Source organism: Drosophila pseudoobscura, chromosome 3, assembly GCF_009870125.1.
Source record: "Drosophila pseudoobscura strain MV-25-SWS-2005 chromosome 3, UCI_Dpse_MV25, whole genome shotgun sequence".
In the NCBI taxonomy this organism is placed as follows: Eukaryota; Metazoa; Arthropoda; class Insecta; order Diptera; family Drosophilidae; genus Drosophila; species Drosophila pseudoobscura.
The window spans coordinates 12,184,900-12,317,839 of NC_046680.1; the positions used below are offsets into that span (position 1 = coordinate 12,184,900).

General features: G+C 44.4%; 15 protein-coding genes and 1 long non-coding RNA gene across 18 annotated transcripts; 8 read left to right on the forward strand and 8 right to left on the reverse strand.

The window, feature by feature from the left end:
- Positions 1 to 2,271: 2,271 nt before the first annotated feature.
- Positions 2,272 to 3,199, reverse strand: LOC6898478 (uncharacterized). The gene is made up of 3 exons (XM_002138484.2): positions 2,967 to 3,199; positions 2,718 to 2,903; positions 2,272 to 2,650 (listed from the first exon to the last, which is right to left on the reverse strand). Exons 1-3 carry the CDS (start codon positions 3,162 to 3,164, stop codon positions 2,480 to 2,482), a joined length of 555 nt encoding a protein of 184 aa, XP_002138520.1. The 5' UTR covers positions 3,165 to 3,199; the 3' UTR covers positions 2,272 to 2,479.
- A 23,056-nt stretch (positions 3,200 to 26,255) lies between these two features.
- On the reverse strand, positions 26,256 to 27,027 carry LOC6898479 (splicing factor, proline- and glutamine-rich). The gene has a single exon (XM_033377560.1). The coding sequence runs from the start codon at positions 27,003 to 27,005 to the stop codon at positions 26,256 to 26,258; it is 750 nt and encodes a 249-aa protein (XP_033233451.1). The 5' UTR covers positions 27,006 to 27,027.
- A 613-nt stretch (positions 27,028 to 27,640) lies between these two features.
- Positions 27,641 to 28,544, forward strand: LOC26532905 (uncharacterized). Its single transcript, XM_015184442.2, has 2 exons — positions 27,641 to 28,458; positions 28,521 to 28,544. Exons 1-2 carry the CDS (start codon positions 27,886 to 27,888, stop codon positions 28,542 to 28,544), a joined length of 597 nt encoding a protein of 198 aa, XP_015039928.2. The 5' UTR covers positions 27,641 to 27,885.
- Positions 28,545 to 29,020: 476 nt separating this feature from the next.
- On the forward strand, positions 29,021 to 29,656 carry LOC26533119 (uncharacterized). The gene has a single exon (XM_015184443.2). The coding sequence runs from the start codon at positions 29,021 to 29,023 to the stop codon at positions 29,654 to 29,656; it is 636 nt and encodes a 211-aa protein (XP_015039929.2).
- Positions 29,657 to 29,933: 277 nt separating this feature from the next.
- On the forward strand, positions 29,934 to 30,899 carry LOC6898480 (mucin-5AC-like). The gene has a single exon (XM_033378868.1). The coding sequence runs from the start codon at positions 30,009 to 30,011 to the stop codon at positions 30,897 to 30,899; it is 891 nt and encodes a 296-aa protein (XP_033234759.1). The 5' UTR covers positions 29,934 to 30,008.
- Positions 30,900 to 31,246: 347 nt separating this feature from the next.
- Positions 31,247 to 33,789, forward strand: LOC6898481 (cell wall protein DAN4-like). The gene is made up of 4 exons (XM_033377570.1): positions 31,247 to 31,479; positions 31,767 to 32,054; positions 32,125 to 33,093; positions 33,684 to 33,789. Exons 1-4 carry the CDS (start codon positions 31,247 to 31,249, stop codon positions 33,787 to 33,789), a joined length of 1,596 nt encoding a protein of 531 aa, XP_033233461.1.
- A 2,565-nt stretch (positions 33,790 to 36,354) lies between these two features.
- On the forward strand, positions 36,355 to 36,915 carry LOC26532794 (uncharacterized). The gene has a single exon (XM_015184445.2). It carries the CDS (start codon positions 36,422 to 36,424, stop codon positions 36,878 to 36,880), a length of 459 nt encoding a protein of 152 aa, XP_015039931.2. The 5' UTR covers positions 36,355 to 36,421; the 3' UTR covers positions 36,881 to 36,915.
- A 1,003-nt stretch (positions 36,916 to 37,918) lies between these two features.
- Positions 37,919 to 39,944, reverse strand: LOC4804413 (uncharacterized). The gene is made up of 2 exons (XM_033378372.1): positions 39,422 to 39,944; positions 37,919 to 39,352 (listed from the first exon to the last, which is right to left on the reverse strand). Exons 1-2 carry the CDS (start codon positions 39,474 to 39,476, stop codon positions 38,052 to 38,054), a joined length of 1,356 nt encoding a protein of 451 aa, XP_033234263.1. The 5' UTR covers positions 39,477 to 39,944; the 3' UTR covers positions 37,919 to 38,051.
- A 19,450-nt stretch (positions 39,945 to 59,394) lies between these two features.
- Positions 59,395 to 60,488, reverse strand: LOC6898482 (uncharacterized). Its single transcript, XM_033377578.1, has 3 exons — positions 60,427 to 60,488; positions 59,942 to 60,355; positions 59,395 to 59,887 (listed from the first exon to the last, which is right to left on the reverse strand). Exons 1-3 carry the CDS (start codon positions 60,486 to 60,488, stop codon positions 59,395 to 59,397), a joined length of 969 nt encoding a protein of 322 aa, XP_033233469.1.
- Positions 60,489 to 60,926: 438 nt separating this feature from the next.
- LOC6898483 (uncharacterized) lies at positions 60,927 to 62,139 on the reverse strand. Its single transcript, XM_002138489.3, has 2 exons — positions 62,067 to 62,139; positions 60,927 to 62,012 (listed from the first exon to the last, which is right to left on the reverse strand). The coding sequence occupies exons 1-2, from the start codon at positions 62,137 to 62,139 to the stop codon at positions 60,952 to 60,954; spliced, it is 1,134 nt and encodes a 377-aa protein (XP_002138525.3). The 3' UTR covers positions 60,927 to 60,951.
- A 1,092-nt stretch (positions 62,140 to 63,231) lies between these two features.
- dpr1 (defective proboscis extension response 1) lies at positions 63,232 to 110,208 on the reverse strand. Of its 2 annotated transcripts, none has more exons than XM_015184446.2 (8): positions 109,441 to 110,208; positions 82,480 to 82,646; positions 74,586 to 74,663; positions 74,382 to 74,514; positions 67,366 to 67,485; positions 67,159 to 67,255; positions 65,818 to 65,915; positions 63,232 to 64,873 (listed from the first exon to the last, which is right to left on the reverse strand). In XM_015184446.2, the coding sequence occupies exons 1-8, from the start codon at positions 109,574 to 109,576 to the stop codon at positions 64,563 to 64,565; spliced, it is 1,140 nt and encodes a 379-aa protein (XP_015039932.2). In that variant the 5' UTR covers positions 109,577 to 110,208; the 3' UTR covers positions 63,232 to 64,562. The 2 variants fall into 2 exon arrangements, with proteins under 2 accessions (XP_015039932.2, XP_002138526.3); XM_002138490.3 differs by having other exon boundaries at positions 65,818 to 65,918.
- LOC4804414 (E3 ubiquitin-protein ligase MARCH4) lies at positions 78,147 to 80,806 on the forward strand. Of its 2 annotated transcripts, none has more exons than XM_001360945.4 (6): positions 78,147 to 78,306; positions 78,367 to 78,907; positions 79,537 to 79,671; positions 79,884 to 80,103; positions 80,163 to 80,224; positions 80,293 to 80,802. In XM_001360945.4, exons 1-6 carry the CDS (start codon positions 78,288 to 78,290, stop codon positions 80,645 to 80,647), a joined length of 1,332 nt encoding a protein of 443 aa, XP_001360982.4. In that variant the 5' UTR covers positions 78,147 to 78,287; the 3' UTR covers positions 80,648 to 80,802. The 2 variants fall into 2 exon arrangements, with proteins under 2 accessions (XP_001360982.4, XP_015039933.2); XM_015184447.2 differs by having other exon boundaries at positions 78,157 to 78,306; positions 78,370 to 78,907; positions 80,293 to 80,806.
- On the forward strand, positions 96,761 to 97,800 carry LOC117183600 (uncharacterized). Its single transcript, XR_004468730.1, has 2 exons — positions 96,761 to 97,067; positions 97,177 to 97,800. It is a non-coding gene; the product is annotated as an uncharacterized lncRNA (long non-coding RNA).
- Positions 110,209 to 115,951: 5,743 nt separating the features above from the next.
- On the reverse strand, positions 115,952 to 117,085 carry LOC26532548 (uncharacterized). Its single transcript, XM_015184448.2, has 2 exons — positions 116,879 to 117,085; positions 115,952 to 116,815 (listed from the first exon to the last, which is right to left on the reverse strand). The coding sequence occupies exons 1-2, from the start codon at positions 116,997 to 116,999 to the stop codon at positions 116,238 to 116,240; spliced, it is 699 nt and encodes a 232-aa protein (XP_015039934.2). The 5' UTR covers positions 117,000 to 117,085; the 3' UTR covers positions 115,952 to 116,237.
- Positions 117,086 to 117,142: 57 nt separating this feature from the next.
- On the reverse strand, positions 117,143 to 117,650 carry LOC4804415 (uncharacterized). Its single transcript, XM_015184449.2, has 2 exons — positions 117,578 to 117,650; positions 117,143 to 117,507 (listed from the first exon to the last, which is right to left on the reverse strand). Exons 1-2 carry the CDS (start codon positions 117,648 to 117,650, stop codon positions 117,143 to 117,145), a joined length of 438 nt encoding a protein of 145 aa, XP_015039935.1.
- A 4,888-nt stretch (positions 117,651 to 122,538) lies between these two features.
- On the forward strand, positions 122,539 to 125,254 carry Gr57a (Gustatory receptor 57a). Its single transcript, XM_001360947.3, has 2 exons — positions 122,539 to 123,895; positions 123,958 to 125,254. The coding sequence occupies exons 1-2, from the start codon at positions 122,732 to 122,734 to the stop codon at positions 124,072 to 124,074; spliced, it is 1,281 nt and encodes a 426-aa protein (XP_001360984.2). The 5' UTR covers positions 122,539 to 122,731; the 3' UTR covers positions 124,075 to 125,254.
- The last annotated feature ends 7,686 nt before the right edge of the window (positions 125,255 to 132,940 follow it).

The window sequence follows — 132,940 nt, forward strand, 5'->3', positions numbered from 1 at the left end:
TAAGTTCCTGACGCCACAGAGCGGGACACAGAATGAAAACGCTTCAGACAAATGCCATGAAAAATGCATAGCCAGTGGATGAGGATTTGGTGGAGCAGGAGGACGGGCAAGTGTGGTCCCCCATCCACTGGCGGGAGCTGGAAAGTGAAGCGTGAACAAAACGATTTTTGAAGTAACTATAAGCTAAATAGTTTGCTCTGTGGTGGGCAGGGACTGTGGGGACTAGTTCTTGTGTCATAATTAGGGCATTTGCACGTGCCTCTGAGCGAGGCAAGGCAGCGATAACTGTTGGCCCCAAAACTTTTCTGGCTACTATCAACAGCTAAAAGCGTTAAAAGTTGCAACTTGCTCGAAAGTTGTACCTCGGATGCACGAGGCACGAGGTTGCCACTGGCAGTGCAACAATGATGATGCACCAACAGCAATCAGCAAGCCAACTGGCTTGCTGGCACCTACTCTCGAAAGGAAACCGTAGATAATAAGGCTGGGATAAGTTTTTATGTACATGCACTCCACTTACAGGGTGTAGTTATCCGTAGGCACTTATCCGTGCTCCCGCTCTCCCGTACAACCGTACACCCGTACTCCGCCACTCTTTCGTTCCGGTACTCCGGTTGCGCGCCTCCAGCCAAGGACATGTAGGATACGAGAACTGCACTTAAATGCAACTCCTGCAATGTTTTTCTTACACTCTTTTTTTTTTAGCTTATCAGACTTTTGCCGCAGGGCTATACATGCACACATATGTACATCTTTTATACACATACATGCACATACAGACAATGGCGTGCTGTTTTCTGGCTGCAATTAGGATGGGGTAAGCCAAATGGGGGTCGCGGGTGACGGTCTCCCTTGTAAGCCTGGCCATTGAGCTCCATTTTGATGCGGCCATAAACGAGTTGTCATTATTAATGCTGGCACGCCCCACCATTCACCCCACACATCCAGCCGGCCAGCCCCCTCTGATTCCGCCCAATAAACAGAAGCATTATTGAGTGGCGCTCCCGAAAGTGGAGATTGCGTATACGCAGCATATCCCATGAGTGCGAGAACTTTTGCCGCAGGCGGGCAGAAATCCTCGGGCATTATCATGCGATTATTAGCCAATATATTATTTCGTATCATTTCTTATACGCATACGCAAACGCATACATCTCCGCCGTGTGTGTGTTTGGCTCCACTCTTAGCGAAGCCATAAATTTTTATTTGTTGCAGCAAAGGGTTGTAAAGCGTCGCCATTATGTTGGAGCTTTTCTTTTGAGTGTTTTCGGGCTTGGATGGTTTTGGATTCTTGTTTTTATTTCCCATCGCACAGACGTGCACAAGATGCGTCAAAAACTGTGGGGGGGGCGGAGTGCCAGCGAATGAGAGCTGGGCGTGGCAGCTGAATTTATGGCCGCAAATTGATTGTAAGTGCATAACGAGAGCAGAGTACAAGTTAAGGAAATGCCGAATGTTTCACTGTTTGATTCCCGTTCGAGTGTGGCCCACAGCCGCAGTCACAGCCACAGTCACAGCCACAGCTGGCCTTGTTTAACCGCCGCCAAAAGATAGCAGTGGGAAGTGGACTGTCGGCCCTTAGCATGGCCACAAAAACAATCAAAACTGTTGACCGCAATTCGCAGCAATTGGTTCTGCCATTCGTTTTGTCAGTTTTTAGCTTTTTGTGGCTAAGCGATTCAGGGTGGGTGGAGGGGTGGAGGGGAATGAATGTGGATGTGGATATAGATGCTATGCTTGCCACAGTTTGGACTGAGAAATATGAAACAAGACAGGGAAACAGCTTCATTGCTGCTTGTTTACTTATTTGTTGTTTGATTTGATTCCTTCTTTTGCCACAGCACAGCCCTGGAAATGCATATTGAAAATTGAACAAACAAACTGGGGAAACTAGGGGAAAATGCAGTCAATTTTCCGTTGTGTTGTGTTGTGTTATGTTGTCTTCGCTCTGCTTGTCATTGGCAAACTGGGTCTGGCTGCCACATCTGGCTACATCGAAGGATTTTTCTACTTCTTTTGCTCCTCTTCCTGCCTCGACAACTGGCACATTGAGCGATGAGGTTTCCCCCATTTTGTTGCAGCGTGAGGGGACTCTTTCAAATTATTATAAATGTTGGCAAGAGAAACTATTAAATTACTAGGAGGGCTTCAAGAGTGGTGCACACAGGCATCTACACTCACCGAAATACATGGGAAATATGATTAATCTTCGACAAACACACAGTTGAATGCCTAAATTGTTTATAATTGGGGGACTATTGAGCCGTCATGGATCGAAAATCGACGTACTTACAGCCTAATAAGATAATTGGCATCGCTTCACAATTAAGAGATTAAGATTGACCGTTGAGAGCTTAAGCGTTTCGATAATAGATTTTGATTATTATAGGGACAAAGATTATTGTTAGTATTTAAGTGCTTGAATTTCCACAACCCCGCACCCTTTCTGTGAATGATTTCGGGCGTCGATTTATTGATTTTAGTGCTCTCTGTAGTTGGAGTACTCCATCGATCCATTGACAGTATACTTAAGAACCTTTTTGTGATACAAACTGAACTGCAGAGCATACTCGCCCGTCTCGATGGGGAAACGAGTGCGGAACTTTTCCACATCGAACTCTAGCTTCACAAGTTTCAGCACCGTATTTTCCTGAAAAAGAAATGGGAGAAGGGCGTACTAAACTATGGAAGTAATGGAATCCACACCATGCGCTCACCATGAAAGGACAGGAGTAGCTACGAGTTATATAGGGTATGAGGTAGGCCGCAGCCAGGCGGAAGACGATCCTGTTGTTGTTATTTGGCTTGGTCTTATTCCTATCCAAGAAATCGCACACGTTCAGCGTGATGTTGTAGAGAAAAGGTCGCCAGCCATTAGCACGTTTGAAAAACTCCAAACGAACCTTCGAGAATACGAGTATTGGGTGGATTCGCATCGTTCAAGGATTCAACTGTGGATAACTCACGGTCAAGTGACTGGGGACTGTGTGCTTGTTCAGATACGAAATGCTGATCGAGTTCCTGTACCGATTGATGGCCTGTATTTTGCACAGAAGAAACTCCCCATAGTCCTTGTCCAGGCTAGTACAGTGGAGGCTCTTGAACTTGCTCTCCACTTGCGGAGAGCCCAGCAGCAATACCCAGAGGATCCCCGCTATCAACATGGCTCCTGGATGGTCATTTGAAGACTAAACACAAATTGGTCATAGCTCGTTTTTAAGAGCAAGTTTTGCGGTATTTATGGTCATTATATTCACTTGACTACACAGTATAATGGGAATTAGCATTAATTTGATTTCAACCGTTCAAAAACACTCCAGTCCGTGCAGGTCCTTGAACGAAAGTAAAGGAATTACTTATTGGGAAGTACTCTCAATTGATTTCTGAGCCACAAGAATTTTTAGAAGTCCATCACAGGTCATATGTAACTTCGCTCATGCATGATTCATTTTACATAAACTGCACATATTTAAACTGCTCACTTGAGCGAAACTTTGCCTATCAATTGCCTCTGCAACAATTATACGTAATAACCATTCAGCCACTCAGCTGAAACGCCGTCGCTGCTAACAGTCCGTTCAATTGGTAGAACTAATTGCTCTCAAACATTCCTGTACATGTCGCATTTGTAGTATTAGTTGTCAGATATTTATGGTTTCATCCATACTTATTTCGACTTTACACACATTTTTTTCGCTCCTATAATCCTCTCTTAGCGAGTAATAAATACGCACTGCCTCACCAATACCACAAACGGACTAGAATAGGCAAAAGACAAGAATAACGCAGTAGAAAAGTAACGAAGTTTTCTTCGGCCGATAAGAAAATAAGCAGAAGAGCAAAAGATGCACCGAAAATAATCTCGACATTATTTGTGCACCAAATCCAACAGACGAAAGTCCACTGAGAGTTATAGTTGAAAAAAATATAAAAGAATCTAAATAGGATTATCATATTCGTGATTGCGATGGAAAGAATATTGAAGTATAAGGTTATTTTCTCAATGTTAATTATAGCTCCCATTCGAGCATTCGTGCCGGGCTTAAGTAGTCAAATTAATGAGTAGATACAAGGAACCATCTGTTTGGAAATTCTATCAAAAGGAAACCCTCTCCATTTGCATACCCATAAAATTGTATTTTATCTCAATTAGCGCAAATATTTTGCTGCTGGCACTGCCATTGCCATGGCCATTGGTGGTAGCGTCGTTAGTCCGGGGGCAAAGTGGCAGGCAGCCAGGAAGCTGATGCTGCAGCTGCATTAGCATGGCTCGAAAGTAAATTTGACGCTGCGGCCCCCCTCATTTTATTTGCTTGGCAAATGCTTTTTCTTTCGTTTACCCACACACCGACAAAAAGGAGGAGAATGAGCGAAAAGAAGAGAATCCTTTTTGTGCAATTTCTATTGCAAACATTTGAAGAGGCTTTTAGTGGGGGAGGCTGGCGGGCGGGCGAAAATCAATTGCAAACGCATTAAAAATTGTGCAAAATTAATGACATCATTAGTAGTTGGAACGGACCCCCAACCCCGAAAACCCCCAAGCCCCAAAGCTGGCAAGTGGAGTTTGTCATTTGTCAAATGCAAACAGGACCACTGTCACTGATGGCAATTTGAGTGAGCGGACGGCAGGAATGAATGCATGTAATGAAAGCCAACAAAACATTAGAACCGCACACAGAGACAGGACAGAGAGTGCCACACACAGCACGTAGCACAGTGTCAGCGAAGGGCAGGGGTCTGAGACCAGGTCCGGGTCCGGGTTCGCAGGCCGACAGCTGATGCTGATGACGGACGTGACAGCTGAACAATGCTGGAGACCCCGCCACGACCCCAAAGAGTAGGCGGCCAAAATGAATTCTTTATAAATAAAGGTTCGTTCTCCTTTTTTAATAAATGAATAGCCCCGAATATCACAAGGCAGCCGGAAAGTTCAAAATTGTAGCCAAGTTCGGCCCACAACAAAATCGCCTACAAAATGAATGTATCAAATGGATAACTTTTGCCTGACCAGGCCGTCGTGCTCTATGTATGTATACGTAAGTCTCTTATGAAAATATGTACGCACGTAATGGAGTTGATTCACTAACAGATTATGGTCCCATGGATTATATACGGCTGTGAAAATGCATGGCCAAGCCCCAAACAGTTTTCACCACTCTTGTGGCCACCCGAAAAGTACTAATAAATAAAAATAAATCAAGAGAAATTGTATTTCTGTTTAACTTTGAAACTGTTAAATATTTTTGAATTTATTTGAGTGCATGGAATATTTATAACTAGAATTGAATATTGAATAAGACCGTAAATAAAACATAAAATAATTCCCACAGAGAAGAGAGAGATTCTGTGATTTTTAATTGGATCTTCTTCATAAGGAAGTGTATGACGGAGTTCTACTAACAAAAAACATGTTTTTTTTGTTGAAAGATAGCTAAACTGAGAAAGTTACACAAAGCTGTGGCCTCCCTCCGTCTCTTTCTCACTTTGTGAGCCCAGTGCCTCTCTCTCTTTCTCTCTGAGTTTGTGGCACAGGTGGTCAGCAGTGGCAAGCAAATGATGTCAGCCATTACAATGCACGAGTCAAAAGTTGAATTTTAATCAAAAAACGACAAAAAAGTAAGAGAATAAAGCTCCAATCCACAGAGACACACACACAAAGAAAGAGGTCACATGTTGTTTCCATGTGGAGAGTGTGCGTGTGTGGCCAGCATGATTAATGAGACGGTGTTGAACGTTTGCCTGACATGGACCCAACCACATACAGACACATATAAGCATAGTAGCTGTGTGAGGCCGTGGGAATATCCCCCTAAGTATGCAACACAAATTGAATTCGACTCGACTGCATGCGACATCGCTCAATTTGTTAGCCTTGAGAGCTGGCTCCGCTCCGTTCAATTGTTCAATTTGTAAAAAAACACAAAGACTGAATATGTCAAAAACCTGTCGACTACAAAATACCCACTAGGCGAAATCACCTTCCAGCGATTCCAAAGAATGAAATCTTAAGAAGTAGAAACTAGATCATAATTATTCAATACATACTAGTCTACAGCGTTAATTAGTACAAGTATTCAAATTACGAATATACCCTTGTGCTCTACGAATACCGTTGGTGTAAGAGTGTGTGTGTGTGCCTAAGCGCTTAGCGATATGACCTTGCTGGACCCAAGTTGGAATTGAAATCTAACACGCAGACAAATAATAATATTTGCCTAACCTCAAAAGCCCCAAGAGCCTCCCAGTCAGCCCTTCAGTCATCCCCTTCATAGGTTCAGGTTACTCAACTACATACAGACCCACAAACACATACACACACACGTACGAACACAGAGACACATTAAATACACTAATATGTATGTTATTTAAGTTAAATTTAGTTGAAACTAGCAACTGAAAGCAGAGCGACCCGACAGAACGAACCCGTCTGGATGCAGCGAGAGGGCCTTCTTTCTTTTCACATATAAATTTTACAAGTATATAGCCCCAGACCCAGGCCCAGACCCAGACGGAAGAGCGTACAAAATCATAAAATACAAACTGAAACTAGAGCGTGGGGGTGCAGAACGATGGCACGATGGCAGTGTGGCAGGATGCCTGAAAGGGCGAAGTAGTGAAATCGAAGTTCGATAATTTATTTTCCTGCCATTCCAAGCGATTTCTCTCATGCGGCGTAGTACATTTATTACTTATGCTAAGAAGCAGACTCATGCACATATATAAGTAAACGAAGGACGTGTGTGGTGTGGTATTGGCACGGGATCTGAAAGTTGCATGCCTCGGATTATATATGAGTGCGATTATTTTAAGTTACGTTGCTTAAATATCAGCCAACGTATGAGGGAGCTGGCATTTTATATTGAAAATATATAATTGTATATAATCCATATAGCAGCAACACACACATATTCCTCAAATATCATTAATTTGCAGGCGAATTCTGCAATTCTTACCTAGAAATATATATAGAAATATATGTACATATGTTGATGACTGAAAAAAGTTCAGTAAATTGATTAAATTTCTCTGACGATGTTTCAATGTTTCACTGTTTACCAATTATCACTTGCCTTCACCCTCAATCGTTATGATAAGTAATCAGCCTAGACTTTACTCTTGCTCAATGTGGTCACTCTTTCTTTCCCTTTTTCTCTCTGCAGTCAATCTTCAACCAACAACAGCTTTTTAGACCGTTAAACGGCTTATGAAAACTCACTCAACTCCAGTGACTCCAGCCCAGTCAATGACACTCTGAAAAGCTGGTCACCAGTCAACGAAAAGCTTCCGAAACTTCCATCCATTTGAACAATTTTAATGCGCTAAATAGATGGATGGAGTAGGCAGTGAGGACTGGGCTGGAAGGGAAAAACTCATTATTATGGAAAACTTTTATGCGCCCAGTCGCTCTTGTTAACTTTGCTTGTAATTTCGCCTCTTAGCAAGGTATAATTTTAATAGCATACTTCTCTCAGAGCTGCGCTCCACGCGAACATCGTTGGAACACACTCGGAGAATGGCATTGCATCCATATCCATCTATATAGAGCCGTTGTTAATGGAGCACGATGCAGCCATTTCCAGCCAGGACGAGGACGACAGCCGTATAAATTTCGGTTTGCATACTTTTCGGTCATTAGATATTTAGTATAATGTGAGTTTTATGCTCGCCGCGGGCTTAACAACGATATCAAAAATTGTATTATGATCGATCGCATACCTGGGACGAATGCGTGAAATTTTACGAGCGGGCCATTAAAAAATATTTCTCCCATCCCCATCTACCTTTGTCCCAAAAAAGATTATGGATTTAATGAGAGCCAGAGATGGAAGGCTATAATTGAATTTCTATGATAATTTAATGGGCTGCTAAGCACTTGGAGGAGTGCTTTCCCGTGGAACTAATTCCGGAATGTGCTCTGCCTTTGATGAATAGTTACGGAACAGTGTGCAGCTTATACGTGATTTATTCGTTGTTACGCTAGGAGCAACAGACTTCCACAATAGACTAGACTCGATGTACTCTAATGGTTTGATTGATGCCATGCCTCCCATCGAAGAGTATTTTCCTGTTTTCTGTTAAAGCGCCCTGGGATGCTTACTGTTGCTGCTGGTCTGTTGTGAAATTTGAATCAAAGATCTATGGCAGGCAAATGCAGTTGGCTTCCACTCAATTTTCCCCGCCACTGTTTATTAGTGCAGGTAATTTCAATTAGGCACCAACAACGGATTCCAACCGCTGAGTGAAGTGGCAGTGGCACGGGCAGTGGCAGCTAATTAAATTACAACATTCTCTTCGATTCTTGTGCTCTCTGTGTGTGAGCTCTATGCAAATTAGCGTGTCCGTGTCCGTGTCCATGTCCTTGTCTATGTTCATGTCGGATGCGTCGTCTAACCCGACCAATCTATCTGTAGGCCGAAGTTTCCACCGATTCCAGGTTCCCCCATCTTCATCTGAGTCCATCCGGTTATTTGGCTGGATCCCAATGGGCAACAAAATAGAAAACCCAATTAAAGCAAGACATTGATTTGAAATAGAAAGAAAATACATTTTCATGCAACTTCCACAAAGTTGTGTGCAATTGTCGGATCCTAAGAATATTATTAGTGTATTTTGGTGATTTGACTGCAAGATTATTCTCAATGTATGATCGTTTGCTTACTGTTTATCCTCCTTCTTTATATGCCTTGTTTCCAATTGTAATTTTCCTCTCCTATTCCAGTACTTCTATGGGTTAAAGAGTGCGTACTGCCAGACGTCTCACTCAGAGAGGATCATTGAAGCGAAACGTTGATAAAAATGTTAGTGAGTGCGGGAGAGGAAGCGGGAAATATTTTTATATTATAATATCGATATTATATATTGAGAGAGTGTCCTCCGAAGTTGGGCGAATAATATTGGAAACTCAACATATTATACCATTATCGCCAAAAGAAATCTTTGACAGCATCTCCAAGACATTGGATAGATCCCAGCTTCACAAAGGAGTAAAATAAATTAATTTCGTTATAATTAATTACGCCAGAGCGTCAGGGATTCCCCTGCTCGCTTAAGCAGCTTAAAGCAATACAATTCATATTAGAACGTGAAATTACAGTCCCGTACAAATACGTTTAGTTTTTGGTCTAGTCCGGAAAATGGTCGGAATGACAAAGGCCAAAAGCTGTAAACATTTCTTCTGCTGAATAGCGAATAAAACCAAAGCTAAAGCAAACAATTGGCCAACAAATTAATGATGGCACAACATGGAACAATGAACTTAGCAAATGGCTCTGGCTCTGGCTCTGGTGTTGTCTGCCCAGCTTGCATCAACTTGATTAATGGCATTTTATCCTGGCTCAAAGGCGGATTCCCATGCACAGCACAGCTGCAGCTGCGTCTTCAAAAATGCAAAAAGTCAAAGTGGAAATTTTGCATATCTCACGGGTGGGAGTTTTCTTTCCGCATCATCCCATTTCCACCTCAGAATATTTTTGTAAACAGCATCAGGAAAAGGCCATTTCATAAGCATGGTTCTTTGTGCGGTGCAGAACGCCAGGTAACAATAAAATGCAGAATGGCAGGGGGAAAAAATATCTAGACAATGGGCGGAGAAATGCCCTGAAAGAAAGTAGGCATATCTGTCAGATACGATCCAAGCAAAGAATTGAAGTATTAATGTGACAAAGTTCGTCAATGTTCGATAGGCTCCCGTCAGCAAAGGGTATTCAAAGGCATGATGCAAAAAAGAGAATACCTCACTGCCGCAGAGGCAGGCTACTAGGTAAAAAAAAAATAACGAACCGTTTTCCAATAAATTTGCATAAGTTGCATTGGCAGAGGTGGCTGGTGCATTTTTATTAGTTTTCCACAACTTTTTTCGCTATCTACCTCGCGTTTGAGCCCAGGGCCTTTCTGCTGGAGTGTGCTCCGAGCGCGACAGTCGAGTGGCAACTTCTTTGGTGCTCTTTGGCAGTCAGGCTGGCCGTTGTTGTCGTTGCTGCATCAGAGCGATTTACTGTTCGTGGGGCGGTCTATGGTCTGTGGAATAACATATATACTTTATTCCCTTCTCTGAAAGAGAAATGCTCATTTTGTTTCTGTGAAAACACAACAGCAGGTTTAATTGTCGAGCACTGCTGTTTATCCAAATTGTAAACTAATATTTGCATTTCTCAGTGACCAAAACGAATAAATTTGAATGCTAAAGGAAATTAAATTTTATTTTGAACCAAAGTCCAAAAAAGGCCGAGCAAAACGAACCGAAAACCACAGAAAATAAACATGTGAATAAAGTCAATTGGGTTACATTCATGGCTGAATGGCTGAAAGCGCAGATGGAGAAAGAACTTATAGCATCAGCCAGAAATAGCCAAGAAACCAAGATTATAAATTTTCAATGAATTGACACTTAAGGTCGTGTTGGACTAAGCTCTTAATTTTGCACACGTTGTCGTAGCCTCGAAGGTGTTGTGGGAAACGTTGCGTATGCTTGTTAGGTCCGTCCATTAGTCGGGGTCTGGGGACTTTCCAAGAGCCTTCAAGGCGAACCGAACTCGACAAAAATTCTCATCTTTTCGTTTTTTACTTCTTTTTGGTAAAACTTTCATCGCCAATGTAGCCCTGAAGCTGCTGCAGACAGAAGCACACCCATATATTCCCTATACTCCTACCTTTCCCTGGGCTTTGCCCACAAAAATTGATAGAAAAATGTAAAAGTTTTCATCGGGTTTTACCTGAGGTAGTGAGGAGCGGAGAAGAGTTTGCAAGAGGATGAAGGACGGCAGGACGGCAGGATGGCAGGACTTTCAAGGACACAGAACAGCTACGGAACGCGGACTCGAACGACACCCTTGGTATTTCTAATTACCTCGAGGCAGGTAATAAATGTGCATTGAAATTAGTTAAACTCATTTGGCCACAGCCGAGAAATAGCTCCATTCGTGTCCACTGCGCAGCCGCACAGAGAGCAAAAGCGTCTCTGAAGCAGGGGATATTTTCTCTTAAGTTTTCGTAAACGGTTTCTGTGACTATGGTTTTTCCATTTGTGATAATTGAATACAAAATTGCAAGCAGAAACAAAGCAAAATTAATGTCATCGCATACATTTTGGCAAATTGAAATATTACTTGGCCATAAATTCCTAGTTCAGTGCCAGCCACATCCTTTCTCTGCCTTCGAGTGAAATATTTCAACTCCCTGCAGTAATCTCTGAATCCCACACCAGACGCAGGAAGCAAACAAGACAAATGGTAATAGCAATCATTGGGCGCACGGTATATACGGACTTATGTCCTTCGAATATGCATATAAATAGAAAGATTTTCTATTAATCTGAAGGTTCTTGGTCTACATAATATACTGTCGGGTTTCTATTATTATTTGTCAGCACTTTTTTTTCTTCTTTCATACATAACCGCTCAAATCTCGACTTTCTTGATTTCTTCCCATGCAAAAGATTTTCTAAAACGCGATTTTCCTGACACTAGCACTCCCACTCCCACTCGGCAACCCTAACAATCACCTTCGACGTTCTCTTATCGCCCCGAGTCTATGATCCCCTGTGAGGGAAAAGAATATTCAAATGACAAGAATTACGGACCAGCATAGTAACGAAGACAAGGCATATAAGATCATACACTGTGTATAATCTCGTAGTGAATTCATGCACAGCCTTATGAACGCATGTACTGTGTGGTGGAGTACACATTTCATAAAGTGGCAAGTTCCTTTCAAAAGTTCTGACAGAGTTGATACTTGTACAATCTAAAAAGAAAGAGAGACAAGTTTTTTTTCTGTTTAATAGTTTGGGTGAAAACTTTTTATTATTCTCTTGTTAGTAGATGAGAAGTGATTATTTCTGCTTTAGCTGTTAAAAGCTACGGATAATCTACATAGGTTTTTGCCCCCATCATTTCCAGGGATAATTTTTCTATTCAGTCCGCGGGGGTCGGTCAACTCCAGATCCTGGTCCTGCTGCCAAAGTAAGTTCTGTGGAGTTTTGTTTCGCCGTATTTTTAGTTGCTTGGAGCTGAAACTCCAGTTATTCGGTACAACATGTTGTAACTAAATGAATTCCCCTAAAAAACTTGCCTGTTTTGGCAGGCTGGCAGCTAGGCAATTTCTATTTCCATTTAATAGCAAAAGTTTTTATACAACATTCGAAATTTGTGCCAAAAATATTCTTGCTCGTAAGGCACCAAAGTTTCCTGTTTTGCCATAAAAGCAAAAGGTGTGCCCGAGCTGTAGGGTTTGCCATAAAAACCGAATCCTGCTGGGATACTGGATTCTGGATTTGCAATTTGATTCGAATTACTTTGAGCTGTTGCTCTTCCTGTGGCTCTTCCACGTCGCGCCCTTCTTTGGCCATTTATTGAAAGGTTAAATTTCAAAACGTGAAGATACTTCTCTTGGTCTTACAGAATTTAATAACTGAAAGAAAGCAAGGAAAATGTGAAATATTTATGAGAGGGCGGGGGAGAGTCGCCTGGTGTTTTCCCCAAAATTTATTTCCCCCCGAGGGAATGGGGGGAGGTCTTGCAGGGGTGGGCAAGGGCAAGTATCGTGGGAGAGGGGCTTTGAATTTGCAATTTCAATTTGAAAACAATAAACTAAGTCCATCGATTAAATCCTGCGCACGTAAGGCCGCCTGGCTTAGTTATCCCCGCCCGCCCATCGTTGTCCCCATTGTTCCACTGCTGTCCCCACCCGTTCCGCTGATTCGTTGCCCCATATTTATGCGGATTTCCCTATGAAGAGAGGGGAGGGGTCCTTCATTATGCCAGCGATAGTATCGCCACGAAAAAGAAGACAGACCCAGAGGAATGGCCGGCCTAATGTTGTTCCAAGGATAGCCTTCGCGTCGGCTGCGGGCCGAAATTCAAGAACAAGAACTTACGACCATAAAAAGTGGCTCTCTCTTTCTCTATCTCAGTCATGCCATCCTTCTCTGATTTGTCAGTGGTTGCTGCTATTTCCCATCTCTGGCGATATTTCATTTGGTTACAGTAAGAGCAGGGGGGCGAAGAAATAAATTTAGCGCGTAATCAGGGCTTAATGCTGAGGCTGGCCAAATCCACATAACAGCTGTCAATTAAAAAGGATAATTTCCATGATATCCATCACACTGCAAATGGGAAAACTAACCGAAGGCCCCCGGTCTAAAGGGAAAAAGGGATGAAGGGACCAGCTTGAAAATGTTTTAGCCCTGGTCTTGGCCCTGGCCCTGAATATGGCAATGGCTCTGGCTCTGGCTTCGACTGCGGCTGATGGGAGTGAATTATGGCCAACAAATTAGTGTGGATTAACACGGCTGTGTGTGAATTGTGCAGATGGAATGGAGCGTGAAGTGGAGCCTCGATTTCATTTCATTTGGGGGGTTGGGTGATCCATTCGAGGGAAAGCCTTTTAAAGCCAAAGTCAGCTTGATTCATTGTGCACACAAGCGAGATTTTGATAGATTTCGATTTTGATAGATGCGGGGTAGAGACTTGTCCAATTATTTCCCTTTTTTTTCCTTAACCACTTAAAGAACGAGCGGACACACAGAACGATAGAGAGAGAGAGAGAGTAGAGTGGATCGCCATTTTGTTGCTGTCAAAGTCATGTGACTGGCGCGTTTACCAACACAATGACAGACACTCATGGACACAAACATACAGAAAGAGAGAGAGATAGGGTGCTAGAGGCACGCACATAGACCCGCACCATAATCCACTGAACCAATTTGCTAGACAAGAGCCATGTACTATGAGCACCACAATGGATATTGACAGCCGACATTCGTATACTGTAGAGAAGAAATGACTTTTAGCTGGAAATGCGGTGGGAAAAAAAGCGACAGATGGATGCTCTTCCGCACAACTGTATATACATATTTCTAACTTATAAAGCCTTTTCCTTGCTATAGAAGGGGAAATGAATTTTAAATTTATTAATGTCGGGTGACTATAACTTGAACATTGAACAAAATTCAACTTTTTGGTCTGGAATAGGTAGTTTTTGGTGTTGAAATGCTGAGGTCTTTACGCCCAGTGTACAAATGTCTTTCTATATTTACAAAGCTTTCTCTGTCGGAGCTAACTCTGAAGGACAGCTGTCCTGAGTACAGGCTCCATGTTGGATGAGAATTTCTTTAGACAGAAAGTCTATTAAAGTTGCATACACATATACATAGAAAACACATACACATACATACGCTCCCACTTTAAGGCGACAAAATGTGGAGCAAAGATGTTGGAAAAGTAGGCGCCACCATTTCGGTCACTGACAAGGCCAAAGTCGTCAAAGGAGTCAGACGAGTTTTTTTGTACCCAGAAAGAGTGAGAGCTCGGGACCTTTTTTTCCCACTGGCACGTGCCGTCTAGTGCAGGCACCCATATGGCCAAGACCCACGCACATGTGGATAAATGTTCAGATACATATGTGCATATATGTATGATACTATGTGAGTGCTTCTGGTGGTAGTCAAAGTCAAAGTCGAAGTCGAAGCGGCACTATTAAAGCACAATCACATTTTGGCATTTATTGTGGCAATTTCGCCAACAAACGATGCTATTCTCTCTCTCTCTGTCCGTCCTTCACGTTTTCTTCTCTTTCTGTCTAATGGCTTTCTTCGGCTTCATCTCCTGTTGCTGGACCCCTATGTGTGTCTGTGTGTATCAGTTACTAAATTCAAATGCCCCGATATGGAACAGAAGTTAGGACCATCCAATTCCACCCCATTTAGATGTGTAGCATGTTCTACTGATGACCGCCATAACCATACTAATAATAATAATAATAATAATACTACAGAGGAGAAATACATAAAGGATAGGGTTCCCGATTTTTGAAAGCGATCTGTGGAGCGGTGCACTAATTAATGGGGAAGCGATGACCATTGAATGCCAATTAATTATGCCTGTGCTTACCACAAATTTATCGCAATTTAACAGAAGCACCAACACTCACTCGGGTGAGCCTTTGCCACAATAACAGCGCCACTCGCACTTGTCCCATTCATCATGCAATAAAATGAAAATTAAATGAAAATGAAAATATAAATTCGAGCCTCTACGCTGCTCTGCTCGTACTGAGGACATGCCCCGAATTCGGTGGTTGTCTGGGAACGTCAAAAGCGGTGCAGCTGTTCTTGCTGTTGCAATGTAGTCATACTATGTTCATGGTACTATAGGAATCTCCCCCATAAGCACCGCACCCTGACCGCATCTAAATGAAATGAATGCAGTTCGTCTACGCGTATCCACCCCCCCCCCCCCCCCCCCCCCCACTCCACACTGACAAAATCGAAAAATTGTGCCTAGACAATGTGAAATTCACATTGGAACCCATAATGAACTGCAGGTCTGCAGACCGGGCGGCATGGCATCGAGTAAATAATGTACTGAGTATTCAATGCAATTACAGAGATGGAGATGGACTGTGTATTCCGGGGCATTACCATTGCCATTGCCCATTAAATGTAGAGGGCATTCTGGTACTGAATAAATACATATTTTCTTGTCTCTCCACATAAGAAGGTATATTTATAAGACTTTTATCGAACTTAATGGGAAATATTCCTCACAACTTGTTTCTATAGTTCTAGAAATAGTCACAGATGTTTCGAAATCAATCTTCCACAATTTCATGACCTACAAGATATTGGTACTCTATCTCTAGACCTGCGGATTGTCTGCTTCTGCGGAACAATTAGCTTAGCCTGTAGCTTACAATTTAGTGATCCATAAATCGATACCATTTTACCATTGCAGCTCCACAGAACTAATTACTGTGAGTAAAAACTGTTCTACAGTTCTACAGAACTAATTGCCATGGAAACGAATTGTAACTGTGTGTTCGCGGAACTTTTAGGTGTAGTTGCCGAAATAACTTTTTTTTGGGAATGCAAATTCGATCATTGTTCAACGCGCTCAAATATATACTTAGTTTCCATTCCATTCGGGACCCATTATTCTCGATTCGCAATTAGAACTGGTCGGCAATAGCAGTTTGTCAGAGAACACAGCAGAGGCCGAAATTGTTATTTGGTAACATGGAAATTAAATGATTGTTAACTTGTGCGTGCCGTTTCATGGCATTTTATGCTCTCTTAAATTCTGCATTAGTGGCAGCCAGCGGCCGAAAGTTTTTCGGTGCTCCAAAGGGGAGTGGGCCGTGGATGTGTTGCAACAAAGTTGTTATTGTGGTTGCCAATGCAGTTGCAAAGTTCCAGAGCTGCAATTGAATCAGAGTGTTTGTGTTTTATCTTACGCGAGTAAACACAGTGCCATCGGAGGAGCTTGAAAGAGGCGTCGGGGTGGACGAAGCGACTCTAATGACATGGCTACGCCCACATACAATAGTTTGCTGTCTGTGTCTGAGTCTGTGTATAGGTTGCTCTCTCGATGTGTGTCTTTGCTTCGGTGTAGCTACAGTTTAACAAGCTTGTCGCCAACAGCTTCTTACGAGTCGAGTCAAGTGGTGGGGAGGAAAGGAGTTTTTTGTTCCCTCCTCGTAGTCATTGCTGCTGCCTGGTGCCCCCTTTGTGGGGAAATTTACAATGTAATTACAATGGGGCAAAGTGGCACATGCATAAATGATTGCGTATACGAGCTGCAAACGATGTTGTCAATTAAAGCAATGAGCGAATCAATGCATTGTTTTGTATAGTCACATTAATGCGGCACAGTGAGGCCTCCACTTGATGGATAATAATATGCCAGCACATAGTATAAAGCACATCCAGATGAGCCACTTTGAGAGTCTCCACTGTTTCAGTCTCTTAATAGGCCACCTTTCGTTTGGGGGCCACTAAAGCAAATGCGAAACAATTGTTACATCGACACACTCGATGACGCTCATTTGTGGTTTCTCTTGCACAGTCTACCGCTCTCTCTCGCCTGGGTTTTCTTCCTTTCGTTTATTGCCATCAATTATTTATAAATACAATTATTCTTTTACCTTTACCTCTGTATCCTCGTATACTTGTATTTTGCCTCCAATATAGCTTAATCGGGGCTGAAGAGCAGAGTGCAATTGCCCGCTGCCACCTTTCCCCTGCCACCTTCCCACCACGTTCTCGTGGTGACTGTTTTTCTTGCCAAACGAATGGCTCTTCTGGCCTGGCCCAATTAAAGGAGACTCTTGTGTGACTGTGACTGCGACTGCGACTGGGACTGGATGCCGGGTGCCAGGCAACGCCAACTGCAGCTCTCGCATCTCCTTCATAAATCAAACATGATTAATTGGGGTCAAAGTGCACTTTACCCATAGCAACAGCAACAAGCAGCTCGTTTATTAATTATAGAATAGTCCAGTGCCCCTGTTAGTGTTTCTAGTGTTCGTTTCCATTGTTGCGAGTATAATTGCAATTTGCAGAGCCAATGCAATGAAGAATGTATGACATTACGTATACGCCATGATATCTCCTTCCAAGCCATTCTGGCATTCTCTGTTGAATGAATGTGTTGCCTTGTGTTTGCTGTCGTTGCTACTTCTATTGGCCATTCATTTTTAATCAGCTGCCAAATCAGCTTTAATGTGTGAACAGGTGTGTCTCCGTGTCGGTGTGTGGGAGTGGAAGTGGTGTCTGTGCATATTTGTCGCCTCTTGAGAGCGCACACACGCAGCCCCGCCGAACATTCTCACCTCTGCCGAAGGTTGTTTTTCTCGCTGGCAGCTGCCGCGTGTTTTCCACACTTGTTTTTATGGCTTTTGCTTGGGTTTCCTTTTTTTGTTTCTTCTTACAGGGTACTCAAAGGTTAATACTGTATGATGGGCTCTCTTGCTCAGCCAAGACATAAATAGTATGTGGATCTGAAACATACATCAAAGAGAGCGAGAGAGAGAGAGAGAGAGAGAGAGAGAGAGAGAGAGAGAGAGTGACCTTAATGAAGTTGTAAAAACAGAGACAAAATGGAAGCGGAAAGGTGTTGATGGATTCGTTTCACGAATTCAATTTGCTACACAGTATACAGCATTCTACGGTCGAGACCAACCCATTTCTATGGGGTCTACTCTCCTTTTCGCTTATATTTATACGTTTTGTTTTCGCTTTTCTTGCTGCATTTGGCTTAATTGGAAATGAACTTAATTTGGTCGGTTCTCATACATTTTAGACTCTTGAATGGGGCGAGCAGCTCATGTGGGAGAATTCAGTTAAACCCTGAATTGTTATGAATATTCCGAAGCTATCGTAGACGGCTTCATCGGAAGCCCACGACCCACGCAGTTTTGTTCCCCTTGGAAAACTGGCACTTCCTGCTAAATTAATAGAAGAAAATTTCGGGCAAACAAATTCCTGTGATTGTTTTCAGCCAACTTGTAGGAACAGCTGGCTGAAGACCGAAAACAAAAATTTTCCAATTTAGACGATATGTATACGGTCGGGGTGGGGAGTGATGGTGGGGAGGGTGATTCATAAACCAATATAGCAATATAGCAATCTACGACTTTCTGTTTTGCTCTTGCATTTCATTTTCCGATCTGGCATCTAATGATATGGAAATAATTATTGATTGTGTTGCCCACACACACACAGACACACACATACATGCACAATTGCTCTCTCATGATGGTAAAAGTTATGCTCTGATATATGTGTATATATATTGGATATGTATAACGTATTATATTCTCCATTGGAGCTTAATAGATGTTGGCGCCTTCGTGCGTACATTTCAGTTATCCTTAAACTTTTGCGCTCCTTTTGCCCTTCAGCCACCAGCCACCACATGCGCTTGTATGTGTGTGTGTGTGTGCGTGTGTTTGTGGCATAAAAAAAACAAAATCCTGAAAACGGAAAACGGAAAAACAACGCAAAAGCTGTTCGTTCGGATGAATATATATGGCCAAGCCATTTGCAAATAAATTGAATGCTCAATTTCAATAATTTTGCATACTCTCGGGCGCAGACAAAGTTGTTTCTAATCCATTTCGATGAATACCAAGGTCTCAGGAAACATACTCGTACGTTTAGTTGAGTGTAGAATGAACGCCATGTGTGTGGATGTGGATAGATGTGGGGGTGGGTTGTGCGTCTAAAAATATCCACTCCCACTCGGGCCGCCCATCTGCGAAATGCGCCAATTCATGATTAAAAAACTTTTCCATGCCTCGAAGCAATTAAAGTTTTGTTCTGAAGGGCCATCCAACCGATTGCATAACTATTGTTCTGGAGTGTAAAGGTCACAGTCTAGACGGGCCGGGCCCACTACACATTTGTTCTCGTATAGTTTCCATCTTCATTTCTCAAGAATTTTAATGCTATTGACAAGCAGCCGTGGGAGGCAAGTTCTCGTCGGCCTTGGATAGGATTGCCTCGCTCGCTTCAAATACGAGTAATTCTCAAAGGAGTGCGGAGAAGACACTGTACACTGAGCACTATATACTGTACAGTGTTCACCCGTACGTAGCCAAATCTACTGAACGAATAAATGAATGGATGAATGAGAGGCTGACTGAATGCATGCCAAAAAAAATGCACTTTGTGCACTTGAAATTGTAAATTTTATTTCCTTATTTTATTTGCATAAATTTCCCCAGAGAACGAAACGCACACAGACACATACCAAAATAGAATGCAGAACGAATGAGTAGGCATATGAGGGCCTCTATGCCTCCATGGCCTCCATGGTTATAAGTTTTAACATCGAGTACGATTTATTGCTTCTTTGGGCCCCAACTTTTAATTTGTATAGTAAACCCAGACTTTATTCAAGTGTCTCGGGTATCGCTCTGGCTTTTCATTTGTTGCCCGCAGTATTCGCAAGCATTTTCTCCGAAAAATCCTTTGAGCAGAGGCAGAGGGGCAGATTAGGACACATGAAATGTTTGTTTTGCCAACTCCAAATTTACCTAGGGAAAACCTACATGCAACTCTCTTGGCCATAACTGTGTTCTAGCCAAAAATTCGTACACAGATGCAATTAGGGTTTGGCTCTTCAGTGAGAAGGAGGGGGAATGAAAGGCTCAAACAATTTCTATAAAGTGGGGACGGGCTTGTGGCAGGGCCACGAACGTTAGTTCTGCGCTGCTCTGCGTCAACTTCCGTTTTCCGTGCCCGCACGCTTGGAGTGGCAACAAGTGCCACTTGCACTTTGACTGACGCGCCAGCATCTTGGTCGGGCTTGGTCTTTGGTCTGGTCTGGTCTGGCTTGGGTTAAGTTGGTTTTGGCCGGGTTTGGCTTGGCTTTGGCCGGGCTTTGCGACTGCTAAAAAGTGCGCAAAATGAAGTGCCATAGCGCTGTCTAAAAGGTGCTTCACCCACTCAAGTGCGTGAGAAGAGGAGCAGAGCAGAGCAGAGCAGGAGGACGGGCCATAGGAACTGCGTTCATATTTAGTGGCTTTAGACATTTGCCTGACTCGTGAGAGGTAAACGAGGCAAGCTGATGGTCCTCGACCAGGTGGGGCCAAGAGGAGGAGTACCATTGTGGCTGTTTAGTTTTGAAAATTGAATTTTGGTCCGCGGCAGGGTTGCCAGGGTGATTAATTGCATGCAGGGAACAGCATCTGCTGCAGGCAGGCCACGGCCACGGCACTGCTACTGCTGGAGCACGTGCTTCACACTGAAAAATCATTTTCCACGTATTTCCCCAGCAGATTTATATGTTTCCCTAAACCGATTGCAGCCCAAAAACAAGGCTTATTGCCAGTAGAAAACAATAAAAAAATACAATAGCCCCATCAAATTGTGCAAAAATAAATCTAAATCTCCATCGTCCATTGCCCATTGCTGCATTGCTATACATCGATCCATAGAGCCTTCTATGCACGTGTTATAAACAGCATATAAAACATGGAAACCCTGGCAGATTGTCCATGACGAAGTCTGGGTTCTCTGGTGGATCCTCAGGATGGCAGGATTGCATATGTTGTGTTCAGATTGTCACAACTGTAGTTGAAAATGTCTTTTACTGACAGTAGATCTGTTGGGTGATAAATTCATGAGTCATCATTCTGTTTGACCAGAATGGATCCTATTTGACCAATGATTGTTATGATGTGGGTTATGTATGGACTGCAGATAGAGGACAGTAGTACAGTACAGGACAGTACCTCATCTTCTCAAATTCTTATAGATGCCTGAATCGTTGAACCCAGAGTTTAGCTCTAGGGCATCGCAATTATAAAACATTTTAAAATAAATTGTTGGCTTTGTCCTGTGTGTGCTCTGTTCTCTGCCTGCGATTGTTTTGCGGCCGTCAAAATGGGGCATGCGGCTTCTATGGATGTTGCTTTTGCTGTTTTTGTGGCACCTGTGTCCAGATAGAAGCGTGTGCAGTCAGGTTTGGTGCTCTTTTCGGCGTACAGCAGCACTTTGATTTATAGTCAATTTGTCTTAAATTATGCATGTGGCAGACAACAGACGGGAGCCTCTTCGGGGACAGACATTGGTGCATTTGGGTACCAGATCTTGGCAGATTCTTGGGCATTTATCATATTTTATCACTGCCTAAATGCGTGCCATAAATAATTCGTTCAGTTCTTTTCCCCAACTGATTTAATAGACTGAATTTTGAAGAGGCGCACACTTCCCGTTCTCACCTGTAATATGGCTGGCGGGGTCTGTCGCATAATTCAAGCCGAAGCCACACAGCCACACGCTCCACTCAAAAACTCGCTTATAATTTGTCAGATTCGGGAGGCGCCACCGCAGGCACATGGAATTTATTGAGGTGCTTATGCCTTCGAACATTTTGTCTCATTTTGTTGGGTACACCACCGTCCCATTTCCCTTCCAATCGTTTCGGTCCCTGTCCCCGTGTGGCTTCCATGTCTGCTCAATTAAACTACAATTGCAACACGACGCGGCACCCATTCGGTGGACGGGGGTCAGCTTATGTGACCGTTAATTGGTTGCGGGTACTTTCGCTGAGTATCTGCACCTACAGCGATGCGCCTGCAACAGTCGTTGTAACAATTTATTCATTTGCAGGGCCGCAGTTCATCTGACCGCTAATTATCCCCTGGCCAAAGAGCAGTAGCAGTAACAGGGCCAGTGCCAGTGGCAGTGGCAGGGGCTGCGGCAGAAGAAAGTAATTAGCTTGTTTATCGAGTTTGCGTGGCAGCCATCGAAGTTACTAGATATTAATTTTCAGGCTTAAGAGCCCCCTCTATCTACCATCTCTCCCTCTGATTGCCAATTATTGAATTGTTTTCTTAGCTGGAATTTCTAGCCTCATTTACCGCACATGCTGACCATTGAGTGGTCAGGAGGGGGCCCTCAAGTGTGCCATGAAATAATTAAAACTTTAGGGTCCACTGAAACGGCAAAAGGAAAAGCGTAAAAGATGTAAAAAAAAGCTTGAGCTGACTGTCGGCTGCCCAAGCACTTGGCTGCGTTTGTTCCCTGAATCTCTGAAATCTCAAAAATTAAGAGATAAACAAGAAACAAAGAAATCGTTGAGTCTTTTGAGCACAACTTGGGAATCGAGGATGTGGAAGATGTTCTTTAACAAAGAGTTTGTATACAGAGGGTATCCTTCAATAAATATGATGGAAATTGTTTAGAATATACTATCCTATTTAGTATACTGTAATATAAATCAAACAATTAAAGCTATCATTAGATAAAGTTAAGATCTATTAAACCATAAAATATCTATACAAATATTTTAGTAAAATCAATAAATTTCTCCGTGACTGGCCGCATCTTCAGAAAGAGATGTAACCGAACCCCAAAACCCGTCATCACAAACATTTATATACTCGCTTCGGGTCGGGTTGGATCGGTTTGGTGGTGCTTTTGGGGTTTTGGTTCTGGACTTGGAATGGGATGGTGGTCTGTTGGGAAGGTGTGCTCCGGTAAATTCTTTTGGTCATGGCCCTCTTCCAGTTTCTCTTCGGTTCGACCATTTTACCAATGTGCTGAAAATCAAGCGGCCGAGTCGTAAAATTTTTTTAATTCATTCTCGAGCGGGGCCCTGGGAAAGCGAGGCGGCCACTTCAACCACCCACATCCATAGAGGGGTGGTGGGGGGGGGGGGGGGGGGGAAGCCATTAAACAGCTGCAGGAACAGCAGCAGCAGGAGCATCGGTAGCAGCAGCAGCAGATGGAGTCTGGCCCAGAGCCCTGGCTGGCAGCGTGTTGAGTGTTTGCGTTTTTCAAATTGTGTGAATTTATTTTGTTCTTGCGGTTCCTTGTGCTGTTGTTTTTATGGCGCCTGGAATTATGCTTATTTCGCCATTTCTGCTTAGCTCTTAAAGAAATTTAAAAAAAGGAACAGCGACGAGGTAGCAAGGACCTTGAGGGTCTCGCTGTGTGTGAGTGTGCCCTACTGAACGAGTTTGTGTGTATGTCTTACGCTTTGGCGCCTCCGCCGCAGACGACTTTTGTTTTCGTTGACGACGCCACGAGCGCTGAGCAAAAACAAAACCCAAGGCGCGGTGTTTCCTAAACTTTTTGCGTGTCTTCACTAAACGCATCCCATTGAGTGGGAGACCTAATAGGCGCTACGGGTAAATGGCCAGGACCAGAAATTACCTTTTAAAGTTGAGCACCCACTGACAGATACACTTTATTCTGTATTTATCCAGGATATGTCTGACCACATTCTGATTACTTTGACAACAACTGACGTGGCCATATATATTTCTGCGTATCTTTTTATGGTTTAACAGCTAACTCTGTCCAGGCCAGACATTTTTCAAACCATTCTGAAATGGACAGGAGCAAAAAGAAGACTAGTGTCTGGGGAGGGTCCGCTTGGATGGAGGAATATCAAAAACTCATTAAAATCACTTCTGACGTAAATAGACCTAATGGGGCACAAGGATTTCCAGCGAAACAGCTAGGGCCTTACTGAAAGTTAATTAATGTTCAACTATTATGAGGTTTTGCGACTCGCCCATACAGTAATTAAAACTTCAAGAGGCAAAAAATATAATTTGTATTTAAGAAGAACTCAAAGAGACTTTTCATCAAAAGAAATTCGTAAAATATGTGAACATTTGTATATACCTACATAAATATGTGTACATCAATAAATGTTTTCTTATTCTTTCTATCTCTTTGGTCTAGGCAATTTGAGTCTACTATAACGCGCACAATAAAAATCGACATTGAAAGGCTGCCATTCAAATAAATATGGCCTTGTGCTAAACGAATCGTTAACAAAAAACCAAAAGCAAAAAGAGAAAAGCGAGGGGAAACGCGAACACTTTTTCAAAATAATTTCACACAATTAAAGTGAAAAGCCATACGCAGACGTCTATTGTCATGAACAATGGCTAAATGGAGAGGGGCAAGCGACGAGACGAGGGTCGACTAAAGGAGAGTCGGACGATTTATTTGTTGAGTGCAAATTATATTTAAAACCCATACACAAAAAAATTCCGAACAAATTGCTTTAACAAAAACACAAACGAATCGAGTGTAATTTGTTTCATTTTGCTGATTTTCTTCCATCTTTTTCCCGCGAATTGGTGGAAATTCCGGAACAGATTTAAGGCGAATTCCAATTTAAATACTTTTGGGGGCTTCCTGGAAGATCAAATTTTTAATAACTGTGTCCCGAAGCACATAAAAAGGCCGCATCGAGACCGTTTTTGTTGTTTAGACAGGCCAAAAAGTTCTACGCCCAATGCGAAGGACCATAAAAATGTTTGCTAAGTAAGTTCCACTGATATGACTAACTTCATTTGTATTTCCGCCGCTCCAAGTACTTCCGCCAACGCGACACGACACGACGCGCCGCGATGCGACGCGACGCAACGGTTGCCAGGCTCAGGAGAGTCAAGTGAAGCAGGCGGCTGGGGTAGAGGCAGAAGCAGCATGGGGCATACTCGTATTTACATTTGAACAGAATATGCTCGTATATAGTTTATGGGCAGCCGGCTAAGCCGGCTCGCATATTTATGGGAGAGACCTGGTCTGGTGCTCTGTTTTATAGTATTTCATTTGGCCCTTGCATATTTCATAAATTACGTGGTAATCTGCGTGTAATTGCCCCTTGCCGTGCCCCGGTGGCAATGCGTAATTACCTTCTTTGTTCAAATAATCAGCCGGAGCTACATCTACCGAGGCAATACATATTTCTTCATCGATTTGCCAGATAGATCGCCTCGAGCGCGCACAAACAGTGGTAATTTTGAGCCTCATTTGGCTTTGAAGAACGCTCCACCACACCCCGAACCACGAACTTTTCCACCACATATTCGGCACAAACAAATTACGATGTTGACCTCCAGTTGGTTGGGTAAAAGTTTTGCCTCCGACTCAATTGAATCCCACAAAGGGGCACAGACAATTCCCTAGCATATTTATAGGCATTATTCCTGCTCAAGGATTTCCAGTCAACGATTTTGGCTCGTTAGTGAACTGACTTCTCAGTGCTGCTTCTGTTCGCTCGCTGTTGTTGTTCGCTGGCCGCAGATTTATGCCTCTGCCAAAAGTTTTTTAACAACATCCAGAATTTACGATTTTCGGAACACGCACACAGACCCGACCCGACCCCTCAGGACAGAGGGAAATAGTTAACTGGTCCTGTCTCGTCCTGTCCCGGCCTTTGTACGAGTATCTGCATCTTTTGACTGTTGTTTGTCCTGCTTTGGAATTGTTTTGATTTAGTAATGGTGGGCGGGCATTTAATTAGTGTCGCCAGAATGTCTGCGCACAAAAAGAGTCCGATAAATAGGCCTACTATTAGTTAAAAGACATAGGCTATTTTACTGATCGAACTTTATCTTTACTCGTTTAATGAGACATGCCTCCAATTCCTTTCATCCTCACCTGCCAACACATTTCTTTGTCATCTGAGAATAATCATTAATTTGAATAACTTACGTGCGTCACGAACTGATTTGAAATGTTAATCACTAGCGAGCTCAAAAGCTTAAATTGGGTTACATTTGCCTTTGCCCTGTACTCCACTCTCGGGTCTGGTCTGGTTATTACAATCATGTTAATGAGGCTGTCAATGTCAATTACAGATGAATTTCCAAAACGCCCCATGGCGACACCAGATGTCGAACATGACGTTAAAAACTCATCCTGATTTGGGCAGATCACAAATCAATTTGGTTGGTTTTTGGACTGAGACACTCCAGACGAGTGTGGAGGGGAATTTATATACGAACAGAACTTTAAAATCGAAGAGCTCTAGGGCAGTACTCCGATCCAATTAAACAAAATAAAATTAAATATATTACATTGAATAGCTGGTTTCAGTTCAAGAAGCAAATATTCTGATGATTGTGTGCCAATTTTTTATTCATTTAATAAATTAGAAATAAATATGGTATTTACTATTTCATCTCTCATTCTATATGGAATATCGCGATGGAAAGCTGCGCGCTTAGAAGCACAGGATGCCGAAGGGAATGATCTTCTTGCAGAGCTTCGCAGGGGCTTCGGTGCTCTCGTCAGAGTCTTGGCTTGGTGGTGGGCGTGGTGGAGGTGGTGGTGGGGGTGGGTAGTACGGGTAAGGAGGATAGTAGTGCGGTGGTGGATATGGATAATGCGGATGGTGAGGATGATCAGGCTTCTTCGTTGTAGTTGTTGTGGTAGTTGTTGTTGTTGTGTGATGATGGCCAGGGCCGCCAGGCCCGTGACCTCCGGGGCCTCCAGGGCCGCCAGGCCCGTGTCCGCCGGGGCCTCCAGGGCCTCCATGGCCTCCAGGCCCACCAGGCCCGTGTCCACCGTGTCCTCCAGGGCCGCCAGGGCCGTGACCGCCATGTTCCCAGCCGGGATGAGGATGGTACCCGTGATAAGGAGGTGGTGGATAGTACGGAGGATAGTACGGAGGGTAGTAGGGAGGGTACTTGGGATATGAATCGTGCGGCTTCTTTGTCGTGGTCTTGGGCTTCTTAGTAGTGGTGGTGCTGCTGCTTGGGAAGGTGATAACCAAGTTGCCACTGCTGCCGATGTCGCCGGTGCCGAACAGCTTCCTCCACAGGGACGAGTCATGCTCGGCGTCGTTCTCCTCGATGCTGCTCAGCTCTGCGCTGTTCTCCAGCTCCTCCTTTTCGACGACAGGCTCGTCCTGAGCCAGGCCCAGTGCTCCGCAGAGCGCCAGGCAGAGGCATAGAGCCAGCTTGGTGCGCATGGTGTGAAATGTTCGCTGCGAACTGATTGACAGATCGCACGAAATAAGCTATTTATACCTGACTATCCTAGCCGCAAAAGCTCCACTGAGCTATATTTCCAGAAACAGTATCGATCGCATGGATCCACTGAACACATTAACCCACTTTGAAAGCATTTTCAAAAGACCTCATAAAGAAACTGTCTCGTCAGTAAGCCATCAAGTTTGCATGCAAATTAATTCAGCTATTAAAATCAGCTCAGAACACGCCCCACAATATAGTCGTAGCTGCGGCTTTTTCGTTGAAATTAGTCTAACGGTTATGTTTTGGTTGATTTTTGCATTTCTTAATGCCCAACTGGTTTCCACTCCAGCCCTCAAAGCAGGTGCGAGAAAAGATCAATGTTTCTTATTAAATTTTATGGGAATTGAGAAGTGAATTTTGGCATGATCGATCATGAGAGTTCATATTCATTCATAGGTGGTAATAACAGAAATATAGCAATTCTTCACATAGATATTATTCAGAAGAATGATTATGATACAGTTTTCGTGGAATCAAAGTGTAATTTTTGTTCTCTTTGATCGACATGTTTCTAAGATTTCGCTTTCGGTTTGGATTATATGTTGATTAGACTTTCCAAAATATTGGTAACTTCACGCGAAATATACACACTTCAAAAATTAACAGAAGCTTGGAATCCACATTGACATTGACAAGTGACTCAGGCCGACTCCCATTTATAAATACTCGTAGTGGATGATATCTTTGACTGAAAAACTGATCCATTAATTACAACTCAGATAAGCCGAAGAGTTCTGGCTATATAAAAGGTCGAACTGCCCACTCTTTTACGATTAGTTGGTACTTGAACTCTGGAAGTGTGGGATTATCTTCAACATGTTGGCCGCATCACTTTGTGTCATTCTGCTGTTTCAAGTCAACTCAATTTCTGGCCAAATCTATCAAATCAATAAAATAAACTTGAACGACAACGTTCAGGCCATAAACCCATATGGGAGCCACGTGCAGATCTTCGACTCGACCGATCATGGCCGCCCTTATCCGTGGTGGTGGGAGATGGTGAAGAATCTTACCATACAATCAAACACAACCACCCAGGCCGTGCAAGTGATCAGTCCCTGGGGCAATGGCAGTGGCATCTTTCAGCTGAACACGATACCCACTCAGAGCAACGTAAACACACCGCTGCGCACGCTCTTAAAGAACTGGTTCTTCCGACAACCAGCACAACCCAACATCCAAGTGCTGACCCTCGGGGGTCGAGCCCTAGCTGAAAAACAATACCTGCATGAATTGAACCCAACTCACGTGCTGCTGCCACGGAGGCGGGCGACTGCAGGAAGGCGGCATCAGCAGCGTCGCATTCTGATGCGGAATCTTAGATCCGGTGAGGTCATGCTGATGAACACCCAAACCCTAAGAATGCCATTTTACGAGGACGACTGGGATGTAAGTGGATTCAAGCATTGAAAAAATATCATACAATTATGTTGAAGCCATCTGCATTTCAGATCGAGACCAGTTACTCTGGCTGAAAGTCTAAACTGATATTTGTGACTATGAAATAAAAAATGACTTTGCGAAACCTTTTTTGTGTTTTTTTTTTTGTTAATTTATATTGTATCCAAATAAGCTAAAGGAACTAGGCGTAGTAATAAAATGCTTCGCCCTTTTTCTCATCTCATATTTTGTATGATCATTATATTTCAAAAATGATTGAGCCAGAATGTTTGTAGTAGTGCGTGAGTGAGTCTACTCAAATTCCAAGAATCAAGCTCCACCTGGCTTTGCTCTTATATAAAAATAGTATAAACTTATATAGTTTAAATAAGTGAAATGAGTAAAAAAGCGTGAAAGGAAAGAAACTGAAGAGAGAGACAATCGATTTCACCAGCGTCCAACTTATTAATGATCCGAAATTAGCATTTGCGGATCGCTGATTGCAGACATGTGCTAAATATGCAAACCCAATAGCCAGGCAGTCTTAGTTGGTCGCTGAACGCGTTTCGATATGAATCTGATCGAGTATCTACTGGGTCTGCTAGCTTGGGACTGTCTACGGTCAGGTCAGGCGTGGGCTTTTCGCTTGGAGGCGGAACAGTCCCGTACTGCAGGGCCGTGGCTGTATTTGCTGGCCTATCCGACGGCCCTACAACAGGTCGGTGGTGTTGGTGCCCTGCCCGGGATTCCCATTAGGAGCCCGCAAGACGAGACGCCACTCAGCAGCTCCACCCGAGCGCCCCTCCTGTCCGAAGAAGAGCCGAGCTCGCAAAACATTCTGATACGCGAGCAGTTTCTGCAAGGAATTCTGCAGGGCCTCCAACAGTCCGCCGGCGGTGCTAGCGGAAACAGTATTTCCCCCGCTCTGCTGGCAGACTTTCTTTCTCAAGCCAGCATCACCAGCACGAGCACCACACGGAGCCCATCGGTTGAGAAATATGCCAACGAAGCGGACAGTGATGAGAATTATGACTACATAGACTTCAAGAATGGTTCCCGCATCAAATTTGACCTGGAGGTGGAGCAGAAGCCGGCGAATAAGATTATACAGCAGACCACCACGCGTCCAGTGGCGGTGGATCGTGCCCAACCCCAGCAATACCTCTACTATAGACCCTACACCACGTATTACCACCGAGTTGGCTGAGATCAAACCAATAAAGTTAATTTATTCATAAACTAGAGATGATTGGCGAATTAGCGATGTTTAGTAATAGAAGGGCTTGAAGGGTCATTAGTCTACTAAGATATGCGCTGGTCGTGTTTTTTCAATTCTGGAATTTCACCCATCAAGACAATAAATATTCAAATCGGTGAAATGGATCTCTTTCCCAGTTCGATTCCCCTCTCGGACCAATCTCAAGTTTGATCTTTTGATGGCCAAGAGCACAATTCCAATTTACGACACCCTGAGAAACTGTATAAAACTCTTCGTGTCTGGCCGCTGTCACATTAGTTCTAACCGAACCGGAGCGCCGTAGAATCTCATTCGAATCGAAATGATCATCCAGACCGTGGGTCTGCTCTTCCTGTTGGCTGGTCAAGTCTATGGCCAGTCAATCAGTATTCCAATCCCGGTATACAGCCTAAGTAGCATCTACTCCGCTTTGACTGGAACGGGAGGCAGCTCTAACTCTGCGTCAAGTTCAGGATCATCTAGTAGCAGCAGCAGCAGTAGCAACGATGCTCAGGATGATTACGATGCTTACCTGAATGAATACTACAGCAATTACTGGCAGAACTTTTACCAGAATCAGGCGCTCTATGGTCCCTATGGGCCATATGGTCCTTATGGGCCCAATGGTCCTTATGGGCCGAGTGGTCCTTTTGGTCCAACTCCAGCACCAACAACAGCCCCAACACGTGCACCAACAACAACCCCAACACCTGCACCAACATCAGCACCAATCACAACTTCAACCGCAGTCGCACCCACGGCAACGCCGATTACAACTTCGACCGCAGTAGCACCCACTGTGAACCCTGGAACAACTTCGACCGCAGTAGCACCCACTGTGAACCCTGGAACAACTTCGACCGCAGTAGCACCCTCTGTGGACCCTGGCACAAGTTCGACCACAGATGCATCCACTGCGGACCCTGGCACAACTTCCACTGCACTCCCAACTGTAAACACGGACATGACATCAGACGCAGTCGGAGGAAAAAGGTTCCGCACCACTCCTCTACCTTTTCACTACGTTCCAGGCACTTTCCTCAGTCCCTACGATCTGTACCGTATTAACTCAAACCCGAACAATATGCAAGCTGCAGCCTCATCCTCAGCAACATCGGCAGCAGACACATCGGCAGTGTATATCCCATACGGCTCTGTCCACCATCGCCTATCGCGGCCAAGTCCTTACTTTGGATTAGAGGCTAACAAGTAGAGGCTTATGTTTATCGTGCTTTTAAAACGACTAACTAAATTAACAAAAACAAAAAAAGTATTCAGTAAAAATTTTATTGGCTGTCTTTCTGGCTTTCTAAGGCTCGAAAACGATCATGGCCCTTGCACGTGGGTTCGATTTCCTTTTTAAACTGTAGGCTACGCTACCATCAATAAATATTCGATGTTTACGATCATTGAATAAGAATACGAGCGTTCCTTTCTTCTGTTCACATGGAGCGATATATTATTCTAACGACTTCAGTGGGCTGTATAAAGCTCTAGGTATCTGGTCGCTGCCTCTTCAGTTCTTGGCTAACCGGAGTGGTGAATAATCTGTGTCTTAGAATGATATTTCAAACCTTACTGCTGTTCTTACTCGCTGGCCAGGCCTGGGCCCAGTTGTTGACCATACGGATTCCTGTGTGGAGTTTTGGGAATTTGTTCTCGCAACCTACGGGTACAGGATCCAACGCTGCCGCTGGGTCAAGCAACGAGAACGACCAAGCGAACGCAGATAACGAATATCTGAGCAACTATTATAACAACTACTGGAACGGCTTTTACCAGAATCAAGCGGAGTATGGCCCATACGGAGTCTTTGGACAATTTTCTCCTGCTTATTCTACCACCACCGAAGCTCCTGCTACAATTCCAACCACTGCAACACCACAATCAACCACAACTAATTATATGAGTCTTTGCTCGGTTTTTCCTCATCTTCCAGAGTGCCAAGGATCTAGCACAACGTATACTTCAACCGCATCGACTGCGATTCCCACTTCAACACCACAATCAACCACAACGGAGTCGCTTTGTTCTGTTTTTCCTCAGCTTCCAGTGTGCCAAATATCGACCACAACTGAAGGTTCAACAACATCCACAGCGATTCCACATACAGATTCCACAACGCTGGCATATTCAACGACATCTACAGCGATTCCACCAACAGATTCCACCACATTTGGAAGTTCAACAACATCGACAGCGATTCCACCAACAGATTCCACGACGCTGGCAGATTCAACGACATCTACAGCGATTCCACCAACAGATTCAACCACATTTGGAAGTTCAACAACATCCACAGCGATTCCACAAACAGATTCTACGACGCTGGCAGATTCTACGACATCTACAGCGATTCCACCAACAGGTTCCACCACATTTGGAAGTTCAACAACATCCACAGCGATTCCACCTACAGATTCCACCACATTTGGAAGCTCAACAACATCCACAGCGATTCCACCAACAGATTCCACGACGCTGGCAGATTCAACGACATCTACAGCGATTCCACCAACAGATTCAACCACATTTGGAAGTTCAACAACATCCACAGCGATTCCACAAACAGATTCTACGACGCTGGCAGATTCTACGACATCTACAGCGATTCCACCAACAGATTCCACGACGCTGGCAGATTCAACGACATCTACAGCGATTCCACCAACAGATTCAACCACATTTGGAAGTTCAACAACATCCACAGCGATTCCACAAACAGATTCTACGACGCTGGCAGATTCTACGACATCTACAGCGATTCCACCAACAGGTTCCACCACATTTGGAAGTTCAACAACATCCACAGCGATTCCACCTACAGATTCCACCACATTTGGAAGCTCAACAACATCCACAGCGATTCCACCAACAGATTCCACGACGCTGGCAGATTCAACGACATCTACAGCGATTCCACCAACAGATTCAACCACATTTGGAAGTTCAACAACATCCACAGCGATTCCACCAACAGATTCCACGACGCTGGCAGATTCTACGACATCTACAGCGATTCCACCAACAGATTCCACCACAATAGGAAGTTTAACAACGTCTACAGCGTTGCCTAATACTGGAAGCACCGCAGATGATGTAGAACCAACAACTGAATCCTCCCTTTGCATAACCTTTCCTCATCTTCCGGTGTGCCAAGGAACAAAAACTGTTCACCTGGAAGGTGGTAATATTGGATCGGGTATTGCTGAGTTGAAGCCGGATCAGCATTTGTCGATCATATCGGAGCCTCACTCTGTGACTTCGCTGTGTTTTTACTATCCCCGTCTGTGCATGAAGCCAGAACAGGCGCAGTTCGTGCGATTGTCGGATGGGACTGGAAAGCCACTCTTGCTAATATCATCCATCATCGAAGGACGACCATCTTCCCAGGATCATCCAACATTGTGGCGTGCCATAAGGAGACACATCAGAGAAGCAGCTTCTCGTCTATGAACAATTATTGCTCATAATGCTGAAATACTCAAATATGCAAGGAAATTAGCTGTATCTTGCTTATCTCAAACAATATGAATAAAATTCTGAATGGCATTGTATTCGGCCATACAAACTACTAGTTAGTTGAACAATTGTGTTAACTGTAGAGCTCTTGTGTTGTAAATGGCCCAGGGGCATAATCATCAGCATTATTATTAGTTTGTAGAAGCCTCTATAAAAGCATTTCTTCCAGTTGGCTCTGGTTTCAGTTCGGATCTAGGCATCGAAATGCGAGCTTTTCTTATGATTTTGGCTGTCAGTTCTCCAGTATGGAGCGAAAGTTCTGAGAGAACTCTCAGGATGAATATTCCTCTCTGGGATGTGTCTGATCTGTACTCGAGACTTTCAAGCGCTTTAAATCCACCAAGTACCACGCAAATGCCGCGAGAGACTCAAGCTTCTGCTTCTTGGGATGATTATTACAATGCGTTACTTGTGAAATACCATAAAAAGAAAAAGGAGTACGGATTATATTCATCAAGTGATCTGGTACCAGTAGATCCGCTGCCGCCTCTTCCTCGTCCACTGCCTCAGCGGCCTTTGCGACCACTGAGGCCCCTTCGACCGGATCGGCCAAGGCCCAAACCAACTCGAAGGCCTACTAGAAAAACCACAACAACAAGAAGACCAAGAAGAACGACCAGAATATCTACAACCATTACAACATCAACGACTGCAGCCCCCTCGAGCTCATCAACAACTGCAGCCCCCCCGAGTTCAGTTTCAACAACGACTGAGGCATCCACCAGCACAACAATTTCTCCTGCAACAAACTCCACTACTTCGAGCTCAGTAATAACAGGATCCACCACAACGGGATCCTCTGTAACAGGAACCTCGACTACGGGAGTTGCATTATCCAATCGACATAGAGAACCAAGTATATCATTAGAATCACCGACTGCTTATCCAATTTGCGCACTTTTCCCCCATCTGCCAGCCTGCAGTACATATTCGTTCTCCCAAAGCACTACACTCAGGACCCCGACAGTCTTAAGTTTGGATGGCCAGGCCGCAACCGATGTCGATCTCCAACCTGAACAGAAGTTAACAGTGCAATCGCCACCCCAGTCCGTGTCCTCACTGTGTCACAACTATCCTCGCCTCTGTGCCCAACCGGAAGAGGCGCAGTATGTCCGTCTAACCGATGGCCATGGGAAACCGATGCTCCTTATATTTCCTGGTCCGGAAAAATTGCCTCCACCGCCCAAGGCAGCCTCAAAACGGGTCATCGGAATACAACGCCATAGTTTGCGCCCCACCCGACGATCAAATTGGCAGAGGCCGCAGGAAAGGAAATATGTTTATCGTTTAATTAAGAAGACTGGGAATCACAGATTATAAATCAACTATTTATTAAAGCAGCTAAAATCGATTGATCTATCTAATAATCTATCTAATATTTTGGAAATTAGTTATAAACTATCACATATTTATGGTGTCATAAAATTGATGACTGTGTCGATTGGAATGATTGGGTATTCAAGATTTATTTAAAATGTCGTCAATGATCAACTTAAAACAGATGTTCGAGAACAGATCGATTAACATCTCTTATGTTTTGGTTTTTATCAGAGATTATTGTTGAATAAAAACAGGTGATAGGCCTCAGTTCTGATTAAGTCTCGGAGAGTTCTGCTGCTGAGGAGAGCGGACCCATTTCCATATCCAACAGACAAAGATCATGCTCCGACTTAGCTTTGTTCATATATCATACATTTTTTTCGCGGCTTTTGGTTATAGAAAGAAGAAAAATCTATAGAGAAAGGAACACATCTCAGGGAAGCTAAGTGCTAAGATCCTCCTCCAATCTATTCGTTCGTCCAGCCATTTTTAGCAACAACCAATGAGACCTTTTTGTGCACAATTTGGGCATCAAAAACGACATTCTCATAAATTCACATTTATCATTTAATTGAATAACTTTGGTAAATATCGTCTCATAAATGATCTAAATGATCTAACAATCAGTAAAGTCATATATGAATAGGTCAAATATGGATGAAGTGTGGTTTTTTTTTCCTGATTTGGATCCAGTTGGAACCACTAAGAACGGGTTCGATGATTGAGCCATTAAATGCTGTTCTTTTTAGTTTTTAAGTATTTCCCTTTGTTTTCATTATAGAAATTCCATTTGAAAATTTTGCATTTCTTTAAGGCTTTTTCTGTGTATATATAAAGGTGCTAATCGCAGTTCTGCATCAGTTTAGACTTAAGCGGGGACCATGCTGCTGCTAGGGAACGCGTTTGTTTGGCTTGTGTTTGCCGGATCAGATTGGTTCGCATTGGTGTCAAATGGACACGAGGTTCAAGTTCGAATACCCGTATGGAATGTAGGAAATGTTATCTCGCGTTTTTCAGACTATGTTAATGGAAACGACAATAATCAAAAGAAGAAGGAAAATTACAAGCCGACGCCTCAGCATCCGCCTCCGCCCCAGCATCCGGCTCCGCCTCCGCTTTATCCTTATCCACCATATCCGTGGTCAACACTACCAACAACAATTCCAACAATTCCAACAGTAAATCCAACTGAACCTGATGTGATAACAACATTAAGCCCAGAAGAACCTTCTCTGTGCGATTTATATCCCCACCTTCCGCTTTGTCAAGAAGTGAAATCTGTGGATCTGGGCGACGATACTAATAGGATTCCAACGGTTCTAAATGAGAACACTGAATTCGGGTCTGAGCAGCAGCAGCTAACGATCACCTCAGAGGCCCATTCCGTGTCGTCGCTTTGCTTTCACTATCCCCGGCTCTGTATGAAGCCAGAGGAGGCGCAGTTCGTTCGTCTCACAAATAGAAATGGCAAACCCGTGCTGCTCATCTACCCAGCTGAGTCAGAGTATCCGCTTGCCTTGGCTAAAAGTAAAACCATCGGAGCTATGTCGGGGCCCACTCGAAGACCTTCGTGGCAAAGGTTTCCCTAGGAACTGCTGAGTATACAAAATACCGTTCCGCAAATATGACCGAATTGCCGAATAAATATTTTGCGCTTGGACTCCGAAAATATTTTGATTTTATGATGTTGTTTGGGTCCAATATACCCCACAAATTGCGGGACATCGGAATGTCATTCGGAATTCTTTTGGCGTGTCGGAGATGCCAGCACAAATTGTGATCTATTCATCCAAACTGGTTTCAGTTGCCCCACTCCATCGCCACGACTCTCGCACCTGGTCCCAGTCGCAGTCGAGCTCCATGAGCTTCTGGTAGGTAAAGCTAAAAACTGAAATGTGCTTCGTCAAAAACGCTTCCTTGTGGCCGTTGCTGCCATTATTTTGCCTTGTGGTACGGTCCAGCTCTGCCACGCCTGCACTTCAGGAAGAGGCACTGCAGCAGATACCGACGCTGAATCTGACACAAGTGCAGCTTATAGCCGGCAATGCCAGCCTTAGGTGCAGCCTGATTCCGGAACTGTGCGACTGGCAACTACATTTGTACTCGGGCCATCATTTTAGTGTTCCGTTATCCTTCGCGGAGTCTACCGTCAGCACCACCACCCTATCGCCCATGGAGGTTGTTGCTGCTTCTACACCCACAGAACAGGTATTTTCCTTGGCGCCACTGCGGCTGGTGGCCCAAATTGAACCAAAGCCGCGGCGGGAGAAGCGCGGGAAAAGGAAGCTCAGGCGACGATCAACTTTCGGCATCTTAAGTAAAAAGCAATTTGTTTGGCTTTTCTTTCAATAAATAAGTTCATAAATGCAGAATAAATTTAGAACTGGCAATAAATAGCCAAACAAAAATGAAATATATTTTAATCATTTCAAATAATCATCTCTCATTAAGGCCAATTAATCTGGGCCCAGAGAATTACTGAGAGCTGTTTGTCAATGATATCCATTCCGCCGCAGCCATAAATAAAATTCCCAGCTCATTAATGACGGTTGAATTTACGCTTTACCTGACGGCAGCCCAGCACAGCGTGACCCGTTTAGTCCGATCTGGAAGCCGTTCGACGACTTTCAACATTAACCTGCGCGGGGTCAGCGTCTACGTCTGGGTCGTCTGATGCCCATTAAGCTGTCTGTTAGAATTTTATTCGGCGTAAAGTAAGCCGTAACCGTGACGGCATAATCTATTAACTTATTCAAATATTAATAGATGGCTTTTTAAACAGCGAGCTGCTAATTAAGTCGTCATCTTTGTTGTCACATCTAATCCCCAATTCAATTTATATGATGGTGCGAAGAGTTCTATCATTATGATTATTATGATTAATAATAACGCTAAGAAGGATACTATGTACATACAGATAGATGTAAATATGTTTGTATCGGGTTTCTATTATTAGGTTTTTAGGCTTTCATTTGTAGTTTCAACCATAGAACCACGCAAATAACAAGAACCTTGTGTTGTTTGGAAGAGCGATGCTCAGCTGCTTCTCAGATTTGCTTCGACAAAAATCGACTACCTCTCTCTCGGCTTCAATTCTGTCTTACTCGGATCTTCTAAGAGCAGCACCGACTTCCAAGCTTTATGATTTTGTTGATGCTAGAATAATGCTTTTACACTATTATTCATAGCCTCAGCAACACCAAGGACCACGTGCGAGGACAGCTCTTATCATCTCACTTGATCCTCTCTGCTCGTGTCTCTTAGTATGCACGAATACACAAGAGTTTTCGTGACTATTGGAAAATACAGTGTTCAATAAAAGTTTCATCAATCTTCATATTTGGTTTTATTGCGAATTGTTGCCCCCATAAAACCCTAATCAAATCCCATTTCAGACATACTCGTAAGTTGATCAGTGAACAAATTTAAACCAAAGTGTCTGCGGGCCCCGGCGGAAATTCGATTCGACCTCCTGCAGGACCCTCTATAAACACTAGCTCCCCTGATACCCACCCCGTAGGTATTAAGCAGCGCCCGTGGCTCGTTCATCGTCATCGTTGTCGTTGTCGGTGATTGTATCATAAATCGTATTCAAAAATGTTCTAATTTCCGCATATGGGAGTATCTGCCACCAATTTGTCGTAGTTTCAATTTCCTCCTGCATGCCAGTGGTCGAGGGACGCCGCTGGGAACCCGGACGTAGCTTACCCTTGCCTTTGCCTTTGCCCTTGGTTCTTACAGGACGATTGCTGATTTCCAGTGATTGTGTTTCCAATTCCTTCACTGGCTTCTGCTTGTCAATCGATGAGCTTGTACTTAGATGTGTCGGAGCTGGAGCAGTGTGAAAAGTTGAAGCTGGAACAAGAGTGACTGCTGGGCTTGCCGTCATCTTTGTATCAATTTCATTAGGTGTTTTTGTTTTTGTTCTTGTTACTGTTCCTTTTTTTGTTTGCTTTCGCTTGGGCTTCAGTTGAGTGCGCTTAGCAGCGGTCTCGTTCCTCCCGGAATGATGGACCAGCTCGGAGACCAGATGACCCATTGTGTCCTTGTCATCGGCATTCTCCGCTGTCAGCTGGCTGACAATCTCCTGCGTTCCTGTCGATACCATATCGATAATTGTCTGGCTCGCCGGCTCGGCTAGTGTTTTCTTCACACTGGCCAGGGATTCCCTTGCAGGAGCTGTCAAATCTACCGAGGCTTCCGTTGTCGTCGAGCTGGAGGCAGTTTGTTCTTCATTGGTTCTGTTGGACTCTACTGGCCCATTGTGTTGATTCACCTGTTCCCCTTCCTCCTCTTCCTCTATGGGCAGCTGTGGCAGTGCCAGTTCCACTTTCAATGGGTGTACCTCCTGCTCCAGGCCCATAACTTGTTCTCGGACTGGTTTACGTTCATGGCTGGACGACAGGGTATTCAATTGCACAATTTTCTTGGCCCCTATATTCTGCACATGGAACTCGCTCGAATATAAATTTTCATGTGCGTGCGCTTTGCTGAGACTTGAATTCATTTGCAGCGGCGTTAATTGCATGTTTACGATCTGGGATTCTATTGTTTTGTTCGCTTGTTTGTGCTGCTCCTCCATTCCATTCGACCTGGACTGCGAATAAACTTCTGCAGCATCATCGAGATTTCTATAGTGGGACTTCTGGACGGCGGATCGACGACTGTGCTGGGACAGTTGCTCCAGCAGTTGACCCATGGGCGGAGCCGGACCCGATCGAGACTGATGGCCTGCCAGGTTCATCCTGGGCTTGTTGTACGCATAGAGATCCACATTAAAAACCCCATGGGCTGGGGCCCGTCGCCAGTGTTTGGCAGGAGTTCCTGGAAAGTAATGGGATTGAAAGTCTTTCCCTGCTACTCAATGGGAACGCAAGGGGAAGGAAGGCTTACCTCTGACCCTGAGGGCCAGTAACTGGATTAGCAGCAGCAGCAGTGACAGTCTCATGCTTGCAAATACATATTTTAGGCGTTGGCTCTATCCACGACTAAACCGATTTCAGACCTCTCAACCAATTTTATGGCCATTCCATTTGGGTCACTCCCCACCTAATTTGCATTGACGATTCATGATCAACAATGTTCTAGGAATGTGAAAACACAGTGCGCCCAGGTCCGGTGAACATGGTCTGGCAGTATTGGAGATAGTCGATACTACGGACAGCCCCCTGTCTCTGAGAACTGGTTTCCCCAATTCGATTCGATTCCGAGCAACGGCACTTTTGGAAGCTGCCAACACAATGCCGTGCCATAAAATATGATGTGTTGCCACCTATGAAGCAGAGCCTTGGCCAATCAGTCCGTTTTTGTTGTGATGTTGTGCCAAAAGCAGCGAAAGTTGAAAGTTTTGCTTAGCATCACAATGGTCGGCTAATGGAAAGTAATTACCATCAAATTCCTACGAGCTGAAAACAAAAACGAGCTTCGTTTTCGAAAATTGTGCGTCAAACAGTTCTGATTTGGATGCGGTGTGTTTTAAAACTACGTATTTGACCTATTGAGCTCCTGTACCCCAGCATATAAAATTCATCTTTGTCTATACCTATTGACTATCATTGTTATTGTACAGTATTGGGTCCAAGTGAGACGGATACATTCCGCCGGAGAAGAGTGACAATTTAATTCAAATAACCATTTGGGGAAATTGTTTATCTTTGAGAGCATGTCAGAGACAGTTGAGTAAGAGTCGAAAGTCAGCAAACAGGCAACAAGCAAACAATCCTGGCCAAGAGAGAACAGAACGACTGACAGCTTGCACTCGGAGCACTTAAGATAACTTCGTGGGAAGCCAGGCGCATGTGATGGAGCAGGGGCCCCGGGCCAGGGCCAGAGTGAGAGTGAGAGCTGACGATGTCGTCCAGTGACAGATTTATGAAAACTGTTGGCATTTAGTTCTTCGAACCGTAAACACGGAGCGAAGACAAGCCACAAGGCAACAGGGCATCGAAATTTTCATTCGAGCAATGCAGGCGGCGTCACTAACGGAACAGAATCTCCAAAGAGGGCTCGCAGAAAGGACATCAAGCCGTAGACAATGGCAACACCAGTGGAAGTGGCAGCGGCATGCAAGCCAATTCAAAAGACAGAAAACAGAACAAGGAGACGATGGGCTTGTGCATCCATGGAAACATGGATGAAGGCATGAAGGCAACTCTTATTTGTTACTTTTTATAAAAGTAATTTGTATGGAACCGAAACGAATGGAATTCAATATGTATATGGATTACAAAAATAAGGGATTCAACCCATTATTTGATTGACCTGAGGCTATAATGTATAAGCGATTTTTGGGATTAAAAAGCATAGGATTATTGAATACTCTGCAAGACTAACGTTGACGTGTCCGTCGTCTGGTGGCTGATGAGTACATAAGCTGATTGCGGTGCTGAAGGGGAGCTGCCTGAGTCGAAGGTGCAAATAAAAAATGGTATGGCCGAGCAGGCAGAGATGCCAATGAAATAAAACCGAGGGAGAGGAAGAATGAGAGATGGATGGGCGAAGAGTGAAAGAGAGCAGTCCAGCAAACTGTCGACAACGTCTTAATTAAGCAGCAGAAACAGCAACAACAATTAACCATAGCTGATTGCTATTGTTGCATGCCTCCGAATGCAAGCAGCTTTGAAGAGAGAGAGCAAGACAATCGGACTGCCAGGAACATCCACTGAAGAGAGAGAGAGAGGAAGAAAGAAGTGTTGAAAAGTTAAGTTCCGGTTGAGCTGCTTCCACTTGTGGTTGGCAGGGAGCAGGGGAATTTCCCATGATTAATTCAATTGCAACGGCAGCTCATGGCTCAGGAAAATTGCAGAATACTTTAAAAACTTTTCCAATGATTGCTCCTGGATGCTTGTTTGTTTGACTGTTGTTCAGCCAGTCGTCGTTGTTGCTGTTTTTGCTGCTCGTCTTGTGCAAATACACACAATTTGCTTTGTCATTAGACGAACACTTTAAGCACTCGATTGCACTCTCTATCACCCCCTCTCGCACTCCCTTTCTCTCTCTTTGTTTTCTCTGTCAACTGCTTTGGCTGCTCATTTTCAGCTACGATTTCATTGTCCTGCTTCTATTTGACCATTTCATTTGTTGCACCAGCCAGAACCCAATATGGCTACAAAGAGATGGCCGAAAAAAAATGCAGAAGACAGACAGATAAAGCAAGTGAGATAGAAATACTGTGGCGGGGGCGGGTCACCATTCACAGCGTTTTGCACATTTTGGTTTAATTTGAATCTTTCTATGCAAATGCCGTGCAACGGGCCAAACACAATCCGTACAAAAAAGTCCCCCATACTATGTTTTCCGTTAAATTCCGTTCCAATTTGCGCAAAATTGTTATTCCTATTTTCTTTTTTCTTTGTGTACTTTTGCACATTTACCAGCTCTCGCGGTTCAGTGCGCTGTTGTTTATTTGATATTTGTACGAGTATTCCTAGTTTGGACATATGTACATATGCTGTCCTTTGGAAAACTATGGAAAATGATAACATTAATGCTTTTCTGTATTTTGTGCATACAATTTATGCAGTAATATATCTCGGAGCAAAATATTATTCTCAGTGTATTTGGCTGTGCATGAAATTACTATAAGAATATTCTCAGTGTATGATTATACTCTTATGTATAGAAACAGAATGTGCCTTGTCTTGGTTACTTTACTGCTCATTTATTCTTTCAATTTGCCTTTTCAATTGCCTCAGAGAGAATCGTAGAATCTTAGAACGTGGTCCTTGCTGTAGCTGAGTGCCATTGAGTGGAAAATGCCTGTCCAGTATTTGCGTTTTAGAAAACATTCAAACATTAACAAACTCAATAAGCTTGGAAGTCTGGGCTCCTCTCAGGAGACCCGACTGTGAGAGAGAGTCACCACAAGTTAACCGTAGCCAAACCGTAGTGTGGCCAAACCTCTCCCGAGCAACACCTGGAAATACCTGATTTTGATGACTCTGTGTGACGGAGGATTCTACAAAGTTGAAAAAACAGTTTGAAATTATAGAAAACTTCAAATTTGACTTGATACAGTTCTCTTTTCAATTTTCTATTCAAGATTTAGGGGTATACTGCACATTTGAAATATGAGGATGGCATCTAGTTACTCAACCTGGTCTTCAACCTAATTTTTGTCATGCAATGTACAAAATCTCTGCCGCACAGTTTTGAAGAAGCCCGTTGATATTTATTAATGGTATAATCTTTTTTAGCTTGGCTACAATTTTTAATTCAGGACACTCGCAGTTCTTTTTTATAGAAAGATAATATCTTTCACTCATGTGTGTCTGCTAATGTGCCACTCGTTTTGCTCTGATTATTTTCCTTTACCGTTTCCGCAGTCTAATGCGAACAAAAAGCTATAGTACGAGAGAATTAAATGAAATGAAATGAAATCGAATCGAATCAGTCTGGCTAATTGTTATGCAAGGGGCCAAAATGAGGCCATAAAAATCGGGAATGCTAATAAACTTTCCCTCTCCTTTGGTTGTTCGCAGGGGATGGCAGAATGGTTGATTTGCTCGCCTCGCCTTTGCATGCCGTAGTCAAACGACACTTTGATTTAGTGCAACAACAAAAATAACAATGTCGAGTACACAAAGCTGTGGCAAAAATGGCCAAAATGGCAGTGACACAACAGCGAGTGCCAGGCATAATAAAATAAAACAAAAGCTAATGGCCAAACAGAGCGAAACCGATATGCAGGCGGCAATTTTATGGCTGGCATAAAAGTCCCATTCCCACAGCCACAGCCACATCCTCCTCCTATCAATATCTCACTCTGTATCTTTTGCCCCCATCTATATCTGTGGCGAATGCGGATGCCATCTGAATGTCAATGTGCAGCCTGCCTCAAGGCGGCATATAGTGCGTGTGCGAGGAAGAATTTATCTCCCTGCCACAGCTCTTTATACATAGTTGCGACAGCGGGACTTGTTGCTACAACAGATCCGCAACTTGTGCCACCTAATGCCGCATCAATATGCAAAGCCGAACAAGTTTCGGGCACAAGTAGCGTAGCACAGTCAAAGCGCCCTGCTAAGCCGCTTAAAACACAAAGAACACGAAAAACACGAAAAAAAACTTTAAGTTCATTTAACTTTTGCAATCAGTAGGAAGGCAGAGCCAGCCATCCACAGGCAGAAGACGAGACAAGGCCATGGGGATGTCAGGGCAATTTATGATTTATTAACAAGAGGCGAAACTCAATTTTTGCCCCGAGACCAGATTTATCCCTATCTGTTAAGTCAGCTAAAAGGATTTCTTAAACTTGAATGCTTCTAATTATTGAGAATTATCTCGAAAGGTGCGCATTTCGATTGGCGATTTGACTACGAAAGTGAAAGCTTTCTCCGAGTTCCCCCAGAAACTATTTCATTATGATTTATAACTCTGAGGAAGATGTGGAGGCGTCTCTTCCCCATACTGACACTCCCACAGCCCATCCCTTACCAGACAGGACTGGCCATCAAAAATTATCTGAGCAAGTGAGCGTGTAATGGGCCCAGGACCATTTTTTTTTTTCCTTTTTCTCATGCTATTTCTCTCGGCTGCCTGCAGTTGTTGTCTCGCCTTCGTGTCCTGTCCTGTACTGTCCTTTCCTGTATTGAAGCTGACCAGATGATTTATGATTGGTTGGCTTGACTGGGCAGGAACAGGAACAGGAGCAAGGAGTTCAATTTCAATAAATGCCCTGTTTCTGGGAATTAAATTTTAACAGTCTCGTCTCGGAGCTAAATAACGCCGGACAGAGGGAGTTATTTATGAAGTGACGCTCTAAATTTATTTAAAACACTAGCAATAAATTCCAACAGATTTCCCTATGATATATTTCTGCAACTTAATGCTAATGCGAATTTATTGGCCAATGCGGGAGCAATGCTGCCTTAAAGGAAAGTCCAGATTTCACAAAGAAAAGCAGGAAGAGAAAGAGAGAGTGCGCTGGAGAGAGCGGGCAAATTTGTCCCCAATCAATCATAATTTGTATCTGTCAGCACAAGCAGCGACCGCGGCCATTGAGTGATGAAGTTGTCGCCATGGCTCACACACACTCGCGCGCAACACACAGATACTCGCAGTGGGAGAAAAGCCAACTAAAGTCAACCACAAATCCCTGCACAGTGAGGCAAGTGTCAAAATATCAGACAATAGTTAATTATATTAGTAATCCACTATTTTTTCATGACTGTGAACTACTGTGTCTTGGATGCTGGCCATTGTCATGACCGGCTTGCATTCGGAATAATACTGGGGCCACACTTATACGCATATGCATCCATTCACCTGTATGCATATATGTATGGATATGCGTCCTTGTATGTGTATGTATGAGTAGATGTGTAAGTGCACCTTTGATATATCGCGAATTTGGATTTTCTTTGACAAAAGCCCGAAAATTCAAACAAAAGAAAGGAAAAGAATATAAAACAGAGAAAAGTTTGATGCGCTCCGAATTTGACAAATGTCTGACAAATCCTGTCAGCATCTAGCAGGCCTAATGAAAGCCAATTGCTGCTTAGCCATCTTCCAAGATATCAGCACAAACAAAACAAAGCGGAATCTGGGTCCCAGGTCCCAGGTCCCAGCTCCCAGCTCCCTGAATTCCGGCCAACTGTCACTGAGACTGGGGCGGAGTTGCGCGACGGAAAATCTACGGCACGTGATTCCGCTCATCTGCGGTGCCGCCCCGATTCTGTTTCAATTTGGACTTTGCTTTATGCCTTTCTCCCATAATTCTCTCCCAATGTACACATATTTATTATTATTTTTTCACACACGTGTGCGCAAAAAGTTCCCGTTAATAACGATTAAATGCGCCTGGCTACTGAGGCGCCTTTTTTGTATTCCCAGTAGGTAGACGGACAACACATTAGATTGACTTCAGATGGTCCTTCGTGGTGCCACGAGTGTTTGTACTGGCCAGCAAAAGCCCGAATGTCATTCGAAGTGAAAGTTTGTCCAGCCTCAAAAAGTGTGCTACAAAAATCTGTTCGCTCCTGCCTGGGCCTCTGCTACCTGGCGCAGAGTGTGGCTTTTGGTTTAGGACCAGCTCTCCGAAAACTGGGGCAAACTTTCACTCTTGCCATAGGCTGACATTTAAAATGCCTCTCAGCTGTGATTTGCGTCAAACTGTCGATACTGGCCAGCTCGCCGTCAAGTAAATCAAAGTCATCTTCCTTCTCCGGCACACTTGGTACTCCCCTCTTTGGCGCTGCTATTGCTCCCTGCCTGACATCCGTCATTTTTCATTTTTGCCAGGAGCCAGTAGCCAGAAGAGAGCCGTAGATGGGCGAGGAAGCGGATACCCAAAGCGAACGTGATTATTGATTGGTTCTCACCTAAATTCATGCTCTCGCCTCGCATCCAGTCGCACCATTTATCTAACTCCGAGTATAGCCAAAAGTCAAAAGCTTGTTAGTGTGTGGCCAAAGCAGAGGAGGAAAAAAGGGACGCTGGATGTGAGGTTGTGTGGTTGGCCAGAGCGGTAGATAGATACTCGTAGATACCCAGCGGTGCAGAGATCGATGGGGGAAAAAGTAGCCATGCAGTGCAAAAGTTTGACGTTTATGTGACATTTGAAATCAATTTGCACAACAATTGAATTTTCCCATTGTCGATATCTATGTTTAATAGTTATTGCTTGCTCGATGTTGTGTCGTTATGGTTGAAGTTGTTGCTATTTTATACATTTGCTGTCGCTGCTGATAGGCAATTGTTCCGCTTACATGTCAATTAGCAGTTTAGTGCGTGCAACATTGTCATCGTGGGTATTTTTGTGCATCTATTTATCTGAATGTTACTTATTTAATTGACTGCCGCAAAGTGGGGATAACAACCACAGAGAGGGCCCCAAATCAACAGACAAACAAACACACACGAATATTCGCCAACTTTATGCATTTCTAAACATCAAAATTGATAACCCAAAAAATATGATTTAATCCCTTGCATAAAATGATTTCCACTCGATATTCATCCTAAGCATTTAATAAATATCTAAATGCGAAAGGAATTTTCAAATTGGACGTAGACATGGCTTTTAAACTCGTTGATTGAATGATTGTGGCAGGATGGCAGGAAGGAAGGCAGAATTAGGATTCTATTCACTCACTTTATGGATTCCTAGCCATTTTGAAGAATACTCGTAGTTCCAGTTAGCTTCTGTTAGTCACATTACGATTGCCAACTGCAGTATTTGGCCCAGGCCTGGTCCTGGGGCTGGCTGTGGTTGTGGCTTTGGCCAGGGCAAACATCAACAAGGCACATACGGTAATTTGCCAAGTGAGTAGATGGGAAGAACTCTGCTACTGCGGTTGCAGCTGTTATCCCTGCAACTGGCCAGATTTATGCCGTCTAGCCGCATTCTGACGTAGAAAGTCTGTCTGGGAAGCAGGGGAATGGTAAATGGGAAATGGACATCGGACAGGACAGTGTCGAACAGTTGTTAATTACGCATTTTCCAGCTTAGACCAATGCTTCAGCTCCAGGTCCAGATTTTGGAGCAGGTAATTCCCTGATAAGTAAATGCCTTGAGGCTGTAAGGGTTCAAGCCGCATGTCTCCTGTATTAGCAGGCGTTCGCTTTGGCTTTTAATGAAAGCTGCCCCAAGTCCTTATTTCCTGGAATCAAGTAGCTCTGGCTCTGGCTGGGGCAAGGGAAGTTTTGCTTCTGCGGCTTAGGCATGAAGAACCCCAAATGAAATGCCGGAAGTAATATTTTTCATATCAGCATATGTTGTGGTCCAACAGGAGCAGATAAACACCACCATATGCGCATATATGTGGGTGAATAGAGCCATTCTTTGTGGTACTCTTCGCTGGCACAAGCCAAGTGGCTGCTAACTTGGCTCTGTGTTTGCTATTGCTGTTGCTGTTGGTGCTGATGCTGATGCCGGAAGTGTCTGGGCCGGCCCCCGTTTGCTTACTGGTCCCGCGTTCTCCGCCCTCTTGGCCAAAACACGGCCCGGAATGTGCATATGGAGATGCAGGGCCACAAAGATATGGCTTATAATATATATGTGTTTAATATTTAGTGGCAGCTGCTGCGAAGTTTGGGGCGTACACTGCGTATGAGTGTTGCTCAATTGCCTGTGGTTCAGGAAGGATGAAATTACACTCGGAACAATGCCTCTATGTTTGGGCATAGCACGGTAAGCTATGTATTCTTTTAGCCTCACGAAATTTGATGGGGAAGTGGAAAAATAGTGATGCCATTTTAATTATTCCTCCATTTCTTGAGTATTTTCTTTCAGTGTAAGGCGCAGGACAACCGCTTTTGCTATTATTTATGCGCAACGGAAAAAGGAAGTTGCCTTCGTATGCATTAGATTTAAGAAGTTTCCCGCTGGCGAAGTTTTCCATGCATGCCACACATACCGCATGTTGCACATGCACTTAAAAGGCCCACTATTAACAGCGACCGCTGCTCCTGGCCACGTTTAGAGAACTATTTATTAGCAACACAATTAATTAAATCAATCCTCCCCTTGGTGGCAGTATGGCTCTGCCTGAAAGGACTATTGATTTCTGCCCACTTAGCAGAGGGATAATGGATGAGGATAGGTGGATGTAATGGCCTAAGCCACAACAAGCTCCACCTGTAACTGGCCAAAAAAATAAATAAAAATAAACACAAAATGCGCACGAAAACTCTGTAGATTTTGTGGCATTTTCATAATTTATTATGCTGCCAGCTTGTCGGGCACATATCACCATAAATAATATCTATCCCGCACAGGCACATGCTCGTACATACTCGTAGATATGGATACACATATGTATGTATATACTGTATAGTGGAACCCTTTTTTATGTGGTTTGGTTGTTGGATGCTTAATCTACATAATTTTTGGCCCCTTTCACAAGCGGTTTGATTTACGCACTGTGTACAGTCATTAAAAAGAGACGGCCGGCAAATAAAAAACAATTTTTAAGTTGCCCTTTCCTCCAGGCTTTGACCCCTGAACTTGTTTATTTATTTGAGGTGTATAGAAGGGGACTGAGGCTGGGGGCAGCGTAAAGGTCGGCTGGGATGAATAATATACGAGCCCCACCCTATATACACACAAGCGTATGTGTGTATGTGTATGCAGCGGCAAGCGATTAGAGTTTTGGCCGTAGTTTACTGCCCCTCCTCTTATCCACAGTTGATGATGGGAGTTTTTTTTCTGGTTTCGTTTCAGGCTGTGTTTTTGGGGGAAACATTTACATAAGTGCCATGCACAGGGCAGGACAGCCTAGACATCATCCTGAACCCGGCGATTATCCCTTTTTAATAGACTCATAAAACGGTTATTAACTTTGTTGCACACACACACACACACACACACACATTCCGAGAGCCACAAAAACGACCACGGTTACACAGAGTACAATGTTTTATTTCATTAAAGTCCTTTCTGGACACTGTCTCCCTCAATTTATTATATGTTTTTGCTTTGCATAGCTCCCTGGCGGATTTTGGAAGTTGGCATTAATAATCGAGAATAAAGTAGGATCGGCCAAATTGGCAGAAGAGGGGAACACGATGGGCAGATGGAAGGCTGCAGCGGAGAGGTGCACTCCAGTGCAGAGCTATGCCTCCGTTGTGGGTTTTAGTTAGAGAAAACATGTTGCATAGCGATCTTCTCTAAAGAAAGGTTCGATAAATTCTCCCCCACCGTCTGTTTGGCCAGAAATATTTTGCTAGTTATTTCTGATTTTACAAACTAGCCAAATGCAATTTCACTATTATGCCATTTCTCTGACCCTCGGTTATCTTTCCCTTTTTCCCCTATCCCTCCCCCCTATCTGTTTTTCACTCTCTTCCCGTTTCTCCTCCTACCACTCCCTGTCTGTGAGTTGAAAATCCACACAATAGTAGCAAAACAAGATAAATGAAATTCTGATGCAAATTTGATTCGTTTGTAAATGTTCGACGTTGCACTGCTGCTCCACAGGAGAGGTGGCAGGGATGGGGATGTGGCAGATCCAAACTTCTCTCTCTGTCTCTCTCTCCCTCTCCCCTTCTATCTCTATCTCCCTCTATCTGTTTCTTGCAACTGCTGCTCCTGCTGATGCTGTTGCTGAAGCAGTGAATTGGAGAGAGCACGGGGGGATAGCAGCAACATGTTGCCGCGTTTCTTGCATCCCACAAGTTAACCCACCCGCCCTCAGTTGACATTTTTATGCGCGCATGATTAATTATGCAATTTTGCAGTCGCTGGTTCTGCTTGTCCCCCTGCTAGCTTTGGGGTTTATGCCTGGAGCTATTTTGTGCTCCACTGGGGCCTTTCCAGCGCATCCATCAGCATCATCAGACATCGCCATCGCCCTGGGCTAGAGGAAACTATCCCACTGAGATGAGATCGATGGTATTGATACAACAGTCATGCATGCAATTAGCGGCAGTCGAAGGAACAGTCGGGAAACATTTTAAGGCGGAGTTAGGAACGGAATCAGGGCGAGTCATGCAAAGCCCCAGGCCTGCGTAATAAGTGGGGAAACGTGAGTGGAGCCCAAGACTCGGGACTAGAAATTTGCACGCAACCAAGGGAGCAAAAAGAATATGGTACCGCCAAATGGAGTTTCCTGTTTGCATGCCATTTCCACATCCCCCCCCTTCCAGCACTCTGCCATCTCCTGCGGACCCAGTCGCAGTCAGAATCGCAGTGATAGTCGCAGACTGTCGGAATCAGTAGGCAAATAGAGCCAGAAATATCGGGGCGCTAATGCTGAACGGCCAATTTGAGGCACGTTTCAGTTATTAACGGGTCTGTGAGTCGGACTGGAGCTGGCACTGGCTCTGGCCTGGGCCTGGGACTGCCACTGCGACTGGAGGTGAAACGGGCTGCTTGTAAAGTGCATGCCACGACCCATTTGGACACTGGCCATGCCGTGCTAACGTGACCAATATGCTTGTCATTGCCATAATAATCAGCTTTTGTCAGCACAGTGGTGGTGCTTCTGTATCAGTCTCCCCCTTTTGGTTATTTGCCTCGTAGCACATGAAGGGGAATGGGGAATGGGTCATGAGGCATGGACTATCATTGTGTGGACATGTTGCTTGTCACGGCTTTGTCCTCGCTCGCATGCAAATATTTACTGATCCAATCGCTGGAGATGACACAAAACTTAGGAACTGTTTGCCACACCACTTTGCACCGATTGAGTTCCGGGAAGGCGAGGGGTCTCGTCTCGCTTAGATAGGGTGGACTCAATTAGGATAGCAGCTATCATAATTAACATCTCCTAAAAGGTTTTCCCACGCAAATCCTATCAACTTCAGTTCATTTCATGCATCAAAAGATCTTTGTGTTGTTTCCACGCAACCGAATTTAATAGGGAATATTTGGACCATCAATATTTTGATGTAAAGTCACTTTGCAATTGGTGTCTACTTTGTCCTCCAACTATTGATAAAGGCTCTGACTAAGCACATGATCATTGAGCATAAGGTAGGTACGGTCTTCAACGAGGAAATGACAGTCGGTAGCGTAGAATTGCACAAAGTCTAGAAGTAGAAAAAAATATATAAAATCAATTCAAAATAAGGACAAGAAACATAGGTCTTGTTATACATCCTAGGATTATAGATCTTGTTTAAGGTAGCAAAAACATAGAAGGGTATTTAAGAGCTTAACCTTAGTTGCTCTGTTATTTCGATAGAAAATTGAGAAACTATTTATTAGCAGACCATTTAATATCGAGGGGGAACGGAACGTTGTGAGCTGAGGCAAAAGCACCTTCAAAAAAAAAAACGGCTATAGATGCAGATCAAGAAAACATATATTGTATGGGGCCGGAAACGATTCCTTCTGGGTGTTGTACCCATACGAATTCCCCACAAATCAAAAATACCCTATACTCTTTGAGTACCGGGTATAAAAATAGTTTTTAAGCGTTTTTTACAGAAATTTGCATCTATTTTCTATGTGGCTATGTTTTGGGTTAATTACGTTACGTATACGCCATGGCGGACGCTTGAACAATCAAAGGCTGGGAAAAGTTGAGTTTGATTTTTTACAGCTGTTGAAAAGCCATTGCCAGACAATAATTAGATTTTATAATTTACGTTATTTGATTGCCAGATGCGATTGTTTTACGGCTGAGCCAAGTTTCTGTTCGTTTTTTGTTGGCCAACAAATGGATCAGAGCGAAGGATGGCGGTTGGAGGCTGGCTTAATGAAGTTGTCTCGCTGTAATTAGAAGTAATAATAATTTCCTAGCCTGGGCGAGTCATTATGAATTTGGATTGCGGCCAAGGAAATGCCATTAATCAAATTAGCGAGCGCATAACTTTTTATGATTATTCTGCGTGATAAGCGCAACTTACAGGGACTCTGCTCTCTACCAGTATTCCGATGGAAAAACTTGCCCGAGAAAAGCCGCGAGAGAAGCGAGTATGAGCGACGACAGCGCGACAGCGACAGCGTCCTGGCCATTTGCTTCTTGCTTATTGTTTAATTCTATTTATTTTTTAATAAACAATTTTCATAATGAAATGTCTGCCTAAGGAAGCGAGCAAGCGAAAGGGAGAGGATAACCAGAGAGGAACAGAGCGACAAAGCGACAGGGCGAAAGAGGGGTAGACAAGCCAGAGCCGCAAAATTAATTACGATAAACCATCCAAAGGGAACAGTCGTGCGTCGGAGGGGACGAGTGGAGGGAGTCACCGAGTCTTGTAATGAGTCCACATCAAGTTAATAGTAATTGAAAAATTGTATAATAATGAAATGCAGCTGTTGTTTAGGTAGGAGGGAGGGCTCTCCTTTCCCCCCTCTCCTACCAGCCGACTTGGCTTTACTCACAGGGTACTGTGAGTACTCAGCCTTTGCTTAATTAAGCCAAATTATCGCTCTGTTGTTGGGCTTACAATGCATCCCTTCCTCTCTGTCTGTGCCGTGTGGCACTTGAATCTTTGCCATTTTAAAGTGCCAATTAAATTTCATGCCACCTGCCATATGGGTAGATCCACTGGATTCAGACCGGCCCCTCTTTGACTTCAGATGCTGCCGGAAATTGTCTATAGATCAGTGCTGACCAAAATAATGACTAAAATTGAGCATTTCAGATGCAACAGAAAACACCCTTCTGAATTCAGATTTTTGAATATGCAGTAAGCATAAGATGATGATGGAAAATCAGCAGAGGAAATACCAGAAACCACCAAAGCACCTCAGAATCCGACAGTGTAGTATGGGTGTCTCCGCATCATACTTACACAAAGAAGCATTCGCATGGGAATTCTCACACAGAGGCAGCCAAGTGATGAGCATCATCTAAAGTTCATTTAGCTGAATCAGCAGACTGGGTATCAGAAACCCGGTAAGAAGGATCCGTATGCAGATCATCTCTTTTAAGAAATATCCACGTGCTATTTATCAAATCTAAAGAATACAATGGTAGTGCAGTTGGAAGAAGCCTGCCTTCTCAGATAAATGGACACATGGCACAATTTAATACCAGCCAGATGCTCATGTCCGAGTAGAGCCAACTTTGGAAGCTGTTGGTTGGTCGTTAGCTAACTTGTTTATTTTGACATTTCATGTGGAATTGAACGCATTTTGACCTAATTTGGCAGGGGCGGAATCCAGCAGCAGCAGCAGCACCCCAAATAGCCAAGTCGAATTTAGCTGCAACTGCAAATGAAACTGCACTTTGCACTGATTATGGACAAACAGAATTTTGTTGGCTTCTGTTGGGGGCTTTTCATGCTGCTGGTGCTGGTGCTGCTGCTGCTACTCCTGTTGCAGTGTCTGCATTTAATGTGCCTTGTAAGTGAAATTAACAGCAAAACTGCATTCGGCCTTTACCATTGCCATTTTCCATTTGCCAATTTAGACATAAATAGCTAACAAGACAGCCCCAAAACTGTCACCAATATCTTAAAGTCATTTAAGCCGTATGTTGGCCAGGGATTAGGATAGAAGTGACATTGGCAGAAGGAAGGATATGCAAATTGGGACAGACAGACTTCTACCTCCTTGTAAGTTTCAATCAAAATGCAAATATTGATGCAGCTGACATATGACGTTGTGCGGGACAGCAGGCGGAGCGGAACGGAGCGGAGCCCCGACTCCGGCTCAAATCAGTGCCCGAGCAGTCGAAACATGCCCCAGCAGCATGCAGATTTATGATAACATCGGCAACATGGGGGTGCTAGGGGGCCAGGGCTGAGAGGGCCTAAGCCTGGGCAGGAAAAGCCATCCAGAATGCAATAACAAAGGATAAAATAATAAGATTTACTCATGACTTGCTCTTGACTCTGCCAGCAGATGGGGGTGATGCCGAAAAGTGGGTCTCTGCACTGGAGTGTGGGGTGTGTGGGCACCCAACAATGTTTTATTTAAACATAAACACAAACAAAATCCCAGCAATAACAGCAAAAGCCTGATGCTTAGGCCACCTTTTGATACCCTTTCAATGTGAATTTCTTTGATTTACTTAAAAGATTATCTTAGTAAATTTTTTAAATTTAATTTAATTTTTATATACTCGTATGTATTTGTGTATATCTGATGTGTTCCTTACAACTGAAGTTGAAATCGTGAGCTAGAAAGAAATTGTAGCAAGTATCTGGCTACAGATATCACACTACTCTCTGAAAGGGTAGTTTGCGAACATCATGAACATCAGGAACTATGACAGGCAGGATACCAACAGATTGAATAATGGCAACGGCAGTGCCCTGGATCTGGATCGGGACAGGTGCTGTAGCACGATGGGGGGAGAGGCTGAAGCGAAAGTGCTGCAGGCAGGTAGATAAATTAAAAACAAAAAAATACCAAGAAGGAGGGGAAAACTCATCGTATTAAATTAGAGAGAGAACAGCAGACGCAGCACCAGAAGCAGAAGCAGTAAACCCGACAACAATAACGGCTGTCAAGGTGACTCTTTGTTATTATTTTTCAATTTCTTGGTGTTCTTTTTCAGACTTGATATCATTTTTTAAGTACCTTATGTGGGGTCTCATCCCTGTATGTGTGTGTGTGTGTATTACTAAACAATATTTGATTAAGTTTTCCATTTTGTGTGCATAAAAACAAAACAAAAAATAATACTAAAAACAGCAATGGAATATCTCGAGTGGCAGTAAAGACAGAATACAGGGATTTTTGGCATATGAGAAGAGCCGTTACGCCCCTTTTCAATTCGAAACAATCAACAAGAACACTCTATTTAAATACTGCAATTCAAAGAATTCTAAGTTTTAATCAAAAATTGTTGCATTATTTAAATAGAAACCAAGGTACTATTAACAAAGCGGAGATTATCATATCAAAATAGAATCAAAAAAACGGCAACGAGAATCTCCGCTTAGAAATTAAGTTGATTTCTCTTTAGTTAATAGATCGGGTGTAATTATAATTAGCAAGAATTATAAGCACCTTAACCTTTTCTTGGAGTTTGACGCAATTTACCTTTGACTTGTAGATGAAGTTATAGCCAAACTCCATTTTGCACCAAGCACGGAGGCAAAGTAAAAACATTTCCCTCTGCTCTTGATTTTATTTGATAGTCTTTGAAAGGCAATTCATCAATTTGACTGGCATCTGCACATAAATCAACCCAAACAAACGCATAAAAATCAACCGAAATGGGAAAAACTCTTCAAAGCCATTTATAGTTGTATTTACAGATGTGTGCGCGATGCAACGGACGAAATAAACCGAATATATAATACATATATATATATATATATATATATATCTATACATATATATTGCAGGGGAAGGGAATGGATGGGAAGAGGAGGATGGATGGATGGCTGGATGGATGCATGTAGATTGCCACTTAACAGCAAAATAAAGTTGAGCACAAATTTTTAATTGAATGGCTGCGCATTGAAAAACTTTGAGTTGCCACTAAAATTGATTACACTCACCCGTCCGCAACCACAAGCACAGCCAGCCATACGCACACAGAGAGCGACCGATACTCGAAAAGTTTTGAGATACAGAGACTACACGCAGATTGTGATATTGAGGAAATTATCGAAGCAGAAATCGGCACTCGTGTCAAATGCATAACGTTGAGCTCAATACCAATCTGCAAACCCAAACCAACCCAAACCCAAACCCAATCCTAGGCCTGGCTTGGTACTCAACTGAACTGAACTGAGGCTGGGGCCTGTCGTTTTGCCAGAATGTTGCAATTTATTCTAATCGCTTGTCGGAGAAAAAAGGGACTGAGGCCGGTGTGGCTGGCAGGAGTGGCAGGAGGCCCAGCGATGCGTGTAACGATGCTGCATATGAAGTCAACGGTAAACCAAGCCGAGACCAGGCCAAAAAGGTTACCAATTGAGCGGCGCCAATCAATCTAGTGCCGCTGCCGTTGCTGCTACGGAAAAGTGTGTCAAAAGCTTCCCCCTCTAAGTCGGAGAAAGAGCAAGAGCGTTAAACTCCATGCTGGATGGAGGCACGGACGAACAGAGGGACAGAGGAGCAGACAGACCAACTGACGGCTTGTTGTGTCGCTTATGGCACTTAATTGACGCCAATCGCATTGACTTGCACTCTCTACCTTGTCCCCTTCCCCTGCCAATGCCTTTGCCTCTGCTGATGGCAAGAAAAATCACAGCTCGTTAGTGTTGTGAACATACATTTCAGGATACAGATGGATGGCTGGATGGATGGTTCGATGGGGGACAAGGCCCAGGTACGGCGAAACTTCCATTGATGCCAAATTGCCAGGCATCAGTTCAATTCAGCTAGCAGATTATTGAAAGCCTATGGCAGAACCTGCTTCATGGCACAATAATAGAAAAGTGTACACTTTTTAAAGGGATTTCAACAAACTCCCCTCGACATATACCATTCATCAGTTATACCAGGAGTTTTCGCAGACTAAGCCATGCAAAATGGGTCCGATGGGTCGGAAACCGCACATTCGTTTATCCACCAAACCAACAACAAGCCAAAAGGAGCTGCAGAGACAGACAACTACAAACATGACAGCCAACACAAGAACAACAACTCCGTCTCTACATACATTTCCAAAACTCTTCCATTTAAAATCACGTTCTTCTCGCTGCACTGAACGAAAATTCGGATAACAAAAAGGTCATTTCGGTGTTCGCCAAGCTGAGGATAGCCAGATATAGATTCTCTCCAATCGAAGACGGGCTTTCTTGTCCAATCACACTTAAGACATGATTTCTTCTTTGGTTAGAGAAGATTTTCTGTAATTCATAGGTACATATTTTTTTGGCAGTGATGGTTTGCTAATGATTATTTGACGCCATTTTTGATTGACGTGCATCGGCTGCTGGTGCTCTCTGCCTCTCTTATTGTGTAAATTGTATTATGCTACACACATACACCCCTCTTTCCATGACGCTTGGTTCGGTTAATGGGCCGCTCAGGACCGCAAGAACCACAAGGCACTTATCAATTTTTGCGCCTTAACAAAATGGCACTCAAGCGTGTAGTCGTGTACGCACTTCCGTTGATATCAGAGACATATGTATTGGGTATGCTTGTGTATGTGTGTGTGTGTGGGTGTGGGTGAGTGCGTGTATTAATATTCCGTTAAATTGACATTTACATGATGAAGACGATGATGACGCCGATGCTGATGACGTGTGTGTTCGGCTGCTCTAAATGCTTGTCTGACTTTTCCCCCTGGAAAATTATTCAAGATCTATGTAATTTATCTTCATCAGAGCATTGAATACTTGAGAAAATCAAAGACAAAAACTCTGCTCAAGTGCTTAATGTAGTTTTGATTGGGAGGCAAAATATTGCACAAATAGATTTCCTAATTATCGCCCGCTACCCGGAAAATATTGGGCATTTCTCTGTTCGTTTTTGTGAATATTTTGCTGACCACAAATCCTGAAAAACAATGCCAACAATATATGACTACATTCAGTAAGCCTTTCATTGGCATCCGAAAAATGTATCTCGCATCAGTTTTGACCGTCACCACTGTCCGAAATTTAATTTTCAATCCTAAATATTGATCTTCGAGAACAACCATTTGGGGATTGATTTTCATTCATCCCTCAATAATCCGTTCCTATAACAGAATAGTTTAAGTGGGGTGCACTTTTTTGTTCTGTCTGAGACAGACTTGTGCTCGTAATGCCCCCAGCAATTTGCTTACATTCAACTCAGCCATGTCCAAAACGGCCTACACTTGCTTTCCACTACAACAAGCTCTCTTTCGTGTCCATATCCGAGGCGTGTGTGTGTGTGTGTGTGTGTGCGTGTGCCTCATGTTGTTGGATAAACTATGTAGAGTCCTTGAAAAACATGCAGGCCATAGAGGCGGAATGCCAGCGGCTCCAGAAACAACAACGAGCGCAACAAATAACTGAAATAAAAAGGAAAAGTTAACAGTTGACATAGTTTAGAGTTGCCTGGTCAGACGGGTAGGACGGTGGTTTGGGTTTTCATGGGGCAGAGTGGGAGTGGCAGGTGCAGAGACAGGGGCAGGGGCAGGGGCAGGGAGAAAGCACTCGGCTTGGGTTCAACAGCCACAAGCGTAAGCCGTTGAATGCGACATGGAATGAATGTCTTAATCAGAGTGTGGTGCTTTCTCGCTCATCCTTTCCGTGGGATCCGTGGGCGTTGGGCGTTGGGCGTTGGGCGTTGCACTGGGTAAAAGGGAAATTGGTGCCAAACTAAATGAATTTAATTGCCGCAGGATATGAAAGTAATTATTTTGCAGTGCATAGACACAACACAGCCAGTGGAGAGTGGCAGAGTGGAGTGGTAGGGCGCGGGGGGCTGGCAGTGTGGCAGAGAGGCTCAGGCTAAAAACGCAATGAGGCCAAAGGCGAACCTACTTCTGTCCCATTCGCATGTGTGTTTTGGCATCGATGCACTTGCACTTAACAGCAAAGGGGCGTACCAAACGCCCACGTTCATGCCCCATATGCACCACTGTACCACTGCAAATTGCCCCGCGGTTATTTCGAGTTGTTCTTTAATTTATTCTCTTTTATGCCTGCGCGTTCGTTGTCCTTGCCACTGCATGTGTGTTAGTGTGCTAGTGTGCTAGTGTGTCTCTGTATCAGTATCTACATCCACAGTGTGGAGAGCAGCACCAGCACCAGCACCGAAGAGGCAGGCTCTACAAAAGGCAGCGATGTGTTACAGTTCCAATTGTCGTTGTCTCTCAATACTTCCAGTTGTGTGTGAATGTGTGTGTATGCTTCCTCTCCTCCCCATGTGTGCGTGCGTGGGAGGTGGAAGTGTAATGCTGCTTGTTTACAAGCCGTGTTTGGGCCGTGTTCTCTGATGCCTAGATCAACGTTTCTTTCTGCTCATTGTTGCATTGTTAGTGGCAGGACCTTGTAACACTTTCGATCAAACCCTCGCATACTCACGCAAAACAGCCTATGGGCACACACACTTGCGAGCAAAATGCGAGCGATTCTGCCATTCAATTTCAAGTACAATTATAATGGCTGTTGCTTCTGTTTCAGTTGGATTAAATGCCGCTCTCTAGTATGTACATATGTATGTTAGAAAACATTACAGCAGAAAACATCACCTATTGAATCAGATCTTGGTGGGTATCTATAATACGCATTTTTTCCAACACTTTTAACAATTTGCGAAAATATATAGTTTATCCAGCAAGCAGACAATTGTCATTTTTAAATGGACAGTGACATGTCTTCTCTGCTCATGGTATCATGGTATATAAAATCGTACAATTATAAATTTAAGCCATGTCAAGCAGCAATTTAAAAGAAACGATAAATGAAAAAGTTGTATTATTTATGTATTTAAGTACCGAAAGAAATGAGATGTCTCTATCCTAAATCAAAGAATCAATGAAATCGTGAGAAAGCTGTGCGCACCGAAGTGTTCCCAATAAAATATTTTTCCTTCTCTATTATAACGATATTCAGATATTTTATTCGAATGTTTGGTTTATGGTATCGTCTCGCTACTGTTCCTGGTCAAACTGTGGCGTCCGCACATAGACGGGAGCCGGGTGGGTCAGGCCGTAGTTACGGACTACCTTTGGGTAGTTGGAGGCGTATTCCTGCTGCGGGTAGCTGGCTGGCTGGTACGCAGAGGAACCCTCTTGGCTGGCCCGAGAGCGCTTGCGATAGCTGTGCGTAAATGCCCTGGGATGATAGTAGTAGCCGTTGTAGGCATCGATCAGGCGGCTCACGTCCTCTGGCGCTTCGATCGAACGATCGAACGAACGATGCTTGTGGCTTGGTGGTGGTGGGGGTGGCGGAAAGGGGTAAGGGGGATAGTATCCGGGCGAGGGGTATCCATAAGGTGGGGGATAATATGGGTATCCCCCAGGGTACGGCGGTGGTGTGTGTGGCCTTCCAGAACCGCCAGTGCTTGGCTTCCGAGTGGTGTCGGTGCCGTTGACTATTATAATGCAATTGACACTGGTTACATCCTCATCTTCGCTGTCACTACTACTGTCACTGCCGTGACCACTTCCATGCCCACTTCCGTGACCACTTCCATGCCCACTTCCGTGCCCACTTCCATGCCCACTACCTTGTCCACTTCCGTGCCCACTTCCGTGCCCACTTCCTCCACTGGAGCCGCCCGAAGATGAGCCAGAATCACTGTTCGGTTCGTACGCCACACTGATCGACCGACTGTTTTCTTCATCGTCGTACGCGTTATTGGTGGAGATGACGCACAGGGGACGGCCTTTGTTGGTGGTCACCTCCTTGGATCCGGAGCTGAAGAACGCCGGAATGATATTGCCAACCGTAAAGCCGCCCTTGACGCCAGCAGCCAAACCCTTGATGCCAGCAATCGAGCTGCTGAGCAGCCGGCCCTCGGGGACCACCTCCTTGCCCTGGGTAAGGCGGAGCAACTCGTTGTACTCGGAGCGCGTCACCTGATGGAGGCGCACCAGTTGTGGACGACTCCTACCTGCCAACAGAAATTTTCGTTCAAGGAAACCTGCACTTTAAGTCAAAAGCGCTCTTTCTAGGGATACTCACCAGCCTGTGCTGCTGCGAGGCAGAGCACGACCACTGCCAGAACCGGAAAGATCTTCATTGCGATCTCGAATAAGCTGGCCTAGCTCTGCTCCCTCGCTTATATATTTTAAAAGTTGATGGCTTTCATTATGCCATTGTCATTCAAATCACACGTGCATCAGAACTGATGCTCATCTACAGTTAAGGCAACGCCCTAATCGATTGCGGATCTGCATAATTTATGCGTTGACCCAATTCTCCCAGAATATGGTCATAACCATACTCGTTTTGTTTATTGCCTCTTGGAGCATTTGGACAAAACATGAATCGTTTCACTCGTCTGGTTGATGGGACGATAATGTTCTTGTTTATAACTTTCCCAACCCAGTTATAGTTATAGACGATTGTTCAATTAGTGAAAAAACCAATCTGTTGCTGGGAGATTCTTTCAGTAGGTTTCAATCCCAGCAGTCCCAAAACAATTATCAAAACCAATTGAATAACTTTTCCGTTTAAATGTAAACAATTTTATTTAAAAATAGTTAATTAACATACACTTTCTTATAATAGATCATAGACTTTTTATCATAGCCGTATTCGTTGTCATCTTCCACTTCATAGGAGTCCTCATCTTCGTCCTGATCATCCTCGGCCGTCGCTTTCTCCACCTCATTTATGGCTTGAGGCTGCTCGAAGTAGGAGTAGGGAGTATAGGGATTGGGTGAGGGCTGTCCATAGTACGGCTGAGGGTAGTAAGGACTTCCGATCGGTGACTGCCCACCGAATGGTTGTTGTAGACCAAAGGGTTGCTGCGGGCCAAAGGGTAGCTGTGGGGGATAAGGAGACTGCGCATAGGGAGCATATGTCTGCGGACCATAAGACTGGGGGCTGTAGGGACTGTATGGGTAACCACCATAAGGTGAATAGGCTCCGTATTGCGGTGGTGGTGGTAATGGATAACCAGCCCCATATTGGCGTGGCACTTCGGATTGATCTTCGGAGCTGTTAGGCGTGTATTCACTGCTAATATCCTGTTTCTTCGACTTGGACCTGGATTTCGGGGGTGCTTCGGTAGTTATATCCAACTCCATTTGTTCCTCCACTTTCTCAATGTGCTCCACTGGAAGAACAACCGCCGATTGTGGCTCTGTCTCTGACCAATTCTGGTGGGGATCTTGAGTCGGCAGCTCAAAGTCAGTATCCTTCTTGAGCACTACAATGCAGTCGATAGCCGACTCTTCCTCTTCCTCGGCATCGGTGGCTGAAATGGCCTTGCCCGAGCGGCGGGGAGACCCCTCCTCTCTGGGAGCGTCCTCCCTCGATCTGATCACGCACAGGGGCTGGCCATCGAAACCGACCCTGGACGCCTCGTCGGCCTTGCTCAGCGTGGTGAGCCCCACGATACGGAGCAGAGAATTCCAGCCGGAGCTGAGGCTGTCACTGACCGTGGCAAAGCCTCCGTTGATTAGTCTCCCCTCGGAAATGACATTATTTCCTTGGGTCAGCTGGAGAACTCTTTTATACTGCTCCTCGTTGATGCTGTAGACACGAACCAACTTCTCCGGCTGGCTTCTCTTACTTTCTTCGTTCCGCGGAGATGGGGCTGTAAAATGAGAGGTTTATCCACCTGGGAGAATTTTCAGAGGAGAGCACACACCTGCCTCTAGACTGGCGAAAAGACCCAGCAACAGCAGCAGTGTTAAGCTTCGATCCATTGAAAGCTGCAACATGTTCTAAGATCTGGACCTAAGACGGACTAAAATGTGGTCACTCGTCTCTGGGTTTATTTATACATATGGCAAGAACGGTAAAAAAATGTCTCCCCTAATTTGGACTGGGTAAAAATTGCAATTAAATAAATTTTTGACAGACAGACATCAGCATCTTCAGAATCATGAAAACTGGCAACTGCCAGCCATCGCATTGATTTGAATAATTTAGTCAAATTTAAGACACATTTAAACAAATTCGAGTCAATGAACGCGTTATTTCCCAATCTACGAGTAAGTAGATGAACCGGTTCGGTTATCTCGCTGTGAAACACTGAATGATTAAAACTGTGTCATTAAAAACCCCATTAGGACAGGCAGACCCAGAAAAAGACAAGCTCTAAAATTTATTAAATTTTCTAAATCATAATTTTATTTCATCATTTCATTTCGTCTTTGTGTGGCTGTGTTAAACATTCCTATATGTAGATGAATGTGTAGATACACACACAAACACACATATACGGTATTTACGGGTATATAGAGTACCTGGTTTATATGTAGATGAAGATATACTTATAGTTGCAATACATGTCGTATTTTGTCGCTATGGTTTCGTTATTGTTTGCACTCAGGGACAGACCTTAGCCTAAACATCTATGGGGACGCACCCTTGGGAGTGGCGTCCGTGTCTTTGGATAAGTTCCATGCCAGTTTTGATAATGCAAAATCCATTCATACTATATACAATATGTTGTAACCGTATTTAATTTAGCTAACTCTGTCATCTCTTATATGAACTCTTTGTTTCGGATGTTCTCTGGATTCTCTGGTTATCTTTGGAGAATTAAGTTATGTGTGTGGTTTTTGACATTTTGGATTCTCTGATGTGCCGCTTACAGACTATTCGAGTCGTACTTGTATCTTTGTGGCTAAGAGTTAATTAAAATTACAGTTTTTGTCTAATAATCAATTTATTTACACTGCCCCTGACCGTTATCCCTTCGTTATCGTATTCGTATCAATTAACAATCGATAAGCACAATTATCCATTGCAGTTATGTATCCTATATTATATTTATTTTTTAATGTTTCTGTTGTTGTTTCTATCTCTTTTTTTTTCCAAAACTAATTATATACAATTAAACGAGTCTCTCCGACAATTGGGTCCATGATAAACAAGGCTTTGTTCATAATGTTGGAGTGCTGAACGAGTGGAATGAATGAAATGTTTCTCCACTCCACTAGCTTATCGGCTTACCGGCTATACATACTTACAATACATGCTCGTACTTATCCAGAGCTAATACCTAAAACTGATAAATGTGCAAAGCAACCGGGAGCGTTATTTGAAAACGAAATAATCGGATGAGTGCTGCTTTGAAGTACTCTTGAGTAACTACTCTGTTGAATGGCAATTATTTACAGCAGATTTCAATCGAATAGCTTCGTACAGTGTGGTCTACAGAGTTTTGTGTACGCGTCCAGTGTGGGTTTATTGGCAGTTCGATGTTCCATAGAAGGCGGGGAGGTTCAACGGAAGAGCTCCACGGAGGGGTTGTGGTTGGGGTTCGGGTTCGTGTTCGAAGCATATTTATAGCTAGTAAGTCTTATTTCGTAATGAGAGTGTGTGTTGGAAAACTTAGCTACGGGTGTGCCAACGATGATCTGATGGCAGTGATCGGTAGTGGGTAATCGATGATCTATAGTCGATAATTGTTGTCGATTATCAAGTGCAAACGGTTACCCGCTGTGTGATACCGATTCTCTCAACATCGTCCGTCCGATATCAATTCACTACAATCAATGTAAGAACAAATCACATTTAGATGCTCGGAAATTATTTTTGAAAGTATTAACAGGCATCGAAAATTGTATATCGGTAGCTGATTAACGGTACTCACAAAAAGACAAAAATAATCGGTTTTCAGAAATTTTAAATAGATTTTCCTCTAGTTAATGATGTGACATTTATATCGATTCTATAGTCGACTATGAATTATCGATCGTTGCTATCGATCACTGGCCAGTAAAATCATAACGAATCGCACAAAACTTTAATTTGTATTACATCGTTTCTTGTTTATTCTCTATAAACATTGAACTAGATTCTGATAATCCACGGAAAATGGTTAGGTTTTTCCAGTGCCAGATGAAGGGCTCAGGGTTTCCCAGCTTCTGGCTTCATTTCCCTCCCTTCCCTTGTCTTTCCATTCGCATGTTGCTATAACATCGCATATCGGATAATACGTTATCTTTTTAAACTACGTGCACTCATCATCTTAGACATTAATAAATACTATTTCATGAGCCAACTCAGACCTTACCGCGCCCAAAACAGAAATTAAATCACCTTGAATGTGGGCGTGGTGCTTGTATGTGTGTTTGCCTTTTTAGTGTTCTGCTGATTCCTGTTTTGCCTCACCGGCGTGTTGATTATTCCTTCATCTCATGCACTGAGCCGCCGCCGGGCGTGCTCGCAACATGTTGCTAGTTGGAGCAGCTGCCACTGCTGCCGTTGTCGATACTGCTGTTCTCGTGACTCCAGTTCCTCTTGTTTGCAACGTTGCATGCCGGGGGAAATTGAACACCGAACCCGTACTTGGCATCGCCGTTGTTGAGACATATCCACTCCCGGACTCGTACCAATGCTGCAGGCAGCAGGAAACAATGCTAAGCAGCATACAGCAGATGCCGCAGTAAAAGCTGTTGCTGTTGCTGCTCGAGTTATGTTGCATAGCCGCCGGGTGTTCGCCTGCGCGAAAAACAAACAAAGAAAATGACACATGGGAACAGTTGAAAGGGAAAGCCTTTTTAGTTCATCGGTTAATTGGTAATTCAATAAGCCAGACACAAAGAAGATTCCGCTTCCGGCCCGCTGATTACCACTGACGGAGCCACACACACATACACACACGATCTGCCCTTCTCTTTATATGTATGTATTTCTTTATCCTCCGAAAGAAACCAAGGACTTCAGTTTGCATGCATGGAGTTCCTGTTTGCCCCAAAGAACAACATGGGGCTGCCCAAGTTGTTACAGTTTTCGATGAGCTCTTGAGCACACAAGTTGCTCCAATAAATCCGTCAGACCCCCACCCTCCCTCCTACGCCATCATCGTCATCCCGCTCTGAGAGCATCACATGTTATTGGCCCCAGCACTTGCTACAAACTTTTCCGATGGCTAAAGCTGCAGCTAGAAATAATTTCCGTGCTGCTGCACAAATACAAACAGGCGGAAGAATCAGAAAGAATAATATGCATCAAGATGGCTCCAGAGCACCGATCCCTCTACATAACATACCCTTTTAAATGCTGTAGCATATATACATTCCCTGTATTCCCTGTATATCCTTCGCCATAATCATCCGATTTGGATAAATTTCATGAAAATAGTTATATTTCAATAAACGATCTGCTCTTAGACTCTGACTCTGAAATGTACCGCTCTCCGGAGTGAACCTAGAAATTTTCTTGCTGACTTTGCTGCAATGCAATTACTGTAATGCTCCGACCCTGCATTATCCTGATCATCCTGCAATTGGCATTACAAATAGCGAATGTTCCGGCATTGCCGCTAACAGGCAACTTCCAGTTCCCATCATAAACATGCAAAACTCTCTGACAGCACAGGCACACAGATGCATATATGGTTAGGTGATTAGGGGGATGGGGGGATGCACCGCCCTTACTCTTACCAATAATTACGTGCACATAGACGCTCGAGGTTTTCGCCACCGTGGGCACACAGGTGTAGTTGCCAGTATCGCCGGGCATGGCGTGCTTGATTTTTAATCTGCTTCGCGGAGAGAAACGGAGAAGGGAAAAGAGAAACGGAGAAAGGAAAACGAAAACGAGAAGAGAAACATAGAGAAAATGAATGTCAGCGGGGGAATGCAGGTGGAATAAACGTTAAAGGGCTTGAAAAAAATACAAAAACTTTTGCTACTTTATGCGATGGCATAATGTGTGTCGAGCTGCTTCCTCCACGACTGGCTCTAATTCCGAGTAACCTAACCATAAGCCCTTTTTTCCACGCCCTCTCAGTTTCTCTTTCTCTGTTTTGTTCAAACTCCTTCCATCTCTGTCATCTGCACCTGCATTTTATGGTCGTCTGGGCCGTTAGTTAACAGCATAAATGGGCAATGATCTGGGGGCCTGCAGTGAGAGCCGAGGAACCATCAACTGCACCCCCGACTTTTGCATTTACTCGTCCTCCTTCTGTGACTCCAATTCTGGCTCCATCTCTGGCTACTGCTCTGACTTTCATTAAAGCAAATTAAAAGTCACACACGGCTAACTCAAGCATCCTCCGGTGAGGATGGGATGGAAGCCAAAAAGCCGCACTACGGTAATACCCTCCCAAGTGTAACCCAGCGATACTCACAGTAAAAGAAAAACTACGTCCTGGGTATCCATTAAAGGGATAAATTTTTCTGTTAAACGTGTTTCAAAAATAGCTTATGTTTGGGGTCCAAGGTGTTCAGTAAATACCTCTATGCAAGGTATTAAATTGCTATTAGGAGTGCGTTGTAATGTAACTTCTGCAGATGCTACTACATCTTCATGTTCGGAGATATGCTAACCAATCGAACCACAAATCTTTTGGGTCTTCAGTATCATCATTTCATCTGAAACATTCATGGAGTTCTCCTCGGGGTCTGGCTTGAAAGTAAGCTGAAGTAGCACCCTCTTTATAGACCCTGCTGACAGGCCCAGGCCCAGCACAGGTTACCTCTTGAAAACCCTGTTTACACAGCAATAGGAGGACAGTCAGACAGTCCTCCAGCCTACACTTGTCCTTCGCTTTGGCCTTAAAATGTCATTCAAAGTCGGAGTCCGTGTCTCTTCCTGTGTCAAGAGGAGAGAACACGGCCATGTTGGCTTTAAATTCCCGCTTCGACTGTCTGGATAGCTGGTTTTGGTTTCTGGTTGGTTCTGGCCGTAATTAAGTGAAGCGGCATTTTAATTCAACATAACTGAAATGCTCGGCACACATTTGCACGTTTGTATGTAATGATGGGAGAGTCGTTACATACCTCGAAGTCAGGCCGTCCGACCAATCATCCTCGACGCGGATGCGGGCCATGGAGCTGTCAATTTCATTCTCGCCTTTGCCATCGAGCATTTCGCTGCCTGGAATGCAGAGGAAGAGAAAGAGAGAGAGTTGAAAAGCAAATTGAATTGTGCGAATGAGGTGCGGATGCCACATTATGCTGCGACAGAGGTTCATTACGCATACGCACCTTTGTACCAGAATATGTTGCCCAGCTCGTGGGGTCCCTGCATAATTTTACAGGTTAGGTTAATGTCGCTGCCTGTCTTCACCATCAGATCTCTTGGCCCAAAGATTTCCGCCTTGAGTTCTGCAAAAAAAAGAGCCAAACAAAAAGCGAAAGAGAACAAAAAGTCACTTAAGTTGCCAACAGACAAAGGCAGGTTCCGTCTCGTAACAATGATAATAATAATAATGTTAATGATAACGTCCAAGTGCGCGTTTTTCTGAGTGTGAGTGTGTGTGTGGGTGTGAGGTAAGGGAGAACGTTGGGGATGGGCCCTACTTTATTACACAGAAGCGTGTCTCTATTATGCTGGCGATAAGCTTTTGTTATGCCATATAAAAGACAGTCATACGCCCCGTGGTACTACCTGCACTGCGCATCTTTTCTTCCTTCTGCTATCTCTGTGGAATCGTCTAAGAGAAAGTGCCGTGAATTTCGTTTCTATTCCATTTGAAGCCAAAATCAAAATGTCAACATTGAAGTGCCTTTTGTTGTTCCCAGCGTCAATGATTTCAATTGGGAAAAATCCTCGTGGACGGCTTTGAAATGCGATTTTTTCCTTAAAGCTTATGATTGCTGACAGTTGCCTTAATGGAAAACGTCTCTGCCATCGACTTCCCTCATTTCATCCTATTCCCCAACACAGCCCTCCCTCTACCTCTAATGCAAGTGCTAAATATCAGCGAGGAGCAAACGGGAATGGAGAACAAACAGCAACTCTTCCATTGCTGTTCCACTTTCACTCTCGTCTCGTAAACTGGCAAGAGGAAAAACTTTCGCAGGTCCTAAACAACCGCAAAGCCTGTGGAAATAAATTGCAGCACCGTGGGGATAGGCGGGGGATCAGAGAGAGAGGGAGCAGGGGAGCTGGTATTGCAACTGGAACATCTGTACATAGGACTCCTGCGGCATACACACATGCACGCACGCATTGATGTGGCTAAGCTTTGCTGTGGGGGCTGCCGCTGCCTGCCATTCAATCGTGTGGCAGAACTGAGCGAAAAAAACGAATTTTGAAAGCTTGAAAAAATCTTTTTGCGAAATACCACATACATAAATATGTTGCAAAATTGTTTCATACTTTGCATGAACTCAAAAGGTGCGCTTCTCATAGAGCCCAGGGTATTATTGCCAGGGGGTATATAGGCTTCGTATTAACAATTGATTCAATATATCTAAAGTAGTGTCAGTAACTAACTGGATCAAGAAGTACTTTTATTCATTTAAGAAGTGCGCTTTCCTCCATTTTCAGCTCAACAAAATATATAATAAAATCAAATTAGCATTTCGCCTTTAAATCAGGTGTTGTGTGCGTGCGTGTGTGTGAATGATGGAGTGTGAGTGGGAATGGTAGATCAGACTGGGTCCCAAAAATGTTAATCTAAATGAAATGCCAAGTGGAAAAAGTACTACACATCCTCGAAACAAAGAAGGGCGAACAAAGGCATAACAAAATGAAGGGGAGAACGAGAACAAACCCCAAATGGAATTCGAACACGCTGGACGATTATCTGGCTGTTTTATAGACCCGCAGAGGACTCGCTTCGCTCCACTCTAGAGAAAAGCGCTGAGTATGACACACTGTTGTTTTTTTTGTTGTTGTTGTTTCCCCAACCCCGTGGCAGCTGCTGCTTCTGATGGTTGTTGTACCTGGCAAAACAATTGTGGCAGCGAAAGCTAACCGTCTATGACTTCTGGCAACCCCAACAAAAGGCAGACAGGAATGGCTGGGAAAATTATTGCCGCACACATGCAGCTGACAACGCGCTTGTGGTTCCCACGAGAAGCACGGGTGCTGTGGCAGGGTGTGGGTGTGGTTGGGTCAGGTGTGAATATATGTGGATGCCCGCATGCGGCAGGAATGGCTCCATCTCTCGACTCTGGCTCTGGCTAAGACTCCTCCTGCTGCCTAATGCCCTACCTGCTGACAGGGAACATAAATGCGAGCAGTTTGCTGCATGGCCACGGCGTGCAGTGGCGTGGATCTCCCCAAAGGAAATTGCTTATTTAACTATAATTAGATTAAGTGTTCCCGGCAATTGGTGAGCTGCATTATGAATGAGGAGCTGCATTATGGCCAGCCGATTCTAGGCCCACGATTCTGGCCAGACCCACAGCTGTTTGAAGTTTTCATTAGACACGGCCACAGTTGACCCCACAGTTGCCAAAAAAAATTGCAAAGTCTACTGCTGGCTGCATGCCAAAGTCGGAACGACTGTGCATGTATCTGTTCCTGTTCCTGGATCTCAGAGCAAACAAAGTCCTTACTGAGTCTTGTTTACACACGGAGTCAGGACGACGTCGGCTTCGGCCCAGGCTCAGTAGCAGTGAGGCCCTGGAATATTTTTGTGCAGCCGCAGCAGAAAGCGGAAAATAGGAACTTGGAAAGAAGAGCAGATGCAGAAGGCGGAGATGGAGGCGAATGCATTTTCATTTTTCTTGATTTCGCGCATAAAATGCGCATAAGCCTATATGGCCATAAACATTTAGAGCAATGAACTTTGCACAAGCCCGGGCCCCGACATGGCATACTTTTTGGGGCCAGACCGAGACCGAGGAGCGTTGCAGCCTAGCTCCCGGGTATCCTTACTCTCAATGCTGCCTGCTGTAAGGGCTGTAAAAATTTATTACCCTTCAGCAATGTTGATGCATGTTTGTACACATGTAACAACATCTGAGTATTTATTGCCCGAATAACCATTCCGAACTGGGGCGAAAAGGATCTGTAGGCATTAAATTGTTAAGTCTTTAAATTCTGGAGAACAATTAATTGGAAGCAATTTTTTGTGGCGCTCCAATTGCTCGGAACTAATTGTCAAATCAAATAAACAAATTCAATTTGTAAAAGTCAGCCGCATTGCCAGCAGCACAATTGATGAAGTATTTGTGTGTCTTTCTCCTCCTTAGATGAATCCACTCCATTCAATTCTTATTTGCCTGTCCAGATCCGGCTCAATCCCAGTCCCAGTGCCACTTCCATTTCCATTCCCGTTACCACCCATCCCAACAATGGCAAAATGAAAATGCCCAAAACATCATCATCATGGCCCGAGTCCCTTTCCAAGCCTATTTGGTATCCCCCATTGTTGTGATTATTATTATTATTAATAATTCGACGATACTGCAGAGACATTAATCATTTCCTCTTTCTCTCTCTCCTTCTTTCTTTCTCTCTCTCTCTTTAAGTATCTGCCTCTGCTATTCCGCTGTGCAATATCTCAGTAATTTATCATTGGGGCATTTTTTGGTCTAGGCATTCGACGGAGAATGTAATTTGAGGAGCAAATGAACGAAATGGGAAGTAAAACATTTGATTGTCGGGAAAATTGTCCGGACCTGCTGCTCCTGACAAAGCTCTTGCTTCTACTGTTGGATTATGCAACACAAGTATTTAAAAAAATTCATTATCCCCCTTCGAGCATTTCAGGCTGAAGTATCCACAAATGGAAGAAGTTTCGTATCCCCTAAAGTTGCTCGCCTTATATTACGTACCATTTTGCATGCAGGAACAAATCCTTCAACTGGCAAAGGTGTTTTCAGCTCGGTGCATCATCAAAATTGCCAGCATATTCTTAGCTGTTGTTTTTTAGCCGCAAGACACCCCTGAGCCTCCTCTCACAGAATATTGAAAAAATTCTTTGTTTTTGGCAATGTCACTCAATGGGTTTCTATAAGCCGCAATTATGTGCTTATTCACGGGAGAGACTTGCGATCCCGATAAATTTTTGGTACGTAAAAGGATTTATCTTATGAAATTTACCATTGATTGGACCTATTCTACTCCCTGATATGCTGTCATGCAGAAAGTATGGAAAATGAAGCAGTGACTACTCCTACCTCTGGCCATAGCTGGGATTATTACGTGCGCTTGATTGCATGCAATTTGCCTGCTGGTAATGTCAACAGCATCGCAGAAGCATTTTAGGACATCTGAGGAACAGGTCGGTTTGGAGGAGGAGTAGCAGCATCAGCAGAGTTTTGCTTTATCAAGTCCGAAATGAGCCATCTACTTTTCATCTCCATCTCGTCAGCCACGTATTCAGATTGCCTTCAATACCCCGCTCTCTCTCTATTTTTTCACTCTGCGTTGCCTTTTGCAATTTGTTTTTCGCTTTTCCTTCCAGTCGCTCCCCTCTTCCAAGAAGTCTCAACCAAATCCCCCAACCCTTCCCCCCTCCAAATCATCCTTAACTAAGGAAGGTAGCGCTTACGCTTGATTACATTCGCGCTGGTAAACAAATTTTTCCAGAAGCACAACAACACCTTTCTTTTTCTTAATACGAGTTTACTCTTCCAGAGAGTATTACGAATAAGCCAATACCTTGCAGTCGAGCACTTATATTTATCTAAGAAACTTTCAACGATACCGGAAGCTGACTCTCATACGAGGTTGAATTCATATGGTCTTAAACTGTTTTTGTAAACTTTAATCAGTTAGAGTATCAAAAGCTTCGAGTTTCGTTCTACCTTCTCCTTGTTTCTCACTATATTTGTCCTTGTCCTTGTCCTGGTACTGTCACTGTCAGTCTGCCAGCCGCTGTCGCTCAGTTTGAGTGGGACTGGTGCAGGGACACATAATTTAATTTACAATTTGCTCACTTTATCAGCGCGTTTGGTAATTTGCCTTAAATTCGAAATTAAATCGAGGACGAGGGGGTCGTCTCCAGCTACATATCTGGCGGCATATAAACATTCCCTCCTCTGTAGCACCTAGGTGGGGCTACCCCTACCCCGGCATCACACTCTGAGAGTCTCAGAGTCGAGAACATAAAGTTGGTAATTTAAGCAATGGAGCGGGCGGCTGCTCTTGCATTAAAATGTCAAAAATATGGCTGCCAGGACGGAAGAGGAGGCCCAGTACAGAACCGACGGCGGGGGCGTGGGCGGAGGCGATTTATGTTTATGATGCGCTGGTCAGCCTGGCGCTATTTTGTGTATCATTCTTGGAGTCTTGCCCCTGCCCCACTGTCTCTCCACACTGTGTTCCCGCACACTCCTCTGACTGACGGGCGTGTAATAGAATTTCAGTGGCGTCGAAAAGAAGCAGCAGAAGAGTGGGAAAAAACACAAATTTATGGAATTTTTAGTGCAATTTTTTATTTGCATAAGCGCATAAAAAATTTCTGGCATAACAACAAACTTGTTTGCAACGCGACAATGGCACCAGACACCGCACAGTGGAACCACTAGAGTGTCAAATTGCGCACACATATAAATGCACATTAGTGGAGTTTTTAGTCAGTAAGAAATGAGAGCAGAAAAATCAGTTTCAAAGTGGAAATTTCATCGAATGACCATCGAATATATATAGAGTGAAAAAATCGTATTATATCCTCATATTCTTTTGATTTCATTTGCCACTGCAAATGAAGATGCCACTGCAAGAAATTCCCCTTGAGGACATACTCGGACATACATTTTTGAATATCTTTTCTATCGTTTTTCGATTTACCGGAGGTTCTGTACAACTGTTCTGGCACACTGTTAAACGCTAGTTGAATCCCATTAAATGTATCTTTTGCATGCAATTGAAGGAGTTTCACCTAAAATGCCTCCCTATTCGGTTTGTTCGCACACCACTGTGCAGCACTGACCTGCTGTTTGCTGTTTCCGCATGAGTGGCATGTCGAATATTTTACTCGTACGAGTATATGCACACTTCTTTTTGGGCATTCAAATGAGTGCGAACGTGGAAGGAAGCTCTGGGAATACACCTACCATGGGTGCACATAGACTTATACACATTCGTATATACTCATATGCACCAGTTTGGCAGTCATTTGCATTTCCGCAAATGTAATATTTATGACTTCTATGTGTCTCTACCCATGAGTGGGTCTGGCTTGATGTTGGGTTTGCCAGTCTGTCAAGGGTCTGCTGTTGGTTTAGTATGCGTGTAAACTTATATGCAAAGCTCTCTTTCGTATTCCTGCCAGCACTAAAAGATTCATAACCGAGTCAGAGCTGACCAAAGCATTTTATTCTGGCCGAAAGTCGCTTGTCCATGTGGCTAAAACAACATCCATGCATACACACAAGTTCGAGTACTGGGAGAAGGACGTGGGGCGGGGGAAATCAGAGATCAAATAAGCTCATTGGGGGCACTCTTCCGCACCAGAAGCTTTTAGCTAAATGCATTTTGCTAATACAAAATTCGATAAAAATGCACCGAAAAAGCCACAAAGGTTGGTTCACAGATGCCGTCAGCTTGGGTCGTCCCAAAGATCTTCTAAAAGGCCATGCAATGACTGGGTATCCATCCAGAACTGCTGACGAGGCAAGGGCACAATGTGTGAGACCTCAGCCCCAAGTTGAGTGCAAACTAATTACAATACCCAGAGGTAAGTAATGTCCATAAAGAGCTTTCACATAATCTCATATCCCCTTAACAGCAGCAGCAGCGTCTTCAACTGCTCGGCTGCTCGGCAGTCCAATTTGCACATAATCGAATTGAAAATTTTATAATCACGAGCTGGAGAAGACGCCCCAGAAACCAGTTAAAAGCGGGCCACACACGTGCAGAGAGGGGTAACTACTGAGGGGCATATAACATGCATATTGTATGGCTTCCTTAAGCTCCTAAAATCTGCCTGGCAAGCTGGAACTTCCAGAGTACATGTAATAGTGGTCGGGATGAAGCATTCTCTCGTAACACATAAAAGTAATCACTTCAGTGGTTTGTGACCAGTTTTGAGAGAGTTTTCCCCTCGTTACATGCTCTTTCGATTGGGTGTTTGGTAATGTAAAAAGTTCTGATTATAATCAAAGGCTGACACACATTTCAAGGATAATATTATGCAACAAATGTGGGCCTTAAGGGGATACTTGTGCACTTATTATGCTGCCTTGTGGGTCCCCAAGGCGAGGCTAGGAGGCAAAGATATGCTCCAATGCATTTTGGAGGATCACACATCAATAGCGGACTGAGAAGGGCAACCTTCATATGGAAAGCCCTGACTGTGGGCGGGGCGGCTACTCACCCACAACATTGAAGGTGTACGACAAGGACATCTTGGGCTCCGTGTTGATCTGGCACTCGTAGACCCCCGAGTCGCGCGGCTGGGGATACTTTATTTGCAGAGTCCAATTGGCCGAGCCATCAGGTCGCAGGACCTGTACATAGAAAAGAAAACATTTTAATCCAATATTAAGGTAGTCGTACTCCCCTATCGGGTAGAACTCACCTGGAAACGCTGATCAGATGTATAGGTTGTGCCGCCGGCGGTGAGTATATGCAGATCACGTTTGCGTATCCAGGAGACCTAGAACGTGAACAGGAACAACAGAACAGAAAATTGCCATGAAGTGCTTTCCTCAGTTACATTGCTTACGCCTCGGCGAAGTTCCGAGTTCGGGGAGCATTACAAATTCCGCACTTAAAAGTTTTTCCCCTCCCATGTGTCTTTTTTTGCGGATTGTGTCTTCCGCTGTTGCTATTCACACCACTTAAAGAAGAGGGACGGCGGTAGACACAGGAACAAGACGAGGACGAGGATGAGGTGGGTAAAATGAAAAACAAAGCGTAAAGTTTTCTTTTCCGCTCATTTTTTCTTGGTGTCTTCTTGCCGCTTGCCGCCTGCCGCCTGCCGCCTGCTCCTGGCTCTGGATAATCTTTAACATTTTGCTTTTTGTTTCTGGCATTTAATCAACAAACAAACAACGCACAGGCACCAAAGGAGAGACAAAGGACGGGAAGAACAACCACGAAAAGTTGCCGAGCATAATCCGTGTACATTAGAGCGTGAAAGGACCAGCGCGCGCGTATGCGCCACGTTACCCGGAAATGAAAGACGCTCTCAGAGACCGTCATATAAATTGGCCCTAACAATTGGCTACTGTTTAAGCCAGACGACTAGTTGAAAGGTCACTCGGTGAGTCAGTCGAATGCCAAATGTCGTCCAAGCTGCCTGTCTCAGCGCAATTTTCAATTGTTTCAAATAGCCTTCAATCCTTTTGACCAAAATGGAATCGGAGAAATGGTGGAAATGGGAAAATCGAAAGAAAGGCAAGCAATGAGACAGCTTTGACGCCATTTTCAGCCTTTATTTGGAAGCATTTTTATTATTCCTTGAATTACATTTTCATTTGATTGCCCAGCGCCTTGGCCTTCGCCCTTAGCTGGAAAATCTTTTGGGGAAAGCCATTAACCATGATTTTGTGTGTGTCTCTCCCTGTACTGGGCCAAGATTTCGTTTTGCGGCCCGGCATCGACATCGAGCCCTGGCACACTTTTGTGTGCCCTTTTCGGCACATTGTTGCCAATTTATTTGATGACCTTAGTTCTTGTCCTCGTTGTTTCCGTTGTTCCCGGCTATTGTGATACTCAATTTTAATTACATTGCAAAAGTTTTGTCCCCAGCCCCGTCTCTGCTCTACCCTCTGTCCCTGCGAACTTTAAATGTTTGCTGGCTGTCAACATTAAAGTTGAAAATATGCTGCCTCATTAATAAACTTAATTGCTCAGCCCCGTGGGCTTGGCTTTTGCCAAAGCCAAAAGTCATCTTAAAAGTAAACCATTCAACTATGTGCCAAATCCGCATTCGGGCTCGGACTCGGGGCTAGAAGCAAAGGATTGGCACTCTAATAAATTCATTCGTTTCGGAATCAGCACCCATTGCAGGCGGGTCACGTAATACGTAAAAATAAAAATCATTCGCTTGTAAAACTTTTATGTGCTGTCGCTTTTATGCCCATAGCCGATGTCCTGGCGTGCCCTGGCCTGTCCAGATGTAAATTAAATCGCTCCAATCCTGGCTATCATTGTTGTGCCACAGATTTACCCATTTCATTTCGTTCCATCGGACAATTGTCGCCGGCCCACACTGCGTATGAGCAATGCCATAAAGTGAGCTCGAAATTAACTGCTAAAAAGGGATGTGGCACACACTAAATAACTATCCGATAGCAAATCAATAGTTGCAGCAGCCATTTCAGTCGCAATAAAAAAGTTCTAGGAAAAGGTCCCATTGATATTCCAGGCCCGTTGCCCTTAAATATTTCATTTTGTCGCTGGAATCTGCAGAAATCAAAAGTGAAAAGTTTTCCAACCCCAGACGAGAGACGACTAAAGCCCTGCTCAGGTAAAGCCAGATCCCCTGTCAAGCTGGATCCCCAATCTCCGAGTTGCTGAATTCCCGTGAGTGGAGGGAAACTTTGCTCTGGGTATAATTTCCGTAATGTCTTTAGGTTTAAATAAATACCACAAGCATAGTTTTATATTATTTAACACTTTGTGTTCGTTGTGGCTGAGCGCTGTGCGGCCAAAAACTTTCGCTTTGCGTGCCTCCTGCTTCCTGCCTCCTGACTCTGACTCTTACTTTCTTTTTGTTTTTCTGTCATCTAACAGCACTGGAAAATGAAAGAAGTTTCCGCTGTTTGTATGTCTGTGTGATGGTTTGGGCGAGCGTGTGGAAAACTTGGCGAAAATACATTAAAAACTTCGCTGACGCATTTTCTGCGTCTCTAGCCAAAAGACTTTGGACCCAACCCCACTTGACAGAGCCAAAAAATAGTTTCACTTGCAGTTGCTGTTGCAGTTTCAGTTGTTAGTTTGTTACAGCACAGCCAGCCACTGGCTTTGTCCGAGCTTAGGAAATGGTGCGAAAATGAACGGAAAATCGACTCGATTCCCATGCGGTTCGCACGAAAAAGATTCCAATTGGCAAATTACTTCGCATCCACTTAATGAACTCAATACTCGTACAAATTAAATTCTTCCCTTCCGCCAGGGGCGACAGCGACAGTTGCCAGATGAAGACTTCAATGGCAATTTTTTTGGATCAGTTTGTAAACAGAGTTGTAAACAGATTTTGACTCGTTTTTCCTTTCAGGGCATTGTGTTGTTTCGATGGGGCATGAAGGTTGTCTTCCGTATACTGGCATTAAAAAGGGTTCACTGCCTTTCCAGAAGGCCTAAAACTTTGTTTAATATAAGCTTTTTCTTTGTTGTTTTTCTGCTGTTTTTGTTGTTGTTGGTATTACAAGAGTAAATTGCTCGTGCTCATGTTCGCTGATGTAGCGCCATGAAGCGTTTATGAAAATGTTGGCGGCACTCGGTGCGTAATAAATCAACAGTGAATGGACAATCCTGTGAAGTCAAGTTGAACAAGCGGATTCCGGGCGGCTTCCAGCAAGGGCAGCTAAAAAAAAAGGCGAAAAATGCAAACCAGCGAGGGCCCATCACGGAGGCGGGAGGTGGAGTGCCCGTTGATATGGTAATATCAGACTACCTCCCACACAGCCAAAAGGGTGGTGATCGGGTGTTGGAGGGGGGCCCGGGCTAACGAACTAACGGCACGGGCATAAATTACACTCCGCCTTGGAGCGGAGTGGCGCACAATGGAAGCCAAGCGCCGGCAAAGTTATTTGCCGTAACTGTTACACTTTCAATTTTGAGTTTATGGATGCAGCCCTCTCCTAGAGAACGGAGGATGGGGCAGGACTCAGAACTGGGTGCCAGTGCGGGCAATGGGAAGGCATGTCTTCGAGGGCACTGACAGGGCGCGGTTCCAGTCTGTCAATTACAATTAATGTTTGCGCTTAGCCCGAGGACAAGTTTGTTTTTCAGCCAGCGCATGCATAACTGCCTCCATTAGGGACCGTCCGAAAAAGGGATGCAGGGATGATATACTATATATATATATTGATTCTGGCGGGAATGGGGATCGATATGGAGTTAAATCCCCTACAGTTGTAGATGACTTTCGGTAAGTATTTCCTGGAATCAGGAAGCATTCCGTGAGCTACACTTCAAAAGCTGAATTTATCTCATAGCAAAAGCATAGAAACGATAGCTAAAGCATTCTCAATTTTAAACAGACAATGTGTTAAAATTTTTGGTATAATTATTTTTGGACCGAACTACCTAAAGGATTTTCTAAAGAGTAATGGAGTGCGAGAAGATTGGTGAGTGTGAGCGTGGGGTACTGTCTGAGATGAGATACTATCCGTTCCCTCTCTCTACAGTAGAGACCACCGTTACTGCTGGTGACCTCAAACAGGACACGACCCTAGAGCAGGAGCTCGAGGGTGCACTGTCCTCGAGCAGCGCCGATGATACGCCGCCGGGCATGATCATTGTGGGGAGCCGCATCAGTGCCAGGCAGGAGCTTATGGAACCTAGCGTTGCGGACAAGGATACAAAAATCGAGGGCGAAAATGAATTCGGAAAAGATTTTCAAAAGGATGTGGAGCTGCCACGGGAGCCGGAAAATGCCTGCTCCATGTCGCTGGGCTTCAAGCCACGTGTCCAGTTCCAGCGGGTGCCACATGAGAGCGTTGGCCGTCTCTTGGCCAGCACCGAGGCTGCCCTGGCAGCTGCCACCAGCTCGGCCTACGCCACACCCATGTCCACGATTGCGGAACCGTTTGCCACATTGCGTCACGTCGTCGACGAGGCCACACAGTGCAACAACCTCGGCAACGAAGTGTCTGCCTCCAGTGAGTCAATGTCCTCGCTGGGCTCGCTCGTCTGTCGTATTTGTCATAACGGCGATAATCCCGAACAGTGAGTAGCCCTTGGTTATAAAGGCCTATCTATTTATTTATCTATCAACGACGTGTGCCAGGACAGAGATAAAGGGGCTCACCCTGTAGGGCTCTGTCATTTGGGGGATATTTGTTGGTTTTTTTTTTGTAGGTATACTCCAAATGGGTTAACGGGGGAGTATCTGTCAAAACGATATCTATCGAGTTAATGGTGTACCTTGTATACCCTGCTCCCGCTGTGCATATCCAGGGTATATCCACTTCCATTTAATTACGTTTGAGCAGCCGCAAATTGTGCAAAAAATTAATTGCATGACATTTAATGCATTTAGCGAACGACCAACGAGCAAATGTGAATTTATTTTAATTATTAAAATTAACACTGCACGTAGCCCTTCCTGCCCCTTGGCTCCTTTATTCGCGATTCCTGCCTCTCTCTTTCTCTGTCTCTCTTTCTCTTGGCAGGCGCTTATCTCGCTGGTTCGCCGTCTTTTAATCCCCTGATTTTTCATTGTTGGCGCTGTTTACACAACCCCACACACACACACCCACACCCACCCACACTCGTCCGCCGACTTCCTGTTCTTGCTTCTCTACGAGTAAACTGCCGCACACACTGCTGATGTTTTCATTCCGACTTGTTTGCAGACTGGTGTCGCCCTGTTTGTGCAAGGGCTCCCTGACATATGTCCATGTGCAATGCCTGGAGCGCTGGATTAGCACCTCGCACTGCACGTTATGTGAACTCTGCCAGTTCCAGTACAACACGGAGCAGACTCTGCGGTAAGTGGAAGGAGCAGCAGCAGCAGGAGATCAAAGACGCACTCGGCTCACAGCTCCAAAGCGTTTTAATCAGCTGAGCTGCCGCTGAGTTGGCTTTTCCTTTTCCCTCCTGCTAATTGCAAGCCCTGTCTTTGTCAGTGGTTTACTGGGACTCTGATTCCGACTCTGATGCTGTTTTTGATTGTGATTATGCATTCTCCCTCTTGATGTAGGTACTCCTGTCTGCAGTCGCTGCGAATTTGGTATTCGCGGGCCATGAGCCGCCGGGCCCTGCAGGAGGACTGCCAGATGTTCTCGCTGCTCACTTTGGTCGCCTTTGGGATCATCGGCACCCTGCTGGTAGGCATCCAGTACTATGCCATGAACAACCAGTCCTGGGCTATGAGCAAGCTCTGGACGAAGTCCTGGATGCTCTTCTTTCTGTTCATGACGGTGAGAGTGATTCTTGCGGGTACTAATCTTAGCCTCTAATCGGCCCCTGTCTTCCACAGGTTACCGTTTACTTTGCAAATATTTTTATGCTGGTCAAGTCCCAAGTGACGCCTTGGTATCGGTAAGGAAATCCGTAACCCCAAGAGCGACTCCATAAATATCGACCGTATATCCTCCTCTTTCTTCCAGCTGGTGGCAGTCAGCCAGAGACATCAAGCTGATTCTGGAGAACCGGCGACCCTTTCCGAATCCGAGTCGCCTGCGACACTTGGCGATGGACGCCGGCTCGCTCTCCGCCTCCATGATCACCCATCACGATCAGCAAGAGCTGGCGCCGCCCACGGCAGTGACCCCTGTGGCAACAACCTCCAGCGAGGAGGGGATTGAGAGCAGTCCCGGCCGTCAGTGGGGCAAGCGTATGGAGAGCGCTATGCTGGCGGCCGCCATTGCAGCCACAGTGGAATCGATTGCCGACGCCAGTGCCCGGGAGAGCGAGAGCAAGACCGAGAAGCAGCCCAGCCAAGAGCATCATCGTCCTGGGTAGCCATCGGAAGGCGCCGGCAACTAAAAGGGCAATGACAAGAGCCAAGGAGATAGACGGACACTGAAAAGGAGCAAGTGGCAAGGCGGTGTATGCGTGTCATTTGTTTAATGTAGTTTCAATGCTTTTAATGAACTTTCCCAACGAGCAGACTTCAATTAAGTCAGGAGCTGATGATGCTGCTGTTCTAGTTCCTCTTCCGGTTTCTGTTCGTGGCTGTAAGGTGCTTGGTACGTGGTGCGTGTTGCGTGGTGCGTGTCGGTGCCTGCACTTTGCCTTTGCCCGGCTTCCTTCGAGCCGCACAACTTCCGCTTCCTGTCTCACCTCTTCCTCCACCAGCCCCCCAAAGCGAGGAAATTAAAGCTGATACCAGCACGAGGCATGAGGCATGAGGCAGTAGAGGCTGCCACAAAATGCCTGATGGCAGAGGCAGTCACGTGATTGATGGCTCATAAATTAGTCATTTTCCTTTAGCCGGGGTGTGTGTGTGTGTGTGTTCATGGGGGGAAACTCGTTAAGGCCAGGACCACGCCTACGCCTGTGACGGGGCAACACCCACAGGACGTTGCTCAGTTGTCGCCTGTCTTGTTTGGCAATTTTTCTCCCCCCCTCGAGTGCAGCCTCCAAATCGCCCAGTAATTTAGTCTAAGCCTCTCTCCTTCCACCTCCGTATCTGCCCCTCTATACCTCTGCCGTCATCTAATAACAGCACGAGTCCTGGTTGCTAATGCACACTGGTTCAAGGGCCGGATGGAGTCAAGGGAACCTCCGTTCGGTGTTTGCATTTTGAATGATTGGACGCACTGTCACCACTTTGGACCACTGTGAGCCGGCGGCTGGGACTGGATGGGATGGCCTGGCCAGGAGCTAAGCCGGGCTAAACAGGGGACGAGCCGGACGCCCACCTAACCATGTTGACATATTAGGCCCTGGCACCGTTACTGCTCGTTCTGAAGGGTTAACCACCCACAGCGTCCTTCAATCATTTGCCTGTGGACCCCAATGCTTAGGCAATCACGGTCCGAATGATTGAGTACCTGCAAATCCCAAGCGGAATTTTCATTTAAGAGTATCTGGCTCAGTTTCCATAGGCTCTTTTTTCTTTTTCATTCCTTTATTATTGGCTCATGCGCTTGCCGTAGGTCTCCGCGTTTGTCTCTCTATTGAAATGATGAAAAATCTTTGAATTGTAAGTTAACTTTTTAAAATTGTACTTTGAGTTATAATTATTAAACTACAATAATTCGATCTCCGTACTATTCATTGGAACATTAATAAAACAGTCCTTTCATAGTAAGTCGAGGCAAACCTTCCGCGTCACGATACTATTCCTGCACTCCGTATATTTCCTTTCCACCTAAAGACCACTATATGAGCTATTTCCAAACCACATCGTCCGTTTTATCTCACTATCTTTCAATGGAACAGTTATTGGGAGAAAAAGAGAGATCGAGGCTTGGTATTCAGTAACTGGCAATTTTCAAAAATTTAAGATTTCCATCATGGGGAAATTCAGAATATCGGTAAATACACCAGGGAATTTGTCACTCTAAGGCCCCCGCAACATTCAAATATCGATTGTTTTCTCAAAGAACATATTGTGAATTGCTTCTAGGTATCATATGTTCCTTCTGCTTAATTCTAAATCGGGCAAAAATGGGAATTGTTTTGACTTGATTTGCATATATGTATAAATATCCATCAAAGTTGTTTTCAATCTTTTAAAAAATATAAAATAACAAAATACATGTTTAGAGAGAGCAGCGGGAATCTCAAAATCTACATTTTACCAATAGATTTACGTTCTAGGTTATTTTTTGTTGAAGTATACTTACGTCCTTATCACCCAGCCGCTCCACGCGGCAGTGTAGGAAGCCGGTTTGGCCGACGGTTACGGTCAAGTTGCGCGGCACGTCAAAGTCGAAGTAGGGCAGCAGATTCGAGGGCGAGATGGTCGTGGTGGTGGTCGTGGGCGGCGTGGGGGCAATCGCAGCGCTGTAGCCTGGAAGAAGAGCAGATCGAGAGGGTGGGGGATGTAGCATACATTGCGGCATAAAAGCTTGTGCCAAATGGAAATTTATTTCCATTTTCATTCGCACATACGTACGGGAAAACGTATTGTATTGTTGGTTTTAGCGGAGCATTCAAATGCCCCGACCCCAAAAGGCCAAAGGCCTGGCCACAACTTTCGGTGGCATCCAAAGCCCTAACTGAAACTGAAAAGTAATAAAATTCGCATAAAATCTCGGCTCAAAAAACACACAAAAACAGAAAACCAACAAACGGATGTAGCGGGGGATAAGTGGGGGGCGGAGGCATATATGTGTATGTACATATGTGCGGGTATATAGCACAAAAAATCCTCAACAAACAATTATATTTCGGTTTTTATTTCTTTTGGCATTTGTTTGATGGAAGCGGGACTGCTACTTAAGTGCTGGGTTTTCACTGGAAAAAACTTGAAAATAGATCAATTTCTTTGCTTAACCATGCAAATAGATTTCTTGTGTACCAATGCGTGCTTCCAGAAAAAGCACACTAAAATATTATCAGAATTTAAAGTCCACTTGTGGACTGTGTGTGGAATTATTACAAAGGACAGCTAGCTAAAATTGTTGGACGAGTTCCGAGATCTTTCTGAGATGAACACCTTTTGCCGATCGGTTATTCATATATTAATATGAACAGTCATACATATTTTATTCTGCGGGAACAACAGCGAAGGGCTAATTATGACAGCAAAGAGGTTTTCCGGCTATCAACGCCCTTTGGGCAAGTTTATGGCCGATAAAAGTTGTCCATGCAGGGCCAAAAAGTTGGCTGCAGCAGTCAGTAAAAGCCAAGTTAGATAACGGCCAAGGAGCAGATGAAACGGGGCGGAATAAGTTCATCAATACAATACAAAGGGGCAGACGGGGCTCAGGGCTGAAAGTAGGGTATAACTTTGCTCACATCAAAGCTACGAACAAATCGCCGTAGATCGCATGCAGCCAACTGGAATAGGAGTAATTGAATGAGGCGGTACGGGACGAGACGAGTTTCGAGTTCCTGCTGCCGTCAGTTTATCGAACTCCAAGCTAAGCTCCGACTGGCAGTAAGGAATCAAACGGTCCCCCGCCAGCCAGCGCCTGCCGAAGGAGAAAAACTGCTGTTGCACATTTCCGTTTCCGCACGCGCCAAAAAGAAGTGAAAACTTTTCCCGGGACACACGCACAACGCACATGCACAAAAAGGGAGCTGCAAAACATACACAAACTTTTTCCACATGCGTAGAAACGTGAAAACATGAATCGACGCCACCACAGCAGGCGGCATTGGTGGTTGGGCCACAATGGGGGCGAGGGTGGTGTGTGGTGGATGGTTTTGGCACTGGCACTGGCACTGGTGGTGCTGAAGTCATGACAAATTCTGCGATTTACTTTTCTTTTTTTGTTTGAAAAATTTGAACACAAAGTTAGATTTAATGCGCGCCCGCAACATTTTCGTACGTGCGGCACTGCGTCTTCTGGCAATATGCTAAACATTTCGGCATAGATAATAATGTAAGAAGAGCATCGGAAAAAAGTTGGCAGCTCCTGACGAATAGGAGCTGCTCTTACCTTGTTTGATCAACAAAATATTCGTTTGTGGTGTTTTTTATACAGCATTTGCGATATAATTATTAACTGCTGGCTAGCGTTAACACTTCATTTCGTATATCCAAAAATTATCATAGGAATACCTCAGTATTGCCATATCATTATTTCAACAGGTGCGTGCAGGTCGCAATAGTTTCGTCATTATTATTTCCGTAACCCTTATTCATTACTATCCTAACAGCGGAGCCGTTGATACTCTAGTCCCTACCGCCCATCCGGACTACACAGCCCTCAACACCACCCCTGGACAGATACCCCAATAGGCTATGCTAAATTAGCTTAGCAATGTTGCACGTATGCGTGCGTGGCACATAAGCGGCGTGGAATTGCGTGGGGAACTCACTGAGCGGGAGCCGGGGTGGCGTGAAACAGAACTTAATTTATTGTTTATCAGCGGGCATGCAATTTATGCCTTAAACGGCAAAGATTTCGATCCAAAAATGTATCCCCAAATTCGCTGACTCCCGCTCGGGCTGGTCCTGTTTTGTGTGCTGTGTTTGCGGGGGAAGCTTGTGCTAATTTTAAGTTTATGCATGGAAAATTTGCTCATGCTGTGAAAATTAACGATGCGGCTGGCGGAGAATGCCTTCCACAGCAGCCTGTCGATGCCTCCAATTTGCTGTTTGCCTGTTTGCTTGTTTGCCCTGGGCCCACTGTGACATTTGATAACGACAGAGCACTAGAACGGCAGAACAGCAAAACAGCAGCTGGATGCCGTCAGATGCTGGGCTGGGCTCTGGGCGGCCGCTTAATCAAAAGTGTTCAACACTCCCGCGAACGCTAACCGACATGATGCATGGGCAAACGCCGCCCCGCCTCGCCTCGCCGCAGCCTCGTCGGCGGTCGAAGGACCAAAAATATTTGTCGACTTTTCAACCCGAAAATTAGCTAATGTGGTGGAAAATGTTGCGGTTCTGGGGAGGCAGGCATATGAATATTTATGGAGGTAATCCACGTCGAATGGCCTCAACTCAAATTTCCTCAAAAACGAATGACTGACTGTTGAGCCGATGGGCATATTAATTGAGCGTGAAATGCAGTCGAAGGTGAATATTTGTTCGCTGGTTAATCTCTATTGAGTCTCCACTCAAAGCATATTTACTGAAGCCAAGTGGAATGTCGAAACCCCTTTGGATTGTTCATGATCCCTTGCACTTAAGGTTAAGTTGCACTGACATCGCACTGAGGCATTGAGTGGCAAAGTGGCAGAGTGGCAGTCGACGGTGCATTCAGCAAGGGCTTCCTTCGTCCTGCTTGACTTGGCACAAAACTGTCTAGACGACAGTGGAGGGGAGGGCTGCAGAGAAAGAGAGTGATGGAGCCAGAGCCAGCTTGAGCTTCCTTAAATATATGCTGAACTATCGATTTTGCTCGAAAGTGTTTCCGTTTTGGCGTTAAGCGGGTCGTTTAGTGGCAACCAGCTATAAATATTTGTATAGCGAATTGCTCTCGCAACGCTGCGTGCTCTTGATGCAAGGGAAAATTCAATCAAAATCAAAATTCGACATGATAATTTTGAGCAAATCCCAAATTAGCAAATGCACGTGACTATATCGCCATAATATCGCCATATATCTCCCATAATAAGCAGCCTTAAACAATCAACTCTTGAATGAATCCAAGCCGTGAGATCGGTGTTTTCCATAGTTTTTGCCATCTATTCCCACATCTGTGCAATCAGCAAAGTTCTATTTGAATATGCTCAACGTAGTCAGAACTGGAGCCAAATGGGAAAAAGCTGATTTGGCTTACACTTGGGTCCTTTTTTTTGGGGGTTTTTTATGTCAGTTGAGTAAGCCACAAAGCAAACTTCCCTTCTCTATGGTCTGGGTTGGGGGAAACGTTCCTTTTCGAGCGTCGCCATTTTTATGGGCAACGATGTCTGCCTTGCGCTGCCCTGCCCTGCTCCATCACTCAGTTGGCATTATTAGTGAAACATTTGGAATTTATGATTATTTTTTTCTGTTGGAGTCTGGCTGTAATGTGCCCTCCATGAATGCTTAAATACAAATACGCATACAAATCTGGCGAAACTATTAAAACTAGGCTGCCATGACTCACAATGAGGCGACAACTTGGCCAATCAAATGCCTTAAGCTGCGAATCTTGACATCCCAGAAGCTGTCGCTAGACAACGCCTCAGCGATGTCGCATTGCCATGAGCATAAAAACCCATGAAAATGTTGCAAAGATTAACTCCCTCATTTCAAAACCGCCCACCGCTTACATTTGCATGCGCCTCACATGTCACGCAGATGGAAAAATCCCGAATAAAAATCGACAATAAAAAATGAACCAAAATCGGAAATGAAATCAGATAAACGCTACAAGTGACGGATGCGTCTCGTAAACGGTTCGACGAGATCGTTCACAGATGGAAAGTAAAACTCAGAAATTATCTGAAATCGGTTTAAGCTCCCGCTCACGCTCGTGCACAATCAGAGGTGAGAGAAAGGGCTGCCACCCGCAGAGGTGATATCAGTAAGGAGATGAGGTGCTCGTATATCTATAGCTCCTTGAGCGTACCACATGCTGGAGGTTCCAGTGTGTTGACACTGCCACCAGCACAGGCCACAAGCACACACACACAATCATTGTCTAGTGGCACAGCTGCTGACGTTGGCAAGTTCCCACATCGGGGCGTCAATTCAGCTGAACTCAGCAGAAGCCTCAGCAGCACCAGAAGGTCCTCTGTGCGGGCCACACAAAGTGTGCTTTGCTTAAATACAGACATTAATCGGAAAACAGAATTTTCTTTTCTAGCTGTTGGCATCCCACACGTTGGGCGTGCTTCATCATCGAAATCGATTGGACCTCGCTCTCGTCCTCCCGATGATTCTGCTGCAATTGTGAAAACAATTTCAGCTGCTTTATTGTTTGTAAATGCAATCCTATATTGGTTAAGCCACAAATAAAAGTCTTTTTCTGTCTCTACCGCTCGCTTTTTCTTTTCGAAAAATTGATTACACTTAATGGCGCAGATGAAACTGTAAAGCACCGACCACACGGCGCGTATGTGTAATGTTCGAGCAATTATCATTGGCATATTGCAGGCCATTCGCCAGCATTTGGCCTGTGGCCATATTTCACTTCCCCCATCTCTCTCTCTCGCTCTCTCCCCCTTTCTCTTTCCCGCTCTCTCTCCCTTTCTCTCCCTCTCTATATACAGGAGCTGTAACAGCAGAACGAAGCAAGAGTCCTGCGCTGGCAATTTTCTATTAAGTTTGCCTCCGTTCTGTCGATGTGAGCCCTCTCAGACACTGTGCGCACTTAGGCGCGACAATTAATTTATGGCCTAGACGTCCTGCCAACCCATAAATTATGGCCGCGAATGCCAATGAGAATGCGGGAATGCGAATGGAGAACAAGGCGTATGAGTAACGAGAGTTGCTAGAGATACTGTGCATATGCGAGACAGAAACAGTCAGAGCTGAAAACGACACTTCTATTAGGATCCTACAACTTATCGAGTGGCCCTCTGCCGATTCTGTGCGTAGTGTTGATTAATTACCCGCTGATATGCCGATACACACAGATACACTCCCACACAGTTAGGGCAAGGCTGGTCAGTCGTGACTGATTCTGAGCTCTGTTACATGGAATCAAGCTAATTGCGTGCTGATTGAATCCAAAGATTTGGCTCAAAGCAATCAGCACTGAGGAGTGGAGCACAGATGAACCACTTAAAGATATGCCACCACTGACATAGTTTTGGGTGTTTTTGCAGCAGTGAAACCAACTCGACTGAGCAAAGTAAAGTGTCTTGCTGACTGAACAATAAACAAGTTCTGGCATTGATTTTATCTTGGCAAGCTTTCTATTTGTCCTCTCGCTCTGCTTTGTTTGAATTTCCTTTAAGTTTGGCAAAGTGCGACGCTGCCTTGAAAATTTTCCGCCTGACTTCAAAGCAGAAATGCAAAAATGACAATCAGAAGTGCGGGGAAATGTGCAAAAACTGGTGGGGCGGTGGCTCGTCGAGGGCCAATACCAAATTGTATTGTGTGGCAGGCATTGAACTTTCCCCCAAAGTAAAACTAGAAACGAGGAAACAATACTCGTACTCGTAGGTATCCCCTACCCCTTCGCCTACCACACTCTCATGTATCTATAGATATAGATATAGATGTGACTGTAACTGTGACTGAAAATGAGAATGTGTGCGAGGGCAAAAGTTAAGGCAGTGGGCCATGCAGAAAACAAACAAGTACTAGCTCTCGTTTGTATTCCGACTATAGGATACCCGCTATTCTGGAGATATACTCGTATCTAAAAAAAACAGACCCTCTTATAATTAAAGATTTGAATTATTTTCGCTGCAGTAATTATCCGATCGCAAGGATTTTTGGTCATTCGGCAGATCGTACGTCAATGTGTCGGAAACGCTTTTTCTGCCTGTTACAAACTTTTGTAAGGACACAATATACCCTTGTGCCCCTCGAGTACCGGGTGGAAGCACACAAACACACACAAAAACTGCTGCAGACTTCTGGGCGTCGCTTTTATGGCTATCTGTGTATGTTGTTGCTGTTGTTGTGGCCGACTTTTTCATGATTATGTCCCTCATTTCAGAGGGACTACGCAGAGCGTAGAGAGGGTTTTTTTGCCAGCAGCTCTGATTTAATTTAACAAAATGCCGGCAGCTAAGAACTTTGGTCTCTAGGCCATTGCCATTTGGTCAATTTCTATGCGAGTGCGGTATCTCTTTCTCTCATAATTTAGCCCATTTTATTGGCCGTTTTTGCCGTTGGTCGATAAGAGGAGACAGTGCTAGAGACAGTCCTTACCCACTGCCAGGACATCTAGCGTAGGTCGTTTTTGTTGGTGTCGCCTGAAAGACGCTGCCATCAAATTAGGTTAGCGGGGTAGGGATGCGTATGAGTGATTTTTATGGGATTTTTATTTGAGCCGGGAGATTGCAGCTTATTGTCCCGCTTGCCCTAAGCCTTGTCTAGACATCCTGCAGCGACGACTGCTGCTCATTAGCCTCCGATATTTATGAAGCCTTTTCCCGCAACGCCACTCTCCTTCTCGCAGGCTGCTGGAGCACATTAACACTGCCAAAGTTTTCGCCGACAAAGTAAACAACTTACAAGAAAATGCAGCATCAGCAGCGGGGAAAAACCAGATAAAAATCTCATTTAATATGCACGCGCAAGGAAAACTCTCTTCGCAGCGAATGGAAGGGAATGCAAATGGCAAAGTTTCGTTTGCTTTAATCAGTGCGTAAAATATTCAACTGCAACTGGCAGCAGCAGCTAGGGGAGCTGCCACAGTCCTCATTCCTCATTCCTCCGCCCCAATCCCCAAACCTCATTCCATTCCCATTTCCATCCCATTGCCGCAAATCTTTCGCTGACTTTTGTCTTTCTTGCGTTTCTTCTTTGGTTGAGCCTTACACAAGCCTTAAAAGTGGATTTACTGCATCTGCAGCTTGCCGTTGCCGTTGCCATTGCCATTGCTGTCGCTGACATCCTCTCTGCGAAACAATAGACTCGACTCAGACTGAGCCTCAGATTCGAAGGAGTTGGAAGGATCCTTGTGGCCACGTAGCTGATTCGTTTATTGTGGGGCATGAATTTGCACATGCTGAATGTCTGACATCTCAGAGGATAAAGACCTGCCCCTGCCCTACCACAAAATAAACAAAACAAGCAGCTTCAACCTACTTCTCCAGCACCTACTGGTGCGTCTCCGTTATTTCGCGTGCAAAAATAAAAACAAAATTCTGTCGGTTCAAATTGTAATGAATGGCGCCAACATTTATTGAAAATTTTTCGCGGAATTTGCCCTGAATGAAAACGAAATAAATTTCCCAAGGAAAACGAGATTAAGTAAAAATTGTCGCTGGGTGAAGTGTTTGTAAATGACAGCAATAATTTTTCATTTAATGGTTCTGTGCAGGACCAAGTACCGAGCAATACAAATGGTATTGCATTCCAAAGTATGGTCTCACAAGGGGTCCACCTTTGTGCTAAACTTTGCCTGGGACTTAAAGACCATTCAATAGAACACTCAAAGCATCCCCCTACGATCGTCTTGGGCTAAAAATGCTTCAATTACTTCTTCTTATTATATCGAATATTATTATTATTATACTATGTATTATATTATACTTGTGGCTATATGATTTAATATCAATAAATGTAAAAAAAATAAACCTAAGAAGATCCGGTGCGAGTTTTAAGCTACCGCAATAAAGGTTCGTAAAAGGTGAAAGGGAATGACTAATTACTTATGTGTGGCTTTAATTTTGGATATGTCATCTTGTCAATAAGTTTTCATTACATTTTCTGAACAGTTCTATGAATATTTTCCCATGAAACAACGACAGCAAGTCGCGCAAGGGAGAGGCACTGGCAACATGCGAATCTGCAAGCATGATTTCTTCATCCTTGGAAAATCTTTAGGTTAAACCTTCCATGGAAATCAGTCGAATGTAAATGCAAATTGATTGGCTCTTCATCTTCCACTTGGGCTGCTTTACATATTCCGTATTCCATATGTTTTGATGGTAGAGGAGATGTCGTGTTCACTGGAATTAATGCTCTCGGTGGCGCCTCGTCATTCTCTTTAATATGCCTCCCCAATGAGCTGGCACTTTAAAGGTTGCCACGTAAATATATCTGCTTACAAAACTCTCAAGTTAATGGCCGACAGCCGGACTCTATCGGTGCTCAGAAGTCAACAAGTTGCGGCACAGTTCATCCCGCCACCTCGCAAGATTATTGGGTCCTTGGGCTGCCTCGTCTCCTATTCAATTTGCATTGAGTATCATTTTTGTGGGTCATGTTGTTGTTGCTGCTGCTGGAGCAGGGTCACCGTCACCCAACTATACGGGACACAATGAACGCTTAACGACTGGACCGAATGGAAGTGTGCAAATAAATATGTTTGCTGGGGGAAAACAGTCGAGAAAAAAGACAAGAAAACTGTCAGCCTCCATCAGCCTGAACGAACGAACGCTTATTCATAGTCCGGTCACAAATTCGACACCTACGCAACTATTGTGCCAATTTGGGGACCAAGTTGACCTTTTTTTGTAGCTCCTGTGTTGCCAGGCCCCCGACCTAGTCCCGGGCCTGACAATGCATGCAAATGACGGCATTTTTTCTTCTACCCCAGCCTCTGAGTGGAGCGGAATGTGGCTGGAGCTGGGTGCTGGGTTTTTCCATTTTCATGTTCGTTGCCCTTAGATTCCTTTGTGCCGGGTCTCTACTTCATTTTTGGGTTACTTTGTCCCGGCTCACTGCTAATGTCTTCACTCTGGAGTGTGCCTGGCTGATGTGGTGTGGTGTGGTGGGGTAGCATGGTCTGACCTGGTCTGAGGGTTCGTTCTCTATGAGCTTGTTAGCACTCATAAAAGTGCCTAAGAGTATGCCATTCCAGGAGGCCTTTGTAATTTTATGCCCAACGAAAGCAACACTGAAAGCAGCCAGGCTGCAACAAAAGGAAACGGAAAACTTTAAGTCTTCAAATGTGGCTACGTGTCGCCAGACTTCAGTCGCCAGTCGCCAATGGGAATCTGTATGTTAATTTCTGCCTACAGCCTGCTGCTGGAAAACAAACTAAAGTCTTTGCTTCGTTTAGCTTTAATGCCTCATAATCAACACAATCATAATTTGCATGGGGCATGCTCCGCATAATTTTCCACATCATTTCCCAGGCAATGTCAACTAATATGCCACGGGAGTTGCAAATTAGCAAGCAACCCGAGTCGTCCTCTGTTCCTCTCCCTCTCCATTTCCAGTTTTCTCTCCCGAAAACTTACGCAACGGCAGCGACAGGCGCAGCTCTACAGAAACTAGAACAAGGACACCAGCTAAAAGCAAGTGCAGCTCATTTGCCACTTGGCTTTGTTCAGGCCACTAATTGAACTCCATCTCGCTTGCCACAAACACAGCCAAGAAGGCATGCCTCATTTAACCCTCTGGGGCCGGTGTGGCTGGTTGGGCTGGGTTCGACGTAAGCCTAAAACCTGATTATGTACTTCCAGCAGTTGCCATGGCGATACCTTTTGTTGGCATAAACCATTGGACCCGAAACTTGCCACCAGATGTCGAGTATTGGTTTTGGTTAACTCCAGCGTATGTCTGGGATTGTTTGAAATCCAACTTCATATCGAGTAAGATAGAAGAAATCAATTCCGAAATGAAACAATGGACACAATGCATACAAAAGCCGGACTTTCAGCGAATGGCAATTAGTTCAATAATTTATGAATTGTCAGAATTAGGACCGTTGTGCGCTTCAATGTTAATCAAACACACGCTAAGTGCACTAATTATGAGTTAATCAATTCTCATTTGAGAATTATTAATACCCAGGCGAGTACCACGGGCATCAAATGCATATTTTATAACTGATCCCATTGTGTCCATCGCTGTGGCCAACAAATGTCCAGGCAAACGGTGAAGCCACAAAAACGTCACCAATTAAGCGGCAACGAATTGCACCCTCACTTGAGCGCTGTTTTTAAGTCCATGTTAACTTGGCCAAAGTAATTGAGTGCAGACGAGGGAATACCGTTCGACAGAACTAATTATTCAGTCAATTAGAACCGACAAAAGGCCTTGAGTCAAAAAAAAGTAAAAAGAACGCTGTGAAAGTATATTTCGACTTAAAGGTACCCACTATTTAGCAGTTTCAAAGTTCAGCAGTTTTCTAATCCCAAAACACATGCGCATACATAAGTTTTTAATACTACTGGCTGAAAAACTTATCGGAAAGAAAAAGTCCACAGAATTCTTAAAATTGTGCTCTCCACCCCTTTTTTGTGTGTGTGTGGAGATTTTGTTTATTAATACGAGTAAAGTTTTAATAAGTGATTATGGCAAAGCCCAGCACACATATATCCTATAAGCTTCCACTTCTGTTTCCAATCGAATAAATTTCACATCAAGAACCGAATTCTGTAGCCTAAATAAAATCATGTAAAGTAGAGGCAATTCAATTAATTTTGTCAACTATTTCATTGTTTGCTGGACAAACCGCTCCAACCGACGGACAGGCAACTCGAATCAGTCACGACCACGTGGCGTATGCGTAACACCAGATTTATGTATGCCCAGTGTCGCTAATGGATGCTGTACCACATGGCGTATGCGTCATATTTGAATAGTTTGCTTAATTATATGTAGGGCGAAAACGTTTTGCGGTTTCCACTCCGCTCTGATTGCTGTCAGTACAGCTCTGTGCTGCGTTGTCAAGCACCAAATTGACGGAAACCCACATGAAAGTGAGGTTGAAAATTGGAAAATCCCATGGAATTGTGGATGACACGCACTTCCCCATCAAAATATAGAGCAATTCCTCCCAAAAGGAGACAATTTTGATGAAATAAGTTTTCTGGTTCCATCAAACTTATGCCACTGCCTCTCCCATCGCACAGACACTCACACAATTAAAGTAAATGATGCTCGGGATGGTGATGGGGATGGGGATGGAGCATCTTGTGGCAATATTAGAAAATAAATAACTTGATATGGAGGGGAATTACTTTTGCCCATTTTGTTTTGCATTTTGATGAGCTATACTATACGATGGCGGCCGCACATCCAATTTATGCCCACGGCCTTTTCTGTCTGCCTTCTACTATCAGAAGGATACACATGTGTCCATATCTGTGCGTGTTTATGTTAATGTCTCTGTGTCTACTAATATATCACAAAATCGATTTTACGCCCAGATGAAGCCTCGTCTCCGCCTGTCTGATCTGACCCGCCCCTGGCCTCCCCAACCTATCCTCCTCATTCGGCTTTAATGGACAGCTTTAAGCACATCTCATCACTCAAGCAAGGAGTCCATAAAGCACGCACTGCCCGGCATTTTTTCCTGACCTTAAGCTGAGGCTGGACAAACGCCTTGGCGGTGGAATTGAATATTCCATTAATGCGCAGACAGGGACAGATGATTGTCACTCAGTCGGTGAGCATTCAAATTAGATTTCCCACACACAGACAACCGCAACATTCGTGAAATTGCGGTGGGTTCAGGGTCAGGAACTGGGACTGGGACTGGCACTGTGCATAGGTATAAATTCCAAATGATTTGCGCTGATTGCCCGGAGATGTAATTAAAGTTTTACAACCTAATTAAGACCAGCGAACCTCACCAAGCCGTACCGTACCGAACTGTACATGTAGGCTGGCTCAAGAGTTCTTCAATTAGGCCAAAAACAGAGCGACTGGTAGACTAGCAGACTGAAAGAACGAAGCATAAACATTTTAATGACTGACGAAAAGGGCGATCAATGACAGGCAGTGCAGTGCGCATCCATAAAAGTGACCATTAAATGCCAGACCAGGGACCAAGGACCACGAACCACGGACCAGTTGTCCTTCTCCGCATGTCCACCAGTATGTGCGTGTGTGTAATGGATGTGTTCACATGCGGACACATCCTGCTAGCGGAAATGTTGTTTCCTTGTCTTTGGGTTTTATGGCTTTCCAATCAAATAATCACAACAAACGTTTATCGCCTTCGCAGGCAGCAGAAACATTCCTATTCATTAGGCCCGGCCAGAAAGGGCATAAAAAAGGGGTCCGGGTCGTCAGAAGTTCCAGGAAATACGAGTACCCTTGCGAGTACTGAATATCACAACTAATTACTTTTGCTTTTTGAGCATAAAAAGCTGTTACAATTTTAGCCAGCAGCAAAAATGCAGTTAAGACACCTTTCTGTGTTCCCTTTTCGCATTTAAATGTTGCATTCTTTGGCGACCATTAAGAGGCGGAGCTACGAGTATTTCCATGATTAATACGAAGCTTATTTACATATATTTTCGCCGCATTTTCAGCTCTTGTTTTATCTGCAGCAGACCTTCGTCTTGCTGGATGATTTACTTATCTCTGGTAGTTGTATTTTCTATCTCTATTTCTGGTTGGGACTGCTTCCTTGTGGCCATTGCTTCGGGCCATTGGAATTGCACTGTGTTTTTTATGGCGAACGGACGGAATGCTCTGTGGCATGCTTTCTGCGGCTAAATACATTTGGACGGCTTGCCTGGCTGCCTCTTGATGCAATTTAAATGATTAACTATTTTTTGTGCTTGCAGAGTGCAGCAAATTTCGCCCCGAGCTATTCCGAGCAGTGATTTATAAAAATTTCCATGGAATTCCATTTCCCATTACCAGAGGCACTTGCTGAAAAGTCGCCACTTAAAAGCGCGCCCTTTTTTGAAGTCAATTAAATAATTCTCGGAACTGCTTTAATGTGAAATTGGGACGTACTCAGGCATTTTCCATTTCCACCTGCTTTATATATTTTCCGCCCAGAAGGATCTCGTATTTGGGTGCTGGCTCAGCATCGCAGAGGTTCCCTTAATTTAGCCCATTCATTAATTGAGTCAGTCACTAATTTATAAGCTGCTGTCTCTGTCCACTTTTCTCCTGGTACCGAGTTGTTTGCATTCCAGCACATGGCCAGAACAGGACAGTACAGGACAAGACAGGCCCAGAGAGGCTGCGGATACGGATACCGACAATGGGAAATGATGAAATGTAAACCAAACGAAAACATCAGCAAACAACAGCAAAGGAAAAGGAGCAAACGGTGCAGGATCCGGATCCGAAGCAATGGCCAAAAAGGACTGAGGCGAACAAAGCGAAAACAGGGCGAAAATTACATGTATAATCAAGTGAAGAAATACGAGCGCACATTAATAATCCAGATTCATTAAGGACAACCCCAGCCATTGCCTCTGACACTGCCGAAGAGATACGGAGGGACGGAGCTGGAAGATACACCAAAACATGGCAAAGCAAACAAATTGCAAATTGCAGTAGTGGCCGAGCGCAAATCGGCAGAAAAAGGGCAGAAAAAAGGGCTTGAAATAGCCGAAGCTAAATGGCAAATTGCTTGGCCAACACTTTTCCGCTCCAGAGTAAGTACGCTTCTCGCTAATAGCAGGCTGACCGGCCAGCAGGAACGGGGTCTAAAAATGGTGTTCATGCTGTAAAATACTCTCTAATGAGGCCATATATCCATCAGACTTGTACTTTTCACACAGAGTTCTAATATACGTATTTCGTACATAGTGCACTTCATGGAACAACGCAAATATTGGTAATTACTAGCTAACAAGTTAATGAATGAATAACAATGATTCAAAAGTTTTAAAATTCATAGCTTTTGATGGTTTTTTATGATCCGTAATAAGCATGGCCATATGTTTTGGCAGCCATCACATTTTGGCAAGAAGGCCTTAGTACAGATCAGTCGATAGTCGTCTAAATGCAAGGGGGTCGCAAAGCAGAATTGCCAAATCTATGTGAATCGATCGATTTTGCAGGACTCTAGTATATACATATAACACCCCACTTGAAGATGAAAATATACTTGTCTGCAGTCAACAGCTGTTTCTGTAAAGTCATAACTGGAAAATGGAAATTTGTAGATGTTGTCAAATTTAATTAAACGCCACTTTGGGCCGAGCCAGGGCCCATGAATAATCGACGGCAAATAAAGAGAAAATGAAATTATTTTGAATTTGTCACTGTCGCGGTTTGTTGGCAGTAAGTGGCTGACAGCTCTCTGCTCCGGCTATCCCCGTGGTTGCCAATGAGACACGGAGCGGCACTCGAAACAAATTGCCACATCCAGGATGCCTCGTCTGAGGGCGTGGAACGACTCGTCTGGTTCGTGCACCTTGGCAACCGCAGCAATAACCTCGACTTTGCCGCATAAATCTTCATCAGTCAAAGTAAGAAGAACAACAGCGAAACCACTGCCACTTCCACTGCCGCTGACACTGTATCTCCTCTGCAGTAGCAGCTACAGCATTTTCAGTAAGAGTCTCCGTTTCATTCTTATTTATTTATTTATTTTATATTGCGTACAGGCTTTAATTAAAATTTATTTAAATACATTTTTTTCGGTCATCATTATGCTCGCAAGGAAACGCCTGAGCTTCCTGGTTCTACTTCTGTCTCCGCTTCTGCTCAGTGATTTATAATGAAAAGTTGCCAGTCGCGTCGCCGGTTTCAGTGCTAACGAAATGCAAACATGCATACTAATTACATTTAAAACCGTCGGCTAAGCCAAGTTAAGCACGAGAATAAATCCTTTTCAGCTCAGCCAGGAGCAGGAGGAGCAGGAGCCGGAGCGAGATATGAAAAAAAATGATTACAAGTGTAGGATGTGTAAAGGGATCTGATCTCCTCTCCGCTGGTGCCTCATCCCTGGAAATTATTTGTAAATGCTGTTTAAGGCCGCCGCTGAGAGGCTTTTCTTTCCCCTCTCGACTTTTCCGCAGCTCGTGCTTATTATTTGCATATTTATGCTGGAGCAGGGAGCAAAGCGCATAGAGATGGAAATGTTTGGGTCTAAGAGGCAGCGAAACTGTGGTTACTCTTTGTGTGGCTTTGGGTGTGTCCGTGCCCGTGCTGGATGTGTTGGGACATGTGCTCTCCCACTCCCTGCCATAATCAATCGCACTTGGAATGGAACAATCTATGCTAATTCTTTGTTTGTAACAAAAAACAAAAAAGAGAAAATAAAATGAGTTATTTCCTACTGCCACTGCCACTGTCACTCCTCCGTCACTGTCTCAGCATCTCTTTCTCTCGTTCTCATTCAACAATATTAAGGAAAATGAATTCCAAAATGCCTCTGATGTGGTCCCACACTTCTTTTCCATCCTTGACTGGCTCTCTTTCTTCTCTCTGGTTTCTGCTTGCCCAGTTTTAAGCAGAATTTCCCCAAGCGAAAGGCACCAAGAGTGCTAATGAAATTATGAGTGTGCGAGAGTGTGCGTGTGGGTGTGGGTGCGTGTGTATGCGGGCTTACTTTTTTATGATAATGTATTTAATGAAATGCCATATGGATGTTTATTAGGATATTAAATATTTACGCTGACAGTCGGGGGGATTGGAGTGTGCCGATTGTGGCCACATCACGTACTTCAATAATAGTCGCAGATAAACAAGAGACCGTTGACGGGTAACACGCAGATTCATTTGTTTCTTATATGCAACATAAGATTTTAACTAGCTACAATGTCTCCTCAACTTTTGATTTGCTTTAAGAATGCACTGGACACATTTCATCTGTTGCTTTAATTTTCTGCCTGAGTGATTTTATTATTACCACCACCTGAAGTCTGCACATAGCTCATGCCAATACGGATACCCGATGCTTGTGTTGTTTGGCAGATTTGCGCTCGATTGGTTAATAGCGACTGCGACTAGGATGTATCTCCATCTCCTCCTCCATTTCTCTTTCTCTATTTGCTTGTGTAGCTGCTTAGCAATTACGTGTGTGCCTAAGCCATAAGTATGGACAGATACACCCAACACAGATGACAGATGATTAAGCTTGGCAAACATTCACACAAATAGACGTTTCACTGCTTCACTGCTTTTCAATTATTTGAGTCCCGGGAGTAGCAATTAAAGACTGCCGGAATTGGTTGGGCGAAATTCTGATCAATAAATCGATACATAGCACAGACAGATACACACACACAGATACAGACTCCCTTTGAATATCAAATTTATGCTGAGCTCAGAACAAGACTCCCAAGTCGAAGGAACTGGCAACATTTTCGAGGAAAATACTGCGAGGATAAGCCGACTCTTCCACAGACTCTAGTATGTGATCCAGCACTTAAGATGTAGAAGTTCTATTGTTGAGTATATCGACCAGAAGATACTCATCGCTCAGAAATGAATTGCTATCAGGGCTATACTGAATCTGCGTTAGTCTTTGTGGGAAGTGTATTTGCTCCAAGTCTCTGACATCCTGGCATTCAGACAGAGCCAACATACGTATCTTGTGCTGCACACATGAGTATAACAAAAGCCAGAAGCGCCGGAGAATTAGGCAAGTGATACATCGGCTGAAAGAAGATGGGGAATAAGAAGGAGGGACTGGGACTAACGAACAGAGCCTAAAAAGGGGTTAATGAAAATGAATGCTACAGTGGCAGCCGGCTTCCGACTCTGCCCCGCACACTTTTTTGTGCCACAGTGTCATGTGTGAATGTGTGAGTGTGTGAGTGTGGGCCCATCTCCATCTCGCGGGCTCTCTGTTTTTGTGCACTTTCCAATGGACCCTTTGTGTGTGCTCGTCCCGCGGGGGATTTCAACATAATGAATGAATATGAATTTACTGTGACATTTTTAACTGTGGCGATATCTTCCGTGTAGATGGCTTTTAGGCGCACTGCCTCTTTGTTTCCTCATTTGTCTCACTGGCTCTGGCGCTGCCGTCAAGTGAGTGCACATAATGTGACCATGCACAGACACACACTCCCATATCAATCATTGTGGATTATAAAATGTGCCACTGACTGACTGATGCAGGACTGCGAAAAGAGCTGGTGAAAGAGACACTAGGCAGCAGAGGAGTAGTCGGAGCCGCCCCCCCGCTGGGGCCACCAGCCAAACAGATGGCAAATGTATCATTAATATATAATGCGCCAAAAAGTATGCAAAACTTTTCGTTGTCACTTTTTTACTTGCTGCCAGAAGCTGTCAACAAACTCGACTCCCGGCCCGCACATTAAGCGAGTTTTGTGGCATCTAAAAGCCAAAGGGGGATTAGAGTGCGGTCTCATATTGGACTTGTATTTCGGATTCAGATGGTTATTAAATGATCTACCCAGCAGAGACAGGGACAGAGCCAGATAGAGATACAGAGAGAGAGTTTCTTTGGGAGTGTATGAGGCTGTGTGCTTAGGCTGTCAACATTTGCTTTGGAAGTTTTGCCCGCACTTGAATCAACTTTGAAGCAGAATGAACATCAAACTAACAGCCAACGAGGCATGTTAAGCCAACTGCAAATTGCCTCAGTGGTAGCCGCAACAACAGCTCCAAGAGTCCACAAAAGAGTCAGCTTATTAACTGCCTGACAACTTTCCTTTCCCAGCATATATCAGAGCAGCTGCATCTGCAGCACCATCCATACAGGCCCCATCCAACGAGGAAAAGCAAACAGAAAACTGCCGGCATGAAGGCAAAACAAGCAACTGCACCTGCAGCAAACTTGTGGCTGCAGCAGAAATAATTAAAAATAATTACGACCACAGCAGCAGCATGAGGAAGTGCTGAAACCAAACTACTACCAACATTGCAGATGCCAGGGATATGAAGTTCCAATTGCTCGCCTGAAATCCTTCTTCGAGCAGGCCAGTGACAGTCGTAGTCGCAGCAGTAAAATTAATAACTACATCTACGTACTGGAAAAGAGCTCGCCATCACAGCATTTCCATGGAGATTTTCGTATCAGCTACATTCAGCAGTTTCTCCTTCCTCCATCAATTGTGTAATACCAACATTTGCAGCAATTGTTTCATCTCAAGGGAAACCAGCAAGTGGAGGAAAGTCCAAGAACATATCCTGATTATATCCGATCTAAGCATTTCACTGCAGCTCATATTGAGTAGCGACTTATGGCATTGCAGAGATTTTAATCAGGCGTTCAGAAATCAAACGAAATTCTAATTAAGTTCTGTTCCCTTGGGGACACACATGCACACAGCTCTCGCTCTCTCGACATGATAATGGAATGTGGCTAAAGTGCTACATGGAGCAGGGACACCCACTAAGCAGTAAAAGGGGCAGTACGACATTTCTCAAATTATTTTAGATTGCCGTTGAAAGAGAGAGGGGAAGAACACCGGAAACAGGACATGTTGTACATCATAGGCTGGGGCCATTCACTCGGCTTTTAGCTAAGCTTTGCTTATGGCCCGGCCAGCAAATTATCAAATCCATCCTACGCACAGCAGAGTCACATTGGGGATTGTCCAGGCCCAGGCCCAGGGCCCATTGGTCCACAGAGCGCCATCTAATGTCCGCACGTAGTCAGGGTGTTCCATTCCCTCGCCATCTCTCTATCTCTCTCTCTCTGGGTCTCTCGATCCCTGCGAAATTTAACATATGTGCTCCAATTTGTAAGTGTGTCCTGTGTATTCGAGAATTGTGCAATTTTTCAGACCCCCAGCCCAGCTGGCCCAAGAGATAATCAGATTGAGCGCAGCTGAAGGAGGAGCTGAGGGCCGCAAATATTCGTCGTATTCCTTTTGACAAACTTTATTTAATGTCGTAATTTATTATGGCAGCTCCCGAAAAGAGCCAGCGTCTATAGATTTTATAGAAATTGACACTGAACTCCTGTGTCTTGGACAATATGCTTAGCCAAGTAGTCTTGTCTTTCCTTAGCAATTAATGTGAAAAGTCATTCCAAATTTGCCCAAGCCCCTAACCAATCAAAGTTCCATCAGCACAGCCCTACAGCAAGTCCAATATTTGCTCGAATTATTTGTAGATTTCGCCCGACTGTGGCCACAGATACATACATACATATGTACATATGTATGTATTTTTTTCAATAATCAGGACAGATATTTACAGCCTTCAGCCTTGTTCGCAGTCAGTGTGCCGATTTTATATTTTTTTTAGTTTAATATAATTGAAAATTTTTTTCTTTTTTTTGCGTTTCTTAAATTTAAAAAACTTTTGCATAAACACTTCCTCTGTGAGATGTTTTTTTCGATTACGGCTGTTACGCTCCTAAGAATGGTTTCCACTGCTTGTGGGCTGTATTCATTGTCTCTCCTTAATACGGTTTTAATTACACTACAACATCAGGTTGCGAAAAAATGAGTCAAGAGCTTCCATTTCTTTTTAATGGGTTTTTCTACTCTTTTTTAGGGGAATTCCAAAGAGCTGTCAAAACACAACGCGTTCAGATAACAAAGCAGCCACGTATTCTTGCTTAATATTCATTGGGGGGCCACAAAAAAAGGCATTGGACCGCATGGTCCCAAAACCAACATTTGGCCAACGCACACAACCGACGAAAAATACCCAAACAAATTGTCTCGCCCAGCGGAAAATGTCTGGGAGCGATGCCGTTTTGATCAGCCATTGAGGCGGCTTAATTACTGCGAACAGGCAACGCTGTGGACCCAAACACCAACACCCATCCAAATGGCCAACTGCAGGAGATGGCCACAAACATAAAAGTGAAATTTGCGACCGGCCATAAAAAGTTCAATAGACAGCAACGCCTCTCCCAGCTATGAATGTCAATGATGGAGGCACGGAGAGGGAGGTCGGAAGAAATATGAAATGGGCCTGGTGTCCTTTTTGGATAGAACCGAATTTGTTCGCCATTTCAGGGTCAGAGAAAGTTTTCCGCTGAATCTCTCAGTGCAAACAGAAGTTGTAATTACCCTTACTGGGCATTAATATGTTTGCTTACTTCACATTACCGTTATTCATCACACCGAAAGAAGGAATGAGCAGAGAAAGAGAAATATATAGAGAGAGAGAGTGAGAGGAACGAGGACCTTTGCCTAGTTCCGGGTCTTGGGCACATTACGTATACGCAGCGTCTTCCGGTCTCGTTTTTTTTTCGTGACCAAGTTTAATTGCTTTCTGCTGTTTTTAACGGCCCAAACCAATTGTGTATATTGTTGTAGCTGTTGCCGCTCTTGGCCACTTGCCAATGCACTCACACGCACACACACACAAACATTGCATTACCGCCGCTGTTGCATATTCCGATTCGCCTCATGCTACTACCCTACTGACGGGTACTTGAAGTTTAGGCAGAGAACAGACAAATCTAGGAAGACAAAAACAGCTACTAGTCTTTGATGTTTAAGGGATTAATAGGATTTGAATAGTTTGATATACGACACTATGGTCGTATACGCCACTACTATGGTGAAAGTTCGGACTTAGTCAAAGAAATTTCTAGCTCTTGCATACTAGTACTCTGAGGGTATTTGAAGCTTCGACTTGATGCATTCAGAGTATGCTCAGAGTATTGCAGCCTGCCTTGTTGTGTTGCTCTTTTTTCACGAAAGGACACCACAAAATTAAGGAAAATGCTTGAGTTCAGTGAACCAAATGTGGAACAGTCGGTGGCTGCTTTCCTGCTGGTATTTTCTTTACTTCACTGTTTTTTTTTCGAGTGTATATTGTGTTTGTGTGTGTGTCTGCTCCGATTTTTTCAGAGAAAACCAATGCGCATAATTGTCAGGCGCGAACCATAAAAATGTAGAACACGACAAGCTCCCATAAATGTTAGTTGGCTGTCAATTCGTGTTCGCAACTTGATAAACGAGTGAGGCTCGGCTTAATTAAGTGTGCCTCTGCTCTGCCTGTCTCTGCCTTTCTTCCAATCAATGCAAAGTGGCATACGGAAGTTGCCTCCTTATCCTCTCACTGTACGTATCAAAGGACTCTGCTCGAAGGGGCCCAAACTTTCGGCCAACAATGGCTAAGGAAACGGGAAATGAAAAACGCTTTGACTATATAAGAGCTCCAAAGCGGAAATGACACATCAACACAATTGCAAACGGTTTGTATGTGCGGCACATACTCATACACATACAAGTAAACTCGTATTCTCACTCGTACGAAAAAAAACCCTTGATGTGGGTGGGTGTGGGCCAAAAGGACGAACCAAGGCGAAATAAATAAATATGACACGCGCGAGCGCATGAGAAATGCGTCAGCCCCCCAGGCGCCAAACTCTGCTGACAATACACCAGCGGAGCAGCGTACCAGCGGAGGCAGATCCAGCATCAGAGGCAGCAACTGCGGCGGCAGCAGGCAGCAGCAGCAGCAGAAACTGCGGCAACAATAACAGAGCTGTGAGGCAGACATGTACAACAAATAAATTCGAAACAAGTGAGAATGCTGCAGTGTAGTCATGCGACTTAAAGATACCCACTACTTGGGAACTATCCAAACGAAACTTTTACGGAAATGGAAGTAATGCCCAAATAGTGTTGCCTTTGATGAAGTCCCCAAAACCTAGTGGATAAGCGCAAGTATATAACCAAGTAAAAGAGGAATTTGTAGATCCTACAAGGTTTGTTATCTATTTTCCAAATACTCTCAGAGTTTGAATAGTTAGTTGGTAAGCAGCTAGGCAGTCAGCTAACTTGAAGGTCAAAGTAGAAGCATAGCTATAACATTTGAGTTACGCCTCAAAATTTAAAAACAAATAATAATAAATAAAACTGTCCTAACTAGCCAGAACCAGAACCAGAACAAAATAAATCATTTTCTCTGCCAATATTGAAAAACATTTTGATTTTGGAGTAACACTAAATACCTTTCTCATTTCTCTCTATTCAATCAATAAATAAGAAATAATAAATCTACGCTATTAAAAATTGAAAATATTTCATAATATCCAAAATTGATACATGACTCTGGCAAAATGGCTTGCAAACATGCAAAAATCGACTTTAAATGTAAAAGGTTTTCTGCAAATGTTGAATTAAATAATCTAAATGCGAATATGCAGTCTGAAAACGAACGTATTGACTGGATTCACTGAACTGAATTCCATTTGGATGCAAGTAAAAGCCTGAGGAGCTAGCCGCAGATGCCCAAAGTACAAAACCCGTACGAGGTAACACCAAAAAAGACAGCGACGAAAGGATAAGGAACCAATGCGGCTCAGCTCCGGGAGGCCACCCTTTGTTGCTACTGCCGCTGCCGCTGATGTGTCTGTGTGAAATATTTCGGAATGACAGAGCAATAAAACTGCTACATCAAGGGGGACACACAGCAACAGCAGCAACAGCAGCAACAGCATAGACAATTGTTGGTTGTTTCCTGCTAGTTGGGAGCCTTAAACATGCTTATTTCGGCATTTCTTCCATCTCCGTCTCCAGCTCCATCTCCAGCCACAGCTCCATCTCTCACAGAGCCCTTGGCTTGCCCCTACCCCTCTCCTCCTTGTTTTTGTGTGGAATTTTTAATAAAAACGGCTCAGACACAGCTCGGGGAAAGTCGGCTCAAAGCAACATCTCATGTAGGTTACCGGCACGCCCCGTGGCATGCAACAGCAACAACAAAAGCAGCAACAACGAGAACTTGGTCCCTGACACGTGTGGAGGTGTCCCCGTGTTAATAAAACCGAATTTTACTTGGGGAATCATTGGGGCCTATCCGATTTTTAGAGCCGCGCAACTGGTTTATGTTGCTCTTGCGGATTTATCGACAGGACACCCGTACACCTCTTTCGGCTGTACTTCTACCCAAGAAACTAAGAGCGATTGTATCCATTTTACGACACTTGTCTGTCTCTATCAGTGTCTGTGTCTATCTGCGTGTCGAGTGCCTGTACGAGTGTGTCTGTTTTGTGTCTTTTTGTCTGCCAGTGTCTGTCGCTTCCTATCTCTCTGTGTGTATCAGTGTTTTGGTTCAATTTGGGTTAGCACTTTTGGCTAAAGGCTTTAAAATCGAGCTGGGAGACAGCCCAGCTGCTCGAGACTTCCCGCTGGTGGAGTGCTTTTTAATAGCCACGCCCAGGCTCAAGGCTGTTTGAAAGGTCGAAAGCCGGGAGGGGACCGGGACCCACCACATAACGGATTGGGTACAGAAGGCGGTTCCACTGAACTGCTCTACTTTCGGGCTAATTTATGACAGCATCTAAATTGGCCGACAATAAACAAAACAATTCTCGAGCCATTCTCGGACTCTGAAAATTAGTTGAAATCAAATGCATAAATTTCTGTTTTTTTGTCTCGCTGGTACGTGACCGAAATGGTTTAGTTTCTGTGTCTTTGAGAATTGTGTGCCAAGTGAGTCAAAAAATAATATCCACACACATACGCACGTGCTGCCCCCATCCCTACTCTCGCTACTCACCCACCCTCTTTCTATCATTTCTATGAAAATAGAAACAATTTTCAGTTTTCTTTTGACGAACAAAACAAAACAAAAATAAGACAGCCCGCACTCAGCGGCCCAGAGGAAACGGAAAACGGAAGCATCCATCCATTGCATATCCCCGGCACACAAGCCGTAGCTGTCATATAAATGTCAGATCCATAAGTGTTACGAAGGCAACGGCTGTAAAGAAATGCTTGCGGCTTGACCTGTGCAGACAATAAAACTTTAACCGAAGAAAATTTCGATTTACTAGAAAGAAACGAAAACCATCCGGCAAGAATTTCTCTTGTTGAAGTTCTCCTTTCTATTCACCCGAAACAACGATGCTTCAGATATTTAATGGCTACAAAAGCCAAAGATTCAAATAACCCAATTTCGAACGACTTCACAAAAAAAAAAAGGCAAGCATGATTCGCACAAACCAATTTAAATAGAAAATTCTGAGCCCATTCTTTAAATCTTTGGATCGAGTTTTCAATCTAGCTTACTGCTTAGATTTGCTGCTCTGAAATGTCAAGAAAAGTAATATATTCAAATAGCAATTTAAAAAACATTTTTTAAATCAAGATGTCCATACTGTGAGGAGATATGTACTTGACCAAATCGGGTCAACACACACAATGGTATGATGAATGGGGGGTCGTCTCTCTAAATACACACACACCAGCCACTCCATCTTTGCCCCGACGGAGCTTCTTACGAGTATTCCGCATTCATCATTCAACGCAAATTCCACCGAAACCATATGCCATTAAAATCAACAACATCACAAAGTTTGTTTCTTCAACCAGCTTGTGGGAATACAAAATTTGTGTACTCGAGTATCTGCTTGTATCTGTATGTGTAAATATGCAGAGAAGAAATCAGGTCTGCTGCCCACGCCTTATTGATAATGTGCGCTGGCCTTGAAGCCTGTGCCCGTCGGGCCCTGGGACTCGCTCGCTGCCAAGCTTGTGTGAATAACCTGGGCCCCACGGCAAATAGGTCTCTCGCTCTCCCTCTGCTCTCCTCCTCGTCCCAGTTGAGTATGTGCTTTGCATACTCTGGGGCGCCTTGAAAGAACTCATCGATTTGACTGTATTTATGGGCGAAAGAGGGAGTGGAAGTGTGTGCGTGATGCCTGGCACTTGTCTGCGCCAATGCGTGGCTTCATTCATCAGTCTGACACCGCTGAATGATGTGCCCCACTGATTGCCAAGGGCCGCTGGCGAGGCCTCAAGCAGAGCTAGCTCTATCTCTTCCTTGCTGCCGGATTCTTTCTCTCTTACTTGCCATTAATTATCCCTTTACTATATGATAAATGTATTCATCATTACAGGCAAACGGGTCGATGCATGTGTTACATTTTTCAAAAACTACGTACTGCTATATGTAGTATATTGTAAGTCGGAAATGTAAGGCAAAACTAATTCCACTTGATCTGCAAGAATATTAAGGGCTCAGGTTCTGGCAGTATCCTGTTGGTTTTTTTAATAATTCCATCACATCGGTTTTGCAATTGAAAATCACGTTTCCCATTATTGCTTTTGACAATAATGATTTTCCAACTCTTTTTCATGGTTTCGTGGAAAATATTTGCAGAAATATTTTACCGTGACGCAGGAAAAAACAACTTTCTACACGGCAGTACGAACGATTAATACGTTGTAAAAAGGGAGAGTAAAACCGTTTGTTTGCCTTTCAATGGCAAACAGCTGTGCAAATAACTGCAATTTTGCATAGTGCAAACCGCAAGTACGAAATTTATTTATTAATAAACCAGAAAACCAAACAACAGCAAGGGACGGCACGGGGGGACACAAGCGGTGGCTTTTATGAATTCATTACGGGAAATATGCGCATTTTTTATCAGGTTTTTACCCATCAATTAAGAGGTGAAAAAGTATCTGACAAACAGTTATCGATCAGAAAAAATCGTTTTGTACACTTCTAACGCGTGGAATGCCGCATGCGGTTCTCCTTTTAAATTTTCCATATTTGCGGAGTGGAGACCCTGAAGTAGAGCTCTTTCAGGTTCATCGCAGATGGCTTTTCCTCTGTTTATTGTTTGCCCTATATCATTGATTAATTGTCCCCCTATGATTCGATTCTGTCATGTGACAGCCAAGTATCCTAAGTGTCACTCTCACCATCTTGTCCATTAAGCAAATACATTTTTAATTGCATAATCGGAGAGCAAACAACAACCTCAAGAAAAATTCGCATGGAATTTCCTTTGATAGCTTTTTGCCTTTCTGCAGGTTCTCCTGCAGACGTCCTCAATTGCCAGAATGAGGGAATTCTGTTTGTCTGCGCTTAGCCCAGCTTCAAGTAGCTTTTAGCCAAATGAAATGCCAGACGAAGAGGAGAGCAAGTCAAAGGAAAGGAAATGAAACAATTTACGCAAAAGTGAATTGCATTTTGAAAGTACGAGTATTTCATTTGAAAATTACAAAACGAAAGACAAGGCGAGACGAGACGATAGACGATAGACGACGGACGAGAACAATTTCCATGGAAAATTATGGAAAATTATGTGAAAATTCATGTTGATGGCTTGTTTCTTCTCTGCCTGGACAAACAAAAGCAAAGAGGGAGAGAAGGGAAAACATTCTGTTTGTAAGCTGAATATGGCAAACACTGAAACCAAAAGCCAGAGGCCAAAACCCAATGGCAACAGTTTCTTGTGTCAACTGCCACATGCAACACAGCAGCAGCAGCAGCTGCAGCACGAGAGCAGCAGAGTAGAGGGAGCTGTAACGACCCTGACCAAGCATCAACAGCAATTTCCAAGTGTCTGCCGCTCGTTAGTTTTTGTTTTTTCCATTTCCACATTTCTATCTGGTGCTGGTGCTGGTACTGGTACTGCTGCTAACGCTGGTGATGCATTGAAAGTGAGTTTTTTCTGCCCCAGTGTGGCAGAGAGTATTATATAAAAATGTGTGCCACGCATGCAGAGGCATGTAGCAGAGCAAACCCTCTCTCCCTATATCTACCACAAGTGCTGGGCTCTGTAGGGTCTGCCATTCATTCCCAGACAGCAGCGGCAACTCTTCAAATGATTGCTGGGCTAACCTTGACGGCTATAGGACACAGACCATTGCTAGGATTCGGATTCGGATAAGGACCAGGACTAGGCCATGGGCTGGGTTCGCTCCTGCACCCCTCTTCACACGGTCACACTAAATACTTTCACCTTTTGACTTGCCGCAAAAAAAGGGAAACTTTTCCTCTGTCTCCGTCTCCACAAAAGTGGAATTAAAATTCCCAGCACAAAAATTAAAGAATTTCAATTGGCAAACTCCCTCCTTTGTGCTCGGCCCGGAAATTGGAGGGGAAATCCAAGGCGACAAAGGAAAACCTTTTGCTGCGGAGGATGAGCGTTGTTCTGCTGGAGGGTTGAGGTGGAGGAGGCTGCAATTAGAGCAGCCAGCGCTTGGCGCAAACAAATTAAATTTAATTTGAAATTAAATGAAAATAAATTGGATTATTTAATTAAAAAGGCCGCGCTGAGAGGAGGGTAGGGTCTCACCTCTAAGCAGCGCCATCGACAGCAGCAGCCAACTGATGAGCCAGTTGAGTAATCCGAAATTGGCTCTGGCCGGGAGCAGGGATGATGCCGATGCCGATGCCGATGACGGGGACAACGATGTCAGGCGGGCGGACATTCTATTGCTGTTTCTGTAGTTGTTATCCGCAAGTTTATTGTTATTATCGTTGTACTCTCGGCACGCGATCCCCCAGCAAAACGTGTCGGTGCGGGGGGTGGGAGATGTCGAGGTCGGTCTGGTCAACTAACGATTCCGTCAAATTAGATCCGGGAAGCACTCTCTACTAAGCTCTGCCTGGGGAGCAATGAAAGTGTTTGTTTTTTGTTTCGGGGGTTTCCTCTTTTCCGTTTTTTGCACTGTTTCTTTTTAATCCTCTCCAGTTGAAGTTTTTTTCCACAACATTCTCGGGGCACAATGTCTGCGTTATTTCAAAGGGAACTCTATAGATGTCAGACCTCTATAGACTACACTGTTTCACTTGAAAGTAGCCGAACCGCAAAGGTTCATTCGTAGGGTACCATGCAAGCGATTATTGCATTTTAATCGCCAGTCATTAATTCGCAATTAACACGCGAAGGGGCTCATTAGGCCTAGGGAACACTTGGCACTCGGCACTCGGTACACGGCACTACTACCCTACTAAAACAGAATCGAAATCGGAATCTGAATCTGGTCTGAACTGAACTGACCGCGCACCATAAATCAAGAGACGCGTGCTTCGCTTCCAAGTCGCAGGATGGAACTGAAAGGCGAGTGGCGGTCGTGTGCCCCATGCGGCAGAACGAATGCGGCATGCCTCGCGCCACTCGTCGTCGTGCCCCACTCGGCTTTCCCCCAAAAGAGAGCCACGAAGAGAGGCAGCGAGCTCTTAGAACTCAGATTATTGGAGCACGAAATTGCAAGGCAACTTTGAAGTGAAGCTATTCACATTTTTTGTATTGTTTGTTGCACTGCCGCCTATGCACTCGATTGTTGTACCCAGATCTGCTGCATCTCTATTTTTTAATATATCTTTACATTCCGGCATATAAATGGAGTATGTACTTTCTATGGGTATTCGGTATTTGAGTTTATTCGTTGGGTAAAGTTTCGATATACGACCAGGAGATGACATTCTATTGCGTTATTGTTGTTTCTTAATAATATTTAAATGTAGAATATTATAAAATTACTTTTATTAACAAAGCTTTCGCAAGTACTTATGCGCTAATAATACGTATATATCGGGGAATCCTTTGAATATATTTAATTTAAAAACTAAAGGAATTTATATTCTAAATCTAATCAAAACTGATTTACTTGGCTTTCCATTCTGTTTTATCCTACCACTTCTGCATCTGTTCTGCTCGATTATTTAAAAACTATTTATTTATTTATTTGAGCAGGCATTTGGCCGCTAGCAAAAAGAATGGTGGAACAATCGTCTCAGTAGGCCAACAAGTTCTGCAGTCAATATGCAAAAACCACAACAACAAAAAACTCGAACTTATGTCCTGCCGTAGGTCAGTAAAGCAGTAAGTACTCGTACACGTACGAGTATGTACAATATAAGAGAATTTTCCCGCCTCTTATACCGCCCGATGGCTAAGAATGGCTAAGAGAGAATTTCCCCCGCAACGAGCGTTGACTCAAAACAAACTGTTGGCTTTGTTGGTCTCATCGAAGTTCCCCTCCATTCAATTGGTCAACAAAAAATGCATTTTTAATTAATGCCCGTAATTAGCCTTTTTCCTTTACTATCCCTTACGTGATTTTATTGTTGGGACTCAGGTCACACCACACACACAACGCAGACAAACGGCCAGAGTCACAGTCACATTGGGAAAAACACACTCATACAAACAAAGGAGAATTTTTCAATCAATTTGCGAAACTTTTAATTACAAGTCAATTTCATTTTGTGCAAACAAACAGATCAAATGCACTCGACGGCCCCGCAAAGGTCAAGCCGAAGCGATTAAATCAATTAAATTAATTAGAGAGAATGTGAAATGTATTTGCAGATTGGCCAAAACTTTTCCAGCTGATTATATTTAATTAATTGGCCCCCAGCTATTGGCTTTCCCGCTGTCACACTGGCGACTGACTGCCTTATGCAATCAAGTTTTCAACTTTTAAACCATCCAAGGTCGTCGTAATTAGCGTCACACACCCCCATACGATTACTTCATATTCAATATGAATACAGTGAAATCTCATTGAGTGGCCGACTGACAGGACTTTATTGGTATTATTGTATCTTTAAGGCAGACGTACTCGCAGTCACTTTCGGATCCCACAACATCGGCTGACCGCTGTAGAGACTCTTCACTGTATCTGGTCAGGGAGATGGCAGATGGAGGCACGTGTCAATCGCAAGCCGATTATAGATAAATTAAAAGGCGAAAAAGCAAAATCTGTAAACTTTTTAATTGAAACAATTTGTACAATTTTTCCCAAATGTACCCCCACGAAAGCAGAAAAGAACAGACAAACTTTCAGGTTTTTGCTTTTAATCTTCGTTTTTGGGAGCCTTGAGCGATCCATTTACCTAGCAGGACCAGGACCAGGACCAGGACCAGGACCAGGACCAGGACCCTCGGACCGTCTCGGTCTTTGGGTGATTTCTTTATTGAATTATTCGGCTGCTTTAACAGGGGACCCCCCTTGGTTAAAATATTATTCAGTATTGATTTTCTATATTGACAAACACGCTCGCAGTCGCTCCCCATAAATGCGGCGAATCTTGTTTGGTTTCTACCCGGATTTCCTTTGGCACATCATTATTCCAATCAGAGACGCACGCGCGACTCACAATTGGATTCGGATTCGGATATGGATCTGTGTGCTGGTGGCACCGTGCTGCCGGCGCTTCTGATGCGGCGTGCCGGTTAGGGGTGAACAAACAAATCAAAAATCTATTAAGACTCTCGGGGGACCCTGTCTGAGCCGATTTCCTTGCGGTCACGTGTCGCCACGGAGCTGCAATGATACTCGTATCTCGCGCTGCCTCTTGACATCCACCCAAAAGTGCCGAACACTTCCGGATCCCGTTCCGCGCTGCGACTGGGGGCTGAGCGCTCGGGAGAGATGGCTTCATTAGGAGTGCAGCGGGGAAAATGATGACCCTTTGGAGGGCCTGGCACGAGGGTGGAAAGTGCCATTAATTGAAATGCCAGGCAACAGCTTGTCAAGGCAACGAGCCATGGCCAAATTACAGCCGCACACACGCTCTAACGTCCTTTTCCCTTTCAACAAGTGTCGTATCCCGCCCTAACTTGTTTATACTTTTCAAGAGAAGATTTTCAAATGATTATTCCCGTTTGTCGTAGATTTCCCAGGGTATATTGACGAGGTATTGCACAGAATATCAATCATGGCTGTGGTCTTTCACAGTCCTTTTTGTGCGTCAGTTTGAATTCCTATTGTTCTTATAGCCAAAATATTGCTCTGCTTCCGCTTCCTTTTATAAAATTTGCTTTTAAAGGGTATTCGTCATTCGGGATATCTCTGCTCCAATCCTCCTTGTTTTGATTTTGAGAGTGCGTGAGAGTGTGAGTGTTCCACCTTCATGCTACTCTCTCCGTCTCTATATCCCCCCGCTGTTCTCAAGAGATCTCATAAAACAAAGGGGACCAAACCCCACCAGAGCAAAAAATAGAAGGAAAAAAAATCAAACCAAAGCAGAGCAAACAAACGCAAAAGGGAAAAGAAATGAGCGGCGCTGCAATAAAAATCAAACCCGCATAATTTAACACAAGTGCGCGCTCTCTTCACAGCTGACTCAGTGTCGGTGGAAGGGGGGCGGGAGTGGAAAAGTGGAATGGGGGTCGCGTGTGCGTGTGTGACGACACTTAGGGCCAAAGGGGAGGATGGGTGCAAAACATCTCAATTATTTGTTGGCTCGGGGACCTTCATACATACACCCCTCCTCACACGCGCCGTTTTCTTCGGAAGCGCCTTATTTTATTATCAGCCCAGCGACAACAGCAACATTAACATTTAAAACAATTTTCAATGTAGTAAAAATAACTGTAAAAATGCTTGCAAAGACCCGAGGAGGGGAGAGAGAAAAAGAGAGCCAGAAGCAAGAACAAAACAACATTTACTATGTGTATGTGTATTTGTGTTTGTATTTCAGTTATTTCACAATTCACACGCCCGCCTGCATACTTAACTCCAACAGCAACTACAATAACAATAACAAGAAATTAAAGCATCGGAAACCGAAGCTTCGGATACCCTCGCGTGTCCATTGCCGCTTTGGAAGCTACACCGATATAGTCAACCCATCTGGCTACAATTATTCTTACTCTTGAAGAAACTGTGCGTGAAACCATTTCGCTATTGCATGAATCTCAACACAAGAGGCACGAGATTAACGAAATCAACAACAACAACAAGTACATCGAGCACTTACATCCGTTTCTTCATCTCGCATTGGAGTATTCCGCTCATCCGAAAGTGATGATTGGACACAGAAAGTCTCCATTTTCAAATTCAAACATGAGTAAGTTTTTGCGTGTTGCGTATCAGGACAAATGCTATTACCCGAAATTGAGACACCACCAGTACAATTGAACGGCTTGCTCATCGGCACGGATCCAGATTCAAACATGCTTCAGAAGTACACTCGCACATTTAATTCATATTTCCAAATGACAATGCTCCGAGCAATGCTGCAACAAATGGTTGGCAGATTCAACGAAAATCCTTTAATCTTTGCCGGCCCAAACGCCTGATATAACTCATAATACTTACTCTCCGGAAGGGTATAGCACGAACAACCGCAAGAAGAGCAAACAGCTGGAAGAGAGCACTTGCCTTCGACCCTGCACTACCCACTCCCTCCCTCGCTAGTAGCAGCATAGTTTTTGGGGAGGGTGGAGGAGAGGGCAGCAAGTAAGACAGCCCAGCCACACAACAACAGTTTTTCTTATCGCTCAAATGTCATCGACTGTCGGCAGTTTTTGGCTTTCGCTTTTGCTTTGACTTTGGCTGCTACTTCCCCATCTCCTGCCTGATGCCCCACACTGCTTGACTCGCAAAAGGGCGTTCATTTGTGAAATTCTAGCCATGCCCAGGGGCGGCACTTGCGGCATTTAGTTAGTAATTTAGCGCATTTAGTACGCAATTTCTGCTCCTCGCCCGTTTGGAGCGGGGGACCAGGACTAGGATTAGGTCCAAGCATGGGACCGAGCAGAAACTGCTCCACTGGGGGGTCATGGTCATGGACTGGTCATTAAGCCGCCTCTGTGTTGGTGAAGTGCAAAATAATTGTAGTTTTGGTTGGTGATTTTCGCATGAATATAGCAAACAAGTACATATGTTGGCATACTGAGAAAAATCCAAAATCAATCAACAGTTTTTGAGAAGAAAAGAAATCATGTGTCAAGTATAAAGAGATGATCTTCCGAAAATGGGTTAAGGGAAGGCTTTAATCTAGTATATTCTATTACATTTTTTATTCACCACTTGCTCAGATTATTCGGATTGTTTTTCGTTCAAATTTCCCTCAGTGTATCCTACATACATTTGAGTATGTGGACCATCAGATATAGTCTGAACGGCTGTTTGGGCGAATCAGAGATATGGTAATTTGAGTTTAGTCTTCTTTTCTGAGCTTCTCTTCTCCCTCTTTCAGACCCTTCCTAATAGTCTACACACTTTAATCACATCAACCACTCTGACAGAACATTCAAGACATTACCATAAATAATAAATGATCCCTAATGCAATTCCTGTTTGGGCCCACACGGAGAAAGGGCCTCAGAGTCTGCGGTTCGATTCGGCCGAAGGGCAGACAATAACATAAACATTGCATTTGGCCAACTGGAGAGCTGACGAAGAAGAAGCCTCAGATGGGACAGCGACAACGTTAATAGTTTTCTAGACAAAGACCAGGGTGGAGGTCCTTTAACCACATAAATTTCGCATCCAAATCAATAAGAGAACCCCCAGCATTGGAGGAGTGGAAGTGGGAACCAGCGGAAGCCGTTGACATTGGCTTGTGCTAAAGTTAATAAATTGTGGCCAAGGAGGATTTATGTGCCTGGGCCACTGCCCTCGACGGCAATGACATTTCAATGTTTGCATAAGGCCCAAAATCCAGCCATAGGCAAAGACAGCTGTGTAAATGGGGCAAGGGGCAAGTTGTGTTGAATGCTTCGTGCGTGGCTTTTTGTATTAATAACCATTCTGGCACTTCGATGTGCGTGACGCTGCAAATGTCAGTGTGTGGGCACATATGCATTGGAACATGAACCCAAGAAGCCACACCCAGGCACATTCCTCGCACTGTAAAATAAACTCTTTAGGTTTCCAATCTTTAAAGGTATATCTGGAACCTTTGACTGCCTAAACTGCCTTTGACTAAAAAATCTCCTTTACGAATATCCTTAAGTTAAAAAAAACTGTCATCAAGAATGAGTTAACAGGAAGAACATTCAAGCATCATAAATATTTAAGTATAACTAAATATCGATTGGGGAAAAATACATAAAAACGGTAAACTGAAACTTTTTTTAATTTCAGATTGTATATCGAATTTATATACGGTCTGAACTCAATTGGTTGGAGAGTTTCAGAGAACACTCTTTTTCGTCGAGTGTGGAATGTCGTCAGAGTGCATGTCAGCAAATCATAAAATATGTCAATGTAGGTTTTTGCCTGTGTCATCCGACCATTTATAACAGGGCGCCCACGTGCGGAACAATTAAAATTTAATAAACTAATCGAAATCAATAAATAAGTGATAGCTTAAAGTAGGTTAGGGGTCGTCTAAGTTCAAAGACTGCGCTCAGCGAACCCTCTGGTCGACTCGCCGCTTGGACTGGCGCCGGGATCGGCTGCGGTTGCGAGTGTTTGCAGTCCCACCAGGGCGTACCACCAGCTGACGTCGCCGCCTGACTCCAGAGTTGAGCACAATGCAGGTGACGCCTCCACCGGATGACGCTGTGCCGGTGCCAGTCCCCGTGCCCAACTGTCGCTCCTCGCCGGACAGCTCTGAGCTAATTGGATCGCTGTAGACTAGATCATCACTCGAATCTCTGTTATTGCTACTCCGTCCACTGATGGTCTCTCCATCGGCACTGCGGCTCTTGAAGCAGATCTCCTGAGCAGTGCCAGTGGTCCCCGTCGTTGAGGAGGAGGTGGTGTTCAGCAGATTGGTGACATACTGGATTGTGGCATTCGAGGTGATCACGTCAAAGAGTAGGGAGCCACCGACGCCCTTGGTGATTCCCAGGGCGAAGCCTGTGATGCCAGCCAAAGCAGAGGAAATCGATCTTCCAGCCTCGGAATCTTCATCCAGACCTGTCTCCCTCAGGGCAGCGCGCAGCTCCCGCACCGACAACGGACGCAGGGCCAACCGCCGAGCTACGGATCAAACGAGATCATTATTCGGAACGACTCGTCTCTCTCCATCTCCATGTCTCTCACCTTCAACTCCAGCACTGAGACCCGCGACGAGGATGAGTAGGCAGAATGCCCCGAAATTCCCAAACGATTTCATTTTCTCGATGATCTTTTGCGTGATCGCGTAGAAACCCAACTGAAACATTCGGCAAGTTCTGCCCGACTTTTATGCCCAGCAGAGAGAAGACAAAGAAAGTTCAGCAAATCATTTTGCATATGCAAATTCCGAAAAAAAAACTCTGACCTCTGACAGTGAGCAGCCCTCCAACCAGTTCGCATAGATTACAGTCATCTGTTTTTATAGTAAACAATACAGGTAGTCATGGCATTAGAACTCTTGAAAGATAATTCCTCTTCTACATCGCCATCACTATCCACATCGTAGTAAGGTGTTAGATCGTTCCCTGATCTCTCCGTGTTGAAACAGATCTCTCTGACTGTGGCCTCACTTGCTGAACTTTCGCTCTCTTCGATGTCGGTTACGTTGGCGATGATCACGTCGTAGATAAAAACCCCGGTCAGGGCCTTTCCCAGGCCTAGGGCAAAGCCAGTCAAGGCAGCAAACCCACTGGATACAGATCGTCCCAGGGCCGGAGAGCTGCCCAGTTCGTGGACCTCTTCGCGACGCAGGGGCCGAACTTTCAGATGTCTAGCTATCAAAAAAGAGAAAACTAATTAGTTGAAGGGCTTGGTGAACCTGAGTTGAACCAGTCGTATCACAACCTGATGTGTCGCCGAACAGCAAAGGCAGCAGCGCCAGCAACAGAATCCTCATCGACGTGTGGCTGCTGTTCATCTTCAGCATGAGTGACTCGGCCTGTCCTACACTCTGATTTATATGCACGAGCCCAATCTCAAGAACCCATTTGCATATCCGTTAATCACTGGCGAGGTCGGTAATCACTCATCGCAGTCCATACATACATACATACTCGTATATTCCCATTATACATAGGTAGCAAATTTCGTATGTTTCTTTTTCCTAATCAAGCACTTTCACTTTGCCAGCTATGAATATGGAAACCTGCAAATGATTAGCTTTGAAGGCGAAAGCAACGGGCTGTGGGGTCTCCTAGATTTGCATTTCTCTCACAGACTGCTGGATATAACATACAGATATTCTTGAGAATAGCTGACCTGTAAATCGAACCATGTCGCAAGGTGAACCAAAACGTGTTGGTCCCTAAGCCACGAGTCTTATGTAACCCAGTCCGCGCCAGTGCCAACACATTTCTCCTCGTTAGCATTTCTGAATCTTTGTTTTGGTAATACCCTTGCGGTAGTATCATATCACTGGCATATTTGTATCCGTTATTATGTCCGCCTGTCAGTTCAGTGTATGAGTCCGAGTCACTCCATCCGTCTGTCTATCATCATATCTGTTTCTTCCTCCATTTCTCTGTAAATTAGGCACACGCTTACACAGATGTCCATCTGTGGTCCATTCGTCTATCTGTGTCCGTCTTTCAAGTGTCAGCGTTTGCCGTTCCGTTCCGTTCATCCATCAATTCTGTTTAGTTTCCTGTCCATCAGTTAATCAGTGCATCTGTCAGCCCTTTTGATTCAATCGCTGATCAATGCATTGAACCTGTTGGAAGTAGCGAAGCCATTAGAATGATCTAATACACATCTAAAACCTCCCAGATAGTCTTGTTCCAGTAAGGTATTGCAAGCTTCGCCTCGTCGGTTTTGACAATAAATTCCGAATCTGTGGCTGCGTTGGAAGTACGTATATTAAGCAGATTTGATGGCTTACAACTGCATAGTCAAGGGAGACTCCTTGAAAGGGGACAGCAGCAGTCCCCGGTTGCAGTTTTATTTGCCACGTACAAGTTGTGAATGGCCGAGCCAAGTGGCGCATAAAAACTTTTACTTGCAGCTTTGTCAGACATTTGCTTTTTAAAATGGCTTAAAGCTGACATCTGCCAATTGCCTGGGAAGTTTTTTGGTTCCTCGTGGGATTGGAGGCGATCTACAAAGTCGAACTATCTTCCCTCTGGCTTCATTCGCTTACTCGTTTTTTTGTTTTTGCGGCCACTTAAGTGTCAAGCATTTGTGCAACAGCTGCCACGAGGCAACAAGTGAAATGGATGCCGAGCTGTCTGCGCACGCGAACAATGCCACATCAACATAATCATTAGCATCATTATAGAGCTCCTTGTCCCCCCCCCTTGTAATTTACGCTGTGCCAGCGGCCGTTGCGCATAACATCATTTGCAGCTCGTTAATCAGTTCTGACGTTGCAGGGGACTGAAGGAGTTTCAAGAACCAGAACCGAGCGCCAAAAACTTGCCCGTCATGTGGCAGGTCTCGACTCCTGCAGCTATGGAGCCTATCTTGCCTCACAATACTCCCTCATATTATCGCTCTCATCATTAAAGTTGATTTGTAACAAGCCGTGGGGTACATTACGATTGGGATTAGGGTTTCATAGACATATCTCGTATAATAATAATGTCCCTAGCCACCGCATACTCCGTGGAATGCAGGGCATCTGTGCAGCTTTCGTTTCTTGCCTTGGTTCGCCATGCTCCTACACCTCCGACATCGCAATGAGCAGGCACCATAATTTCATCGCCTTTTTTGCGGGTTTTATGTGGCATGGCTGAGTGGATTTTATGCTGTGCAACAGCAGCGGGAACAGCCAAATGAACATGCAACCTTCAGCAGCAGCAGCAGCAATAACAGCAGCAGCAGCAGCGTGGCCGGAAAGATGTGGCGATAGCAGGGTCAGCCAGCACCGAGCACCAGAGCCCGACGAGGCAGGGCAGCAGCGGCGGAAGTGGGCATATTTCAGCAGCTGCGCGAGATAAAGCAGCCGCGATGATAAACCTCAACTGTACACTCAGGGAAACTTCCGATTACTTAGGTTACCCAGACCGCTTTACAATAAATACCATGAACATTTACTGCATTTAAGAAGCTGCACGAAGAAGGTATTCTAATCAAATCTATGAAAAAGTTTACTAAATGGTGTATTGAAATAGAGGAGACTCCTTTGTGCGAGTGTTTTTCAATTTATAACTACGGGTATGTACATACACTTATCAACTTTATGGATAACACAATATATAAAGGCCAACGGAAAGGAGTAAAGTTACTTGGGGACCATTTGCTCGTTAACATTAAACGCCTTTTGTGCATTACGAGACATTGCCACTGCCGCATCCGATGTCGCTGTCGCTGCCACAGATACCGACTTCCACCACTGAGCAGATACTGCTGTGATAACACTTTGCTTTGATGGCGGACATTCGGGCAGTTGATGGTTCGGCTCTTAAGTGGGCTCGATATATCCAATCAATGCTGGCCCATTAGCGCGTTTACGGCCAGATATGGTTATAAGTTGCATCAAAGGTTGATGGCTCCATTGTAAAGGTTTCTTTTTATTTACGATGCGACTTATGTATGTGGCCAGAAGGGGAACTGGAGCTGCTACTCCCCTACTCCTCTGCAGGGGGGTCAATGTCTAATTGTGAGAACAAGAACATGCGTAGAACGAAACAAAACTGAGCGAAACTTTATTTAGCTTAGCGCCATAAATCATTCTTTATTTCGCTCACGCACAACCGCACCCGCATCCATAATGTATGGGGCTGGACTTTAGCACCTTCCTGGTGGCCAGCAAATCAAGTCTCGTGTTTGGCCCGTTTGTTTCTGTGTGGCCGGTAATTAATTATGGTGTTATTTAATTTAATTGTGTGAGGCATTAGGAGGCGCTCCTGCGATGCTTAAGTGTGTCTACAAATGGGTTTCTATTTCTCCCTCTGAAAACCGAATATCCGCCTGAACAAGCTCACCGTTTTGTGATATTTTGAATCCGCAGTCGAAAAAAATATTTAGATGAAATGCTATAAATGCCTAGAAATATCAATCTTTTCAACATTTTCACTAGCATTAGAATAAACATTTATTTTTAGTGTTTTTCCTATATACCATTTGGTGAACTTCGACCTCTGTTGTTCAAACCCTTTTCCCCTTCGATTTGATTCAGTTATTGTCCCCAATCAAAGCGTGTTCGGACGACAGGCAGAAGTTGTTGTCCTTTCAAGTGTCAGGCCTTGAACCGCTGACAACGAAATTTTGATGGGGGTCATGTGGAAAATTGGCTGGGAATTTTCCCTTTTCTGGGGTATCTGGAACTGGAAGCCTTCTACCCACTTATGTATGTTGGCATTTTAAATTAGCGTTAATTGAACCCATCTGGGCGGAGATTTGATTTCCTTTTTTATGTTTTCTGTCTTGCTGTGCTTTTGCTTTTGGACATGTCAGCAAGTCAATCAGTCGGTCCATCACTCAGTTAGCCAGCTGTCAGAGCTGTGTATGTGTTGAACAGGAGATGGAGCTGACGATAAATATGGGTGGAAAATACTCCGGCTAAGGCCCTAGAATCGAATTCGATTGGACTTGGCACGGCTCAAAATATTTTAAGCGAAAATGTTGCGCATATGTTGCCTTAAATGCAGTGATACGGAAAGCGATAAATAGTAATAAATGAAATATGCATTCAAATTAATTGTCCATAGGGCATGCCTGCGCGGAAAGTCCCTGTCCTGGATGATCAAAAACAAATGGACGTAAGGGACAAGTAAGGCTTTTACCGATTGCATTATGGCAGGGTATTTCCGACAGCCAATGGTATTTGTTTGTAGAGTTTATTTATAACATTTGTTTCCCAACTAAGCTTCTAGAGGTTAATCAGCCAGAAAATCAACAGTTGCGCATAATTAATGTGTCCATTTCCATTTACAATTCCATGTGCATTGAACCACAAATGTGCAGCAAACAATTTATTAACTGGCTCTGCCGCAGTCACATATTTGATGCCCGGACCGGCCGCCCGGCCCCCGTCCGGACAAGGCCTAATTAATTTCACGCTTTTTCTCTCCGCGCATCCGTCTCTTGGAGACGGTTTCTTTTGGGGAATTTCATAAATATTTAATGCAAAATAATTAACAGAATCGGTGGGCAAACGGACGATAGCAATGATTGATTGCCTCCCGCCGCCATTTGGACAATCATAAAATTTCCGTTAATCAAGTTTTATTAATTAAAGCCGACAACCTCCCTCCCACACAGACAGTAAATCATTCCGATTAAACGCTTTTGAGGTCTGTCACCAGGTACTTCTGTCACCCTTGCCAAAATCCCCTGGATACATCAATTTTTTCTCTCTTTCTGGCTTTGTCCAAAATTGCAGAAATTTAATTACATATTTTCACTTATTGGAAAGTGTAGAAAGATTTAAAGTTGCAGCCACAAATCAAAGTTAAATGCAACTTCTTGTTGGATATTCGAGACATTTTCAGACAATAATTACTGTTAGACTATTTTTGTGAATTCAGTTATTAATGATATCTGATAATGCAATGTATGGCATAAATGTGTGTTATTACTATTTATTGAGAAAATTTAACAAGTAATAACCAATGAGTGATACGGTGCCACACAATGGTACAATGGTTTCAATGAAGTGCAGCTGCTGCAGATCCTTAATCTGCGTGATTGCCTTCAATGGCCTGCAAGGCTGAAAATTATCGCATAAAATATGATGTCCGTTTGTAGGTTCATATGCCAACTAGTCCCTCCTCCAGTAATTAAGCTATGAAAATCAAACCTGGCCCTGCTCCCTTCGAACCCCGAGGCATTTGGTTATTTCTTGCTGAGATTGGAATTGGAACTCATGATATATAGTAAATATGTTTCAAATAAGTTTAATCGTTGTTGTGTTGGGTGAAAATTAAACACAAATTAATGTATCAAAACAATAAATCAAAGCAATTACCTAATTGCCTTTTATGACTCCAACCAGGTGGGACAATCACTGATAGAGCCGGCAAGGACTGAACTTCAGTTTGGCTTCCTCCGCTCAACGCTATGGCGGTGCTGTACTTTTTTCGGGAACCTGAGACCCTCTACGACTGTGCCAGCTTCATCTGCGGCCTCCAGTTCGTGATGTGCTGCAACGGGTTCAGTGGACGGGGCACCGGTTTCGCGATTACCCGCTGGAAGAGGACCTATTCGCTGGGCATGGCAGGACTGGCGGTCCTGGTCCTGTTCGTCTCGCTCAGCGGTCTGTTGGGGAGCGAGGAGATCCGCAGCCGAATGGCAGCCGTCGACAAGATGGTGCTGAGCATTGCGGCTCTGGAGGTGGTCATGTCCACGCTGGTGTTTGTCGTCACGGTGGTGTCCCTGCAGGCGGCCGCCCGCCGCCACATTAACATCTATGTGCGCCTGTCCGCTATGGATACGCTGCTGATGCGGGACTTTGGAGCCAGCCTTAATTACCGGAAGCTGCTCAGGAAGAACATTGTGGTGCTCTTGACCGTCACCGTGCTCTACCTGGGGGCCATCACAAGCGCCGTGATCCAGATGGCCAGCGGGCACCGCACCTTGTTCCTGCTGTCCGCCTACTGTTACGTCATCGTGACGGCGGGCCCTCACTTCACGGGCTACGTCCACATGAGTCTCGTCGAGCTGCTCTCCATCCGCTTCCGGCTGCTCCAGAAGATCCTCAGCCCAAAGTTTCTGGAGTGGCGGTTCCCGCAGCGGCAGCTCAGAGAGCAGCGCGTCCGACAGGCCGTGGCCATGGTCCAAGAGCTCCATCAGCTCATCACGGAGATCAATCGGGTGTACGCGTTCAGTCTGTGGATGTCGATGGCCCACGACCTGGCCATCACCACCAGCGAGCTCTACATCATCTTCGGCATGGGTGTGGCGAGCATGGAGGAGCGCGAAGATGAGGAGATGCAGCTGAATCTGAAGCGGGAGCAGCACAAAGGCAGCCGGGTTTTGCTGGGCTACGTGGCACTCTGCATGGCCGCTCCTCTGTATAAGCTGCTCATCGGACCCTTCTACTGCGAACGCACAGTCCTCGAGGCCCGGCGGTGCCTCCGCCTCATCGAGCAGCTGGACAACTGGTACCCCACCAGTCCAGCCACGAAGCAGCTGGTTAACTCTCTGATGTGCTGGCGCTTGCAATCCCGTCCGCAGTTCACAATCGGCTTCGACATTCTCCTCAATCGAACGGTCCTAACTCTGGTGGGTACCGCTGGGATTGTCTTCCCTGATTCACTGTCTAATTTCGTCTGCTTTCGTTCCAGTTCGTCTCGATTCTGGTGAACTATCTGCTCATTCTCATCCAGTTCGCTATGACCCAGAAGATGGGCGAACATATTGAGCAGCAGAAGGTGGCCCTGCAGAACTGGATCGGTATATAATAAACACGAACGAGATAATTACATGCCATAAGGATAGGGATCCTCTCTCGAGCCCAAAAACATCCAGCACAAGAATCCTAATGTTATGAAACGCACTGTACAAAGACACTAAGTACGTTATGTATGTGTGTATATTTTTCGTTGGCTAAATTAATTTACTGCCGGTGCCTCGTTAGCATGGAAAGTCCATAAATAAGTCACCTCCTAGGAGAAAGGGAAGCGCCCTGTTGCAGGCATCTCGCGCCCACTGTCCGTGCCCAGGACCAGGCCCACTGCACCCAGGAGAGCCGACATTGCCGCTGGCTAATGATTATAAGGCTTGTCGTTTTATTTTATTTGAATTTTATGCAAATTTCTTGCCGGAACGGGCAGGGTGGGACAGGCGGTCACTTTATCAATGCAGGCCATGCCCAGGTGGCAGCCCCCCAAGGGCCAGTTCTTCGCTAATTGCGGGGGAATACAATGTCCATTGATTTTTTGAAACTGATGTGAAGCAACATCCAAGTCAAACAGATCGATTTGGTCATTCCTGCCCAACGAAGAAGATAAAGCCAGAGGAGCACAAAGAAGGAATTCCTTTCTTGTCCACAGTTTATACATATTTCCGTTTAATACCGAAATCAATGTTGAAACGTTCACATAAAGTCAGCAACTATTATCCCGCCCACAGTGGCACAGTGTTACAGTGCCACATGCCACATGATTGTTATTACTTCAATTTACGGCCTGGCTGAAAGGGAGTCGTGGAATGTTTATGGGAAAGCGGCCGTTATGCCTATCGTTACCATTGTCCGGGGAGACATGACTCGTAATTGAATAATATTTTCTCGATCTCTCCATCTCTCTCCATCTCTCTCTCTCTCTCTCTGTGTGTGTTGCTCCTGGACGTTGGTTTCCTTTGTTTCATTCAAGAATTTTCGATTGGCATTGCTGCAAGCATATCCCATATATATGAACGCCATATAATTTGCAATAATTACCAATGACAGACCCGCTTCTTTTTGTCCCAAGATATGGGTGCACAATTACGAGTGGCATTGCATGAGACTAATTGAAAATTGATTGCGCCCACTTAGCCCAAATAATTACCGGAATAATGTTTGCCCCAATAATCTACAATATCCAAGGGCAAAAGCCATAGAAATTGTTGCATTAAATTGGGAATTCTGTTCGGCAGCAAAAGACGATTGTAATTATGGACAAAACGATTACAAGTGGTCAAACGATACATACCACATAAATACATACAACAAACTGTATGATTCCAAATACCAAACCAAAACAAAAAACTGTGTTTTTTTTTGGTCGAAAATTATATTTCAAATGAAATTTTGCTTTAAATAAAAAAACTATATTTGAAATCTAATTAGTAGCACGTATTTGCTCTGGATTCAACATAGAAAATTTGTGGGATTATCCTATTAGTTTCTCTTCAACACTTCACCGCCTTCCGACAAGACCTCTCCTTTGTGCATATTGTTAGATGCAGAAAAAAATACGCTGCGAGAAAAGTGTAATATTCGAGAGGCGAGGTCTTTGATACCCTAGGATATATATTTTTTCGAACCATAATTGAAAACGTTTGCTTCGATTATTTCTCTAGGTTATCCATACGATATCCTGATTCAATCTACCTCTTACACCAAAAGGAATAGTCTGTGTAATATGTCATTCAGAAACGTTTCAAGTGTGAGTTCCTAATATGCAGGGTTTGTTATCACGATATTTGTTTGTTTGATGACAATGAAGGCTGCAACTTATCATTACGGGTCATGTTTTCGATATAAACTTTCGCAGTCGATATTTTCGAATGAACGAGCTAAAGAACAGAGCTGCATTTTAGAACGGCTTTTACGGCTTTATCTTTATCAAATGATTCCGTCTCCCCGCTGCAAACATCTAATGGAAATCAGAATACTCTCTCGTTGGGTATAGCAAAGAATCCTTTTTGTACCTTGCGCAAGAAAAACTAAGGACGGAAAGCTTTTGTAATGTCCGAGCCGAAAACGCATAATAACGTAACCCGCTTTACTTAACTAACTCATTTAAAAGTTTCACTAATAGCATGTCACACATGGCCAGGACGGAGCATATGGCGTGTGCTTAGCCCAATTAAAATGTGGTCAGGGCTGAAGCCTTTACAGCGCGCGAGAGTTGCCCGCATCAGGCAGAGGCGGAGCAGAAGCTTCTGAGGATGAGGATGGGGATAGGATTCAAAAGTTGGAGCAGAGCAGCACACTCAGTGGCTGAGGTTAAGGCAATGGCAGTGGCAGGAGGAGGAGAAGGAGGAGGCTCCGAGCCGAAGCACATCTGCCTCAGTTTATGCACAAAAGTTGCAGCAACAATGCAGGAATAGTCGCGTTTTTGCTCGGCTCTCTTCCATTTTGGAGCTTAATTAGCAGGCGCAGACATTCCGACTTTTGCTTTCGCACCTGCATGAGGAGCACAATGGGAGACTAGGTGTGTTTACAGCCAGAGATAATGCGAGTTGGCACAAATTAGGGTTAAGTTAGCTGTCAAGAAGGATTCATTATAATTATGCGACTCAGCGGACCGGCAGAACAGAGCAGAGCGGGAACAGAGAGAGTCCAAAGTGATATATGTGTGTACTTGCGTACTCGTATCTCCGACTCTCGCATTTGTCAATGAGATGGGCATATTTCCATTAATTAGTTTTGTGTGTTTGCCCTCACTCTCTCTCCTCATTCTCCTTGTGGTCTACTCGTACTGCTATGTATAAATACTACATCCAGCCTGTCAAGTCAATCTACATTTATTTATTTACATAACTTCCACTCAAAGTGTCAAAGCTAGAGTCGAGTGTGGGCCTGGCACTTGTTTCCTTGTCAGATAAGTCCTGGCCATGTTTGCTCAGCATTTGACAGTCACACAGAGAAACAGAGAGAGAGAGACACTGAGCGAAAAGCCCATTCATATGCAAATATTATAGTTCTGCACCTCTTTCGGAGATGGAAGGCAAACATTTAAGCAGATTTCTATGAAGTGAATCAAAGGCCAAGTGAAATATTGCGCATTCCATATGTATGTATGTACATATGCCTTCGCAGAAAACAGTTGCAATGCACATAATTGATGGGCAATCAATTAAAACTGACTCTCTCCCTCACTCCCTTTTTCCCTAGAAAAGAAAGGAGCATTCGCTTTGCTCAAAACCTTGAGGCAATCGCCTTGGGGGGCCTTGAGTTCAGGCTTCAGGGTTCTGTTCCATTTGTTTATGTCGAATTTCGAATGCAAATCCACTCAATTAAGGCAATTTCACTGCCATTTTAACAGCTGCGGGTGGTGTGGTGTCGGATTTTGAATTAAAAATGCATTAACCGACTAATGTAGTGGCATTGTCGCCCTCCTACCCACCCCACCAGTCACCCTGGGCAATGCGCCTTCCCAACTTCAATTCCTAATGAGGCCAGACACAAACATTTGCCCACGACATAAGCATTTTATGGCTGCCGCTGGCTTCTGGCTGTTTATTTATTCAAATGCATCTAAAATAGCATGAAATGCCATAAGGAGGCGGCACTTAACGAGCCCAAGACGGGACGCAAACGTCCCAGGCTGATCCGAGAGAGCGCGCAATCAAAGACGGCGTCAACGACAGCGACAGCGAGAACCCTTCAGGTTGAAGGATTCCCCATGTCACGGGGTAAACACTAAAGCCCTCTTCTTGCACCCAGAGCAATGTCAAGAGCGGCACATATACTCATATGTATATGAGAGGAGGAGGAGGAGGAGGAGGAGAACGAGGTGGCATCCATTAAAACATTCACTAGTCTGCCCCGTTGCCAAGCTCCTCGCTCATTTTGTTTGCACAGTCCAAGCAAACGACTTTACAAGTGTGGCAGCTGCAAGGACATGGGACAGAGGAGAACCATCTCAAAAACAGGAAATTCTAGATTCCGACTAAAAGATACCCACTATACCGACCATCTAAGCAACTCTCTGAGAATAAGTTGTCTGTCTTCAGATCGGTTTGCTTAGTTCCAGAATATCAAGAATTCCGGCACTTTTATGAATCGTAAACTCGTCATTTTTTTCATTCTGTCATACAATATCAAGTAAGCAATATTTTCTTTGGACCTACGATTACCGGGTATAATATCACAGCGGCACAGCTGCATTTGTGTGCTCATCTAATTCAAGTGCAGAAAAACAAGAAAATTACAAGTATTTTGTGCAAGCTGCTTAGGCAAAAAAGAGCCAACAAAAGGGCAAAGGTTAAGGCCACTTTTGTCCCCAACATAAACGAGATGGCTTTAATGTGAAATTTTTGCTCAGAAAACATTCCACCATAGTCGCATATAACACATACCAACATATGATGACCATAATGATACATGCAACAGCCCTCCGACTGTGAATCCACATTATGATTTGCAAATTGGTTTTCTTCCACACCAAATCAATTGAAATTCCGCATACACGTACAGTAAAAATCAAAAGGATTTGCGGTGGTCAAGCCATGCACCACCGCACCGAACCAAATCCCAGGCCATAAACAAAACACCCCAGAGGGAACAGACAGACGGCCGCAGGCCCCCAAAAATTCAGCGTAAATTGCCAAACATCAACAGCTTTTCGGGTAGGGAACTAGCATCCATATAAAATACACTGAGAACAACAACGGGATTCATTCAAGAACTAAATTAATATCAAAAACTTACATACATATTATTGAATAATATATGGAATTCAAGCTCAGAATTTACACAATCGTTACAATTGGAAAGTGATTCATGGAAGCCGCAATCATTTGGTGCTTTCCATAGCATCTCTCTATAGCACCTTTTTCGCAGTGTACTGTCGAATATTACCCCAATGACAGACAACGGCCGATTGCATTTTATCTTCGGCGCATATGGTCCCACAAATCTAGGCATTAGGCCCCGCTTCCACTGCAGAGCCCCCCTTGGCCGGCAAATTGTCAGTGCAGTCTGTCATGCGTGTTTGGCACAAAATGCGATCAGAGTCGACAAAGCGACAAGTCAGCGACGCTAATTCGATTCAGCCGCTCAGCCTGCTGCCACGCCCATTTCAACACCCATTCGTATTGAATTTCAGGGGACCTTCGGGTGGATTGTTAAATCTCCCTGCAACATTTTCGGAGCCCCATTTATTGATAATTGAAAGCAGTTTTCAGCCACTTGCAGCGCAAAAACTGAGACAAGCACATCCGCCGGATGTCTGGGCCTAAAAAGCAATGCAGGTCCAACGTGGGAGGCAGGTGTAAGAGTATGGGAAAACATAGAAAGAGGCGGCGGCGATACAGGGGTGATGGGAAAGAGAGAGACTAGATAAATACATAGACGGAGATGGGAGGGAGATGCCAGGAACAGAAGCCGAAATCGTTTCCTAATTTGAATTTGATTTTGGCAAACAATTTCGAAATGCGGAAATTGAAAGCGCATGCTGGGAAGCCATTGCGTTTTTCCACTTTTCTCCTACCACAGACAGCGAGACTTTGCCGGGGTTACGTAATTACAAACGGAAGGCTGATAGGTAAATCCCCTCCCTGCTTCTGCTCCGCTCCTCATCCTCATGGCTTTTCTCTCTTTCACTGAAAATAAACACAGCAACAAGCTGCAAACGCGTTAAGAAAGTTTCGCGGTTCCCGAATTTCCCAAATTGACTGACAATACACATGTACATAGTATATACATGTATACATATATGTATATCCTTTTACACAAAAGTTCCCATAATGTTTCGCTCGCTTTGGCCCAGCTCCTTCCGCCCTCAGAAGTGGTCGACCCGCGCATCCATTTAATTGAAGCGAAATAACATTTTGTGTCAACGTCTAACGAGTGCAGCTCTCCCCCAGCTCGCCTGGTCCTTCTTTGGGCCCCCTTCAGCTGTTGTTGCAACATCTGGCATACATTGCGTATGCGCAACATTGAGCGTGCTGGAAAGTGAAAATGTTTTGTCCTGTGTCCTAGGGAGGAAAATCTGTGGCAATGCGACTAACATGCAATTTGCAGCATGCCCAACGACACTTTGTGTCTGCCATGGGGAGTGCGACTGCTTCTGTGTTTGTGTATGTGCATGCGTATGTGTAGGCGTATGTGTATGTATTCGTGCCCATGTGTGGGTGTGAATCTGTGTGTAGTTTAAGTCAACTTTAATTGAATCCAGCCAAGATGCTGCCAGATGGGCCAAATGCGTGCAGGTTGCACCAAAGTTGGGCGAAGGTTCAGCTAATGAAATCTGGATTGTTTATGGGAAACAGTTCCAGATCTGAGTGGAATTGGAATATCCTCCGCCAGTAAATGGAACCTCACGAAATCTGCATATCCGGATGGCATTAATATAACCAGTGGTTACTGGGAGAGTATATACCCATTCCAAATTTGTGACTCTAGGACAGAGTCTCTAACAAATTTATGTACACAACAGAACAACCATCGATTATCAGGATTACTGATCAAAGGATCCTTCTAATGAAGAGCACCGATACAATCCTGCAGAGTCACCTGCAGAGTAAGGATGTGTACATATGCACAATTCTTACTGGTAGATCAATGGTTCTCAGACAGTTCAACCATGCACGTGAAGGCTGAGAAGTGGGTCGGATATCTAGTGATTATCAGTTGTCCTTGCGCCTATTTCTGCTCCCGCTGCCATATGCTCTCCCATTTGGTCAAGCCTTGCATTTGACTCGGGCTGGGGCGCATTTCATTTTAATTCGTTTAAGCTGGAGATGCGTGCCACACCCGCAGGGATGGAGCTGGCTGTGTGAGGACCGACACACCCACTTCAGCCCCTAAATGTCCGGCCTCGGCCTCAGCGTCAGAGCTGCACCATTACGCTAAGTGCCGTGTGAAGGAGCAGGATCCTGGTACTCAGTGCTCAGTGCTCGGTGGACGCTGCTGCCTGCAGGATATGCAATGCATTTGTCACTGTGGAATGCATTTTAGCAAATGTTGGCCACGTTTTCAAAATTACACAACACAAACAGCAGGAGATGCAGGAGCTATGCAGTCGGGGAAAACGTTTCGGAAATGTGTGAGGACGGACTCCTCGTGGTGTTGCCTCTGCCTTTGTGGTGCATGGTGTTGCTGTGGCAGCCTCTGAAATTAATATTTGCACTCAAAATGCAATTTTCCGGGCATTTCCTTTTCGTTTTTCGGTGCAGCACTTTCAAGGGAGGTGCTAGGGCGCCTGTCACTTGTTAGAGCTGCTGTTGCCTCACGTACACGCCAGCCACTTCCTCTGTGCCTCGTTCTCCTTCCTTCTCTGTTTGTGTTTTACACACCCTCTCTCTCTCCATTTCTCTCTTCTGAACACCCTTTCATTTTACATTTTCCGTTTAGTGGCGAGTGGAAAATGCAGCGCCGCGTAAATGAATTTGCCATTTCTCATGGAGCTCAAACCAGAGCCCGAACGGAGTTGGCCTAGAGACCCGTGACATGGCCATTTGTCAAAGCCTGGCTCATACACACACACAAACACACAGAAACACATTAATAGTTAATTAAGCAGCATGTGCTACTGTTGCTACTGCTACAGCTACTGCTCTCTGCCTGCCTCCTGTTGCTGTTGCTGTTGCTGCAACATCCCGGCACCTGCAACAATAATTGCATTATTCATGAGTTGTCGCATGTGGGGCTGCCATTTTGAGCAACTCAATGGCGTAATAAGCGGGTCGGTAATGCCGTAAACAACGGCCCAAACACAAGACGCTGCCAAGTTCAAGAACTCAATTAAGACGAGAGAGATGGAGATAGCGTTACAGAGCAGAAAGAGAAAGAGATAGAAGCGGCGCGGCGCGGCAAAGAGGCAGAGGGACGAGTTCCAAGAAGTTCCCTAGAGAATCCTGCGCTACCATCGTTAATCTTACATGCAAATTCATATTAAAACTATGCCCTTGTTCTGTCTCCCTCTCTCCATCTGCGTCTTTGCACATCTTTCTCTCTCTCTTTCTACCCTAAACTGCCGCAGCAAAAAGTTGTTAATTTTTTGTATGCGATCCCCTCTGCCTCCGCTGCCACTGCATTGCGCAATGCTTCTTTTTGCAATAACATTTTGTTTATTTGAACTTTCATGATGGTAGGCCACGGTAGAGGCCCCTCGATAGAGATGAGCACATGGAGACCTGAAGCATTACCTGCCAGTCCTGCCGTAGATTCATCTGTAGATGTAACTCCTCACAATCGCAGCATCCGGTAGCATTTTGTGGAGAGTCAGCCACCGAAAATCAACAAGCAGAGGAGTACGAAAAATGCTAATGAGCACCTAAAATCACACATGCAACATGCAACACACAGACAGACAAAGTACACAAGCACACATAAAGGCACTGACACACACACTCACCGATGGGGAATGGAAGCCTTGGAGCTTTGATGCAATTTCAACTAATTAGAATTTTATTAACTAGAAAACGGGCAGATTGCAGCGCTGTTCAACAAATGTGGAGGATAGGATAGATTTCGCTTAAATAAACTCAAACATTCGTACACTTACATGTACATTCATACGTACGTATTGCCATTCGGTGAGGACTCGAACAGTTTGCTGGATACGAGTATTATTCACATTAAGCACACATAAGCCATGTCAGAGCGAATCTACATTGCAAATAGGAAACCCGAACCCCAAAACCCAAATCCCATTTTCAAGGCCAAAGCCAAGCCTGGCAAGCAAACAGGCATACTATATTTTTATTTCGGCAAATATCGAAAACTTGCATATGCATAATTTGACAATAATCCCAAAGCAAAGGAAAACAATGAGCTCTATGCCCTACGCCATCCATATTGGCTATTGCGATTCCTTGAAATCACTTTGGGTGCAAATGCGTCTGCAAAATGATACCCATAATCATTTTTAATTATTTGTAAGATTGGTA

Bases quoted from the DNA above. Each gene is read 5' to 3' on its own strand.
- LOC26532548 (XM_015184448.2), bottom strand. From the start codon at position 116,999: ATGTTTCAGTTGGGTTTCTACGCGATCACGCAAAAGATCATCGAGAAA. The intron at 116,816-116,878 runs GTGAGAGACATG...TTTGATCCGTAG, and splicing joins TCTCAGTGCTGGAGTTGAAG to CTCGGCGGTTGGCCCTGCGT.
- LOC6898478 (XM_002138484.2), bottom strand. From the start codon at position 3,164: ATGTTGATAGCGGGGATCCTCTGGGTATTGCTGCTGGGCTCTCCGCAA. The intron at 2,904-2,966 runs GTGAGTTATCCA...GTATTCTCGAAG, and splicing joins CAGTCCCCAGTCACTTGACC to GTTCGTTTGGAGTTTTTCAA. The intron at 2,651-2,717 runs GTGAGCGCATGG...TTTCTTTTTCAG, and splicing joins GCTACTCCTGTCCTTTCATG to GAAAATACGGTGCTGAAACT.
- LOC6898482 (XM_033377578.1), bottom strand. From the start codon at position 60,488: ATGAAGATCTTTCCGGTTCTGGCAGTGGTCGTGCTCTGCCTCGCAGCA. The intron at 60,356-60,426 runs GTATCCCTAGAA...GTTGGCAGGTAG, and splicing joins GCAGCAGCACAGGCTGGTGA to GAGTCGTCCACAACTGGTGC. The intron at 59,888-59,941 runs GCATGGAAGTGG...CAGTGACAGTAG, and splicing joins GGAAGTGGGCACGGAAGTGG to TAGTGACAGCGAAGATGAGG.
- Gr57a (XM_001360947.3), top strand. From the start codon at position 122,732: ATGGCGGTGCTGTACTTTTTTCGGGAACCTGAGACCCTCTACGACTGT. The intron at 123,896-123,957 runs GTGGGTACCGCT...CTTTCGTTCCAG, and splicing joins ATCGAACGGTCCTAACTCTG to TTCGTCTCGATTCTGGTGAA.
- LOC6898481 (XM_033377570.1), top strand. From the start codon at position 31,247: ATGATATTTCAAACCTTACTGCTGTTCTTACTCGCTGGCCAGGCCTGG. The intron at 31,480-31,766 runs GTATGGCCCATA...CCACAACTGAAG, and splicing joins TTTTACCAGAATCAAGCGGA to GTTCAACAACATCCACAGCG. The intron at 32,055-32,124 runs GTTCCACCACAT...CACATTTGGAAG, and splicing joins TACAGCGATTCCACCAACAG to CTCAACAACATCCACAGCGA.
- LOC6898483 (XM_002138489.3), bottom strand. From the start codon at position 62,139: ATGTTGCAGCTTTCAATGGATCGAAGCTTAACACTGCTGCTGTTGCTG. The intron at 62,013-62,066 runs GTGTGTGCTCTC...CTCATTTTACAG, and splicing joins TTTCGCCAGTCTAGAGGCAG to CCCCATCTCCGCGGAACGAA.
- LOC26533119 (XM_015184443.2), top strand. From the start codon at position 29,021: ATGAATCTGATCGAGTATCTACTGGGTCTGCTAGCTTGGGACTGTCTA.
- LOC4804415 (XM_015184449.2), bottom strand. From the start codon at position 117,650: ATGAACAGCAGCCACACGTCGATGAGGATTCTGTTGCTGGCGCTGCTG. The intron at 117,508-117,577 runs GTTGTGATACGA...CTTTTTTGATAG, and splicing joins GCTGTTCGGCGACACATCAG to CTAGACATCTGAAAGTTCGG.
- LOC26532794 (XM_015184445.2), top strand. From the start codon at position 36,422: ATGTGCTTCGTCAAAAACGCTTCCTTGTGGCCGTTGCTGCCATTATTT.
- dpr1 (XM_002138490.3), bottom strand. From the start codon at position 109,576: ATGTCCGCCCGCCTGACATCGTTGTCCCCGTCATCGGCATCGGCATCG. The intron at 67,486-74,381 runs GTGAGTAGCCGC...TTTTTTTTGCAG, and splicing joins GTACACCTTCAATGTTGTGG to AACTCAAGGCGGAAATCTTT. The intron at 64,874-65,817 runs GTAAGAGTAAGG...TTTTTCGCGCAG, and splicing joins CTATGTGCACGTAATTATTG to GCGAACACCCGGCGGCTATG.
- LOC4804414 (XM_001360945.4), top strand. The intron at 78,908-79,536 runs GTGAGTAGCCCT...ACTTGTTTGCAG, and splicing joins AACGGCGATAATCCCGAACA to ACTGGTGTCGCCCTGTTTGT. The intron at 80,225-80,292 runs GTAAGGAAATCC...TCTTTCTTCCAG, and splicing joins CAAGTGACGCCTTGGTATCG to CTGGTGGCAGTCAGCCAGAG.
- LOC26532905 (XM_015184442.2), top strand. From the start codon at position 27,886: ATGTTGGCCGCATCACTTTGTGTCATTCTGCTGTTTCAAGTCAACTCA. The intron at 28,459-28,520 runs GTAAGTGGATTC...TCTGCATTTCAG, and splicing joins TTTACGAGGACGACTGGGAT to ATCGAGACCAGTTACTCTGG.
- LOC6898479 (XM_033377560.1), bottom strand. From the start codon at position 27,005: ATGCGCACCAAGCTGGCTCTATGCCTCTGCCTGGCGCTCTGCGGAGCA.
- LOC4804413 (XM_033378372.1), bottom strand. From the start codon at position 39,476: ATGAGACTGTCACTGCTGCTGCTGCTAATCCAGTTACTGGCCCTCAGG. The intron at 39,353-39,421 runs GTAAGCCTTCCT...ATTACTTTCCAG, and splicing joins ACTGGCCCTCAGGGTCAGAG to GAACTCCTGCCAAACACTGG.
- LOC6898480 (XM_033378868.1), top strand. From the start codon at position 30,009: ATGATCATCCAGACCGTGGGTCTGCTCTTCCTGTTGGCTGGTCAAGTC.